This window comes from Rana temporaria, chromosome 1, assembly GCF_905171775.1.
Source record: "Rana temporaria chromosome 1, aRanTem1.1, whole genome shotgun sequence".
Classification (NCBI taxonomy): Eukaryota; Metazoa; Chordata; class Amphibia; order Anura; family Ranidae; genus Rana; species Rana temporaria.
The window spans coordinates 521,031,691-521,175,869 of NC_053489.1; the positions used below are offsets into that span (position 1 = coordinate 521,031,691).

The window sequence follows — 144,179 nt, forward strand, 5'->3', positions numbered from 1 at the left end:
CAATCAGGATAGAGTGTCCTCGCTGGGCATGCTGGGAGAGGGTACTTATGGGACAGACGCCATTGAGTCTGGGTCTTCTTCGAGTGTGGCACCCACCTTTAGGGTGACCACATTACGGCGCCCCAGCGTTATGGCCTACCTGGCCAGGGTGCACGTGCCACGCTGTGTTCCTGGTTTCCGGGACCATGTTGGTCCGGAACGTTCGAGCAACGGCGGGGACCCAGTGATCAACTGGGTTTTCACTTTTGAAGATCCCAAGCGGTATAGCTGTTTGGTGGGGAGTCCGTCTGAGACGCGCCAATGAGAGACAAACCACCAGGGATCAAGGTAGCCGGACACTGAAGGATTGATCACCTGGGCGACGTTAAGAAGGAGATCCAGGTGTAATTCTTCCAAGGAGGATTGCCTCCGCATTTACAATCAGAGAGGGCCTGTGGCAGAGGTGTCTCCCTAAAGTTCATTCCAAGGAGGGTCTGTGGCAGAGACTTTTCCTCAAAAGGTTCGAGTGATACTCCGGCTGCCAGGTCAGTGAGAGAGGCCTGTCCGGGTACGCTAAGCCCACTTAGTCAGGAGTGGTACGGAAAGTGTTACAAATGGAAGCAGGACTGTTCCAAATACTACACCTGAATCTGCTGTTCTCCTTCTTCTTCCAAACTCTATCCTTTCATCACTGGTTCATTGTTTTTACCCGGCTGGTTAATAAAGAGCACAGAAAAGACCAGGGCTGGTGCAAGGAGTTTTGACACCCTAGGCGAAACCTAATTTTGCGCCCCCCCCCCCCCCCAAGCACGCACGCTCTGCCCCTCACTAAAAATGTTGCGGCACCCATTTCTTCAGCCGTGGTCCACAGGCTTGCACATGTGCCTCTGGACCTGGCACGAAGACAAATAGTGGATGGCACTAGCTCAGTTCCTCACGCCAGTCGTGGTCCACAGTCCACTGTGTAACTGCCTGTCTGTACAAGCAGACAGATACGCTGACAATGCTTTACAGGTTCTTACTAGAAACAATAATAAATGCACATTTTTGTATCTTCAAAAAGATCTGGATTTATTTTATTTTTTTTACAAAGGTGGACTTGAACCGTTAGGGCCCTTTCACACTGGTGCGTTTTTGCGGTAAAAACACCCCTTTTAAACGCTCATAAAACGCTCCCCATGCCCCATCCATTGAAATGAATTAAAAACCGCTGTAAAAACAGAGCATAAAATTGCGGTAAAACACCGCGATTTTACAGCGTTTTTACCGCATTTTTAATTCATTTCAATGGCGAGGGGCATGGGGAGCGTTTTAATAGCGCTATTTTTACCGCGAAAACGCACCAGTGTGAATGGGCCCTAACACCTCAAATGGCCCCAATTCCTGTATTTTCAGGTCTGATCATCACCCCCTCTGTACCCCCCTGCACACACACATATCGGTTCCTTCTCTGTACCCCCCTGTACATCTGTCCCCCACACACATCTGCTACCCCTCTGTACCCCCTGCACATCTGCCCCACACACATCTGTTTCCCCTCTGTACCCCCCTGCACACCTGCCCTCCCCCCATACACATATCTGTCCATCTGTCCCCCACCCCACACATATCAGTACCCCCCCTGCACGTCCCCCCCCCCACACACACACACACAAATAAGTACCCCCCTGCTCGTCTCCCCCACCCCCACACACACATCAGTACCCCCCTGCACGTCTTTTCCCCACACACATATCAGTACCCCCCCTACACATCTTCCCCCCCCCCACACACACACACATATATCAGTACCCCCCTGCACGTCTTTCCCCCACCCCACACATATCAGTACCCCCCTGCATGCCCCCCCCCCCCCACACACAAATAAGTACCCCCTGCACGTCTCCCCCACACACATATCAGTACCCCCCTGCGCGTCTTCCCCCCCCACACACATACCATTACCCCCTGCACGTCTGTCTGTCCCCCCACACACATCATTACCCCCCTGCACGTCTCCCCCCCCCCACACACACATCAGTACCCCCTGCAAGTCTGCCCCCCCCCCACACACATCAGTACCCCCATGAACGTCTGCCCCCCCCCACACACATATCTGTCCCCCCCTGCACATATCAGTACCCCCTTGCATGTCTGTGTTCCCCCCACACACATATCAGTACCCCCTCTGTACACAGTGCAATGTGCTATTAACTTAAAAGCAGTCAATATTTTTTTTTTTTGTGACTGAGTGTTGCCTGTAATGTTGCCACTATACCTGAGCCAGAGGTGGGGGACTACTTTACTCCGGTCTCCAGGAGAGTTGCGCTGCACCTGTCTGTCCTTGCACACTAGATCCCGGGTGCCCAGGAGAAGGGGGGGAGCGGATATCGCGGCAAGCCCTCTGTAGTTGCATGCAGGGCTTCCATCTCATCCTCCTCCACCGATCATGTGGCACTTCCGGCCGACACTCTCCCCACATCTCCTCACTGTCGCCGCTACTAGGGCGGCACTGCAGGCTGGGAATAGAGCGGTCCGTCCGGGATGTCACAGGCGCAACTGCCCCCTAGCCTGGCGGCTGGCGCCAATGCGCCATAAGGCATGCATTTCAAAAAAATGCCCATCCTTGAGGTATTTAAATAATCTGAATCCCCAGCAAGTGGCTGGGGATCCGGATTTTGCCGCTCCCACTACCCTGGTGCTTTAGGCAGCCGCCTGACCCGCCTATTGGTAGCGCCGGCCCTGGAAAAGACACCTGTTGCGGACATTCCTTTACTACTGCTATATGCACCATTCACCCCTAGGAATTCGGAAGAGCCACGAGGTAAATGTGCCACCCAAAACAAACCAGCAGCTCCTCCGGGGGTAGTGCTACGAACAGAACTTACAAATTTTCTTTACACGGTATTAGGCCAACTTTTAAGATGGGGATTGGGGAGCTACAGGCCTTGCCCTGTAGCCCCCAAAAAACACTGCTCCTAAAGCACCCCTGCCCACTGAAATCAATGGGCAGCGCCTCCGAAATGCCTGCACAGCACCTCGGCAGCGGCACTTTGAAACCCTCACAAAGTGCAGTTAAATCAAAGTGAGCAATCTCTTTACCAGAGAGGTTCCTGTACAACTTTGGAAGACTTATGCCGCATACACACGATCGGGCTTTTGCTCGGGCAAATCACATCGGAATTCCGACAGAATTCCTTTGGAAAAAAATAGAACATGTTCTATATCTAAACTCCGATGGAATTCATCGGAAGTTCCGATGAAAAAACTCAGATGGGGCTACACACGTTCGGAAAGTCAGATGGAAAAAGTCCATTTGATTTTTTCCATCGGAAATTCCGATCGTGTGTACGGGGCATAAAGGTAAGACTAATATTCAGCCTCATAAAGGTGTGTCAAATGAAAAATCCTATAAGATCAAAGGTATCATAATAATTAAGGTAAACGTATTTCTTTCCATATTGATATTGTGCTGAAATGTTAAATAGCAGAGAAGTTCTTTAACTATAGCAGCTACAGAGCAGATACATTGGGAAAACAGCTGCAGCAAAGCAGAGCTTGTTTAAAGGTGTTTTGGGTTTAAGTAGTCATTTTTGCTGAGCTTTTGGCACTGGAGATGGGATTTATGTAGCCAAGGGTTTGTTCGGGCTCCAGAGCAAGGCTGAAGCTGGAGCTCAACTACTGGAGCAGATGTAGAAAACAATCAAACTGGTCTCATCTCTAATCTGTTTCTGGATGCTGTAGAGAATTATTAAACATGGCAGCTCCCACAGTGAATTTCTTACACTGATTCCACAAAAATAACTCACAATTGATGATGTTGTATTCTTGCTTAAATGAACAGATATTTAAATAGGGTAAATCATTTGGTTAGAATTATAACAATTTTTGTGTTCCATTGTCACTCTGCCATGCACTAAACACAGGGGGTCATTGGCACAGGAAGTGAAGGGAATTTTTTTTTATCTGTTTAGATTTAAAAAACTATAATTTTGCCCACTGGGAGCATAAGAAGCCAGAACATGGGGCCAAATCCTCAAAATTCCTGCCTAACTTAACTTTTCCCATTTAAGTTACACTGACTTAAAATTTCTACCTAAGTGCCCGATCCACAAAGCACTTACCTAGAAATTTCAGGCTGTGTAACTTAAATGTCTCCGGCTCAAGGCGGTCCTCTTCTGCAGGGGGCGATGACAATTTAAATGAGGCACGCTCCCGCGCCGGCCGTACTGCGCATGCTCGTGACGTCATTTTCCCGACTGGCAGCGCGCAAAATTACGTTATGTCAGGCTTTGTGGATTGCGACGGGACAATAAAGTTGCGTCGGGTAAAAAAAAAGTTACGCGCCGGGAAAAAAAATTCAAAATTTTAAAAAAAATGCGGCGATCGAAAAAAAGATCTGTTTTTACAAGGTGTTACTAGTTTACACTTTGTAAAAGCAGAACTAATTTTACGTATGCAAACGTAAACTTACGCAGAAACACAAAGCTGAAAAGCTTTGTGGATCTCCGTAAGTCCTCATTTGCATACGCAAAGCGGCATTTCGACTCGAAATGCCCCCAGCGGCGGATGCGGTACTGCATCCTAAGATCCGACAGTGTAAGTCTCTTACAGATGTCGGATCTTCTGCCTATCTTTGGAAAACTGCTTCTGAGGATCAGTTCCAAAGATAGGCACAGGGATACGCAGGCTGAACAGCAGTTCCGCCTGCGTATCCCTTTTGAGGATTTGGCCCATGGAGCCTACATGGGTCTGATGACTCTCTCTCTCCACTCCTCATGTGAGTGGTGAATTGTCAAACATCATTGCTGCCACATGTATGGGGGAGTGAATCACATGCTCCCCTATACCCAAAAGTAGCATTTTTAATAATTCTTGGTGGCTGAACAGAGTGGCAGGGGATTAAGGGAAAGGTGAGTATGTGCTTCTGGTTGACCAAAAATTTGAAAAAGTGAACTTATTGTTAAAGTGAACTTATTGCTTTGCATGTACAGTATATATACAGTATGTGCTGTACAGTATATAGTAGTGTAGTTTGAAATGTATGGCTCTATGATATTATTATTTCGTATCTGTTTTGTAAACCAGAGGTTCTGAATGAATGCCTAACAGCAAAAAGGAATAGTTTATCCCATCGTTCTAAATTTTTTTTTACGAAAATGTTGTTTTTCCGTATCTAGCAGCCATTGGGAAAAAAGTCGCTGAAATAGGGATCTTATTTAATGCCTTATCTGCAATTGGCATTAATACATTAGGTGAAGTTGTGAAAGAGGAATTTCATTAGATGTCAGAAGCATTCCTGTAGTACTGCATATGCTATTTTTTCATACCAAGTCTTGTGAAAACATTCCCTTTAACAATATCAATAGTGTCTATTAGTTGAAAGAATTGAAACATAGGAGAAGATCGAAGAGATAGAAATAGGGAGGGGTAAATTGGTAAAGGAGAGAATGCTGTCAAGGAAGGGGCCCTTCGAGGCTCTAGGCATGTATTGGAGATCCAGGATTAAGCGTGAGAGATGTGTAGGTCCCACAGTTTCCAGATTTTGGTGTGTTTGTCCAGATTGTTGTGTATCTTGACTGTCAGTGTTTCCATTCGTTTTATTTCTCTAATTCATTTATAAAGCTCTGATTTGGATGGTGGTGTGGTTTGTTTCCATTTTAGTATTATTAGACAATATGCAGCTGTCAATAAAGTGAAACATTTTTTTTATTAGTTGAGAGATTCATTCTATTGGTAATTCTTAAACAGGCTCAGGAGGATCTAAGGGGAAAAAAACGTTGTTATGTCAGTTCCAGTATTATATCATTAACACCTTCCCACCCAGCCGTCATTGTACTATAGGCCATCATATGACGTCATCCGAGAACACGCCTTTTGTAGGATGATTTGTCACCGTCGCCAATGACTGATCACTGCCAGTATCATGTGACCAATCACAGCAGATCACATGACAATTGTAAACAATAGATGGCTTCCTTTCATGCCATCCATTGTATACAATTGTGTTACTAGCTGTGATTGTTCAAGGTGATCACATGGTACAGACACAGCCCATCTGTACCATGTGATTAGTTTTGACCAATCACAGCTAATCACAACAAAAGACTCAAAATGAATCAGTTTCATTCAGTAAAAATGGTTGCTTGTACCATATAAATTCATTAGTATAAGCAATCATAATGTGTAAAATATATACTTACTATGGTAACACTGTATTACTCTGGTTAGTGTGTTTAAAAAAAAAGAGGAAAAATTTAGTAAATATAAAAAATGTAAATGTTATTATTATTATTTTTTACATTTTTTGTACATACTGCCACCCCTCTGTGTCCCTGATCACTGCCACACCAGTTTTATAATAACTCTGTACTGCACTGGTAACAGTATGTAAAAAAAAAAATCCAATTTTTTTTCTTTTTACATTTCATTATTTTTCAAATAATTGTGACAAATAATTAAAACTTCAAAAAATTCATCATACCTTTTACTAAATACCTTGGACTGTCTACTTTAAAAGAATGGGTCATGGGGTACTGTTCTCTGTTCTGGTGTTTTCAGGCCTCAAGAAATGACATAGGGTGTCAGTACATCGATTGATTGATTTTCAGATATATACCATAGTTTGTAGACTTTATGACTTTCCTACAGACTAAATAATATACACTGATTTGGGTTATTTTCACCAAAGAAATGTAGCAAAATACATTTTGACCTAAATTTATGAAGAAAGATTATTTATTTACAAAATTTCATAACAGAAACAAAGAAAACATTTGTTTTCCACCTTTTTTCCCTTATTTAGCAAAAAACAATAAACCCAGTGGTGATGGAATACGACCTAAAGGAAGCTTTATTTGTGTGAACAAACTGATAAAAGTTTCGTTTGGGTACAGTGTTGCATGATTGTACAATTGTGATTCAAAGTGTGATAGCGATGAAAAATGAAAATTGGCCCGGGCAGGAAGAGGGTAAAAATGGTATTGAAGTGCTTAACCACTTCACTCAAATCGCCATATCTATACGTCAGTACTTTGACGCTAACAGCTAGCTGCTGCCATAACCCCGGGAACGGCGTGCGTTTCTCTTTAAGACAAAAGTGGTCTCCACGGCGGATTCACAGCGAGATCACTTTTATCAGTGGCGGTGTCTACCTCCTTCCCGCCACTCTGCGGTTGTCTCCACCGCTTACCGGACCTGCCGGGGGATAGCTTGGCTGGCTGCTGAATGAGAGGAAGATGGCACCAGCTCGGCTCCATAGCATAGCATTTTAGTGTAAATATGAGATCTGAGATCTTTTTGAGGTACTGTCATGCTTTTTTTCTATTAAAAAAATAAAAAATGTAAATTAAAATAAATAAGATTTTTTTTTTTTAAAGTGCCCCGTCCTGACGAGCTCATGCGCAGATGCGAACGCATATGTGAGTAGAGCCCTCATATGAAAACAGTGTTCAAACCACACATGTGAGGTATTGCCGTGATCATTAGAGCAAGAGCAATAATTCTAGCACTAAACATCCTCTGTAACTCAAATCTGGTAACCTGCAGACATTTTTAAATATTGCCTATGGAGATTTTTAAGTGTAAAAGTTTGTCACCATTCCACAAGAAAGGTGCAAATTTGAAGCGTGATATGTTGGGTATCTGTTTACTTGGCGTAACATTATTTTTCACAATATATAAAAAATTGGGCTAACTTATTTAATTTTTTTAATTAAAAAAAAGTTTATTTTTTCCCCAAAAAATTGCGTTTGTAAGACCGCTGCACACATACAGTGTGACAGAAAGTATTTCAACTACCGCTATCTTATTCTCTAGGGTGTAAGAAAAAGATATATATAATGCTTGGGGGTTCTAAGTGATTTTCTAGCAAAAATATATATATATTTTATCTTTTAAAGTGTCAAAAAGAGGCTCGGGCTGAAGTGGTTAAAGTCTATCCAAAGCCTAAACCTATTTTTTCATTATTTTTTAATTAAGTAGTGATTCATTGTCACCAGAACAAGCCATTGGAAGTTTTTCCCTTACCTCCTGTTCTGGTGACAGTTTTGGATTTCCTGTCACTTTCTGCCCCAGTGACAATGGTGTCAAATACTTAGTTACATCGTTTTATCAATTACATAGTTAGTCTGGCTTAAAAAAGATAGACACCCATCTAGTTCAACCAATAAAAGAGACAGATAAAGAGTTTAAATCTCCCCAGCAAGGACACAGGCACCAATATTGAACAGAAATTCTAACCTATCCCTACATTATTCAATACTATAAGCAACGTTTTGGTTTTAGATGTACTTTTAGCTAATAGGAGGATACAGCTAATACAGCTAATAGGAGAAGACAGTGCTGACATGTGATTTGCATCCCAAAAGAGTACAACATTTCATGTAATTTCAGAAGAATTATCTATACATGTTCCTTGGTAGTTCTCATCCTAATGTGTCCCCCTTTTTTTCCATACAAAGTAATTTATTAAATTGAAGCTCTAGCAGGAAGATTAACATCTAAGTGAAATTAGGTTCTTTTGGGGAGGTTTGTCTTTAGAAGCAATTTAAAAGTGGCTAAATTCACTAAATCTAATATACTCTGTGAACGTATTGGTATAGTAACATATGCAAAGATTTCCTGTATGTAAGAAAATTTGATTAATTTCCTTAAAATATGATGGCCTACTTAACCAAATTTGGTTAAATAGTGCCCCATCAGTGGTGTCTGTGGGCAGAATAGTGCCCCATTGATAGTGTCTGTGAAAGGAATAGTGCCCCAAGTATGGGTCATTGGGAGGAATAGTGCCCCATCAATGGAAGGAAAAGTGTCATGATTAGATGCGGGACCTGGTGTTTTTTGGATGGTTCCCTACTGCCTGAGCCACGGGAGAACTTTCATCTGGGTAGAGCCCTTGTTATGTCCTGCTCCTTGATCATGGACCCTGACTCCACCCAGTGACCAGCTGTAGGCAGTCACCTGATTTAGTGACCTATAAATCATCACTTCCTCTTCTATAGGTCCTGTTTTCTGCTGTTGGTGTTTAACATAATGTATTCTTGGTTTCCGACTTCTGCTCGTCTCTGACTTTTCATTTCGCTGATCATGGTTCATGGCCCCATTTATGGGTCATTGGGAGGAATAGTGCCCTATTGATGGTGTCAGTGGCAGATACAGTACCCAATTGGTGGTGTCAGTGGAAGGAATAGTGCCCCATCGATGGTGTCAGTGGGAGAAATAGTTGGAGCACAGGTGTGTGAGGAGGAAGATGCCTCTGCTGCCTGTGATCCGTGTGAGAGGGGAGTCATGTGGAAATCTCTCCCAGCTCTCCTGGCCCCTTTCTGGGGAAGCCATGGAGGGCAGCGTGGCCTCTCCTGCTGGAAGCTCTCAGCCATCTCCCGGGCCATCTGGTGACATGCCTTCCCCTCTACAAGCCTCAGCTGGTGATCTCTCTGCCCCTGGTGAGGATGAAGGCTCGGAAGCCATTCGGGAGCGAATGGTGGTGGTGGCCGGGATAAAGGTCCTAAACAGGGAGAGGGATAAGCTGTACAAGCTACGTGCGTAGCTGAAGCGGCTGTGAAGACAACGTGAGGACTTGCATAGTCTGAAACGTGGATCCATGGATCCAGAGATCCAACTGGCCAAGGTCCATGTGGACTATCAGGAGATCATCGTGGCCATGCTGGAAGGAAGGGATGGTCCTTTCAAGGAAAAGTTCTGCAACTAAAGGAGATTTGCAAAGGTGACAAAGATGGAGGTGGAGGAGGAGGAGACCCCCAGTTCTGACCCCCTGCCCCTCAGGGAGAGGTAAACAGCCCAATGCCTTCCCAGGACTCAGGAGGCATGCTGAGGGCCATCCAGGTAATGGAGTCTCCTGTGCGGGGGATCAGATAGTATTTAATGAGGAGGACATAACAGATAATGTACCTGATAGGGTAAAGCCTGCTAAACCCCATGTTGTGGACAAAACTGTGTTTGTACCATCTAGCACCATGCCTGATAATGTGCCTAATAATCAGGCTGTATGCAGCAATGTTGTGCCTGCTGAGGCTGCAATGCAGCAAGAGATACGTTTAGAAAATGACATTTCTGTGAAGGAACTGTCCCAGCAAAACGCATTAACCCTCCTGTTGCTAAGACCAAAGCTGATTGCCCCACTGCTGCTCAGGACTCCACAGCGCAGCATCAGGAGACAGCTGGTACTGCAGCAGCAACAGTCACTGTTCCTGATGGGAATGTGTGTGTGGCTGATAAAAATCATCCCAGTTCAGGTGTGATGGACAATAGTTCCAGTTCAGGTGTGATGGACAATGGTCCCAGTTCAGATATGATGGACAATGGTCCCAGTTCAGATGGGATGGACAATAATTCTAACTCTGTTCATGCAGATAATGTACAGCATAATGTGACTTCAGTGTGGGGCCTTGGCCCAGATAAACCTACTTTCACTCAAGTGGTGCGCTCTGCTGCTGGTAGCTCTGCCCCCAAGCAGGGTTTTCCTCTACGAGCTACCACCTTGAGCACCCCGGGATCTGGTCTTGGGTCTCTGGCTTCTGCTGGGGGTCCCAGACGTAACGTAGTCATCCTCAAATGGGAAGGAGGTGCAATCCCCCCTGCAAGGCGTGCAGTGGTGGATTTGATCCTGGAAATGGGTTTTGGGGTAAATGATTTATATGCCTTTATACATGTGGCTGGGACGCGGGATTATACTGTCGGTTTCACCAAGCCAGAGGGTCTTAACCTGTTCTGGGAGAGGTATGAAGCTTGGTGCAGGTCAAGACCTGAATGGGAGAGTCTGGCCCCAATTGCGGTTTCGCAGAGATCAACAGTAAAAAAGATCACAATTATCCTCACTAATCAGAGTGTCCCTGCCAGGGATCTGGAGGTTTGGTTTAGTAACTTTGGGGAGATTTTGACCAAACCCAATAAAATACTTGATGAGCGTAACATCTGGACTGGGGGATGGTCGGTAACAGTCAGGTTGGCCAGGGATGGGAATGTTGTCCGTCACCTGCCCTCCTGAGCTTTCATAGGGAGGGATAGGATGACCGTTTTCTACCCTGGTCAGCCGAAGCTGTGCCACCGCTGTGGAGAGAAGGGGCACTTGAGCTTCTCCTGTTCAGCCTTGATTTGTTCAGTGTGTCGGGGTCAGGGTCATATGGCCAAGGACTGCACCCAGAAGATCAGGTGCAACCTGTGCCTGCGACTTGGCCACCCTTACAGCAGATGTCCTGAAGCCTGGCACAATATGGAGAAGGAGGTAGTGGATAGAGTTGAGCGAACCCGAACTGTAAAGTTCGGGTTCAATATGGACTTTGGGTTTTTCCCAAACCCAGATGCGAACCCGAATAATGGGCTGTCCCCAGGGGCGTTGTTAGGTGCCAAAAAGACCAGGGGCTTCAGCCCGAAGCCAAGCCGGTACCAGGGGGGGGGGGTGCGGGCAGGCGCGGGCGGTGGAGTGGCGCAGGGTGACCTACCTGTTACACGTACAGTACCCTGACCTTCGTGAGTGTGTGTGTTAGTACACACACACACACTGACATAACCTGCATACACTAACACAACCTGATTACCCTGACCTGACCTGTCCTGCATACACTGAACTGACCACACTGACCTGACCTGACCACACTGACATGACCTGCATACACTGACATGACCTGCATACACTGACATGACTACACTGACCTGACTACACTGACCTGACTACACTGACCTTACCTGACTACACTGACCCGACTACACTAACCTGACCTGACTACACTGACCTGACTACACTGACCTGACTACACTGACCTTACCTGACTACACTGACCTGACCTGACTACACTGACCTGACCTGACTACACTGACCTGACTACACTGACCTTACCTGACTACACTGACCTTACCTGACTACACTGACCCGACTACACTAACCTGACCTGACTACACTGACCTGACTACACTGACCTGACTACTGTCAGGTCACCTGTGGCCAGGTGACAAGTGCACCCCGTAGGGGTCAGGGATGCACCACAGGGTGGTGAATCCTATGGCCGACTACTGCTAGCAGAGACGAAGCGTGAACCTAAGATCACCCAGGGCGCGGAGTCTAAGACCCAGTATTGTATTCACCAGAGCCTTTGATGGTAAGGATGGTCTTGGCCGCTACTGGGTCCAGGTCGCATCCCCGAGATTCCTCAAGTCACACTCCGCAGGGAGAAGGGGGAGGCAGCCAGCAGGACAAACAGTGGTGATGGACAGGCCGAGGTCAGGGCAACAGGCAGACAAGGATAACCATGGAACATGCAAATAGTCAGGGGCACAGGCAGACAGGGAAGTCGGGGACAAGCCAAAACGGTACACGGAAGATGATCGTAGCACTCTGCAACCAGGAACTAGCAATACACTGCAGACAGGAAGTAAGCATAGGAACACTGTTGAACAGCACTGCAGACCTGTAGAGCAACGGTTAATATAGGCTTCCTGGGATGGACTAGGGTGGAGCCATACAGGAAGAGGAAGTGATAAAAAGGGGAACCAGAGCAGGATCTGCCTCTAATGAACACATGGAGATCAGGTAGGCAGACAGGCTTGATGCATATTCATGACAGTACCCTCCCTCTTAAGGCCCCTCCCCCTCCCCAGCCTGGAGCCAGGGCTAAAGGGGAATCCCAGAAGAAACCTCTTCGACAAATGGGGCGCAAAGATCTCAGATGCAGAAATCCAAGACGCTTCCTCAGGACCAAATCCTCTCCAAAGCACAAGGTACTGAAGAACGCCTCTGCGGAGACGAGAATCCAGAACTTGAGTATCCTCATTGACCAGAACCGAAGTAGGGACAGGAGGAGAGGATTTATTGAGGACCAAAGGCCTTTTAGGAATAAGTAAGGGCATGAGAGGGTCAACAGGAATCCGAGGAGGATCAAGCAGACCCTTAAAGATGAACTGGGGATTAAGCACAGGACCATCAGACTGGGCAGAGGTCAGAGGAACCCTGAAGTCAGGTTGGTTAGAAGGTGACAGGGCACAGGAGTCAAGCTGGATAGCAGGGAAACCAGCAGAATGCAGAGAGCCCTGAAAACAAGGTAGAAAACCCCATTTGGCAGACGATGGCAATCTATCCAAAGGATGGATTGAGCCCCTTAGACAGGTTGCAGGAGGGCCTGAACAAGAAAAGGTAGGAGGCTCACTGGGCATGGGCTGACCTGGCATAGCTGATGCAGAGGCCGATTGAATAGCATATTCAGGTGTAGCGATTACCCGAATCGCATCACAAGGCGTAGTGACTGCAGAACTCGCAGACAAGTTAGCCTGGCTGTGCGTTTTAGGGACAGTCAACGGTAAACTGGAGTGAATGATCGGCTCAGGTTCACAGACGGGCTCCTCATCCAGAGTGCTACATTGGCTAGAAAGTGCATCAGCCTGACTATTGCAGGACACATTCCGGACATCACGACATGTGGTGGGACGAGCAAAAGATTCTGGAATGGTGGCAACAGGAAGTTTCTCTTTTGGGGCAACCTTGGGTAGGCAAGACGTGGAACAGGAGGGACCCCAAGCCAGGATCTGTCCGGCAGTCCAGTCAATGTGAGGAGAATGGAGTCTTAACCAAGGAAGACCCAAAATGATAGGAGCTGAGGTCTTAGGTAGAACAAGGAAGGATATCCACTCATGGTGAAGTGTGCCTACTGACATCTTAACAGGGACTGTCTGGAAGCGAATAGGACCCCCCGGGAGAACAGTGCCATCAATCGCCGAGACCACCAATGGTGTGGTGAGGGGCAAAAGGGTAAGTCTCATGGACGATGCGATTTCCCAGTCTATGAAATTGCCAGCGGCTCCGGAATCCAGATATGCCGAGACCGAATGAGAAGAAGCACCAAAATGAAGGGACACAGGAAGAAAGAGACGAGAAGGTGAAGGAGATATTTCTGGATCCAATACTCCACCTTCCAGATGTATTGAACCCGAGCGTTTCTCGGGGCGAAGAGGGCAAGTGTCACGAAAATGACTTTTGCCCCCACAGTATAGACACAGGCCTAGAGTTCTGCGCCTGGTACGTTCCTCAGGGGATAGCCTGGTCCGACCCAGCTGCATGGGTTCCTCAGTTGGCAAGGGATGCTCCACGGGTCGAAGAGAGGGGAGCTCAGGCTGACTAAGGGCCAAGGAATGTTGGCGTCGCTTTTCTAGGGTCCTTTCCTGAAAGCGAATATCGATCTGATTACACAAGGAGATCACTCCGTCCAGATCAGTGGGGATGGTTCTTCCTGCTAGTTCATCCTTCACTCTATCAGATAGGCCATGCAAAAAGGTTGCGACTAAGGCCTCATTGTTCCAGCTCAGTTCAGCTGAGTGGATACGGAACTGCAGAGAATATTGTCCCACTGAACGGGATTCTTGGCGGAGACGTAAAAGGGCGCTGGCTGCTGAAGAGACACGAGCCGGTTCTTCAAAGATATTCCGAAAAAGTTTAAAGAAAACAGGCAGGCTAGAAACCACTGGATCATTCAATTCCCACAGAGGGGCAGCCCAGGCTAAGGCCTCCCCGGAGAGGAGAGAAATGATATAGGCTATCTTGGCCCGATCAGACAAGAAGTACTGGGGCAGGAGCTCAAAATGAATAGTGCATTGGCTAAGGAATCCCCTGCAGGCTTTGGAGTCTCCAGAAAAACGGATTGGAGGTGATAACTTCAGTGAATGCGACTCTGCGACTGGTGCAACAGGTGCAGCTGCTGATTGTACTTGGGGTTGCGGATTCGGGGTTCCCAGCGAGGTCTGAAGCTGATCAAAGCGGGAAGCCAGATCCTGAAGGAAACGCATCACCTGATCCTGATTAGCTTCATGCGTCTCGAGTCTGCGAACAATGCCCTGTAATGGATCATCTGCGGGGAGCGGCATGTCGGCCGGATTCATGGCTGTTCAAACTGTCAGGTCACCTGTGGCCAGGTGACAAGTGCACCCCGTAGGGGTCAGGGATGCACCACAGGGTGGTGAATCCTATGGCCGACTACTGCTAGCAGAGACGAAGCGTGAACCTAAGATCACCCAGGGCGCGGAGTCTAAGACCCAGTATTGTATTCACCAGAGCCTTTGATGGTAAGGATGGTCTTGGCCGCTACTGGGTCCAGGTCGCATCCCCGAGATTCCTCAAGTCACACTCCGCAGGGAGAAGGGGGAGGCAGCCAGCAGGACAAACAGTGGTGATGGACAGGCCGAGGTCAGGGCAACAGGCAGACAAGGATAACCATGGAACATGCAAATAGTCAGGGGCACAGGCAGACAGGGAAGTCGGGGACAAGCCAAAACGGTACACGGAAGATGATCGTAGCACTCTGCAACCAGGAACTAGCAATACACTGCAGACAGGAAGTAAGCATAGGAACACTGTTGAACAGCACTGCAGACCTGTAGAGCAACGGTTAATATAGGCTTCCTGGGATGGACTAGGGTGGAGCCATACAGGAAGAGGAAGTGATAAAAAGGGGAACCAGAGCAGGATCTGCCTCTAATGAACACATGGAGATCAGGTAGGCAGACAGGCTTGATGCATATTCATGACAACTACACTGACCTTACCTGACCTGACTACACTGACCTGACCTGACTACACTGACCTGACCTGACTACACTGACCTGACCTGCATACACTGACCTGACCACACTGACCTGCATACACTACACTGACCTGACTACACACTGACCTATATACACACTGGTTGATTAAAATAGATTCCGCTCTACGGCTGCTGCCCCCCTGATAGTCCTCCCGAAGGAGTAAAAACGTGGATTATGTGGATGAAGGATAAATTATTTGGATAAAAAATGTGACAATATGTATAAGTGAGATCTTTGACTAAATAGGTTGTAGGTTCCTAATTATCCAGTGATTGGCAATACCTGTGCCAGCCCGTGATTAAGATATCTAGCAGTGAAAATGATATAAGTGCAATAAAATTCTTCAATAAGACCAGAGTAAATGTATAATAGCTATAAACTGGCCGTTAGTGCAGTAGGTGGGTTGCTGATACAAATCAAATGATGGCAGTCCACTGTGCCTCCAAAGACACTATCTATACAAAGCAAACATATACAAATGAAATTGATACAGTCCCACACCAATGTTGCTGTATTATAAATGGCTGTGCTTCAACTTAGTTTCTTATAGGTGACTTGTGATGCAGTGATAATGATGGCTCTGCGGCTTGTTGTCATCCGTGCTCCCCTCTATGAGGTCCCCACTCACCAGATAGTTGTCCCCCTGAGGGGGTGTTGAGCTTGGGATTTTTGGGGATGTCAGCAGTGTACCTCAGTTTCTGCTTGATGCTGCCACCGATCTGCTTCCTCCAGGGGATAGTACTCCAAACCAGGACTTGGAGACACGTGTGATGGTTAAAAAATATAAAGGGAGATCCGCATAGTGTGGTAAAAAATGATAGGCCGTTTTATAAAAAAATACGATAAAACAAATAAAAGTTGCCAATGGCAAAAAGAAGCAATGCCAGTGAGAAAAAAAATAATAATAATATATATATAGCACCTGCAGGTGCTCTCCGTGTGGTGCGCTGTTTATACACACTGACCTACCTCAGCGGTGTCACAGCAGGCACGAGGACTGGAGCCTGGAGGGTAAGGGGTAGGAGAGCCAGTGGCATCACTAGGGTTGGTGTCACCTGGTGCGGTAATACTTGGTGAAACCCCCACCCCCTGGCACTAAGCAGGCTACTGCGTCGGCGCGGCTCTTCCCCTTAACCTACCACAATGGATGGAGCTGGGATGGAATTGGGTGGATGGATGGAGCCGGGATTGGAGGATAGAGCTGGAATGGGATCAGGGGAATGGATGGAGTAGGGATGGGATCGGGGGGTGGATGGAGGGGGGATAGGATCAGGGGGGGATGGATGGCGCAGGTATAGGATCAAGGAGGAGGGATGGAGCGGGTATGGGATCGGGGGGGATGAATGGAGCCAGGATGGGATTGGGGGATGGATGGTGCCGGGATGGGATTAGAGGGATAGCTGGAGTGGGTATGGGATCGGGGGGGATGAATGGAGCCAGGATGGGATTGGGGGATGGATGGTGCCGGGATGGGATTAGAGGGATAGCTGGAGTGGGTATGGGATCAGGGGGGAAGAATGGAGCCAGGATGGGATTGGGGGATGGATGGTGCCGGGATGGGATTAGAGGGATAGCTGGAGTGGGTATGGGATCGGGGGGGATGAATGGAGCCAGGATGGGATTGGGGGATGGATGGTGACGGGATGGGATTAGAGGGATAGCTGGAGTGGGTATGGGATCGGGGGGGATGAATGGAGCCAGGATGGGATTGGGGGATGGATGGTGACGGGATGGGATTAGAGGGATAGCTGGAGTGGGTATGGGATCGGGGGCTGGGTGGAGCTGGGAAGGGATCGGGGGGAATGGATTGAGGCGGGATGGGATCGGGGGAATGGATAGAGGCGGGATGGATAGAGGCGGGATGGAATCAGGGGGTTGTATGGAGCGAGGATAGGATCAGGGTGGATAGATGGAGTGGGGATGGGATCAGGGGGATGGATGGAGCCGGAATGGGATCGGAGGATGGATGAGCGGGATATAGGATCGGGGGTGGATGGAGCTGGATGGGATTGGGGGAATGGGATTAGAGGGATAGCTGGAGTGGGTATGGGATCAGGGGGGAAGAATGGAGCCAGGATGGGATTGGGGGATGGATGGTGCCGGGATGGTCCCGGGATGGGATAGCTGGAGTGGGTATGGGATCGGGGGCTGGGTGGAGCTGGGAAGGGATCGGGGGGGAATGGATTGGGATCGGGGGATGGATGAGTGGGATATAGGATCGGGGGTGGATGGAGCTGGATGGGATTGGGGGGTGGATGGAGCCGAGATGGGACCTTTGATTTGGGGGGGGTTAAAGGATATGTGCTAGAGGGGTGCTTTGGGAGGGGAGAGGAATTGCGCTGGGGGAGGGGTCAAACTTCATATCTGCCCCTCCTACTTCTAGTACAAGTCCGACACCTCTCTAACCCAAAACAAAGAGCACCCTCTAGCACCTATTCTCTAACCCCCCTAAAATAACTCATGGCAGCATAATTGTTACCTGCAAATGCCCCCCCCCCCAACCACTATGGGCCCCCTCCTCTGCAATACAGTACTTCTGTAGGCTAGCATACCTCAGAGAAGGTGCTGTCCACTGTAGTGTGGATGGTGTCCCATGGTGCCTGTGTACACTTCCGAGCTGAGGAGAAAGCAGCAGTGGGTTCTAATTGTGGCCGCGCTGTGTGGAGGTGTGTGTGGGGACGGTCGGATCCCGGGCACCCAGTCTGTCTCTGTCTCTGCCTCACTCCCCCCTCCCCATTCTCCCCGCACATCGCATGGAGATATCGGAAGGGAAGGAGGGACCAGCGGCGCCAGTCTGAGCCGGGTGTCACCCGGTTACGGGACACACCCCCATAGCAACGCCACTGAGGATAGCCGAGGAGCCTGAGAGGAGAGCCGCCCGCCCGAGCGATGTGTGAATTTGTAATTCCCGCCGTCTGGAGCCTGCGGAACCTATGATGGACGTCACACGTCCTGCGGCGCGGTATTGGAGCAGTGGGACGTCCATCACAGGCTCCAGAAGGTGGGACCGGCTGCTATGGCACTCGGTTCGGCGGCGCTCGGGAACAAATCGTTCCCGGCGGTCGCCGCTCGGCTCGGGGCTCACAATAGTGAACCTGCATGCTGAGACTCGGGGCTTTCCGGGGACCCATTCGGGGCTCCAGCCACCCAAGCCCGGGCCTCCCGACGCCCCTGGCTGTCCCAGTGACGTAGCAGAGTGTGCATCAGAGGGGGACGGGGTCACGTGATGCGTGGCCGCCTCCCCTATAAAAGAAACGTCAAAGCATCGGTGCGTCATTCGCTGAGCTGTGCTCTGAATGGATGGATGTTCTCATCGCTGGACCAATCGCTGGACACCCGTCACTGGAGAGATCACCCGTCGCTGGATAGAGACAACGATGGAGCAGCGAGCAGCACCGATCGTCTATTTTCACCGCTGGATTTTTATTTGGTTTAATTAATAAAGTAATTTGTTCTACGGTGTGTGTGTGTGTTTTTTTTCTGAAAACTACTATTTACACTTCCTTCGTGAAATGGTAGGGGTACAGTGTACCCCATTACCATTTCACACAGGGGGGTCAGGATCTGGGGGTCCCCTTTGTTAAAGGGGTCTTCCAGATTATGATAAGCCCCCTGCCCGCATACCCCCACAACCACCGGGCAAGGGTTGTGGGGATGAGACCCTCATCCCCATCAACATGGGAACCCCAAAGCACCCTCCCAATGTTGAGGGCATGTGGCCGGGTGCGGTTCAGGAGAGGGGGGGCCGCACTCTGTCCCCCCCTCAATCTGCGTCCGGCCAGGTCAACGTGCTTGGATAAGGGGTCTGGTGTGGATTTTAGGGGGAACTCCACGCCATTTTTTTTTAGATTTGGGGTGGAGTTCCCCTTAAAATCCACACCAGACCTGAAGGGTCTGGTTATGGATATTTAGGGGGAACCCCACGTCATTTTTTTTTAAATTGACGGCGGGGTTCCCCTTAATATCCATACCAGACCTAAAGGGTCTGGTTATTGAATTTGCGGGCACCTCCGCGCATTCTTTATTTTTTTTTACTAAAAGTCCGTGTCCCATTGACTTCAATGGGGTTCAGAGTTCGGGTTCAGGTTCGGGTTCCCGAACCGAACTTTTTTTTTAAAGTTCGGGTTCGGGTCCGAACCCGAAAATCCAAGTGTCCGCCTAACTCTAGTAGTGGATGAAATGTCAAGGCTGGACAGGATGGAGGGTGAGGCCCCTGGTGTACCATCCTCCTCTGCGGTGACCGACCCCCTGGTCCTGCTCAGGATCCCTCCCCAGTTCCCTCTCCAGTTCCTGTGGCCACCCCTCCTGTGTCTGTAAGTACTCCTTCTGTATCTGTCTCTGTGTCCCCCCAGCCTACTGTACCCGCTCCTCTTGTGTCAGAACCTTCTAAGTCTGTGCCCCCTGAGTCAGTTACCCCCCAGGAGTCTACCCCTCCTAAGTCTGATATAAAGGGGTCACCCCCCCCCCACCAGGAGTGGTAGCGGGTACTAAAAAGGTTGCTTCTTCCGTAATGAAGTCTTGCGGAAAGACTTCAAAGAAAAAAACAAGAGATGAGGGCATCTCTGAGGCTGACCTACGGTACCTGGAGGAGAGAAGGAAGGTTGGGAGGCGGAAGAAGCAGGCGGTGAGGACGGAAAGGGGACGGGAAGCTCCGGTGCCTGTCTCCAACCGTCGTAGGTCCTCTAGGTGGTATATTTCATCATCTGGAGCTTCGTCAGAGCTAAGCTCTGATTCAGAAATGGAGTTTGAGGCGGCCTCAAGAAAGAGAGAGGATTCTGGTGATGAGCAGCAGAGGGGAGCTAAGAAGCAATCCACCAAATAACCCAAAAAGCGGTTCCCCATCCGTTAAAAGTGGTGACAATAAATGTTGCCAGCATTAAGTCAGTGAGAGCTCGTTCTATGGCCTTCTTTTTGTTCAGCCAATTAGATGCTGAAATGTTATTTTTGCAAGAGACTAGGCTCACCTCCTTGGCAGATATTCATATGATCAAGAGTGAGTGGAGGTACGGTCCATCTTACTGGTCTCTTGCGGCCGAGCCTTGCGGCGGTGTGGCGGTGTTGTTTAAAACCGGCATTGTAACTGTCCGGCGGGTTATTGAGGTGGAGATTGGGAGATGTATGGTCTTAGACGTCCTTGTGGGAGGGCAGGACCTGCGCCTAATTAATATTTATGGGCCGCACACAAAGTGGGACAGGAAATGCCTTTTTACAAGGATCAAGCCATTTCTTTTTACATCCCGGCAAGTGGTCTTTGGAGGTGACTTTAATACGGTAACTAGGCCCAAGGACAGGAAGGACTTCAAGGACAGGCTGTGATATGATAGCGTTTTTTTAAATAGTATGGTTAGGGATGCTGGTCTTGTGGATGTGCACATTAAGCACCTCCCGGATGACACCGGGTTCACCTTTCATCGTGGTAATACTCAGAGTAGGATAGACAGTTTTTTTTTGAAGGAGGCCTCTGCTTTCTCACCCCCAGTGGTGCAGGCAGTAGAGTTCTCTGATCACTGTATGCTGATGCTTCAGATGCCCCTCAGAGGGGAAAGGGCATCTGGAGATTGAATTCGACTCTACTCAAGGAAGAACATGTTAGACAATCCTTTGAGGAATTCTTTCAGGCACAGGTGACCATCCTGGACTTTTGTAGCAGCAAGGCTGAGTGGTGGGAGCTGACCAAAAAGAGGATCGCTGGATTCTTCAGGGGCCTAGCCAATCGAAAACAGTTTAATAAATACATGACCTACCAACGCTTGCGGAGGAAGCTGAATATTCTTGTCTCGAGAGGAGGAGATCCTGGGGCAATCTCTGAAGTGAAACTCCTTCTTAGGAAGTGTCAATATGACCGGCATGCCTCTTTGGTTCTGGAGAGGGACTATGGGAAGTACCACTCGCCTGACCCTTACCAGAACTGCAAACAAGGTGTAGCTGTTAAAGCGGTCGTTGGCCTTAAGGACAGTACAGGTTCCGTGACAAAGTCCAGGTCAGGGATTCTGGAGGTCGTGAGGTCCTTTTATGCCGACCTTCTTTGGAGGAAAGAGCTTGACCGTGACAAGATGGAAAGCTTTTTGGACTCTACTCCAGGTCTAAATGGTGGAGATGTTCCTTTGATGAATTTGACAGAGGAGATCACAGTTGAAGAGGTGATGAGGGCAATTGAATAGCTTGCCATTAAAAAGTCACCTGGACTGGATGGCTTGATGGCTGAGTTTTACAAAGCCTTTAAGTCTTTTCTGGCCCCACATTTGGTAGAGGTTTTTAACAGTTGCCTTGCTGAGGGGGTGCTTTCCTCTTCCATGAGACACTCGGCTGTGATTCTTCTTTCAAAGGGTAAAGATCCTTCGATGATTGAGAATTGGAGCCCCATCAGCCTTCTTAATGTCGATAGAAAGATACTGGCAAAGATATTTTTCTGGCGCCTGTCGTCAGTAGCAGAGTCTTTGCTTTCTCGCCATCAGCACTGTTCGGTCCAGGTTAGGAGCACCTTCACAGCGGTGTTAGCTGTCCGGGAGGCCTTGGAGCAGTGCAGGACTGCAGGCTGGGGAAAGTATTTGCTGACATTGGATCAGGCAAAGGCCTTTGATCGTGTTAACCATGAGTACCGTGGTTGCTCCTTAGTAAGTACGGTCAGCCGGGTGGTTTTGTTGATTGGCTGAAAGTCTTGTATAAGGGGGCAGAAAACTTCCCTCTTGTTAATGGTTGGGTTTGGGCAGTCCTTTGAGGTTGGCTCCGGGGTGCGCCAGGGTTGTCCCCCGAGTCCCCTGCTCTATGTGTTTGCAATCGACCCTTTCATCAGGAGAATAGAGAGTGGCATGTTGTGTGGGGTACCAGTGGGGCTCCCGGGTGAGCCGCCATTGAGGGTTGTTGCTTATGCGGATGATGTATCGGTGATTGTCACTGGGACGGATGAAGCGGAGGAGGTTGTCTCTCTGGCATCATGGTATTCTGAAGCATCAGGCTCCAAGATCTATCAGGAAAAGAGTGAAGTTTTCTGGATGGGAAAGGAAGGTGAGGGGTTTGATCTCCCGGACACCTTTCCAGTGCCCTGGGAAAGAATTAAGATACTAGGCATTGAATTTGGACCCGGCGATTATGGCCTCAAAAACTGGGAAGGCAAACTGTAAATTGCCGATGCTAAGGTGGTCAACTGGAAGAGATGGAAGTTATTTATGGGGGAAAGGGTTGATCTGATTAAGACCTACCTGATTGCGATCTTCTTGTATGTCAGCTTTGTCTGCATCTTGCCAGTGTCTCTCTATGCTAGGGTCAGTAGTGTGTTCTTCCAGATGCTGTGGGGGAACAGACTGAACCCCATCAAGAGGAATGTCACCTACCTATCCAGGAGGGAGGGTGGCTTGGTATGGTCAACCCAGTTCTTTTCTTTTCGCTGCTATTTCTTAAGTTTAACATTGGTAGTATGCTTGCAGTGGAACCTCCTGGATGGGCAGGCATATTTAGATCTTGGTTTAGGCCTTTTCTACGACTTTGGGAAGAAGGTGGCCAAGTGAAGAATCGCAGGGGTCATGGTGGTCAGCTACCAGCCTATGTCGCTCCGTGCCTGAAGTTACTGCGACAGTGGCGATTGTCGGCTGAATATCTCAGATCGGTTTCGAGGAAAGTCCTTATGAGTCGAGTCTTGAGCGAAGTCTTTCATGACCCACTGGCCTTAAGGGATTGCCCAAGCCCAGTTTTGAGGGCGGGGTTGAGACTGATTAATTTGGATAGAATGCCCCCTAAATTTAGGGATCTGGCCTGGTTGTGCTTCCATGGGAGGCTCTATGTTGGGGCCAATTAGAAATTCCGCAGTGGGATGGATCGTAGCTGTCCTCGGGAGGAGTGTGCAGATGAGGAGGAGACAATGGACCATTTTCTGCTTCGTTACCCTTTTAACATAGAAGTGTACAAACAGGTGGGGCGGGCCCTCAGTGTTCCTTTCCTCTCCAGGCTGGGTTATGCTGAGTGGGTGTACGGTGCATTCAGTACCGGTGGAGTTTTTTGTTTGGATACACTTTTTTTAGTTAGCCTAGTGGTCCGTTATTTCACCTGGAACGCACGGTGTCAGGTCAGCATTCGGCAAAAAATCCTTCCTGTTGAGGTGGTGGTGTATGACATTCTGCACGAGGTGGGGAAGATTCGGGAGCTTGAGAGAGACAAGCGAGGTCAGGGGCTTGGCTGAAGGCGTGGAGGGGTTTCAGGCCTCCCTAACTGCCAGGAGTCTCTTTCTCGGGTGTGGCTGTCTGTCTCTTATCACCCTAGATTATTATTTTTTGAGTAATTTTTGATAAATAGCTGCGTACATAGGTGACGGGTTGTGCCTCTTAGGCCCTCTCTGCTGCTTTATGTAAATAGTTTTCTAAAAATGTTTTGGTCGTGGACTATGTATATATTGTATATATTCTGAACCTGGATGTGTATTCCTTTGTTTTCTGTTTGAAGTTTTGTACTGTGGTTTTGTTTTTTACTTTTGTATAAAATTGGTTGCTTGATTCTTTTCAATAAAAGATCAATAGTGACCCATTTATGGGTCATTGGGAGGAATAGTGTCACAATATGATCCATGGACCTGGTGTTCTTTGGCCGGTTCACTGATTCGATCCATGGACCTGGTGTTCTTTGGCCGGTTCCCTACTGCCTGAGCCACTGGGGAACTTCCATCTGGGTAGAGCTCTTGTTATGCCTGTTCCCAACATGATAGAGCCTGACTCTGTCTGTTCCTAACGCTGCCTCCTGGTATACCCCCCCATGGACTGCTGCCTTGGTTTGGATAGCTGTTCCTTCTGCCTGGCTCCTGACTGCACCACTACTTAGCGTGAGGTGCTTGTTCCTTGATATAGCCTGTTTGCACGTTCTACTGTGGTCCCATATTTCCGGCTGCAGGATTTCTACCGCCCCTCCACCTGATACTGGGATAAGAAGACTACTGGTCAGGAAACCAGAGGGATGGTTAGAGTCAGTGACCCATTTATGGTGTCAGGGAGAGAAATAGTGCCCCATAGATGGTGTCAGTGGGCGAATTAGTATCTCATGGATGGTATCAGTGCCCCATCAGTGGTGTCAGTTCCCCATCAATGGTGTCAGTGCCCCATCAATGGTGTAAGTGGGAGGCATAGTACCCCATTGATGGTGTCAGTGGGAGGAATAGTGCCCCATCACTGGTGTCAGTGCCCCATCAATGGTGTCAGTGGGAGGAATAGTGCCCCACCGATGGTGTCAGTGGGAGGAATAGTACCCCATCGATGGTGTCAATGGAAGGAATAGTGCCCCATCTATGATGTCAGTGGGAGAAATAGTACCTAATCAATGGTGTCAGTGTAAGGAATAGTGCCCCATTGATGGTGTCTGTGGGAGGAATAGTGATCCATTTATGGGTCATTGGGAGGAATAGTACCCCATCGATGGTGTCAGTGGGAGGAATAGTGCCCCATTGATGGTATCTGTGGAATGAATAGTAACAAAACCAGTGCCCCATCAATGGTGTCAGTGCCCCATTGATGGTGTTAGTGGGAGGCATAGTACCCCATTGATGGTGACAGTGGGAGGAATAGTAACCCATCAATGGTGTCAATGGGAGGAACAGTGCCCCATCTATGATGTCAGTGGGAGCAATAGTACCCAATCAATGGTGTCAGTGGAAGGAATAGTGCACCATTGATGGATCATTGGGAGGAAGAGTGTCTCAACAATGGTGTCAGTGACCCATTTATGGGCTATTGGGAGGAATAGTGCCACATCGATGGTGTCAGTGGGAGGAATAGTAGCGAAACCTGGGAGGATGTGCTGGCATATACAGTGGCCCCAATAAAATGAATCTACCCATATTGGGGACAAGCGTAACATTAGACTATTAATTTGGTAGCTATTAGCAATCGATTTGGGGCTCTGAGGCTGAGGCTGTGGCGCTAATACCGACCCATCCTTTCCAGCCATATACAATGCTCTATCCTCTGCACAATAGTACATGCCTACACCCAACCTTGATTGTTTGAGGTGAATATTGTTGAATATAAGTATCTCCTTCCTAATACAAACCCCTGAGGAAGGGTCAGGGACCTGAAACATGTTGGATGGAATGGAGACAGCAAACCTTAAACGTTTGTCAACTAACATTGAGATGTCTGTATTAGAGCGCATTCACACTGCCAGCGTCAGGCTGTCGGCAGTAAAGCGCCACTTAGCGTCGTTTTTGAAGCGCTTTTCAGGTGCTAGCGGGGAATTTTAACCCCCGCTGGTGGCCCAATAAAGGGTTAAAAGCGCCCGCAAAGCACCGCTGCTGAGACGCTTTGCAGGTGCTTTAGCGGAGCTGCCCATTGATTACACCGCTCCTAAAGCACCTCAAAGAAGCTGCTTTCTTTTTTTGAAGTCCTGCCAGTGCAACCCTTTAGTGTCAAAGCACTCGGGCTTTCACACTGGGATTGCAGATGAAGCTTTTTTCAGGTGCTTTACGAGTGCTTTCACACTGAAAAACGCATCCAGTGTGAAAAGGGTCTAATAAGCCCTTTTTTTTTTATATACCCCAAACATCTCCTTTAAATGCTCATAATAGTCCAAAACTAAAGAAAAAACGACTTTAATGTATAACTGAAGGCAAATTTTGTATTTATTTTTTGTTTTGGATAGAGTGGAGATGGATTAGAACACCTTCCAGATTTTATTGCTGTCTGTGCCCCCCCCCCCCCCCCCCCCCCCGTCCCTCGTCCCCCATTTAAGAAATCCATCCCCTCTATCTGTTCTGTTTACCATTATCATTTAAAGTGAACGTAAAAGAAAATCACACATTTTGGGTTGACCCCAGAAAAGTAACAGAGGGGAAATCTTCCAATGAGGTCACTAGTTCTGGTGACCTGGGAGTCTCCAAGGAATTCCTTTAATTTGCAAAGATTTCCTCGTACTTCCTGTTTGGCTATGGGACAGGAAGTGAAGAGAAATCTCAATGGGGCACAAATAGCAAAAAAAAAAAAAAAATCAGGGGTTATAACCTTCCCTTGTTCTATCCAAAACGTAAAAAAAAATTCTTGCCTATAGTTCTATCTTAAAGCGGAGTTCCGCTGAATTTATTTATTTTTTTAAATATGGACACTTACCTCTCCAGGGCACCCGCAATGTTGGCACCCAAAGCCGATCTGTCCCTCAGGCTCTCGAGTGGAGGCGCCTCCATCTTCGGTAAGGGAATCAGGAAGTGAACAGCCTGGTTCCCTAATGCGCATGTGCGACTCGCGCTGCGCAATCCCACTGGTACCTGCTGTCTTCTGGGACCTGTGTGTAACAGCAGGGGGCGCCGGACGGGTGGCTCGGCTATCTATGCCCCGAAGTGGGAGAAAGTGGGGAAAAAATACCTGTATTAGACAGAGGATTCCGAAAAGCGTAAGTTCCATTTTTGGGTGGAACTCCGCTTTAACTTCACAGTGTGACCTTATATTTAACTCTAAGCTACAGTGCATAGAAACACAGATGGAATTGGAGCTGCAGCTCACCTGCATTTAAAGCATTTGGTACCCCAACATTTCATATTCCTGATATGTGCCTGCTGTACCATGTACTTGTATGAGAAAGTATCCTGTTCTTTGTATTGCTTCCTGTATGTGAAATCCCTGGTGTTTCTGCCAATCCCCTTGCTTTCCTATGAAAGACTGACCACACTAAGCAGGAGAGCCAACTATTGTCAGTTCTCTAGATGTGCTGGGAACTTTGTGTACTCTCCTCCAATGATCAGACTTGTCCTGACACGCCCCCTGCTGCACAGCCATTCACCAAGAAGTTCAGTGTGCTGTTGCTTCTCCTCCCCCAGCTCTTATGCAGCTGAGAACAAAGGGAATGTGATAGGATATTTATAATGTTTTTTCTATCTATACAAAATTGTGCATTTAATTTCTATTTTAAACTGAATGGGTTGTTTTACAAGGTGATTGTTTACAATCACTTTAATGCCCCTGTACACACGATCGGAATTTCCGATAGGGTAAAAACCAATTACATTTTCCATTCAAGCTGTCTTGCATACACACTGTCAGACCAAATTCCGACCGTCCAAAACGTGGTGACGTAAAACACTATGACGAGCCGAGAAATATTAAAGGGTCACTAAAGGAATTTTTCTTTTTAGCTAAATAGCTTCCTTTACCTTACTGCAGTCCTGGTTTCATGTCCTCATTGTTCGTTTTTGCTTTGATGTTTCTGTAATTCCTCTCTGTTCTGGACACTTCCTGGTTGTCTGTTTCCTGACCACCACAGTACTGGGAGATTTCTCACGGTGGTGACTAATCAAGGAGGTGTGATTACTATGTCTAAAACGAAACTGGATTGGTGCTGAGGAGTTTTAGACAAAGTATCACTGCTCTCTATTAGCTCACTGGCTCTCTGTACATCAGAGAACCAGGAAACAACAGCAAAAACTAAACTAAACTGCAGGTACATTATATGATTGTTTTTTTATCTATTTTTAATCATTTTTAAAAGGAATCAGTTAACTATTATGTCTCTATACCCTGTAAACAGTCATTTCAGCAAAAAAAAAAATTCCTTTAGTGACCCTTTAAGTTTAATGCTTCCGAGCATGCGTCAACTTCATTTCGAGCATGCATGTTTTTTTTTCTCTGTCGGAGTTCCACATAGACGTTCGGAATTTCCGATAGGATTTTTTTCCATCGGATAAAAGTCCAATGGGGCCCACACACGGTTGGAATATCCGATGAAAAAATTCCATCTGACTTTTTTCATTGGAAATTCCGATCGTGTGAACAAGGCATATATAAAACGGTTGGCTGACATTGCAGAAAAACAATCCACACAAAGGTGAATGAGCCCTAAAAGACCAAAGACGAGCAAATAAAAGCAATGTATTGTTCTAGTTTGCCTACGCACAGCTGCAGAGAGGAAATGGTTAAAAAGCAGAGTCTTTCCTAAGCCCCCAAGGCAGAGTCTTTTTGATGTATGTGTTTGAGGTTGGCAGAGGATCAGCGTGCTCTGGCTTTTATTTCTCTGTGTCCTGCCTCTTTTGTCTTGAGCAGGAGGTGGAGATTATCCATCCCACCCAGCCAGGGTCTATGACAGGATAGCTCAGAGGAGGCTCTGATCCCACACTCAGTTCAGCGGCTGCAGGAGGTACAGAGGAGAAGTTTGGCTGCAGCAAGTAGTCAGACTCCCTGATGCTCAGCCATCGCAGCTGTCGCAGGAATCATCTCCCATCCACTCTACCTGGTAATACGTCTTTTATAACCGCTGCTGCTGCTAGCTGAACGTTGGTTGTGGTGCCAGCTACACGCCATACACATTACAATCTGACTGTACAATCTCCTTTAGATCTACCAACAACTATGTATGCCTGATGGGATTAATGTTTTATTGGATAGTTTGGACACCCATATTTTGGTGAGTCCTAAATGGATTGTACAGAAATTGTTACATGTATGGGGAGATTTATCCATTTTACTGCTTATTTTCAATGTTGTAAACATCTTTCGAAGCGGTGGAAGTTATTATTTATTCCCAGATGAGCTTTCTTGAATTAATGTTTGGCAATAAAGTTGTGGGTTTATATTCTGCATGCAAAGATGATGTGTGGGTGAGGATAGAATAAAGGAATTCAGTGTGATTGTCTGACAAGTATGTAGTTGAAGGACGATGTTATCGTCCAGATCGGAGTTATTGTGGTGACCGTGTACAGAACAATTTTATATACAATGCTATTATGCTATTATTGATAAATGTATTGTCTAGTTAGAAATGGCCCGTACACCTAATGATCATATTATATATTTTTCATATGATCAGATTTTTTTTGTTCAGTCTGATCTGAATAATTTTCGATAAAATCAATCAGTTTTGCTTGAAACCAATCGATGACATAATATGAAGTTGATTTACTAAAACTGGAGAGTGCAAAATGTGGTTCAGCTATACATGGTAGCCAATCAGCTTCTAACTTTAGCTTGTTCAGTTAAGCTTTGGCAATAAAACCTGGAAGCTGATTGGTTTCTATGCAGAGCTGCATCAGACTTTGCACTCTCCAGTTTTAGTAAATCAAACCCTATGTGTCTGTTTGATAATTCAAATCTAATTCTGTGAAGAATCGTTCAGGCAGATCGTTACATGTATGACCAGGCAGATAGTTACATGTATGACCAGGCAGATAGTTACATGTATGACCAGGCAGATCATTACAAGTATGACCAGGCAGATCGTTACATGTATGACCAGGCAGATCATTACACGTATGACCAGGCAGATCATTACACGTATGACCAGGCAGAACGTTACATGTATGACCAGGCAGATCATTACAAGTATGACCAGGCAGATCATTACACGTATGACCAGGCAGATCGTTACACGTATGACCAGGCAGAACATTACATGTATGCCCAGGCAGAACGTTACATGTATGACCAGACAGATCGTTACATGTATGACCAGGCAGATCGTTACATGTATGACCAGGCAGATCGTTACATGTATGACCAGGCAGAACGTTACATGTATGACCAGGCAGATCGTTACATGTATGACCAGGCAGAACGTTACATGTATGACCGGGCAGATCATTACAAGGATGACCAGGCAGATCGTTACATGTATGACCAGGCAGATCGTTACATGTATGACCGGGCAGATCATTACAAGGATGACCAGGCAGATCGTTACATGTATGACCAGGCAGAACGTTACATGTATGACCGGGCAGATCATTACAAGGATGACCAGGCAGATCGTTACATGTATGACCAGGCAGATCATTACAAGTATGACCAGGCAGATCATTACACGTATGACCAGGCAGATCGTTACATGTATGACCAGGCAGAACATTACATGTATGCCCAGGCAGAACGTTACATGTATGACCAGACAGATCGTTACATGTATGACCAGGCAGATCGTTACATGTATGACCAGGCAGATCGTTACACGTATGACCAGACAGATCGTTACATGTATGACCAGGCAGATCGTTACATGTATGACCAGACAGATCGTTACATGTATGACCAGGCAGATTGTTACATGTATGACCAGACAGATCGTTACACGTATGACCAGGCAGATCGTTACATGTATGACTAGGCAGATAGTTACATGTATGACCAAGCAGATCATTACATGTATGACTAGGCAGATCGTTACATGTATGACCAAGCAGATCGTTACATGTATGACCAAGCAGATCGTTACATGTATGACCAGGCAGATCGTTACATGTATGACTAGGCAGATCGTTACATGTATAACCAAGCAGATCATTACAAGTATGACCAGGCAGATCGTTACATGTATTACCAGGCAGATCGTTACGTGTATGACCAGGCAGATCGTTACATGTATGACCAGGCAGATTGTTACATGTATGACCAGGCAGATCGTTACATGTATGACCAGGCAGAACGTTACATGTATGCCCAGGCAGAACGTTACATGTATGACCAGGCAGATCGTTACATGTATGACCAGGCAGATCTTTACACGTATGACCAGGCAGAACGTTACATGTATGCCCAGGCAGAACGTTACATGTATGACCAGGCAGATCGTTACATGTATGACCAGGCAGAACGTTACATGTATGACCAGGCAGATCGTTACACGTATGACCAGGCAGAACGTTACAAGTATGACCAGGCAGAACGTTACATGTATGCCCAGGCAGAACGTTACATGTATGACCAGGCAGATCGTAACACGTATGACCAGGCAGATCGTTACACGTATGACCAGGCAGAACGTTACATGTATGCCCAGGCAGAACGTTACATGTATGACCAGGCAGATCGTTACATGTATGACCAGGCAGATCGTTACATGTATGACCAGGCAGATCGTTACATGTATGACCAGGCAGATCGTTACATGTATGACCAGGCAGATCGTTACATGTATGACCACCGGCATCATAGCATGAAAGTGAATAACACTCCAGGGCTGATACATGGGAAAAGCTTCCTCTTTGCCTTGTGTGATCTGTTTGTAGAACGTTTTGCTTTATAAATTGTTTATGTATAACGATATGAATTATTATTATTTCTGTACTATAGTGTTAGCTAGTCGTCTCTCTTTATGTTGTATTCCGAGACAATAAACAATGAGATTGTGCCACACATATGGACAGGCGAACGCATTCCAGTTGATTGGATGTTTGTCATTTTCTTAACGTTTATTCAGGGAATTTTATCATTGGGGAAAATGTCAGCATTTGTCGTCTGATTTACTTCCTAAATCTGTTTGGGAAGCTACGATGGATGGTGTGTGAATTGTCATTATCCATAATAACCAATCGGATGTTATCCTCCATCAGTTAAATGGTGGCCATACATGCTCTGATAAATAATCGTTTTTATTCAATTTCGCATGATAGGAATAATCGATTTATAGTCGCCAACTAATCCAATCAATATGACGCACATTGGATTTCGATTAATAGTTGGAAGATAGGATAGTGCGTTATTGATCACATCTCTGTTTTCACCATGCAATCTCATAATTCAATCGATCTAAATACAATACATGATCTCATTGCTTCCGAACCGTGCGACGCAATTGAACATTTTCTGCCCCGGCCGATCCACTTAATTTGATAAATCCAAGTCCAATTGAAATCAATTGGAAGAGAAGTCATGCCTATTTGATTGTTTACAGATTCAATTGTCTTGATCAAATAACGCACTGATCGGATAATAAAAGCAAAGTGTGTATGGCCAACATATAAGCTTATTCACAGGGATGGATTTGCCAGTACAGTGTAAAAAGCGAGCGTATTTTAGCGCTTTTCATGCACAGGTTGTGTGTACAGCCCGCTGCCAGCAGCCTGTCAAAATCAATGACAGGCAGATATATGCTTTGGCTGTACGCACATCTGATTGTACAGAGCTGTATACATATAAGGAGTTATGCCCCGAATGCACAACAGTGTGTGTTTTACATCTAAAAGCACCAGACAAGTTTATAATTACAGATCATCTTATCCTAATTTAACCTTAAAGGGATTGTAAAGGTACAATTTTGTTTTTGTCCCTAAATAGCTTCCTTTACCTTAGTGCAGTCCTCTTTCACTTACCTCATTCTTCCATTTTGCTTTTAAATGTCCTTATTTCTTTTGAGAAACCCTCACTTCCTGTTCTTCTGTCTGTAACTCCACACAGTAATGCGAGGCTTTCTCCCTGGTGTGGAGTGGTGTGCTCGCCCCTTCCCTTGGACTACAGGAGAGTCAGGACGCTCTCTGACACACAGCTCCTTTCTCTATCTGCAACGTAGAGAGCATCCTGACGCTCCTGTAGTCCAGGGGAGGGGTCGAGCACGACACTCCACACCAGGGAGAAAGCCTCGCATTACTGTGTGGAGTTACAAACAGAAGAACAGGAAGTGAGGATTTATCAGAAGAAATAAGGACATTTAAAAGCAAAATGGAAGAATGAGGTAAGTGAAGGAGGACTGCACTAAGGTAAAGGAAGCGATTTAGGGAAAAAATTATTTCCTTTACAACCCCTTTAATATTTAAATTATGAAGACACATAGTGGACGAGTTTGAAAAAAAGACACAAGTCCAACCTATGTGTGTGATTATATGTCAGTATTATATATCCATGTATGTTGTGTTCAGGTGCTTATCTAATAATTTTTTAATTATCGATGCTCCCCGCTGAAACCACCGCCTGTGAAAAAGAATTCCACATCCTTGCCGCTCTTACAGTAAAGAACCCTCTACGCAGTTTAAGGTTAATTTTACTGAATGGCCACGTGTCTTATTAAATTCTCTTTATCGGAAAAGTTTTATCCCTTTGACACGATGATTACTGATAGACCGCATGAAAGTCGCAAAGCAAGTCACACTGGAAATCGCACAACAATGGGGGTCGCGGCAGTGTGAACCGAGGTTTAGGATCATTTTCTAAAGCGACCTAATATGTAACCAATATTATTCTAACTTTTACATCCAGTAAAAGTATATAGTGCGCTCTGTTCTTCATGCGTCGTTGTCGCGTGGAGTGATATGGGACACAGACAGCTGTAGACATAACATCAGCAGTATTGTTAGTAATAGGAAAGCAGTACAGCGCAGTACAAGGGAGAGAGAATACCTGACCTGTACCACATTCCATTAGTGTTCCAGACATCATTGCTCACTGTGTGCTCATCCCATGGGGATCTTGTTTCTCATACTCGTTGGCTCCGGAGTCCTGCATATAAATAGCCATGTGAATGGATTTTAGCCTGAAATGAACGTGCTTCCCAGAGTCACAATCCAAATATTTAGAGAGTGTTTTACTATGCAGTGTTCAGGAGAGGCCTTGGGAGGTAATAAAACAGACACTCGCTGCATTTTTTTACATTTATTTATTTATTATTATATATCGCTGGCAATTTATGCAGCACTTTATATATATATTATACATTCACATCAGTCCCTGTCCTCAAGAAGCTTACCGTCTAAGTTCCCTAACTCAATTTCATACATACACATACTAGGACCAACTTTAATCAGGAGCCAATTAACCTACCAGCTTGTTTTTGTAGTGTGGGAGGAAACCGGAGTACCTGGAGGAAACTCACACAGACACAGGTAGAATATGCAAAACTCCAGGTAGGTCATGCTGTGGTGGGGATTTGAACCCTCGTGCTGCTAGGCGGAAGTGCTAACCACTGTCCATTTACATATTTTCATTATAAAATGGTCCACCCATAATCATTTATCATAACATACTGTATGCATGCAGCTTATGTTAAAAAACGATTTAATGTGGGAGGCAGCATTCACAAATATATTAAAATTATTCTGCAACATAAACAGAAAATCAGTATGGTAAAGGAGATTGAAGAAATTGATTTTTCCTCTAAAGCCTCGTACATAAGAACAAAGGAGAACGTTGTTTTTCAGTTCAAGGACCTCGACTATGGAACGCTTTACCAACCAATATCCGAATGGAAATTGATCACCTGGCCTTCAGAAAAAAACTAAAGACCCATCTATTCTGAGGGTTAAACCGAAGGAAAATGGATGCCAAGCGCCTTGAGGCGATTTAGTTCGCATTTGTAGCGCTATATAAGTAATTCACTCACTGACTCACTCACTCACTCACACACGACCGATTGTCTCTGCAAAAACCAGCAAGAAAACTGCTTCTTGCAGAGATTCCCATTCGTGTGTACGAGGCATTCAGGTTTCTCGTCAGGAAATCTGGCCAGAATCTCAACAATAAAAAAAAAGAACCTGCTCTCTTTTTTTCTCATCGAGATTCTTGTCGGCCTGTTTCCCGACGAGAAACTGGAGAGTGTGTATACTTTCCTGTCGCCGTGGAAACCCACGCATGCTCGAAATGACTTTGACGCATGCACGGTAGCTTCCACGGCATAGGTAGGGTGAAGCAAGATGGCAGCGACGGCATCGAATGTGACGAGCGCATGCTCGTCGTACGCGATGACGTCACCGCGTTCTTTCCTTTCAAGAGAACCGTGGTTCTTTTGAAATGAGAGTCTATACACTCCGGTTGCAAGAGATTCTTGCCAAGAATCTCATCAGGGAAAACTACGTTTTTTTTCCTGACGAGATTCTTGCCCGTGTGTACAGGGCCTAAAACTCAGGCTGCCATTACCAAGAAATCAGTGTAGGAGCTCTTGGAGCTGTTCTGTTTATTGGAAGGATATTTAAAATTGTTACATCCATTGTAAATATACACATTAACAGACCAGCCGGGACGTAGCACTTGAATTAGAAAGCTGCTGTATGGAACATCGCTATCAGATTGCTGGTAGTTCTGTGATCAGGACTACTCAGAACATGGTAAGAGTTGACCCAATTGTTCAGTTAATAGTTTATAGTTCAGGGTAAGTTAGCATTGGGGTAATAAAGTTGGGTAATGCCGCGTACACACGATCGGCTTTTGCCCGGCCAAATCACATCGGAGTTCCGATGGATTTCCATCGGAGAAAAATAGAACATGTTCTATATCTAAACTCAGATGGAATTCATCGAAATTTACGATGAAAACACTCCGATGGGGCTACACATGATCAGAATATCAGATGGAAAAAGTCCGTCTGACTTTTTCCATCGGAAATTCCGATCGTGTGTACGCAGCATAAGGATTAGGTGTATCAGTGTAAGACAGGGTGGGAAAACTTTTGAGGTTTCTTTCTAGTTATTTTCAATAGAGCTGGCCCCAAAAAAATCCTGCTGGTCCACAGATTGGATAGACTCCTAAAGTCTCCTCCTAAACCCCATGTAAATTTGGTGTAAGAGATCACTGATACTTTGGGGGTGGGCATATGGGGTGTGCATAGTGACAGTCACATATGTTTTCAGCACTGCCCAAAGTGCTCACAAGTGTCAGTACCAAAAGCTAACACTAGGGGAGATTTACTAAAACGGGTGCACACAGAATCTGGTGCAGCTGTGCATAGTAAACAATCAGCTTCTAGGTTTTATTATCACAGCTTGAGGCCGGGTTCACACTTGTCCGACAAACGGTCCTACATTGGGAGCCTCATGTAGCATGACATGTGAAAATCAATGTTTCCCTATGAGAGCTGTCTTAACTGGTCCTACACAAGTCGGTCCGACTTTGAAAATGCTCCCTGTACTACTTTTGGTCCTACATTGATCCTACTTCAATCCATTGAATATCATTAAAGTCGGACCAAAGTAGTATCCTGTTCATGAAAGTAGGATGAATGTAGGACCAACGTAGGATAAATGTAGGACCAATGTAGCAGAGCAAAGTAGGATGAAAGTAGTGTAGTAGTGTGAACCCAGCCTCAGGCTGGGTTCACACTACTACACTACCATCATTCTCTTTAATGAGCAGGAAACACTACCATAGTGATTAATGGCTTCCCCAATAGAGTCCCAACAGAAGTTACTAAAGATCTTGTTTAGCCCAGCTACAGTATGTAAAAAACAATGAGATGCCGTAATCTATAACAGCCAGTCAGATTTCACCTGTCAGGCCTCGTACACACGGCCAGAGGAAACCGGTCGTGTGTACACTCTTTGACGAGGAAACCGACGAGGAACTCGTCGGGCCAAAAACAAAGCATGTCTTCTTTTTCCCTGACGGGAATGGGAAAATTTGGCTCACCGAGATCCTCGGCGGCTTCACAAGGAACTCGACGAGCAAAACGATGTGTTTTGCCCGTCGAGTTTCTCGGCCGTGTGTACGAGGCTTAAGAGTTTGGAGAAAGCTAAATGATGATTGGTGGGTATGGAATAGTGCATTTTGCACACTGATCTCAAGTCATCAGCTACAAATACTGTGGCTGCTGACTTTTAATAAAAGCACACTTACCTGTCCGGCACCTGCACCCAAAGCCGAACCCGTCCCTCGGCTCCAGGTGCAGGCGCCGGCATCTTTACTAAGGCAAACAAGAAGTGAAGCCTTGTGGCTTCACAGTCTGTTTCCTACTGCGCATGCACGAGTCAGGCTGCTCTTTCTGAATGGTCCCTGCTGTCTTCTGGGACCTGTGTGTCTTCCAGAAGGCAGAGGGGGCAGAAGGGCCGGACATTGCGTAGTGCGGTGTACAGATTGTGGCAATCTTTTCCCGGAAGTGGGAGCAGATACCTGGATTTGACAGGTATCTGTTCCCCCCTGAAAGGGGCCAAATGTGGTACCAGAGGGGTAGAGGAATCTTATTTTTTGGCAATAACATGGTGTGGGTGGGTGAATTTCTGCCAGTCACTGTGTCACGCCCCTCCTGCCTGTGCCTTAGAATAAGAGGAAGGGGAAACCTCCATCAATCTACATGTAATATCCCTCCCCCATTTTGTTTAGCTGGTGGGCATAAAGGAGGAGGAAGGGAGTGGACTGTCATTTACCATTGTGTATATGCCCACATGTGTGACTCTATAATCACATAGGCTGCTCAGATGTGATAGAGAGGAAATGCTCAAGATAGAAACTTACTGAAAAATGAGCACTGCTCTGCAAAATCCCTAGCTGAATTGGGGACAGAAGGGGGAGATAGAGAACAGCAGGATCAACCAGGTTTTTTTTAGAATACAGAAAACGAATTTCATAGTGACTGAGTGGGTATAAACAGCATGTAATATAGCATTTATTGTTTTTTTTTTATGTTGTGGGTTTAGTGACACTTTAACTTTGCCTAAACGATTAATTATAAGTAATTACAATTACTGCATCTACGGTGTTTCCCCGAAAGTAAGACATCCCCTGAAAATAAGACCTACTTACACTTTTGTCTCCCCCTGAAATATAAGGCATCCCCCAAAAATAAGACTTCCCCGATAATAGGGCCTCCCCCGAACATAAGGCATCCCGATAATAAAGCCCCCCGAAGCTAACGTAACTCTGTACCCTGGACCGTAGCGGTGGGCACCGCCGCGCAGCTCACTATTGGCCGCAGCGCAGACGGAGCAGACAGGAAGTGCGTGGTCTCTTTTCATCAGAGAGCCCGTGTCGCCGCCAGTACAAGCTGCCGCCTGCTGCTCGCTCTGCCCTGACGGAGTCTGGCCGACTCACAATTAGACAGTGAGTAGCGCGGAGCAGGAATCGGGCACATTGTGTGGACACACAGGGGTGACTGAGGTAGGGGGGAAATGTCTGATAAAGGGGTGGGGGGGATGTCTGGTGAAGGTGTCTACTGGCACAGGGGTGGGGGAGGGGATCACTTAAAATTACATTTGTTCAACAATAAACGTGTACCGTATTCTTCTTCATGGAAAAATAAGACATCCCCTGAAAATAAGACCTAGCGCATCTTTGGGAGAAAAAATGAATATAAGACACTGTCTTATTTTCGAGGGAACAGGGTAATATTATGTGATAAAAATCCCATCTTAAAGTATTTGCTTAACTGCTATACTGTAACTGTTCCATTTGTTGCAAATTGTCTTCATCTAAAAGCTGTACACTTTAAAACATCTTCTGTATGGTGCCCTTTTACATTGCCTCATCATAACCGCCTTCTATTTATCATTACTAATGTCAGGTCATTTCTTTCTATTTATACTACACTATATGCATTTATTGGAATTATTATACGTTTGGCAATCTTTGATAAAGAGCATTGACTTACTAAAATGTACTCATTTGACATTAGTGAGATAATATATCTTGAATTGAGTCATTATTTAATCTTTCTATGTGAGGTGCTGAGATTACATTGCAGTTATTTGTGGACACATAGTTATGACATGAAGCAGGGATAATGGAAGGGAAGGCTAAAGCTTTCCATACTACTGGGCAATAATCAATCTGTTTGACATTGCTCACCAAGCTGCCGATAAAAGCTTCTACAAAAAAACACTTTCTGGTGTCAGTTTAAGGCTGGATACCATCTCAGATATCTGTGAAAGGGTTTTTGTAGTACCTAATAATTCAGCAGAAAAATGCAGCTACCGCTAGGTTCAAACTCTGATGCTGTTTGATCTATTGATCTATTTTGCCACATTTTTTTATTTTTTTTTAAGTAAACTCCAGTCAGCAGCTAAATACATATTTTATACATATATGGAAATTGCTTTATCCGACAAAAGGATTGTTAACTGTGTTAAAGCAGTTACACAAAAAAACATTGTTAGGAATTAGTCTCTAATGTGGGCTTTTTTCAGGATCGTGGGGGAAACACAGTTCCGTCACCTCCAGCACTGAATGTATGTAATGGCAAGGGGTGCTGGAGGGGTCTAATGCTGCTGCTGGTAGATCTATTCTTCCTAAAGGGGGTCTTATTTTGCTTGGGGGGTCAGTTTTTGCTGGCAGGGATCTAGTGTTGAGGAAGGGGTCTATTACTGTTAGCTGCTGGGGGCTCTATTGATTCTGGCTGCTGGGAAATCTATTGTTGCTGGTGGGTGTCTATTGTTGCTGGAGTGGATCTATTCTTGCTAGTGTGGGTCTGTTGTTGCTGGGGTGGATCTATTGTTGCTGGGTGATCTATTGTTTCTGGGGGGGGGGGTCTAATGTTTCTGGCTACATTAGATCGTTTTAACTGCTTTTTTTGTTATCAATAACAAATTTACTTATTTTGCAACACACCATTTATTTGCACCACAAAAATTATACTTGGTTCTATTTTCTCTAAAAGGGTCAGTACTGGGAGGTGGGTAGATGATGAGATCAAGGGACAGTGCTTAGGCGTACATACGATCAGTCCATCAGATTCTTATCGGTTAACCGATGAAGCTGACTGATGGTCCGTCGTGCGTAAACACCTTCAGTTAAAAAAACGATAGTGTCAGAACGCGGTGACGTAAAACACAACGACGTGCTGAAAAAAACAAAGTTCAATGCTTCCAAGCATGCGTCGACTTGATTCTGAGCATGCGCAGGTTTTTGACCAATGTTTTTCCATACTAACGATCGGTTTTGACCATCGGTTAAATTTTAAAGCAAGTTCTAATTTTTTTGACCGAAGGTTTGGACTGATGAAAACGGTCCTTCAGACCGTTCTCCTCTGGCGATCCTATCGTGTGTACGCGGCCTTAGAGGTGGATAGGGGGCAGAGATGAGGAGTGACTACCTGCGCCTAGCCTCTAATCTTTTCTAATACTAGCCCTGGTCTCTAATCTTTTCTTCACTCTCCATGACAGGTAAACATCCCATAATGTGCTAGTATGCTATGCATGAGAGGCCACCTATCACAATGTAGACTTAAATTCACTTTAGAATAGTCTTGTGATGCAGGCACACCTGCACAATAAAATACAACCAGGTTAAAGGGGTTGTAAAGGTTCTATTTTCTAAATAGGTTCCTCTAAGCTAGTGCATTGTTGGTTCACTTACCTTTTCCTTCGATTTCCCTTCTAAATGTTTTTTTTTCTTTGTTTTCTTTATCTGAATTTCTCACTTCCTGTTCCTCCTCAGTAAGCTGTTCTGGCTGACTAACCCCCAGCCAGAACGGCTCGGATGATAGGCGCAAGCTTATTGAGGAGAAACAGGAAGTGAGAAATTCAGACAAAGAAAAAAACATTTTGAAGGGAAATCGAAGGAAAAGGTAAGTGAACCAACAATGCACTAGCTTAAAGGAACCTATTTAGAAAAAAAACGAACCTTTACAACCCCTTTAAAGTCTTACATTTTCACTAATGAAGGTAAGCAATACAGCTTGGTCAGTAACCTTCTCCAAGCTTCTGATTTAAAAAATAAGTATGGGAAAAGCTTTTTTTTTGGTCATACTTCTTTTGTGGGACACAAGAGTGCACTTACTTTTGTTCTCAGCTGTCAGCTGACGTCACAAAGCCACTTTGGTTTCCGCAAAGGATCTCATTTTAAAAACATTCATTCATTTTTTGAATTATTAGTAGGGAGAAATTGACATTCATTTTCGACCATAGTGACGAGGAGTTTGGAAGTAGCAGGATTTTTTCGAGCACACATATTTAAAGTAATATATATGGCTTTCATTTAGGAAATCACACTAAAGTGGAGGTTCACCCAGAAATGACAATTTTTAAGATTAGATTCATGCTCATTTTGTCAAGGGGAATCGGGTAGTTTTTTTTTTTAAATCGAAGCCGTACTTACCGTTTTAGAGATACATCTTCTCCGCCGCTTCCGGGTATGGGCTGCGGGACTGGGCGTTCCTATTTGATTGACAGTCTTCCGACAGGCTTCCGACGGTCGCATCTATCGCGTCACGATTTTCCGAAAGTAGCCGTCCGTCGGTGCGCAGGCGCCGTATAGAGCCGCACCGACGTTCTGCTTCTTTCGGCTACTTGTGACGCGATAGATGCGACCGTCGGAAGCCTGTCGGAAGACTGTCAATCAAGAAGGAACGCCCAGTCCCGAAGACCATACCCGGAAGCGGCGGAGAAGATCGCTCTCTAAAACGGTAAGTACAGCTTCGTTTTTAAAAAAAAATACCCGATTCCCCTTGACAAAATGAGCATGAATCTACTAATTGCCCATCTCCCACGTTGAGTGCTGCTGTGCAGGGGACTGAATAAATCTGATATCAAGACAGATTCAGGTACATTTTACTAGTTGCATGTAAAAAAAAAAAAAAGTACGGTATGTTTAGAGGTATCTGGCGTTCAGCTTTACAGCCATTATAGATTATTTTAGTAGCTTCTACTTTGTCAATTACAGGGAAATTGTCACCAGAATACGTAGGAAGGCAACCGTTTAGATGTTAGATAAATAAGTAGGTTTGCTTTGGTTACAGCCATGTTGAGTAATTATCGTCAGTATGTGAGTAGAAACTTCCCAAACGGCTTTCTGCTGGAGTGTCAAAAAAATGAAAAAGAAATTTTAAACCACTGATTTTGCAGTGCTGGGTTTCCTTTTTGCACAATATACTCTCCCTCTTCCCAGAAATCAGTAATCACTAATGCGTTAAGGAATTTCCCCATCATTTTGAAATCAGTTTTGGATAGGGCAAACGCTTTGACCATACTTGGACACTCTTATGATTTGCCAAGGGAGTCTCCTTATACTTTGTCAGAGACAAGTGCTTATTTTATGGGAAACTATAAAAATAGAAATTTAGAATACAGTAAAACCTTGGATTGCGAGCATAATTCGTTCCGGAAGCATGCTTGTAATTCAAAGCACTTGTAAATCAAAGCAAATTTTCCCATAAGAAATAATGGAAACTCAAATGATTCGTTCCACAACCATTTACTCATAAGTCCTTCAGTTTATAGTCCATATAAAAAGATTATAGCAATGTGATAGGTTGTGCAACCATAAAATAACTATCCACAAATGACAGCCTCCCAAGGGGATTAGAAGCAAAATCCAGCAGGAGCTACAGAGTATAAAAGAGAAGAGAGGCGCCTCTAAGGCCGCGCACACACAACCGGTCAAAACCGATGAGAATGGACCGAGGTTCAGTTTCATCGGTCCAAACCAACCGTGTGTACGGCCCATCGGTCTTTTGTCCTTCGGACCAGAATTTTAAAGCTTGCTTTAAAATCGAACCGATGGACCGCTGACCGATCGGGCCAAACCGATGGTTAGTACACAAAAGCATCGGTTCAAAACCCGCGCATGCTCAGAATCAAGTCGACGCATGCTTGGAAGCATTGAACTTCGTTTTTTTCAGCACGTCGTGTGTTTTACGTCACCGCGTTCTGACCCGATCGGTTTTTGAACTGATGGTGTGTACACACATCAGACCATCAGGCCACTTTAGCGGTGGACCGATGAAAACGGTCCTTCGGACCATTCTCATCGGAAAGAACCGGTTGTGTGTACAGGGCCTAAGTGTAGCAATATGGTTACATTTAATGAAGGTACAACATTTAGGGCTCTTTCACACGGAGCGGATCCGTATTGATCCGCTCCATTAGCCCATTTGGCTCAGCGGGGATTCCTCCTAGCAACTCACATGGTTGAGGCACATCTAAGTATGCAGGCATCCAGGGTAAAGCGATTCACATAGACCATCCTCCTCACCGCTGGCTCTCACCACTGTCAGTCTGCAATCATGACCGGGAAGACTACCCTGCAGTACAGCAATCTGAAAGCGAGGCTTGAACCGCTCGTGGAAGGGATGACATCAATGGTGGTGCGGAGGACGGTCTTTGTAGACAGCTTTACCCTGGATGCCTGCATACTTAGATGCGTCTGTTTTTAATCATCAACCATGTGAGTTTCTAAATGTTGTACCTTCATTAAATGTAACCAAATTGCTACACTTAGAGACACCTCTCTTGTATGTTATACTCACTGACATGACACTACTCTTATATCAAGACATCGCTTGTATATCAAGTCAAATATTTTTTTTAAATGCTGCTTGTCTTGCAAAACGCTCTCAAACCAAGTTACTCTCAAACCAAGGTTTTACTTGTTTATTTTCTGAGTAAGGAACAAGGAAATGTTGCCCTTCTCAACTGAAAAAATAATGATTTTTACACCAGATACACTGTATGAAAAAGTAATTGTCTCCTTATCTAACAGGTTGTACCATCTACAGATGCAATGACTGCAGCTAAAATCTTGCTATCATTTAGCCCAGGTTCACACTGGGCTGCGGGAGTGAAGCCGTGCGAGTTCAGCTGAATTTGCACGATTTCACTCCCGCTGGCAGTCCCGATTTCGGCCTGAGATTTCAGAGACATCTGTGCAGGTTTCTGCACAGATGTAAATGTAAATCGCGGCATGAAATCGCAAAAAGTAGTACAGGAACTACTTTTTGAAATCAGTGCAGATGCGGCGTCGCACCGATTAGGACGGTGCCATTGCCGGCAAATGCCGCCGATTTGAGATGCGATTTGACATCTCAAATCGCATCTCAAATCGTACCAGTGTGAACCAGGCCTAAATCTTGCTTTCTCTGTGGAGGAATTATATCCAACTTCTTCTTGCATAACTATAATTTTATAAACACTGGTAGGCTTTAAACATTACCAGCTCATTTCAAGTTGTGCCACAGCATCTCTATTGGGTTTAGCTTAGGATTTTGCGTAATCATTGTCTTGATGCATGACCCAACTGTGTTTAGTACCAGTTCAAGGGTAAATGATAAAACATCCTCCTTAAAAACTTTTTGATACAAAACTCATGTTTCCTTTTAATATTTGTACAGTAAGTAACCTTGATTCAGAGGCTAAAAGTAATCCCCATACAATTACACTACCACCACCAAGTTTGACCATTGGTGTGATGATTTACTGTGCAAGTTGGTGCTTGCATTATGCTAGATATACTAAATAGTTACACCTTTGTCTCACCTGCCTATAGACCATTTTCCCTAAAGCACTGGAAATCATTTAAGTGCATGCTGGTGAATTCTTCTTAGTTAGCAGTGGTTTCTACGTTATTCATTTCTGATAAAGTCTATTAGGGGTTAATTTACTGGAGAGTGCAAATTCTTGTGCAGATGTGCACGAGAGCCAATCAACTTTGGCTTTGGCATTATATCATTTTTGGATCCTTGTGTTGACAATTTTACATAATGAAATGATCAAATGTGTGGTTTCGGTTGAACAAGTCAAGTCTATCAAGCTTAACTTTGTTAAAGTATATCTACTGTATAGTCAGAATGTAAAATCATATATTCATTTCCACATTGCATTTCAATTATTGTTAGTCTCCTCATATCTAATCTGAATGATCATGAAGTTAGAAAACTTCCTTTGTGAAGATCCCCACACTTTCTTGAATGTGTGACATGTATTCACTATGCTCTATGAATATGCACTACAGTATTGTGTATAAATGTTGTAGAAGTGCTGTACTGTACTTTGTGGTGTCGTATTATTTGTATGTCTAGATCACTTATAGGCTGCTTTCTGTCATTCTAGGTCTCATAGTATACTATTGGGATATTAAAGCAATGAAAGCACCACAACAGTTTGAGTAATCCAGTAAACTTGTTATTGGAGTTCTGCAGAACTTCCGCCGGAAGTGGAAGCCAATACCTGTATTAGACAGGTATCTGCTCCCCCCTGAAAGCGGGCGACTGTTAGGACAGCAGCTCCAACTGGAGCTGTCAGTTGTTGTTTTTCCGTTCAACCCATTAGTGTGTCCCAGGCTTAAGGCCGGCCATACACTGAGCAAATTTCTTTCCTGTAACCAACCTGCAAAACTTGTTTAGGTATTTGAATTGTGTACTGTAAATATGAGCATAATAACACGGTTATTTTCAAACTAATTCCCATTAATAAAAATGTGTTTTCTGTTCCAGGTAAGCGGTGAGCAGCTATCGAAATTGTGAGGTCACTTCTGGTGGTCAATAAAAAATGGGCTTGATCATTCTGAGAGTCTCTGTGTTGCTGTTTGTGAGCGGACTTGCCTCCAGCAGAGATGCTGGGGATTCTTTACAAAATCGGACTGACTTTACTTCAAACTTCACAATGATCAAACCTCCAGGAAATGGGTCCAAAGCTATGGTCTGGTGCCCTGAAAGGACAAAAATCAACCATGTCTTCAAGTACATAAACACTGCAATATCCTGTGCTATTTTTGTCATTGGGATGGTCGGGAATGCAACCTTGCTCAGAATAATCTACCGGAACAAGTGCATGAGAAATGGCCCCAATGCACTGATAGCCAGCCTGGCGCTTGGTGACCTTATCTACATTGCCATTGACATTCCCATTATGGTCTTTAAGGTAAGAGACTACATCGGTCCTTGTTTCCCTTGCTAAGTGTCCTTTCTAGTAGAAGACGCTTTGTCTCATGATTCACAGTGCTATTCTCAGCAATATAAATAACATTATAAACAAGCTGACCCTGATGTGACACCATAATACCACTACCAAAATAGACACTATTTTGGTGTACCTATAACAAGTATATAAAACAACTATTAATTTAAAAGCTGCGTATGATGACGTCAAACCCAAATTATAGTGTAAAGTATATAGAATGGCAATTAATGGCATGTAAAATGCACATTTGTATCTGTCAACACCTTGTCCTTATCTAAACTGAAGACCAGTATTGAAGTAATGGTCTGACAGCGAGATATTTGTTGTTTGCAGCCAATGACTTGTTCCTTTTGTTGAATGCTGGGCAAATCCTCCCCTAGCCTTGTTGTAGAATAATTTGATTTGCATTACTGACTACTGCACAAAAATTAATTAATATATATATATATATATATATATATATATATATATATATATATATATATATATATATATATATATATATACACACACATACCTGCATATATAGCATGTTTATCTGTTTAGGCATTGACTATGAGAGAATAAAGTTCAACAATAAGTTCACTCTGAGCTCTGACAAGGTCAAAACGTAATGCAGATACAATCCGAACTGTTTGTTGAAAGGAAAACATATCTCAGAATCTTAAAACATCTATTTGTTTTGTCTCACTAAATGAAGAGATCATTGGCATACCCAGGAAGACACTTATTCACATATAATAGGCAAGTACAGACATAATCCAAAAAAAAAAAAAAAAATGTTGGTTTGAAATGTAAGCATGCATATTTTGCAGGATAAGCAGTAGAAAGGCAATCGTTTTGCCAACCCTGATCTAAAGATTATATACATAATATGCAGAGCTTTTTTTCTCAGAAAATAGGTGGAGGAACTCAACCACGACCCGTTCAGATTTCAAAAACAGTAGAAGGGGCATTAAATACCAGAATTGCATTACATACAGAGTGCAGAGTTCAGGAGGGTTGCACACAGAGTGCAGAGCTGTCACTTGTAAACACAGAAACCAGACTTCTGTGTTTACAAGTGATTGCGGTGAGCAGGCACCAAAGGGTCTGAGCCAAAGGTGGTGGAACTGAGTTCCCCCAAGTTCCCCCAGAAAAAAAGCCCTGATAATATGTATTATTATTATTATGTAGCATTCATGAAAAAGGTGTAATTACTGTTAATCGTGGGCAGAAGACATACAACATTTCTAACTATTAGAGAGACATTAAAACTTTGCGGTTTAATAAGTTACTCTGTGCCTTTGCAAACATGAAGATATGACCATTACTCTTAACAGCTACTCTTTTAATGATAGAAGCACTGAAACAGACAACAGATAAAAATATATCCAAAGCCAAATGTTTTATTATTTTTGTAACATTTTGTTAGAAATGGTGACAGGTTTTTAATGCTGTTTGTGTACCTGTTAGTGATATCTGCCCCCTCTATTGGCCCTAATGACCACTGTATTTAGGACCCATTGTCACCGAGACAATAACTAAGATGGATGAATGGGACATGGGACATGTGTTCTGGTGACAATCATCTAAGCTGGCACTTTCCTCTCACTTTTTGCTGTGTTTACAGGAAGATAAAGCTTCGGAAGTAAGGAAAAAGGGAAAACTTACCCAATAGGACACACTTGCAATGTTTTATTCTATGAAAAATAAAAAATAAAAGTCTTCGATTGGCTTTAATTGTTAGGTCCAGAACTCCATATCTGTTCAGTTAAACATTACTTTTTATTATTGCTCAGAAACTCTAACATCAAGATCTCTGTACTTGTATCCTAGGTACACCCAATTAAAACGGGGTTCTAGTTCTCTCTGTTGCACAATAGAGTCTTGAGAAGCGATGATATGTTTTACCCAAGTATATACCCAAAATATAATGAGTATTGTTGACTGACCAGTTAAAAGGGATCTGTAGTGGTTTTGTGTATATTTATGATGGTCAGTGGGTAAGTTACACACATCTGAATGATCAGAGGAGTGGCACATTTTTGGATGGCTCCCTACTATGTTGCATTTGGAGACAGAATGTCCAAAAATAAATGACTTTTGCAGAGCTCAGTTTAAAAAGATCCACAGTGCTCTGTAATACCAGTTACAAGGCTGTACTATACAGTATATATACTTTAATAATGTATAGACAGAGCGAGACTCTGTCGCTGTGAAAATGGAAGTAAAAGCAACACAAGATTTATGGAGTGTGGGGCTTCCCGAGTATCGATTATAAATGGATAAAGGTGTTTTTTCAACTTACTCAAGGTTTTGGTATTCCCAGATTTAATTCTGGAATTTGGAGAGATTTGGGAGGGAAGAAATCTCCAACCTAGTGTCCAGGTCTTGCAGAAGAACAGCAGGCTGTGTGTGCATGTTCAGAAGCCCTTATAATGAAGCACTTGGGTATAGTTCAGAGCTCCTGTAATGCCGCGTACACACGATCGGAAATTCCGAAAAGAAAACCGTGGATTTTTTCTGATGGAATGTTGGCTCAAACTTGTGTTGCATACACACGGTCACACAAATCTTGTCAGAAATTCCGACCATCAAGAACGCGTTGACGTACAAGACGTACATATTATAGGCTTGTTTTTTTTTAATTAACAAATATGTTATACTTATCTGCTTTGTGCAATGGTTTTGTGCAGAGCAGCCCAGATCCGCCTCTTCTTGGGTCCCCTGCTGGTGCTCCTTGCCCCTCACCCCTGCAAGTTGCTTGCTGTGGGGGCACCCAAGCTCCTGAGCCACTTCTCTGCATGTCCATTCACACTCAGGGCCGCAATTCAGCCCTGTCCCCTCTCTCTCCTCATTGGCTCACTGGCTTGAGTGACAGCAGCGGGAGCCAATTGCCTCAGCCAGTGAGTGTACCCAGAGAGCCGATGCACATGGTTGGATCGTGATGGGACTCAAGTAAGTACTGAGGGGGCTGAGGGGGCTGCTGCACAGAGAAGGTAAAAAAAAAACTTGATCCTTTAGAACCACTTTGAGTATGACATATTGACCATAAATTATAAAGGTGCAGTAGCATTTAGGACCGCCCTAAAGTGTTCTTAAAGCCCAATTTAACCATCCTAATTTATTAACGTATTGTAGTCAGGCTGTATATACAGTAATAAATATGCTTCTTTTCGACTTATTATCAGCTAAGTGTAGTAGCAAGGGTTTAAAAAAAGGGCACTGCCAGCAAACAGGAAAGTCAAACCATGGCTCTCACACACCCAGCCGTCCTGTGGTCTGACTCACCCCACTGAACACTGCTAGGTTTTTGAGCAGAGCTGTTGGATAGAGTAGTGTTCAGAGGTGCATGCTAGAGAACTGGGCCAACTAGCAGTCTGATTCCCCTTGTGTTCCTCCCCTGTGTGTTCTACGCTTACTGCAAAAATTAACACTTAAAAAGGTCAACAATATTTTATATATGAGGCCTGGTTGCATTACAGTAATAATTTTTCAGTTGGCGTTTAAAGCATGCTAAAATTGCCTCCCAAAAGTGTTAATTTTACCATTCCTTTAGGAGCTGTTTATTACTTCCTAAGTGATTTTGAAGCTGGATGAGACTCACTTGCTATAGAATGCCAAGAATATATATATATATATATATATATATATATATATATATATATATATATATATATATATATATACATATATATATATATATATATATATATATATATAAAGGACTGTGGCCCTTTAAAACATTATCTGACCTTTTTATTTATGTACTACTACTGTGATGTGCAATCTATATAGATACATATCCAAATATGTAGATGGAATGCTTAGTGTATTACCTGGATACCAAGTAAATGTTGTTAGCACGATTATACATATACTAAAGTCGGGCTGCATTCTTGGAAGGATCCATGTCAGTTGCTGTGTTAGTGTAATCAAAATGTTTATAGCTGTCATGGTTTTGGCCCTAACAGTATCGTTTCACATCTGACTCTATGACAAAGCATCATGTCAGGCAGAGAGGTCTCCAAGGTCACATCTGAAAGAGGTTAACATTCACCTAACATATGGAGATAATTTTTACTGGGCATCAGCTGAAATGTCAGACTGAGATTTATAGCAACCCCCTTATCTTGAGAAACATTCATCGTTTTTTTTCTGTTACGGGGTAGCACATATAGTAAAATATTTTACCCTTTCATAACCAGAGTTTTCTAGCCCAGGCTAAGTTTAGTAGCATCAGCATACAATAGTTATTATGACAGTAGCTCTAACTGAAATACAAATTCTTCAGTTTGACATCGAGCTTGAGAACGTGATGTGCACAGTTGTGGATTCCTAGTTCCCTGTTGCAAAGTTATTTAACGTTCTTTCAAATGGACTGAAAAAGGTGCATTGCAGTAATTAAGCAGTTAACATAAGTAATTTCCTATGATCTTCTAAAATGTTATATAGTGAGGCTGCTGTTATCTTTTTAGACTTTTATTTTTGATCTTTTTACTTTTAATAAATGCAGTCCTTTGTTTTCCTACTTTAAATTTGTGAATTCATCAAGGCTTTTATGTCATCCAGATGTGTGCTGTTATATTGTTTAACATATAGTGAGGTTTTCTCTCCGGTTTATAAAAAAAATGTATAAATAAACAGCAATTTATTTGCGTCATATAGAGTTCCTTCTGAAATAAAGACACGTTGGTGGGCTTTGGTTATTGAAGAGTAGAAGAAATTATTTATTTCCTTTGAGACCAGCCTTTGTTTTGAAAGCTGTTATAAGCATAGCTCACTTTCCTTTACTTTAGTCTTGATACACAAACTAGGGCAATACTAGACATAAACATGCTTATATTTACACAAGTTTAATACATATTCACCTATTTTTTTATTTGAGATCAGAGAGGGGGAATTTGAGGCTAGAATCTTATTTTAAGTGCATGAGTTATGTGGCAAACATACATTTAGACCGTTTTCAATCAAGGCACCCTCTAAAATTATGCATAATCTCAATACACCCCTTCTAAAATAGAAATAAATAAATAAACTAATAGTTTTATATAGCACAGCAGCATCCACACATGTGGGACCCCCAACATTAGAGGTGCTTTATTCTTACAAAGCAAATACACATTTGCACTCTGGTACTGACTAGTTTTCCAATGTTTGTATTCTCCCTTGCTCTGTTAACATGTCCCCAGTACACAGAGGGGAGGGGTAAACAAAGATGCAGTGCAGATGGCCAACACGCCTCTCATCAACTCTTCAATGGCGTCTTTGGTGGTTGGGATGCCAGCGGTTGACCCTTACTGTGCGCCAGGTTGTAATATTTCACAATATAAACCAGTGGCGTTGTGTAACAAAAAGGGCAAGCCTAATCCACCTGTCAGCTTGTTTGCAATTTTTTGGAAACTTGGGGCAATATTAAGGCATGGTACCCTGAGGAATCCAGGTAGCTCCCAGGTTGAAAGATTGCTTTAGACTATTAATCTGTGCCAGTCTCCATAGCGAAATTAAAAAAAATAGCACATACCGGTAATTGCTGATGGAAAACATTGGCTGCTTTATAAACACAGTGGGTTAATTTACTAAAGCTGGAGTGTACAAAATCTGGTGCAGCTGTACATGGTAGCCAATCAGCTTTTAACTTCAGCTTGTTCAATTAACCTTTGACAAAAAACTGGATGTTGATTGGTTTCTATGCAGAGCTGCACCAGATTTTGCGTTCTCTAGTTTTAGTAAATCAACCCCAGTGTACTGTATGTTTTGGAGAACTGGATTTCAAATTGGAGACAATGGAGAATGGAAAAATCAATATGCTGGCTACCATTGTAAAAATTTGATCAAATGGTCAGATTTGTTTTATAGATGTGGCATATAATACAACAGAAACTTAGTAGTGAACAAAAGGGGCTAAATGGCAAATCATTAATTCGCCATTTTTGATCTGCAATTTATTAACACGCAATATGTTATTTAGTACAAGACAAGCAGGCTCTTATACCTTATATTCCCAACAGTGAACCCTCTTTCTCTAGTTCTGCCAACCAGTGGTGATCATTATGAGGTGGTCTGATTCTTCCTACATCATTCCATTTGTTTTACATTACAGGGAATAAATTGCCGGAAAAAATCTTTTCAGTGAAAAATAGCAGAAACAAGTTGAGTGATTTAAAATATTATTTTAGGAAAGAGTGGCCCCTTAATAATCATGCACTTGACAATGATGGTGTTGCAACTTTTAGATCTAATGGTAACTTCAAATGGCTAAATTTGTAACTAGTTACATATACAAAAACAGCTCATCAAATGAACATGCAGTATTTATATATGCATCATACAACATTGATGTCATATATTCCTAAAAACAATTGGAACATGCATAATGCATTATTGCATAATAAATGAATATACACATTAAACAGCACATTAGTGTACAAACATAATATTGAGTTCAGTGCTTATCCATGATTGCAAATGCTAATTTAAATGACCATTTACGCTCTCTCTGCTGATCAGCAGAATCAACTAAAAGAGCTTGAGAGCTTCTTACAGGATTCAGATAAATAACTGTTTTCAGTTTACATGGCCTTTCAAAATGAGGAACACGTTATGCCCCAAGCATATTGGAATTGATTTTGTTTAAAGCAAAGTTTAACATTCAACTGAAAAACCTGGACGGATGGGGACAATTTGATTCATCATTGTATGCTAAAAGAAGATGTTTGTAGGAAACTTCTTGGTGCATTCATTTGTAAGAGAATAAACCCAACATCATGTACACAGTAACAATCTTTAAAAGACTGGGAAATGATGGGATTCTAGATGTAAGAGATGTGTAAAATAAAACTCACATACATTCTTATGGTAGCCCCAAGCATTGACTTCATCAGTGTCCAGTTACTGAAATCATTCACAGAGGCACAGCTTGATTGAGGAAGTGCTCTTGAACTTTCTTCAAGTGTTAGGTCACATATCTGTTAGTAACATGCTTAGAGATCGTATCCCATTAAAATATGCCATAAGAAAGGCCTGTTACTTTCTCAGCAAGTCAAATGACTAAGCACGGACTGCGAGACATGAGTTGAATGCGCATAACTAAAGGTCACATGACCCCTGGTGCAAAATTTTAACAGCCACTTAATCATATCTCACATAATAATTTTCAAATATTCTGTTCATCTGTTTAATAAATGGGATATAGATTGTTTAACTTCAGAATGCCTTCCACTGGCTCCAACAGCAGATAACAACACATAAAAAATAATGTTATCTTTTGTAAAGACACTAACGTAGGTTTAAAGCTGGTAAACAAGAGGAGTAGCAATCATATGGCATCCTGATCCTATGAGCCAAGGGGAAGTTGTATCCACTCTCCTTCTATTTATTCTATATTGTGGAAGCTTCATATGAGATGTTATAGCATGTACACACAAAAAATGGAGCATTTATGTTCATAAAATGGGACTTTTGCAGATAAAGTGTCATCCCACTAAATAGACAAACATCATGGACAAAATAAATATATACTTGCTGCCTAATACAAAAATAGCAAAATTGTCTTTATTAGATTAATCAAATCAAATTAACATGAGCCAGGGATAATGAAACATTTTTAAAGTTTTTTTTTTTATATAATTAATTTCCACTGGATATAATATAATATGATTTATAATATTGGGCACCCATTAAATACTGCCAGTCTTTTACATATTTACTGAAGTAATATCAAACACACTCAGCTATATATATATAATCCACTAATGTTGATCCATATGTGGACCATTACAATCCTATGTCATTTGCAAAATGGCAACCTATTGATTGGGTCTGGCTTAGGCACCAAAACAGTATTTATGCTGGCGACAGTGGCTTTGTCCCACAGTAAACACACTACCACTAAGGTCTAACTTCAACATGTTTTAGGCAGAGCATTGCAAAGCAGGCGATCCTCAGGGGAGTGCCTGAAGAGCCTCATCAAATTTGCAGGAAGTGAAATGCAAAGTTTATGGGTTGAGTTGCTCATTGCCTGGAGTATAACTAAAAGCAAAACTTTTTATTTAGTTTTGGGTTGATTGAAGAGGGATTAGAACACCTATTGAGCTTTTATTGCTGTCTGTGTCCACATTATGGAGATTCAACAGTTTTTCTTGTTTACTAATATCATCAAAGTTGCAAGTGAGTAAAGCCTCGTACACACGATCGGATATCTGATGGAATCTAATCCGATGGATTTTTTCATCGGATATCCGATGAAGCTGACTTTCATCAGTGTTGCCTACACACCATCGGTCAAAAATCCGACCATGTCCAAACGTGGTGACGTAAAACACTACGACGTGCTGAGAAAAATTAAGTTCAATGCTTCCGAGCATGCATCGACTTGATTCTGAGCATGCATGGATTTTTGACAGATGGACTTCCACACTTTTACAGGCTGTACCAACATCCAATATATTACTTAACCAAAGATAAAGATTAAAAAAGAACACAATCTGGTAGATCCTTTCGGCCAGGTTCATACCTATGCGAATTGAGTGCGGCTTAAACCGCATCAACATTTCTAAATACATTATTTTCGATGAGGCTGGTTCACATATGTGCGATGCATTCGCACTGCGCATTGCCGGTAAAACGCGTGCGTTTTTTAGGCATTGCGGTGCGGCTCAGGTGCGAATTCAGGCCCATTCTCTTGGCACGCATCTGATTCGCAGATGTGTTCATTTCTCTTCAGGATTTCTCTCATGCATCCTAATGCTTATTGAAGTTAGCTCTCAGTAGTACTCTGTTTACTGTGAGACAAACACACTGTTACCACCATAAAAAAAAAGTGTGCCTAACCAGGCCCAATACATACATTACCATTTTGCAAATGACCTAAGACGTTAATAGTTAACATATGGACTGACCTTAGTAGACTATTTATATATATATATATATATATATATATATATATATATATATATATATATATATATATATATATATATATATATATATATATATATATATGTGTGTGTGTGTTTGATATTGCTCCAGTAAATCTATACTATAAATATATAATATGTGAAAGTCAAATATATCTTAAGAAGTCTTATATTTATAAAATCTGATTTTAAATTTAAATTTAAATTCAGAATTCAGGATAAAATGGTAGGTTCTGTTGAAAGAACCACCTAGCTGCTGATATTTCCTAGCAATGCAGTCCACTGCCACTGTATTCAAAACCTTTGGAATAACCCACCAGAATACAGTGCTCAAGCCAGAGTCACTAATTCTAATTCTCAGGCCACATCATTGTCATATGAGAGAGGGAAGGAAGTCATCCTACCCCACACCATCTCGCACATAGCTCTCAGCTTTTGATAAGGAACAGAAAACACAAGGAAGGGGAGCATAAACGTGGGGATTGTCCTTTCAAGAGAACCTGTAATTTTTGCCTTAATGGGCAAAGTGAACGATTCTTATTAAAGGGGTTGTAAAGGTTTTTTTTTATTTTCTAAATAGGTTCCCTTAAGCTAGTGCATTGTTGGTTCACCTACCTTTTCCTTCGATTTCCCTTCAAAATGTTTTTTTCGTAGTCTGAATTTGTCACTTCCTGTAAGCTTGCTCCCATCACCCGAGCCGTTGTGGCTGGGGGTTAGTCAGCGTGCTCTCCCTCTTTCTATGGACTACATTCCTGCGGGGAGACGCTGTGTCTCCCCGCTGGGATGTAGTCCCAAGGGAGAGGGCGAGCACGCTGACTAACCCCCAGCCAGAATGGCTCGGATGATGGGGGCAAGCTTACTGAGGAGGAACAGGAAGTGAGAAATTCAGACAAAGAAAAAAAACATTTAGAAGGGAATTTGAAGAAAAACGTAAGTGAACCAACAATGCACTAGCGTAAAGGAACATATTTAGAAAACACAAAACAAACCTTTACAACCCCTTTAAGTTAGATCTCATAGAGCAGTTTTACTTTCCTTTCATTGCATTGATTGAGTAAGTTCAGTTCTGTGGTGTCCAATGCAAGTTTATTTTCTGTAAGCTAAATACAGGTTTACATTATCTTTCTTCTGGCAGAGTATATAGTGGGGTAGATTTACTAAAGACAAATAGACTGTGCACTTTGCAAGTGCAGTTGCACTAATTTTCCTTCGTAAAAATAAGGTTACCCAATAGGATGCAATGATTTTTTTTTTTTTTTAAAACAGCATTTTTGATTGCACATGATTAAATTGATGGCAATCAGCAGAGCTTTACCGCATTTACTAAGTGTAATGGGAGGGCCCGTGGAACCCAGAAGCTCTTAGAAAGTATGAGCCAGAAAATAATGGACATTCAGAATATATCTTGGGGGGGCGTGGCCGAGAGCGGCATGTGAGAGGAAGTGCTTCACGGAGCTCCCGCACTGATCCTCTATAGATCCTTCTTCCCAGCCGGTTACTGTGCCCGGAATCGGTAGTATCCTGCTCAGGCTCTCCCCTGGACACCTCCGGTGACTTCGGCGGCACTCTCGGCGGCTATGCTGACCCGCAAACAGACGGAGTCCGGGGCGCCGGAAATCCAACATGGCGCCGCGGCTCCTCTATCGCAGCGCGCACGTGGATGGGAAAAGGCGAGGGACGTGAGTAAACCTCCTAAGACCCCCAAGGCCACAATGAAAGAACCCCCCAGGGACATGATTTATTATGCACTGAAGATGGCAGGCACCGCAGCACCTGGGGGGGGGGAGGATTTGTCAGCAACCCCTGCGGCCTTCAGAACTCAGGCAGAGGAGGGGGGAGACATGCAGGGCCCTGCAGCGTCACCTAATCATAGCCTGCCTGATGGAGATGAGGGGGAAGAGAGTGGGGATGCGGATCAGCCTTCCCTGGCAGACATCCTGCGAGCAGTGCACAAATGCACAAATACCCTGCAGGACCAAATTGGAGGCTTGAAGGAGGAACTGGGGTTTATCAGGCATGATTTACAGAAGACCCGGGAGCGCACTACGGCGGCGGAAGGCCGCATTAGTGATTTGGAAGATAAACTGACACCATTGATGCGGGAGGCGCAAATAACTGCCAGGGTGGCTAGAGCAAACGAACTTAAGTCTGATGAAATCGAAAATCGCTTGAGACGCAATAATATCCGCATAGTGGGGCTCCCAGAGAAGACGGAGGGGAGGGACCCCACCGAATTTGTGGAACAATGGCTTCTGACTGTTTTCGGGAAGGAAGTGTTTACCCCGCTGTACTCAGTGGAGCGGGCGCACAGGGTGCCACCCAGGCCCCTGCCACCTGGGAGCCCACCGCGCACTATGATAGCCAGATTACTCAATTTTAAAGATAAGGAGATTGTGCTCCGGCAGGCGAGAGAGCGCCGTAACATCCAGTTTAATGGGGCCCGTATTTCTTTCTATCCTGACTACTCAGCAGAGGTTCAGAAATGCAGAGCCAGATTCATCGATGTCAAAAAGAGGCTGCAACGGCTCCGTGCAACGTACGCTATGCTTTTCCCGGCTAAGCTCCGGATTACAGCTGGAGGTCAGTCTCACTTTTTTGAGTCGGCGGCTGATGCGTCTTCGTGGATAGATGCAAACGAGCACGTCTTTCGACAAGCGGGTAGAGGAGCAGCGGAGGGGGATTGATCGGTGGTGCTTGAGATTCCGGATCACCGCAGGTCTGATTCACTCTATTTGGCTGGGAAGCCACAACCTACTCTTACTCTAACAGTGATGAGAGCAAGTGAGTTTATTTCTGAAAAAGCAGTTTAGAGCACCTTTTGTTGGTCGTGCTCTTTTGGATATTTTGCCCGACTGGGCTTTGAGGTTATGGGTCCTGTTCTAACCGACCCGAAGACCCTGTTTATTTTGTTTTTTTTTCTCTTTTTGTTCGCCCATGTGTATCCGCAACCCCCACCTGTTGCACTGCGGAGAGGAGGGCTCTCCCCCGCAGCTACTGGGGCTCTACTGCCCCTTCTAGGTGTCCAGGGGTGTGACTGTTACCTGTTTTATTTTTTTGTTTTTGTTCCCCCTTTTTCTTTTCTCCCGATTTATTTTCACAGTCATGTCAGCAATCAGAACCGGCAGACTCGCAGGACAGACTCTATCGCGAGAGGATCTCCACTACACTACATCAGGACTTGTGACACGTATCCCTCAGGTACTGTGTTTTTGTCTCACTTGGCGCACTGGCCTAACGCACACCCTAAGGCGCCTAGGGTACACACAATGCTTTCTACGATTGTAATTGCAAATCTTTGTAACTATGTCTACTGTCCCATTGCTTTCATGGAATGTTAGGGGTGTCCAGAACCCTTTAAAGCGCACTATGATCACTACTATATTGAAGAAGTATTCTCCTGCGGTCTACGTTCTGCAGGAGACTCACCTTGTGCCAGAAACGGTATCTTGCTTTGGCTTTTCCTGGGTGGGCTGGGCCTACCACTCCACCCATACCTCCTACTCCAGGGGGGTGAGTGTTTTGGTCCACTGTGCCCTAGATTTTCAGTTACTGGACAAACTGATAGACGATGAAGGGCGGTATGTGATTTTGGTATGTAAAATATATCACCTGAAATGTATACTGGCTGCTGTGTACGTGCCCCCACCCTTTAATGCAGAGGTGTTGCGCATATTGCTATCGTTTCAACTGTGCCATTCTGATGTTCCTTTTATTGTGGTGGGGGATTTTAATTGTTATATGGATCCGGTTCTAGACAAGCACCCGCCTCCGACGGGTATCCGCAGCGGAGCCCGAACGGCATTGCGGAAGTTCACGGAGGAGGTGGGTTGGTCTGACCCATGGCGTAGCCGCAACCCACTGCAAAAGTTGTTTTCATGTTTTTCTAAAACCCACCATTCTTTGTCCAGGATTGACCTCTGCTTGTGCACACCTCAAACGGCACAATTAGTGGAGGATATCAAATACTTGGTGAGGGGGGTGTCCGACCATTCCCCCCTTGTGGTCTCCCTAAATGCTAGACCTGTCACCGACCTGCCTAGGATGCCATGGAGGCTGAATGCCTTCTGGCTCAACCTATTCCCCTCCCATGAGCGGGTAGAAGAGGAGATAGCTGGGTTTTGGCGGAGCCATGAGGACCATCCTGACTTAGGGCTTACCTGGGAGACGTTCAAGGCGTTCCTCAGGGGTATCTTGATTACTGAAGTCACGGGAATTAAATCTAAAACAAATGCCATCAGGGAACAGACAGAACAGTTGGTGAGTAGGCTAGAGGCAGAGTTTATCGCAGATCCGTCTGATGATGCGAGGAAAGCGTGGATGGCAGCACAGGAAGCAGTTGATCGGGTTACAAGGGAGGCTGCGGATAGGAAGAGATTTTTTAATAGACAGGCCTTTTATGAGGAGGGCGAGCAGACAGGCCGGTTGTTGGCTAGGATAGCGAAGGCATCCCAAACCTCTCCGTCCATTGGCGCACTGCGTACTGTGGGTGGCAGGGTAGTAAACACTCCTAAGCTTATAATGCAGGAACTGGTCGGGTTCTATTCTGACTTATACAGGTCCCGGGTGGATTACTCGACGGATGACTTGCAGGAATATCTGCGGGGGGTGGAATTGCCTTGCTTGTCGGCCCCTCAGAGGGTTCTCTTGGACTCTCCTATAAAAATCGAGGAACTACAAGAGGCCCTTAGCCTTTTCCCGAACTCTAAAGCCCCCGGGGATGATGGTCTTCCCATGGAAATCTTTAAACAATACGGGGGGCTACTCCTTCCGCGCCTACTGAAGGTCCTTAACTATGCGAGGGAACACCTGTGCCTGCCCGACTCCATGACCAGAGCTAGTATTGTGCTCCTCTTAAAACCTGACAAGGATCCACTGGATCCCGGCTCCTATAGGCCGATTTCGCTCTTGCAGAGTGATATTAAAATTCTAGCAAAGGTCCTGGCTCTGCGACTCAACAAGGTAATTTCCTCTATTATTCACTCTGATCAGGCAGGCTTTATGCCCCAAAAGTCCACAGCCATAAACCTCCGGAGACTCTACTTAAATATTCAAACACAGTCGGACACCACAGATAGGGCCTTGCTGTCCTTAGACGCCCATAAAGCGTTTGACAGCATAGAGTGGGGGTACCTCTGGGCTGTCATGGGCAGATTTGGCTTTGGTGAAAAGTTCCTGTCATGGGTGCGGTTGTTATACTGTTCGCCTAAGGCGGTCATCAGAGAGGCGGGTCACATTTCTGAATCCTTTACCCTGCATAGGGGCACTCGACAAGGGTGTCCGTTGTCCCCGCTCCTTTTCGCCATCGCCATTGAACCCATGGCGGCCTTGATTAGAGCTAACCAACAGGTGAGGGGTTTCAACTATGGAGGGATTCAGGAGAAGCTTATGCTCTATGCGGATGACACTATGCTGCTTTTGGGAGACACGGAAGGCTCCCTGAAGGAGGCGATGGCGGTGGTTGGCAAGTTTGGGACTTACTCAGGTCTAGTCATTAACTGGACCAAGTCCTCACTCCTGTTGCTAGACGAGGCCCAGAGTGGAGGGGAACGGTCGATTCACGGGGTGCCAGTGTCTACACGTATCAAGTATCTGGGGGTCTGGATTACCCCGGATCCGCGAGATTTTCTGATACTCAATCTGAACCCGCTGTTAAATAGAATTAGAGATAGAGTCAAAGTATGGTCGCGCCTTAAGATGTCTCTGGTGGGCAGGATAAATCTCATAAAAATGATTTTTATGCCTCAGATCTTATACTTCCTTCACAACACTCCCATGGTTATCCCCCTAAAATTATTCAGGATTATCAACTCTCTTTTTAGGTCCTTTATTTGGTTGAATAAGCCCCCCAGGGTTAGACTGGAGCAGCTACAGAAGCCCAAGGCGGAGGGGGGCCTTGCCCTCCCTAACCCTTGGGTATACTATCTGGCAGCTCAGGCACAGCATATTGCCCGGGCGATGCCAGAGGGACTGGGAGCGGGGGAGGCTGGAGTGCAGTTTGACCCCATTAGGGCCCTAATGTGCCATGTCACCGGTCTGGATAGTGTGCCTACGGGTATGGAAGCTCTGGCGTATGCAAAGTCCAATAGACGATTCCCCACGTATGTTCTGATGCAAAAAATTTGGAATAAACTTAGACAATTACAGGGTGTGGAGGGATTCACAGAATACAGCCCGATCTGGGCCAATGGGTATTATGAGGAGTTACTCACGTTGGATTGTGGGGCGCGGTGGAGGAGGTGCGGCGTCACGCATTTGAGACACATATTTGCGGCGGGTAGCCTGATTCCCTTCACGGAGCTGAGGGAGCGTTTTCACCTCCCGCGGTCTATGCTCTTCCACTATATACAGTTGCAGCATGCCGTGAGGGCACAGTCGGGAGGGAACCCCTGGATTCTTTCGCATACGCACATATTTAAGTACATGGCAGGAGTTTCACAGTTCCGGGGTTTCATTTCTATGGCTTATTCCATGATTCTTTCCATATTCCTGGAGGGATTCCCGTTGGCGGCTTCAAGTAGGTGGGAGAGAGATGTAGGTGCGTTCGAGGATGAGCAGTGGGAGGAGGTGCTACAGGGGGTACAACTGTGTTCCTTAAATGTGGCCCAACGGCTCTCACAACTCTACATTATTCTTAGAGTACATTATACGCCCGCTAGGCTGTTCAAAATGGGGATGAGACCGGATTCTAATTGCCCCCGGTGTGAGAGAGACCACGGGGACCTAATTCACCTGTTATGGAGGTGCCCCAAGTTGCACCCATACTGGACAGGGGTTTTAGCTACAGTCAATAGAGTATTTCAGACCAACGTACCTACGGACCCGAAGCCATGTCTACTGGGTATTTTGGATGACATCCCCATGGACGATAATTCCAAACAGGCCATAACCAGAGCCCTGTTTCAGGCCCGCAAACTCATTCTGAGACATTGGAAGGCTACTGAGCCACCGACGATGAGGGAATGGATCGCCCAAATGGGAGACACCATTCGCTTGGAAAAATTTATATATCAGCATAGGGGTCGGCCGGGGAAGTTCGACAGACTGTGGGCACCTTGGTTGGATGCCCCCGGGCTGTCACCGGTCGATCTAGTGATGGACAGACTGCTGAGGTAAGGAGGTGACCCTCTTGTGGGGTAAGAGATATATATGATAGGGTGGGCTTATGCAATGAATATCCCCAGTGACAGTGAGACCGGTCTTTGTGTGTTTTAGGTGGTGGCGGGTGATAGCAATGCAGTTACCACATCCCTCTTGTACCGCTGATAGGGTTCTCTGCCGGAACGTCTGCCCTGTATATGAGCTGTGAAACTTCCCCCCCCCCCCTTCTTAATTTTTTTTTTTTTTTTTTTTTTTTCTCCCCCTTTTTTTTTCTTTTTCTTTTTCTCTCTTTTTTTTTTTTTTTTTTAGATACCTTGTTTCTTCTCAATAAGTTTCCCTGAGTTGAGGAAGGGAGGGAGAACAGAATTGGATGTGATATGTACAGCGCTAGGCATGACAATGTTAACAACTTAGTTTGGATACAGCATATATTGTTTAGTACCCTTGTGTACGAGTAGAAAGATATGTGTTAGGATGCAGCCTGTATCCAGTGTTTTTTATGCTGCACAATGTAACGGATGTGCTTGTGAAATTGTATGGTTCTTCTCTCTTAATAAAACCTTTTCTGATTTTAAAAAAAAATAATATATCTTGGATTGCTTTAACATGGGTCTGTAATTCACAATATATTCCAGGATACCTGTAAAGAACTATTACTGTTTGTTGATTCTGAACTCAACAGGTTAATTGAAAGATGTTAATTGAAAGATTGAAAGATGTCATCACCTCCAGCTACCTGGCTGCCTGTGTAATGTAAATTGAATCCAGACTAACTTCTAAGGATCTTTCATTGTGGCTTGTGTTAATTGACCATGTATTGTGTGAAGGTCTATTGATGATAATGTGTATTGTAAGGTAACAGACAGCCTAAAGGTCGGGTGTCTGAGTCATCAGCTGTAGTTAATTAGCTCATGTAAATTATGTCCCGGAGCCAGCGTGTCTGCTAAAGAGATGAATTAAGGGGGCTCATAAACATTGTGTGATGTTGTGGGTGGAGTTGGGCCATTGTTCATTTGGTTACTGCAGTATTCTAAATTGTATATAAGAGTCTGTATTTCTCAATAAAGGGTCAGACCTGCTGGAAACCCAACAACAAGAGCTGTGTCTCGTTATTAGGAAGAATTGTTACTTTGGGTCTTGTTCGCCTGACTGTGGAGTGTCGGTAGCTGCCTTGTGTTCGGGAATGGAATATCCTAAACGGCGTTAACCCCTGTCCCATTTGGGGTGCCGTTACACTAAGCGCTGGGGAAAATGAGTGCAATGAGTCTTAAGGCACTTCTGTCCAAAGCTGTTTATACTATGGTGACGCAAAACTTGGTGTTTTAGAGTTTATTTTCTAATTTATCCATGTATTTTGTACTGTTGCTGCTGCACAATCAAAGTATTTAACATTTTACATAAAAGATAACCATACTGAATAACCATATTGATAAATAGAAGACAACATAATATGATAAAAGAATAGGCCTCGTATTCTCATCACTAGGTTTCTCACTATTGAAAGCGGTTTATCTCAATAACCCAGGCTATCTTCTTAATCTGTGAAAGCTTGCATTGTATGAAGCAATGAATCAGAGAATAATAGTTCTGCTGTAGTAGAGCCTGTGAAAATGGCTACATCACTCATTGATCACAAATTTCACTTGCCTACAATCAACCACACTAGTACATTTTTCTTTCCTCTATACGTACCCCATATCTAGCTACATAAAACCAGTTGCATGCAAGTAATTTTAGTTTTAGACTTAAAGCTAGCCATAGATGGATCAAAATTTGTCTGGTTCAGCAGGGACCGCCTGAAATCTGTTCCACCTACAGCTCCTGTTTGAGAGTAGTCGATCTAATGATAAACTCCTCCTGAACTGTTGGCATATTTTCATTCGATCAGCGCTAGCAGCCAACCTGCTGTAGTGCTGATTAGTATATTCTGACAGTAGAAGAGTCCCACTGTCAGATACAATAACACAGCAGAGAGGATTCCCCCTTCCACACATTATTTTTTTTTTTTTGATAAGCTGATCATCTAGCTTTACCTGGCAATTTTGAAGTCATGTTTGTACCATTTGCCCCCTCATAAGATTATCTTTTTCATCATGCTGCCTGTATACTCTTCTCAGCTCCAAAAGATTTTTGTTTGGGTGCAACGTCGCACCACCTTGCAATTGTCAGTTAAAACAAACGCAGTGCCGAATCGCAAAAAGTGATCTGGTCAGGAAGGGGGTAAATTCTTCCGGGGCTGAAGTGGTTATTAAAAAGCCTCTTAGAAGATGAGAACATATCTTAGTGTGTGCAGCACTGTTTGGTCTTTGGTGCATTAAAATGCAAAGAAAATGCAAAAATAAATAAAACAGACAACCTGCAAGACAAAGGCATAATGAGCTACTATGCATAGCATAGTAGCTCATTATGAATTACTTACCTGAGATCAAAGCCCCCGCAGCGACCCTCGTTCACCTCCTCCGACGTCGCGCCTGCGCCCAATGTCTACGGTGCATCGGTGCCGCTATTTTTTGCAAATATCTCCTAAACCTTTTAGATTTGGGAGATATTTGTTGCACCTACAGATAAGCCTTAATCTAGGCTTACCTGTAGGTTAAAGTGGTTGTAAAGCGTTTACAACCACTTTAAAGGAAGAGAATAGGACATACACAGTATACAGGGATACCAGTTTCATCTTCCAAGTAAACTTTGGTTCTCTTTGCTGGAAAACAACATTCTCCCTCATATGAATAATCCCTAAGGCCGCGTACACACGGTCGTTCCAAACCAATGAGAATGGTCCGACGGGCCACCGCTGAAGTGGCCTGATGGTCTGATGTGCGTACACACCATCGTTCCAAAAACCGATCGGGTCAGAACGCGGTGACGTCAAGCACACGATGTGCTGAATAAAACAAAGTTCAATGCCTCCAAGCATGCGTCGACTTGATTCTGAGCATGCGCGGGTTTGGAACCGATGCTTTCTGTACTAACCATCGGTTTGGACCGATCGGGCAGCGGGCCATCGGTTCGATTTTAAAGCATGTTTTAAAATTTTGGACCGAAGGACAACAGACCGATGGGCTATACACACGGTCGGTTTGGACCGATGAAACTGAACCTTGGTCCATTCTCATCGGTTTTGTCCGACCGTGTGTACGCGGCCTAAGTGAACAGCGAATTTTTACAAATATGAATACAGCTGCAGTCAAATCCATGAAGTCAAAATGAATCCAAGCTAAAAGTTACAAACTTTGTTTGAAATCTTGTGCATTCTTCAAATATAATAGTCACACACATTTAATTTGCTTGAGTAAAAGGTTAACATTTCCTGTCAACAAAATCACTCACTCAATAAAAACAAAGCCTAAAATGGTGCATCTTTGTTGCACAAGCTGTGTGTTATGTTTCCACTTCAGTGTGTTGTAAATTGTTGGAAATGGAGAATTTTTTATAATGTGCCCATAGAGAAAAACACTGGGCATGCTAAGTTATGGCAGGTATAGGCTCACTGAGTTCATAAATGGATGGACAGATAACACATATTATCTTCATGGTTGGATGGATGAACGGCCTGCCAAGACAGAGATTCCCATGGTGAACTGCTGTGCAAAAAAACAAACATTATCATTGCGTGCTCAGCCAAGACAAGGTAGTGATCCATTGTAGGTTGTGCACGTCAGGATCATTTTGATTGGCAAAGCTGTCTACATAGTCTGCAAACATGTTCAGAATGTCACTTCAAAAATAACATTTATGATAAATAGCTGGCTAAATCAACAGACTTTTATCAAATTTGAGTATAGCATTGCTTTGTACGCAAATATTCATGCAGCTTTTGTAAGCCTCTAAGCGACTAGTGTTTTTTAGTATTTCCTAGTCTCTAGTGTGAGCTTTTAAAAGTATGCAAGACCAAGTTTATTAGGTTCGTTGGGATAAGGAGTATTTTGCGCAATGTCTTATAAGCTGATTCATAGATGTTTGGCTTCACTGGCAACATAGTCTGGTAACTGGGATAGCAAGGCACGGGCTGATTTATGAAACATGTACTGAGTTCAACACAGCTGCAAATTGCTTTTTGGCTTACCTCTACTATTCCCACATTTACTTGCTCTAATAGGTAAACACAATCCATGAACTGGGAATTGTCACTGCGTGAGAATATTTCTGTATATTATCATTAAAAAGCCATGCTGAGCTGATTCAACAACCTTTGGTCATAGTGATCTGTTTGCAGTGCCGATCCTGACCTCCCTGGGGCCCTAAGCAAAATGGCATGGCACATTAAAAATGAGAAGCGGGGGGCGCTGACGACAGTGACATGTCACATTAAAGAAAGTTGAGAAGCGGGGGGAGGGGGTTGTTGTGCTGTCAGAAATTACTCAGCCAGCGAGTTTAGAAGTGGGGTGAGGGGGCGAAAATGACTTCTCACCAAGCAGGGCCTCTAGTAATTTGGGGGGCCCTTCGCAGCTTTGCGGGGCCCTAAGCGGCTTGCATAGTGAGCCTATAGGGAGGATCGGCCCTGTCTGTTTGCACAAGATTTTGGCTGCTGTAAATGCTTCTATTCAGATTTTTTTCTTTTAGTTTTTGGGTAAAGGGTACTGAAAGCCTAACTTTGACCAATCCAGGCAAAGTGACAGCATCTGTGTAAAGACACCCCCTTGACCCATTAACACTCCAGTGCTACTTCATTACTCTTGTCTTTTATGACAGGGGCTTCTAAGTATGGTGGAGCATGACACCTCCTGCTATGATGCCGTGCCCTGACCTAGTGGGCAATGACATGATGTAAAGGTGACATCATCGCTCCCACTAGGGTCCAGCACCAACCAACACAGTGCTGTATGTGATGAAGGTAGGAAGGGTGAGTATAGGTGCCATGCTTTAATATGTGTTGACCATGAACATGCTGATTGGAAGAAAAAGTAAAAGGCTGAACTCATCAGTCAGTTGCTGCTCCATCCCTGCCCATTTATAGGCTGGGGGCAGGAACATGACCAAGCAGTATTTCTTAACTGCAGTAAAGAAAATTCAGGTCACCAACCTAGCTGAGCTGCCTAGCAGGGCTGTATAAATCTCAGGATTGGACAAGAATACATTTTAAATCCTTTTGCAGATAAAACATTTCACATATATGTATTACATATGTGTATTTAGCTAAATTGTTGTGCTAGTCGATGTGCCCTCCATAAAATTCCATGAACCATCTAAATATCCTCAGCCAAATTTACACAGAACAGAACTTAACATAGACCTAACACATAAAAAATTAGCTAACTTTCTATTTTTATAAAGTAACCTGGTCAAAAAAGTAATGGGAGAAGTATAGCTGTTTTCACTATACATTATACTTCAAGCGTTCATTTACTATTAAGCCTTAACATGTCAACTCTTCCCCAGTTTTCTTTTATTATCATGGTGACTCAGGATATTATGACTTCAGACTTCCTTGTGAAAGAAAATCACAGTGATGTGACCATGGCACGAACACTACAAGATTAGTTGTGCCATAGCTTGTTTATGTGGTTTTGCATGTGTATTTTAATAAGCCTTGAATGTCTGAATACATTATAAAGAAAGAATAACTGTTTCCATTTAGGTTTTCATTTAGCATGATTTGCTTCTTTTACTTGTAATGTATCTCATCCCAAAAACAAAAGTTTAGTAAATTGGAGCTTGCCCGTCCCTAAATGTGATGGCTGCATTGGCTTTCATTGTTGAGGTTAAGAACATGCTAGGGACGCAGTACCCTTGTAACCTCCTGTGTGTAGAAAAGAAAGCACAATGTTCCCTCTCTTTTGTAGACTACTAATGCCACAAATCCACCATGCAAAAAATGTAGACAGGCATGTTTGAAGTTCAACCTGGGTGACAACCAGGTCTACCTTTAGTGGAGTAAGTAAGTCAAGTCGCCCTAGAACAGGGAGCATGTTATTTGTAGCTTTCTAAGTTTAGTTATCCTTTATGCACTTGACAACTGCCTGCCCGTACTGCAGGCGAGCAGCCGCTGTAGGCAAAGCAACATACCCCTACGTCACAGCCTACTTGCAGATTTAGAGATCCCCCCCCCCCCCCCCAGAAACAAAAAAGAATGGTGGCACATCCGGAAGTAAAATCAAAAGAATTTATTAAAAGTCCATAAAATCAAGCGAACATGACAAGCATCAATCCAAAAAAGATGCTCAGTGGACATGTGTCATGGCCGGGACCTGCTGATCAGATGTGTGCAATCAGAGCACAGAGCTCTGTGTTGTTAAACAACACAGAGCCCTGTACAGAGGGAGCGATCTAACAGCATCTTACTGCATCCCTGAGAAGCTGAGAAATCTAGTAGTAAAAGCAGCACACTTCACACACATTACACATAGTTAGGCACACAGTTAGTCCTTTGATCGCCCCCTAGATGTCAACCCCTTCCCAGCCAGTGTCATTAGCAGTGGTGGCTGGTGATCGGCTCCTGATTCACTTGCACTAGTGACAAACCAACCCCCCCGCGCACACGCAATTGATGGCCAGGAGGAGCCTGCTGCTGCCAGGGCATTGCTTCTTCTCTCGGCTGAACAGGGGGCGGGTCCTGAGGCCCGCCCTAAGACTCCCGGCCAATTGGGTCTCAGGAGTCGCTTCCTGATTTGGCGAGAGGAGAAGCAGGAAGACATTAGCGAATATTAATTTGCTAGTGTCACACAAGTTTTAATTTTGTTTGGGTACAAAATTGCATAACCGCGCTATTGCCAGCTAAAGTAGCACAATGCCCAATAGCAAAAATTGGCCTGGTCATGACAGGGGTAAAATCTTCCAGAGCTCAAGTGATTAATAGCCTTAATGGTTGCAACTAACAAAGATTGGCGCAGGAATAAAGTCAAAACCAAAAGGTTTAAAAAAAATAAAGTATGTTGAAATGTTTTGAATTTTTTTTATATACAGTATGCTATGTAAATGGATGCACATAACAAACATATAGTGGGTATTTTTCCAAATTTTAATGCAAAAGTGGAAATACTTTAAGTCCCTTTCTACAAACATGCATTCATGTTACCTGTAGTTAGTAAAAAAGATTATTGTATTAAGCCCTGTACACATGGCCAGGATTCTCGTCAGATTCCTGGCAAGATTTTCTTGCCGACCGAGTGTACACACGTACGATTCAAAAGAACCGCTGTTCTTTTGAATGGCACGAAAGAACATGCGTTCGTCACATCCGATACCGTCGCCGCCTCTTGCTTCACCCTACCCATGCCTTGGAAGCTACCGCGCATGCGTCAAAGTCATTTCGAGCATGTGCGGGTTTCCATGGAGCAGGTAAGTATACACGCTCGGGTTTCTCAGCAGGAAAACACTGCCGAGAATTCTGATGAGAAAATAGAGAGCAGGTTCTCTATTTTTCTCGTCTAGGCAAGATGGCGGCGAGAAATCTCGACGAGAAACCTCAAAGCCTCGTACACACGCACGGTTTACTCGGCAAAAAAGCTCTGCCAGCAGTTTTCTTGCTGTTTCTGGCCAAGAAAAACATGCGTGTGTATGAGGCTTTACACCTTAAGTAGGTACCTTTTGGGCTGCAGATTTGTAAAGTAATTCTGATCACCTCATGTCTGTGGCTCAGAAGCAGTTAAAAATAGTTGTAATACCCAGTCCCAGACAAGTGTTGTTTTCATAAATTCCTAACGGGTTTATTTGTGAGAATTGATGAATCCCAGGCACTGTTTTGCAATGGTTTCTTGTAATCTTGCAAATCACCTTACCATCAGTCCATATATATTTTTTTTTATGTAATACCTACACGTGAATGTTATATAGTGCTTCCTACTCCTTGTGTAATACATTTCTGTCTGATCTCATGGATTAATTACATTTCTGTCTGATCTCATGGATAAAATACATTTCTGGCTGATCTCAAGGATGAAATACTTTTACCACTAATCTGGCCATTCAGAGTCATTCAGAGAATCGGGAGCCTAAAATGTATGCTGTAAAATACATTTTTATTACCTTGAGAAAAAAAAATTAAATGTCAGCAGCTACAAATACTGTAGCTGCTGACTTTTAATTAAAGGACACTTACCTGTCCAAGGGTGCAGCACCATCCTCATCTGAGCTGTTTATTCTCCGGTCTTCAGCCAGCCAGCTTCCCATTGCACATGTGTGAGCTGCTGTGCGCTTTGTGAATGGTCCTGCAGCCTTCTGGGACTTGTCACATGTCCCAGAAGGCTATGGGCAAAGGGATGGAGGCCAAACTTCTGGTAGGATCGCCTAGGCGGAATAATCACTCCCAAAAATTGTTTTTCCCAAATGTGATAGAGGAGGTGGGGGAGGAAGCAGAAAAGCGTAATATTCCCTTTTGGGGGAAGTTTCGGATTAAGATTCTCATACGGATAGTTAGTACTTTCCCCAATAAGCTTGCACAAACCTTCTAAAATGTAACCTTCTGTTCAATAACTTGATTGCATGTCAGTGAAATCAGGAGCATATCCTTATCTGATAATGGTCCAATTTTCTATCACTGGTTGGAGATTTTCAGAATGATAAAAAAAAAAATAATCTGTCCCTGCCCCAGTTTACAAGCATTTAAATTGCTTAGATTTTGGGTCCTACATCATTCAGCATGTGATTTTGTTTATGCTTTCAGGTCACCTAACAAGAATTGATAAGAATTTCTGGCAAGATTAACAGCTATTTTCTGTACTTGCTGAAAATGCTCTTAGCCTGAAAAAAAAAAAGAAAAAGTCTGCATAAAAATGCTGGTAATATATTAAATGTGTGTTGTTAGATTTAGGTTTTGCTCAATTTTTTTTACAATTATATAGCTGTTAACACAAAACGTCACATTCCTGATATGTGTCTGCTGTACTATGTACTTGTAATGTGTGCTGATCGCGCCCCGTGCCGGCCGGTAATTGAGGCTGCGGCTTTGCGGCATTCTGCAGCCCTAAGCTTCCCCAGGCGCCAGGTCACAATTTCTTGTCGCAATTGCGACCTGGCGCCCGGATTTTGTCGTGGCCTGATCTATGGTCACACTTAGACAGGATATGTTGTAGGACTGTAGACCATGTCCCCCTCTCCTCATTTCCATAACATAGGGTGGGCGGTATTCTATCGTTTACAGAGAGAATTGGGAATAAAGCTAACTGATAAGAGTATGGCAGAAGCAGAGAAACGAGAAAATTAATATTAACAGTGGTATATTTAACACACCAAAGGGTAAAAATAAGAAAAGTTCCTTGTACGGTACGGATTGAGTGACATGTTAAGGGGTTATAGGGTTGGAATAAGTGTTAAACAACTTTGCCGTTTGAGATTTTAGTATGTTAGGGTAAGGATAACCATTACTCATAGGCTAGAACCTAGAGGTCAAAAATGTAGTTTTATCTTGTGTCTGGCACTAAACGCTCTATGCAAGAACTACTCTGCCAAGTTCCTGGCTTCCGGGACATGCTTCAAATTGTAGCATCACAAACCCACATATCTGTATGATCATTTTTGAGCTAAAAAAATGTAGACTCAAGTGACGTAGTTTGCATTTTAATACATGAAATCAAACTCTTTGTAGTCCCATACTTAAATGAGTCATGGAGCTGTAGTGTGTGAGTAATGTTGAATCCTGTAAAATACTTTCTATGTGAACTCAGTGTTCTGCTTAATGCTACATGTCCAAAAACTGCAAGACTCCTGACTCTATCTGTAAATCACCCACTAAGGATTTGTGTACTTTTGGCAAACCCAGGAAAAATTTGTATTTTCAAGATTCTATTTACTTAAAGGATAAGTTCACTTAAAAAAAAAAAAAAATAGGCACATTTTTTTGCAGGTAAAAGAATGTACATTTAATTGTTTTTGTAGTAGGAACCAGTAAAGCATTGTACCAGCAATCAGCAGATTGCTGAGGCCATGCAGGTCTCCTGCACACTGTCCGTTTGTATCTGCTCATCCATACATCCCGTACGGGTAAGCAGATACTCCCTGACAGGAAGACTCAATGAACTACCACAGCGCTCCACAGGGTAGTGGTAGTTCATTGAGAACTACAACCCGACAGCCGCTAAGGTTGTAGGTCATTAAGACACACAGAGCTGTGTGTCTGAATGACATGGCCATGTGGGCAGAGACCTGCATAGTCGCACTGTTTTCAAACAGTGACAGCTAGTACAGGGAACCTCTCCCCGTACTGCAGCACTGGGAACATGTTACATTTTCCACCTTAAAATTGGGTGTAACATGTAGCATGTTCTCAAAAGTGAACTTATCCTTTAAACAACATTAAAGGCTAAGTTCACCTTTGGAACATGTAACATGTTCCACCCATTTTTAGGGTGGAACCTGAAGCATGTTCCAGCATCTCCCCACACCCACTGTCACTATTTCAAAACAGCGCAGCTATGTGGGTGGAACCAGACAGTTTCCTTTGAATAGACTACAAGTACTATAAGTACTGTCAGCCATTGCATCTGGCGGTTTGTAGATCTCAGTGTACTGCAAGGGCACTGGTGAGCGCTCTGATAGTTCATTGATCTTCTTGCTCTCAAGTAACTGCCTGCCCATATGGGGGGTATGGGCAGACAGCTATCCTGAGAGCCTGCAGGATCCTAGCATTGATTAGAAGACTGGAAGGCTACTGAATTACTGCTCAGAGAGGGAACAGGATGAACTGAGTTGCTGAGAAAGGGACTTTGATGTAGTAAATACGGGAATGTCAATAGCTGGCCATGGGTTGACTTAAAATTTGCACCATTGTTAGTGTTGTGTACTACGTTCTATATTTTGGTTTCATGTAAATACCTTAATTGCTGTGTCTTAAATCACCCTAAATTTAAAAATGGGTAGTAAATTGTGGCCACATTTACACATTAAAGATACAGGCTCTGCTTCCTGGTTGCTGACCCTATTATCTAACTGGAAGTCTACAAAACAAGCAGTCTGTTTTTTTCATTGGCTTAAAACATCCACACGTCTGTTATTAGCTAGATACCATGTGATCTTTGCCATTGGTTTAGGTCATTGGTGGCATTGGTAAGTATTTTGTCCTCATAATTGTGATGAAGATTTAATACATTTGTGTAACATATATTTGTTTAAAGTGTAAACAAGCTGTCTAATTATTTTATGAACAGTCTGTCAGCATCATAAAATAGAACTTATCGCAAAACTTTTTTTTTTTTTTCAATTTGAATAGAGTAATAGGGGGTTATAACCACTGTCAGTTTGTTTTGCCTTGTGGGTCCCATTGCATAGATTTCCCTCTACTCCCTGTCCCATATACAAAACAGGAAATGAGAGGAAATCTCTCCCTAGTGAGGGAATCCCTGGTTGTCGCTAAGGTCAACAGAACTAGTGTCCTCATGAAGATTTTTCCTCTATTCCTCTTCTGGGTGACAATAGAAAATATGGGATCGTCTTTCTATTTGACTCTCTGCAATAATGGTAAACATGTAAAAAGTGAATAATACTGCGCTAACCCAATGGTGAATCGTGGAAAGCTGCTACGTACAAATGTGTCAAAGATTGGTGGTAAAGGTAAATGGAAAATGTAGCGTTCAAAAGTTGAGTAAGCAATATTCAAATAATCAAATGTTGCTATACACATGAAGGTAAGTCACAAAGCGTGAAAACATAGCATGTAAATATAACTCATATATGGAAGATTATGGGACCAATCAATGTAGTGAACACATAAAGTCCAGTATAAAATAGTTGTTGCTCAGAAGTGAAGCACAGTGATATAGTGAACATGTGGAAACATCGAGGTGTTGTATCTTCAATCAAATTAATGGGGTATGTACTCTTACCAGAGATGGTGGACTCGCATGTCGATGATAACGAGTCAATCGACCAGAGAGAGCCAAGATGGGCAGTCTTCCACAACAATCATGGGAACCCAAACGTTTCCAGGAGTAGCTTCCAGGGGTCTCGTAGGTGAGTGTAAGGTTGAGAAATCAAGTTGAAACAGCCGGATGGAAGGGCCAAAAAAACTCTCATCGCGGAAGATGTAAAGAGAAAAAAGAAGGGCTCCGCCCGGGTTTCTCGGCAGAATTCAGCTCCGATCGAGTTTCTGGCTGAATTCTGCCGGTCATGTGTACGGGGTCTCACTGTGCTTCACTTCTGAGCAACAACTATTTTATACTGAACTTTATGTGTTCACTACATGGGTTGGTTCATTCATTTGGACATTTCTCATAATCTTCCATATTATATATGTTATGTTTTCACACTTTGTGACCTAACTTCATGTGTATAGTAACATTTGATTATTTGAATATCGCTTAATCAACTTTTTAGTGCTACATTTTCCATTTACCATAATGGTAAACATGAATAGAGAGAGTGAATTCCTGTAATAGGGGCACAGACAGCAATAAAAACTCACAGGTGTGCGAATTCCCTTTCCACTCTATCCAAAACTAAAGAAACGTTTTGCCTTTAGTTATACTTTAAGCTTGTGGTTTAAATGAACGTTGATGGTGTTGTCAAAATGATATTGGCAATGGCAATAAATAAATGGGTTTGTGCATGGACTAAATCCCTATTGTTCCACTACAAATGGGGCACATGCATCCATTAGTGACAGTGGAATTTACAAAGCAGTATTTGTGTAATTTACTAGAGAGCAGGATTTGTTGATGAAGTGAAGGTTTCTGGGCATAGGTGAAGACCTTGAGTTAAGAAGGTTAAAAGGTTGATGGGAGAGAGCTCCTTGTATATCCTGGCCTTGCTGAGAATCCTCCAAGCATCTGAAAACACATGAATAAAGAGCAGCCGGCAAATCATCTCTGACTAGCTAAAATCCATAAAAGAGAAACAAGGTTATGAAGCCGTGAAAGATAGAAAGCTCTGTCATTTTCACAAGAATAAATATTAATATTGTATGTTTTACGTATTTTCAAAGTTGTTTCCCAAGAATCCCCATTTATAGACTTGTAAACGTCCTTGGAGATGTTTACCAAAGAAGAATCTTGTGTATGTGTCTCTGATCATGTTTTCAAATGCCATGCGGTTGACATAGCTGCTTCTCTTTAAAAAAAAAACGGTTTCCGCTTTTGTTGATTTCGAGAAACAAGTTGTATTTACACTTGAGGACAAATCCAGAGGATACATGTCTCCCCTGCTCTGTGACTGCTCTATGGAAAAGATGTGTATACCTCGATGCATTCCAAGGGGACCGAGTTGTCCCGCAGATGTCTGCACACAGCCAACAAACTTTCCTTATCTGTAAGGGAAATAATGAGAAGTTTGATAGAAAAGTATACAGTTTCAATATCACGTTGTTATGCATTCAAGTTACATTATTATTTTGTGTTCATTTCAAAATACCCAGAAAAAAAAATATGTAGAAAAAAACAATAGAATAAATGTTGAAGAGAAGCATGCAGTTTCAATATCATGTTAGGCATTCAAGTTACATTATTATTTTGTGTTTACCCCAAAATACCCATATTAATAATAAAAAATATATATATATATATATATATATATATATATATATATATATATATATATATATATATATATATAGATAGATATATCTATAGATATAGAAAAAACAATAGTTGAAATGTTGAAGAGATTAAAGCTTTATTTCCTAGAACCCTACTCCAAAAATAAATAATTCCTTCCCCCTCCTAATAAAAAGGATAATTAAATGCTAAAAAAAACTAAAACATTAGATGGTTACCTTATCTTGGCCAATGAGCAAGCTACAAGTTTAGCAGAGAGAAATTTACCAATATTGTTCATATATGATCAAGCACAAGTCACACTGGAAGCTGGGGGAATTCCTCCCGCAGAGCTATTGTGTTCTCCCGACATGGGGCGGGGTGGGGGAAGCTGTCCCCACCGGGAGAACACAGTGATTATTGCTAGTGGCTATAACAGCCGTTGGCAATAATTGCATGTAAAATCCTGCAGGCTGGTTATACCCAAGATTATTGATCGATTAATTTGGGTACATTCAGCCTGCCCATACATGGTTTGGAGACTCAGCCAGTTCCTGTTGAACCAGCCAAGATTTTAACCATCTATAGCCGGCTTAAAGCAAAATTTCACTGCATTTATGCATCACAAACCAAAAACGCTTTTTAATTATGATCTAATATTTAAAGCAAACTCCCCTATGCATCCATGTCTCCATGCTTTATTTTGCTGAGAAATCATGTTGAAAAACACCCCCTTGCATTTCTGACAGTGGCCATCTTGAGTAAGGGTAGATGATTCATGTATCATTTACTTCTTGGAATCCATCTCCCATTAGCTCATGCATGCAAGCAGGGTTGTACTTAGCTGAGAAAACCCCTCCTCCCCTTCTCGAGACCCCTGGGATATATGACATAATTTTCCTAGGCATAGACACAGGAAGTAACTGAAGAAATGTAAAAAAAAAGTTTAAAACTGAGGCCCCGTACACACGGCCGAGAAACTCGACGAGCAAAACACATCGTTTTGCTCGTCGAGTTCCTTGTGAAGCCGCCGAGCATCTCGGCGAGCCAAGTTTCCCCGTTGACTAACGAGGAAATAGTGAACATGTTCTCTATTTGGCCCGACGAGATCCTCATCGGTTTCCTCGGCCGAAAGTGTATACACGGCCGGGTTTCTCGGCAGAATACAGCTCCGATCGAGTTTCTGGCTGAATTCTGCCGAGAAACTCGGTCGTGTGTACGGGGCCTGAGAGTTTCCACTTTAAGTCTTTTGTTATAGGCCTAAAAGAGAAGTATGTTTATGTTTTGGGATATTCATACTTACCTAGGTTGATGCAGCATCAGGCTGGTGCATCTGTCCCCCGCTGCCTCTGCACTGAGAACCGAGCCACCGAACATCGCTGATGGCTCGGTTCTCTCACCTCCCCGAGCGGAGAGCTGCTCACTGTCAGTCAGCATCTCTCCTGCTCTGTTATTCCATGCTCATTGGAGCGCTGAGCTATGGAGGGGCGGAGAACGGCCGTCTCAGCTTCTCACCAAGATGCTGAGACTGCCATCAGTCAAGGCAGCTGGCGGATCCAGACTTCCTAAGTCAGGATGACCCGATGCCTCGACTGATTGCAGTGATATCAGCGGAGAGCGGACTTCAAACGGGTCATAGGAGTACAAAACAAACTGCACTTCTGTGACCCTTAGGAGAAGCCCAGCCTAAAAAGCTCAGGCTGGACTTCTCCTTTAAAGAAGAATAAATGGGTAGTGGGAGGTGTGCTAATTATACTTAATTGGCTGAAGATGTTTTTGGCTTGAAATATCCTTACTTTAGCTAGTTTTGCAGGAAGATTATTTTTAAAAATTCCCTTTTAGGTTGATGGTGAACCTTTCCTAACAATTCTCTCCCATTGACATGTGGGGTTGATTTACTAAAGTCAAAAAGACTGTGCACTTTGCAAAGTGCAGTTGCACCCTACAAGTGCAGTTTCTTCAGAGATTAGTAAATGAGGTAAACCCTCACTTTGCAAAGAATACCCAACCACGTGCAAGGAGAATTTTTGCTTGCCCATGATTGGATGATGTAAGTCAGCAGAGCTTCTGCGCATTTACTAAGCTCTGGAGTAAACTGTTCTTATAGAGTGCAACTGCAAAGTGCACATTCTATTTGACTTTAGTAAATGCTTTAGTAAATGTAAAGCTTACATAGGGCTTGCCTTTTCTGGGAGTTGAACAGAGTGGCAGGGAAGTAAAATAAAGTTAAGCATATACTGCCGTAAAGGTCTAAATTATTTTAAACCCATTGCTTTACCTTAGGCAGAAACACAGATTCACTTTTAGCAACTTAAAGTGTAACTAAAGGCAAATGTTTTTTTTTGGGGGGGGGGGGGGGGTAGAGTAAAATATCCCCTGTCATAGTTTTTTGCCATTTGGGTCCCATAGGGGAGACTTCCCTCCACTTCCTGTTCCATAGTCAACACTGGAGGAAATCTCTCCAAAGTGAAGGAATCCCTGGTGGTCACCAGAATCAGCAGAACTAGCGTCCCCATTTGAAGATTTCTGATGTCGGCCCAAAATTTGGGATTTTCTTTTACTTTCACTTTCAATGATAATAGTAAACGGGACAAATAGAGAGTCTCCTTAATTGGGGCACAGGCAGCAATAAAAACTGACAGGTATTCTAATCCCTCTCCACTCTGTCCAAGGCTAAAAAAAAAAGTTTTGCCTTTAGTTATACTTTAAACAAGAATTTTAGATATGATTAGAACCAGATGGACTGATGACTGGTTACATTTTTAGGGAACTACACTGGCAGGATCTATTCACTGAAGTTTTTGACCCTTCCTGATGTATTTATTTTGCTTTAGCAGGAATGGTCTCAATGGAGGGTTAGGCCTCGTACACATGACCGTTTTTCTCGTCAAAAACCAGCAAGAAAACTGCTGGCAGAGCTTTCTTGCCGAGAAAACTATTCGTGTGTACGAGGCTTTCAGGTTTCTCATTGGGAAATCTGGGCAGAATCTCAAAGAGAGAAATAGAGATCTATTTTCTCCTCGAGATTCTTGTCGGCCTGTTTCCCGACGAGAAACACAAGAGTGTGTATACTTACCTGTCGCCGTGGAAACCTGCGCATGCTCGAAATGACTTTGACGCATGCGCGGTAGCTTCCAAGGCATAGGTAGGGTGAAGCAAGATGGCGGCGACGGAAATGTAATTAATCCATGAGATCAGACAGAAATGTATTACACAAGGAGTGGGAAGCACTATATAACATTCACGTGTAGGTATTACATAAAAAATATATATATAGACTGATGGTAAGGTGATTTGCAAGATTACAAGAAACCATTGCAAAACAGTGCCTGGGATTCATCAATTCTCACAAATAAACCCGTTAGGAATTTATGAAAACAACACTTGTCTGGGACTGGGTATTACAACTATTTTTAACTGCTTCTGAGCCACAGACATGAGGTGATCAGAATTACTTTACAAATCTGAAGCCCAAAAGGTACCTACTTAAGGTGTAAAGCCTCATACACACGCATGTTTTTCTTGGCCAGAAACAGCAAGAAAACTGCTGGCAGAGCTTTTTTGCCGAGTAAACCGTGCGTGTGTACGAGGCTTTGAGGTTTCTCGTCGAGATTTCTCGCCGCCATCTTGCCTAGACGAGAAAAATTGAGAACCTGCTCTCTATTTTCTCGTCGGAATTCTCGGCAGTGTTTTCCTGATGAGAAACCCGAGCGTGTATACTTACCTGCTCCATGGAAACCCGCACATGCTCGAAATGACTTTGACGCATGCGCGGTAGCTTCCAAGGCATAGGTAGGGTGAAGCAAGATGGCGGCGACGGCATCGAATGTGACGAGCGCATGCTCGTCATACGCGATGACGTCACCACGTTCTTGCCTTTCAAGAGAACCGCGGATTCTTTTGAAAGGTCAGTGTGTACACTCGGGTGGCAAGAGATTCTTGCCAAGAATCTCGTTGGGAAAAACAATGTTTTTTTCCTGACGAGATTCTTGCCCGTGTGTACGAGGCCTCAGACTCCTAATGACTACAGAAGATGGATGACAGGCTATAGCTTGTGCTTTGTTTGGAATTTTACATTTAGCCAACATCCATGGGATTGGTATATTGGTGTTGTCTAAGTATTTATTGTATCGATAGTAGTAAACACAAAAAGTAAAAAAAAATGGGTAATATGTCCTGTGTCATAAGTTGGACAGGAGGACCTCGCTGTGGTTTTGCATAGCATAAATGCACAGATTTAAATGCCCGGTAATGGTACAAAGAGGCCAGCCGCAAAAATGTTTTCATTAAGTGTTTACCTACTTAGACACTGATTTGTCATGTCTACTGCTTTGTATGAGCGTAGATTTAAAATGAGTAGTATCATTGTATGAACATCATCTCCTGACCACAGATGAGTTTAATGTAGAGGAACTGTAAAGCCTGGAGTGGTTACAGTCAAGCATGTTTAATCTCTGCTTTGCTATTTTAGTTAATTTCTGTTTCATAGTAGGTCTGATCATGGGAAACATAAATAGGAACAAAAAACAGACTAAAGTAATTTGGAAAGAAAATTAAAGAAAACACAACGAACCATGGTCAAGTTTTCTGTTGTTCTTCTGTGCTCCTGTTACATCATCAGTCACAGTTTAAATCTAACATTATTTTCACTACACCCCAAAAGAAAACAGGGGAAAGATGGCAAAGCCAATTTTTTTTTAAATTTGCTACTACTAATACGTCCAAAGATGCGCTTTTTATGCCCGATGCATGCTTGTGTAAGGTATGGCAAAGACAGAGAATTGTAATGGGCCAAACTTTTCTGCAGAGTTGTGGTGTAGTGTTTGCACCAATACCATTTGTTACGAAGTTATCATACCAAGGTAATAGACTCCCCAGTTTGGATAATAATCTTCAAAGGGTTTATTTACCAAACATCTGATTTATAAAGGGGTCCATCAATTTTTCCTTTTTACAGATACATAGGGCCACATTCACAAAAAATTGCGGCCGTGTAACGTAACCCGCTTACGACGGCCATACTTTAACATGGCTTGACTAAAGTTAAGCCATGTTAAAGCAGGTGTAAATTTGCAATGGGAAAAAATTACTAGCAACGACGTAACGACGGGAAAAAACTTAGTGGATCGCCGTAAATCCTCATTTGCATACCCGACGCTGGAATACGACGCAAACTCCCCCCAGTGGCGGCCGAAGTATTGCATCCTAAGATCTGACGGTGTAAGTCAATTACACCTGTCGGATCTTAGGGCTATCTATGCGGAACTGATTCTATGGATCAGCCGCATAGATACGACAGGAGATACGACGGTGTATCAGGAGATACGCCGTCGTATCTCCTCTATGAATCTGGCCCAAGGTTTCTCTTGACAGCTGTTTGTATGGTCATATGGTTAATGGTGCTTTTTTACTTTCTGGAAGTGGCTTACTCAGTGAGACGGGTTACATTGTATACATGCAACGAAGAAACATAACTCCCCTTCTTATCAACAGCACATACTTTCCTGTCACTGTTTAGTGGTTGACGACTTTCTCCCTACTCCCATTTGTAGGTACTGAGCCAATTACCAAGGCATTGGACAGAGTACAGATTCAGCTTAATGAATGGTTATAGGTTGTGTTAGGAGCGAGATTACAATCAAGGCTAATTTCGGACAGACCTTAGAATAAATAGGTACTTTTTTGCAGGACTATCTACAGTACCTGGGTGTGATTCAGTTGTATAACAATTTTATGTTTACCCCCACTCTCTTCGTATCGTCATTACAAGTAAACATGGTGCTGCTTTAACTTAAGCAGACCTATGAGGAAGAAAGTGCTCAAGGGTCTGTCTGGTCTTTTAAGATGCTGAATTGGCTCTTAGGAGAAACATGTGCATAATAAATGACAGGAGTGCCTTGAGGAAGCATTAGATACACTTTGTACCATTTTCCTTTCCTTCATAAAAAGTCTTAACTTCCTGATGACATGAGCTGAAATAACTACCTGCTTTAACCCTTTTGCTGCCACCATAAATATTACGGTGTGGCAGTGTTGGTATGTAAACACATATGTCCTTTATTTTTTTTCAGAGCAGGCTTTGAGCCTTTATATATATATATCTATATCTATATCTATATATATATATATATATATATATATATATATATATATATATATATATATATATATATATATATATATATATATATATATATATATATTATACACATAGTAAATATCTATATGATTTGGGTGTAAACCTGTCCAATTACTTCTATAGTCCAGGAACTGTGCAAATCCCCCACTTTGGGTGAATTATTAAAACTGGAGCACTCTGAATCTGGTGCAGCTGTGCAGTTGCTCCAGAGCTTAGTAAATAAGCAGAAGCTCTGCTGACTTCCGTCATCCTATCATGTGCAAGCAAAAATGCATTTTTTTTCCTTGCATGTGATTGGGTACTCTGAAAAGTGAAACCTGACCTCATTTACTAAGCTCTTGAGCAACTTCACTTGCAGAGAGCAAAGTGCAGTCTATTTCCCTTTAGTAAATCAACTCCTATGAGAATATTGGACGAACAATCATTTTTTTTTTTTTTTGTTGCATGCTCGTCTCATATCGAAAATGAAGAGGTTACTCAACTTACAAAAATTCTCGTACGACAAAATACAATTTCGAAAGCGATGTAATGTATTTTATTGTATGTTTATTGTATTTTGGATGAAAATCTGGTATCATTCCAGTAAATTTTTCGTGTTTGTCCCTTCGGATAATTTCAGATGAACTGTCGTGATTGGCTGTCAGAAGCTGCGTACTAACGATCAGGTTATTGCACTATCGCTTCGAAAACAGCATTTATCATACAATTTTCTGATCGTGTGTACTAGGCTTTAGGTTCTTTGTTATTGTTAATCGTGTGATACATAGCATAGCATGCGTGCATTAACTGCCTGTCTGCAGTATATGATCACACAATGCATATATTTTGTTAAGATTGGAAGGAAATGCAACTTCTCACAAATAGGAATGGCCTTAATTTGATCAAAACGTGTCTGAACCAGACAAAATTTGATCCATCTATGGCTAGCTTTAATAATCGTATACTTACATTTTCAAAGGAACTCTGTCATGTAAAAATCAAGAAGACTGTTATTGCAGAACTCTCCTTTTGAGAATTCTAGTTCGCTGGCTGTCCTGCTGAAGCTTTGGCTTCAATGCCTTCTAAGTCACTGACCAGAAACGGGTATAGAGATTAAAAATTCAGACACACCTCTGACATACATTGATTTACAGCATTTACAGCATGCTTGTGCTGAGTCTATAGCCTCGTACACACGGCCGAGGAACTCGACGTGCCAAACACATCGAGTTCCTCGGCCAGTTCAGCACTGAAGCCGCCGAGGAGCTCGGCGGGACGAGAGCTCCCATAGAACAACGAGGAAATAGAGAACATGTTCTCTATTTCCTCGTCGAGCTCCTCGTCGGCTTCCTCGGCTGAAAGTGTACACACGACCAGTTTCCTCGGCAGAATTCAGCCAGAAACTCGGTCGGAAGCTGAATTCTGCCGAGGAAACTGGTCGTGTGTACGGGGCCTCTGACTCAAATGTACTTGGGCACAGCTTGACAACTAGAATTTTCTTCAGGAAGCCAGCAATGGCAACCCCCATTCTTACCTTGTGACAGTGTTACTTTAATTTAGGTTAAAGGTAAATATAGCCAAAAGGATATGATTCAGTGCGTACATTGCCTGTTTTTTGGGATGCTCTTAAACAGATTTATTGGTGCACACAATTTTCTCAGGATGTTGTACGATTTTTTTCCTGTTATTTATGGACCATGGAATATTTGTAATCCAATTACTGTACAATTTATGTATACAACAATAAACATGTCTACATGAAATAAAACCATCTAATTCTGTGCTCCTCTCCAGCTTCTTGCACAGCGGTGGCCATTTGATCAGTCTTCAGTTGGAGCAGGTCTTTGCAAGATCTTTCCGTTCGTTCAGAAGGCTTCAGTTGGAATCACAGTGCTCAACCTGTGTGCTCTGAGTGTGGACAGGTACGATTATATTACTACTTTTCATCTTGACCCTAACTGACCTTTTTCCCCTTTCAGGGAGTTATTGACCTCTGTCCTACAGAAAACCTTGGTAGACTGTGCCTATCACCTGGTCATGTAATCTCTCAAAGCCCAATTCCATGTCAGTGTTTTATTGTCCCCCTGGAAGGCTTAAAAAAAAGCAGCTCAGACGGCAATACTCACTTTCAGTCCAAAACGGGTCCCGGTGCCTCTTTTTCATCAGAAGTATGCCTCCAGTCCTTTAGCATCATTCAAACCGAAAGACTGGGGAAAGTCTTCATGGACCCCCACCTTGCAAAGGGAACCCTGCACTTATAGGGTATTGATGCAGAGAGCGACACTAATTTCATAACATCAATGCCACTTTCTGAATCATCCAAGACCGCCCACCACAGGGAGAAAGCTGGTACTGCTCATAAATTAATACTGGATGTGACATGCCTTATTAGGTCCCTAATTAGTCATCTACTTTTATTGTCACTGTATGTCTTTACTTGGTTTCTAGATTCTAAACTAAACCTGTCAAGAAAAATATGGGAGCTACTCTTCTGTCCTCTATCTGAAAATACTTGTTGCCCAGCATTGTCTGGTCCTATTGCTTCTCAATCAGTGACCTGGAACATAGAAGAAACCCAACCTCACCTGCAACAAATGTGAAGCAAAAGAAATCCATAAATGAGCCTGTGTTCTTTGTTTCTATACTTCTTCAGGGTTGATGACTCCACAAATATTTGAGCCAAAGCATCAACACGGCAGTTAGGCAATCTGTGCAGCACTAATTATGCAAAAACACAACCACATATAAACCAAATAATAAGATATGAAGTAAGTCTTTTATATGAATCCAGCACTCTTGCCTTCTTTGCACACTCATACATAGGGGGTCTTTCCGATTATTGCAGACACCTTTTTTTCTTTCAGATGACCTCTCCAGCTCTTTCTCTCTCCTCTCCTCCTTCACTCAGCTATATATAAAGAAAACAAACTAAATAGTGCCTTATCCTTATGTTTTGCTTTATTTAAACACTCCCACATACAAACAGCACTTACATTGTTTAGGTGGTCACAAACACCAAGATGCAATCACCTGTATGATTTAGGTCTGGTTCACACCTATGCCCAGAGGCGATTAAATTCGCATGTGCTGCGCTATATAAGTTTTCATTCATTCATTCATTCATTCATTCATATGCATTTTCTTAGTCCGTTTTCAGTTTTGCAGAAACATTTAACTTGGTTTCCTATGGGTCACTTTCGCATATGTGCATATTATGGAAAGGGCCAGGGACTTTTTTCTGGTTTTTGGTTCCATAGACTTTAACCTCCTTAGTACCGCACGCCGTCAAATGACGGTGGGCGGTATCCCCTGTTGTTCTGACAGGACGTCATATGACGTCCTGTCATTAGAAGCTGCTAGGGGGCGCGCGCGCGCGCCGCACCCGTCGCGTTACTGGGAACACTGTGTGCGCGCCCCGGCGGCCGCGATGGCCGCCGGGCACCCGCGATTGCCCAGTAACTGAGCGGGGACGTGGAGCTCTGTGTGTAAACACAGAGCTCCACGTCCTGTCAGGGAGGGAGGAGACCGATCTGTGTCTCTTGTACATAGGGACACAGATCGGTCACCTCCCCCAGTCACCCCCCTTCCCCCACAGTTAGAACACTGATCAGGCTACACATTTAACCCCTTCCCCGCCCCCTAGTGGTTAACCCCTTCCCTGCCAGTCACATTTATACAGTAATCAATGCATATTTATAGCACTGTTCACTGTATAAATGTGAATGGTCCCAAAAATGTATCAAAAAATGTCCGATGTGTCCGCTATAATGTCGCAGTCCCGAAAAAAAAACGCAGATCGTCGCCATTCCTAGTACAAAATAAATTTTAAAAAAATCATAAATATGTCCCCCTATTTTGTAGGCAATATAACAAACCAGTCACTATACGGTTAATGCAATTTTTTTTTTTTTTAACAAAAATATGTAGAAGAATACGTATCGGCCTAAACGGAGATAAAAAAAAAAAAAAAAATGGGATATTTATTATAGCAAAAAGTAAAAACTATTGTGTTTTTTTTTAAAATTGTCGCTCTTTTTTTGTTTATAGCCCAAAAACTAAAAACCGCACAGGCGATCAAATACCACCAAAAGAAAGCTCTATTTGTGGGAACAAAAAGGACGTCAATTTTGTTTGGGAGCCATGTCGCACGACCGCGCAATTGTCAGTTAAATTGACGCAGTGCCGGAAGCTAAAATTTAGTCTGGGCAGGAAGGGGGTGTATGTGCACAGTAGGCAAGTGGTTAATTGATCAAAAACTTGTATTGAAAAATGCAAAATGCACCTGGAATATGCAATCTGCAACCTACATAGGTGTGAACCAGGCCTAAAAGAACTCTAATGTGCATGTAACAGCAGTCACAAAGCTCTGAAACCAGTATTTCATGATTACCTGAACGTGATGGCGTCACCCAGTAAGCCCCACTCCTACATGTTTCGTCACTGGGTCACATGACTTCCCTCTGATTAACACATTTATATAAGAGTGTGGTTGGTGCTAGCATCTTAACATTACAGATTGTGGAATTTGATCATAGCAGCTCACAAGGGACACTATATTAGTCAATCAATCTGTATTTTCAGAAGAAGGGGCCAGCAAAAGGGTTGTACAAGGAAACAAAAAATCTTTTGTTTTGTTTGTTCACAGCGATTTTGTAAACACGAACTTAGCAAGTCACAAAGATATTTTCTTTTACAGTTTAAATAATTTTTGTTGGACTACAATGCTCTGCATTGGCAGGCCATAAGTTTAGCAAAAGTTTGTAGATCAGCAAGGAATTTTTCCAGAGAGTTGCAATATTCAGTTTGGCCCATCACTGGCCTATCGGCTCTATAAACACTGACTACGTTTCCTCCTGTAGTTAGTTATATGTGACATCCTTTGTTGGCTGATGACTTCAAAGCAGAGCTCTCCCCACCTTGCACGGAATTGGCAGAATATTAGCAAGGATCTCTTACCGTTTATTGGCATGCACAGCACACTGGGTGATTTCCCCCACAAATTCATGTCAGATGTCTATTTATTCCAGATGCATCAAGATAACAACATGATGCTTTACTTAACCATCATGTGTCTCTATTTCTTCTTTGAGAGAGGATTCATGTTGAATTTTTACAGGGGTTCAGAAGAACAAGTTTTAACCAGAACATTTCCGACCATCTGTTAACACTCACACGACAACTTCCAACATGACTGTCGAGAGCGAATAAACTTGAGTACAGGGAGTACAGGGATTTGGCAGGGAGAAGTGCATAATGGCACAGAGCTGAATAAATTGGTGCCAATCTATTCCAGCATTATTTAAATTGTAATTACCGTAGATTACATTTATGATGATCAGTCTTCAAATATAATATATCCATAGCTAAAAGAAAAACTATGGACATATTTTATTCAAGTGAAAATAATATATCAGTATTTTTAAACTGAAGTGAAAATACTATGCATATTTTTCTTTCTCTGGGAACAAGACTAAAATCTTGGAGCAGTTCCATGTGAAAAAGAGGTATTTCAGCATTGTCAATGCTTTCATTGTAAGAAGTTAGAAAGCTGTCGTTTTTACCCTGGGGAAACTCTCTTCAGCATTTCAGTCCTTCAGGTATATTATGGTCAATAAGAGACCAGCAGTTAAATAGGATTATGGGCATCTTAAGGTGCAGGTCGGGGATGTATTTAGATCTCAAACTGCCCCAGGCACAGTAAATTAAAGCTAGAACGTGCGACTGAAAGCAGTCTGCTTTATACGCAGAGCTACTTTCCAACTGTACAGACCACCAGCAAGAGGAAGGAGAGAAGGTTTCATGGTTCCTAACCTATAAAGAACCTTCTGACTCTTCCCAACAACCCCTGCACCCACTTCCTCCCACAGTTCTCTTGCTGAATTTAGACTCCGATTCCCAGACAGTAGAGAGTCTTTGCTCCAACTTTGAAAAAGAAAATATTTATGTAGGCAGTTATTATCATAAATTATTTCAGTATAAGCAGTAGTATACTGTATATGCAATATATTCATAATACACATATATTGATCCCTATTGAGCACTTTTAAAACCATTTGAATTGCAAGAGGATATAGCATGTCATTGTGACACTGATTTTCCTCCTGAAATCGACTATTAAATGGAGTCAGACGTTTAAGGTTCCAAGTCACAACATTAATATTGTTCAGATCAATATTTATATATAATATAAATATATAATATATACGCAGCGGGTAAAATAAGTATTGAACACATCACCATTTTTCTAGGTAAATATTGTTCTAAAGGAGCTATTGACATGAAATGTTCACCGCATGTTAGTAAGAGCCGGTTCACACTGGGGCGACCTGGTATCTGACTTCAACTCGCCCCAAGTTGCCCCAAGTCGCGTGGTAGAGAAAATGAATGAAAGTGAACGGGAGCCGTCTTAATGTACACTACTGAAGTCGCTCCGACTTCAGAAAAGGTTCCTGTACTACTTCAATCCGACTTGTAGGTGACTTGTAGGCATCTTGTACCCATTGATTTCAATGGAAGTCGCCTCAGAAGTCGGATCACTGTCTTAACTGAAGCAACAATACAGGAAGATAACATACATTTCTCAGGCAAACCCCTCCCTCCCCCTCCCTCCCACAGAGCTGATTGTTGTTTGATTGGCCACTGGAAAGCTTCCTGTCCTGGAGGCGACTTGAAGTTGCCTTGTACTGTCCTGGAGGCAACTTGAAGTTGCCTTATGATTCATACTCAAGTCATGTCCAAGTTGCCTCCCAAAGTTGTGCTAGAAGTTGTGTTGCCGCTGTGTGAATGGGCTCTTACAACCCATGCAACCCAAACATACAAAGAAACCAAAACAAATAAGTCCAGAAATTCAAGCGGTGTCCCACATTGTAGCTGATGACTTTTAATAAGGACACTTACCTGTCCAGGGAGCCCGCGATGACGGCCCCCCTAGGCCTATCCGTCCATCGGATCAGGTGCAGGCGCCGCCATTCTGATTAAGGGAAACCGACAGTGGAGCCTTGCTGCTTCACTGCTCGTTTCCTATTGCGCAATGCGTGAGTCGCGCAGTGCTATGTGAATTGCCAGATGTCTTCTGGGACACACACCGGTCCCAGAAGACAGCGGGAGGGTCGCCGAAGAAGAGGATATGACGTCCTGCACTTCGTACAAAATCCTTTGTTGGTAATGACAGCTTCAAGATGCCTCCTGTATGGAGAAACTTGTCGCATTCATTGCTCAGGAGTGATTTTGGTCCATTTTTCCACACAAACAGTCTTCAAATCTTGAAGGTTCAGCGGGCTTCTTCTATGAACTCTGATCTTTAGTTCTTTCCATAGATTTCATCTTCATCATCCTGGTAGATAACAGCAGATTCTTATCAAGAATGTCATGGTACATTTTTCAATTCATCCTTCCTTCCTTCAACAATATGAAGTTTGCCAGTATCGTATGCTGAAAAACAGCCCAACACCATGATGTTCCCACCTCCAAACTTCACTGTTGGTATGGTGTTTTGGAGTGAGCTGCAGTGCCATTTGTCCTCTAAACATGGTGTATATTATGGCATCCAAAGAGTTACATTTTGGTCTCATCTGAATAGACTATATTCTCCTCATAATTCACAGGCTTGTCTAAATGTTGTGCAAACTTTAAACAAGCTTAAACATGCTTTTTCTTCAGCAACAGAGTCTTGCATGGGGAGCGTGCATACAGGCCATGGCGATTGAGTGCATTACTTATTGTTTTCTTTAAAATAATTGTACCTGCTTATTCCAGGTCTTTCTGAAGCACTCTACAAGTGATCCTTGGCTATTGGACAACTCTTCTGATAATTCTTTTCACTCCTCTGTCAGAAATCTTGCAAGGAGCACATGGTCATGGCCTATTTATGGTGAAATGATCGTTCCACTTCCGGATTATGGCCATAACAGTGCTCACTGGAAGATTCATAAGTTTAGAAATCCTTCTGTAACCAATGTCATCAGTATGTTGTGCAACAATAAGATTGCAAAGGTCTTGAGATAGCTTTTTGCTTTTATCCATCATGGGATGTTTCTTGTGTGACACCTTGGTAATGAGACACCTTTTTATAGACCATGAGTTGAGACTTAACCGGATGATAATAATTTGCACTGACAAGGGGCAGGATTGCTTTGTAATTAATGATATATATCAGCTGGTGTCTTGGCTTTCCATGCCTTTTTGCACCTCCCTTTCTTTATGTGTTCAATACTTTTTCTCTGTGTCATTACATTTTATTACACATAACTTTATTGCGGATTGGTTTCTTTGTATGCATGGATTGCATGGGTTGTTACTGACATGTGGTGAAAATTAATGCCAATAGCACCTTTAGAAATACATAAGCATATATGGATGGATAATGACATTCCACAAATACATGCTCGTGTAAATAGAAAAACAATTGAATTAGGTAAAAACACAAATAACAGTCTGTCAACACATTTTTATATAACTCAAGATTAACAAGTGTTGTTGTTTTTTTTTTTTAAGCATTTAGGGATAGGTTAGGGTTGTTGGGTTTACAGTTACATAAGCTAAGTTAGCATTTTTTTAATAGGAAATGAACCAATGAATAAACTAAGGATCCTTTTTTGTGTTCTCATTTTGTAAAATATTATTATCATACATTACTCCCCACCATTAGATCCCCATCCTTGCTGAAGGGGAGGACCAGAGTTTAGACTGGGTGATCCACCCCCTGAGCTAAAGCCACTTTATTAAATGCCTAGGCAACAGCAGTATCACAAACCACCAGTCTCTGAAATTAGGGTTTATTCACACCACAATGTACAATATAACATGCATCATACCAGCTGATATAACCCACTATGATTGTGTTGCATTGTCATGTATTGTTAATTGCACCCAAACACTATATGCAGTTTTCCATGGTATAGCTAGCTTTAGTTAGTTACATTCTATTGGACTTATTGAAGATGTTTCACCAGTTATCCAATTGGGAACTGTATTGTAAATTGCACCCAAACACTATATGCAGTTTTCTATGTTATAGCTAGCATTAGTTAGTTACATTCTATTGGATTTAATGAAGATGCTTCACCAGTTATCCAATTGGCAACTGATGACGCCAGTAACAGGCGTTATGGCGCACTATATATGTGTTACGTTACCATTTGTTTGGTAATTGCACCCCAATGTCATATGCAGTAGCATTAGTTGGTTGCATGCTATTGGATTTATTGAAGACATTTCACGAGTGAAGCCTCGTACACACGTCCAAGGAACTCGACGGGCGAAACACATCGTTTTGCTCGTCGAGTTCCTTGTGAAGCCCCAGAGGATCTCGGCGAGCCAAATTTTCCCATTGCCGTCGAGGAAAAAGAAGACATGCTTTCTTTTTGGCCCAACGAGATCCTTGGCAGTTTCCTCATTAAAAAGTGTACACATGACCGGTTTCCTCGGCAAAAAAAAACCCAGCAAGCTTCTTGCTGGTTTTTGCCGAGAAACTCGGCCGTGTGTACGAGGCCTGAAGCCTCGTACACACGTCCGAGGAACTCGACGGGCGAAACACATCGTTTTGCTCGTAGAGTTCCTTGTGAAGCCCTAGAGGATCTTGGCGAGCCAAATTTTCCCATTGCCGTCGAGGAAAAAGAAGACATGCTTTCTTTTTGGCCCAACGAGATCCTCGGCGGTTTCCTCGTTGAAAAGTGTACACACGACCGGTTTCCTCTGCAAAAAAAAAAAACAGCAAGCTTCTTGCTGGCTTTTGCCGAGAAACTCGGCCGTGTGTATGAGGCCTTAGAGAAGTGCAAACTTAGGAAACCAACTGCAAGTGTAGAAAAGTGTGTTCCTGTTATGTAGGGAGCTCATTTTCAAAAGCTTTTATTTTTTAATTTTTGCTACTTTTCTTCTAAATATTCATATGAAAACATATGAAAATGAATATTTATATCATTTTTACTACTGAAAAGAAATACCTATTTCTTATTTAAAGTTATTACAATCACATGGATATTTAAATAAAAAAAGGGTGAAAGGCTCCAGCACCTAAATGATCAAAATCATAGTACATGAATATATTTTAAAACCGATCCTTTGGTACCTGCAGCCTTTAAAATTGTTTAGTTAAAAACAGGAAGCCTAACATGCACGTAAGCTTATACAACACGAGTATTGCTATACAAAATGATACAGCCTCAAATGTTTGCTTACATAGACTGTAGTAAACATTCATACTGAAAAGACATAGCACACTCTAAAGGCATTGGCGGTAACTTTCCTGCCCCGTGATGTCCTTGCCCTACTTTTCCTTGTCTTTTATGCAAGTACAGTACCTTTTATCAACTGACGCATTTGTTAAAAATTTCTGTAGTGAGGATTATTACTGAATCCGGTAACCACAGTTTTTCAGTAATTAAACCCAGGCAGCGGGAGACATGAATCAAACAACACTTCTGTGATCTTTCGCTGCTTACATTGCAACACAGACAACATCTGCTCAGAGAATGTGTATTATTGCTCGTATTATCCATCCAGGCAGATGTGGACCAGCACCAGACAGAACATCCTACACAACTACCAATGACCTCACTTCTCAGAACAACCAGAGAAGTAAATTACCATCAAAGCCATTGGTAGAAAGTTCAGTAATTCGAAGCAGCAGGTACACAACTAAAATCTCTGACTCCCAAAGGAAATTAAAAGTAAATACACCATTCTACTATATGATCTCTCAAATATGATAATGTTCTTCTTCTATACAGACAAAAATAAAAAATGTTGTGGTCCTCATGAGCAATAGCCACGAATTTCCTATTTAGCTTTGCTGTATTACATGAGTCTGCAGGTTTGAAGTAAAAACAGATATATAGAAAGCATACATAAGTGTTGGGTTTCAACTTTGAATCAGGTTGGATTTACATAAAAGTAGAATGTAGGCATACAACGGTTAGTTCTCTAAGCTTGGACCTATCCATTGTCAGATCTTCCACATACAATATATTTTATGTACATCAATCATTTTACTGTACATAGTGAAACACTTAAAGGTTTTGTAAACCCTAACAATGAACTTCTGTTATTTACAGCCTTATGGCGTTTTTCGGTGCCATTGATTTTGAATAGTGCCCCAATGCGCACCTCCACAATTCACTGTAGTTACGCAATGCGCTGCCCCAACTCCACACAGCATACCAGACTTTAATGCACCTGTGTTAACACAATGTATCAGGTCATAAAGGTTTTAATGGATTTTTTTTATCATAATCAAGCTTTTCTATGCCACCTTCATATAGTCTAGGTTCTCATTTGTGCGATGCGCGCACACTTTGTGGGTGCAGCAGCCCATTCATTTGAATGGGCTGCGGTACCCATGAGAAACGCGATGAAGAAAGTCCCTGCCTCTCTTTTTAAAATCACGCCACACCGAGTTGCACAGTTCTGCATTTTCCAATGCATATGGGTGCCATTAAGAATTGATGGCAACCCCATTGATGGCAAACCCATTAAGAAATGATGGCAACCCCAATAATGGCAAACTCATTAAGAATTGATGAAAACCCCAATAATGGCAAACTCTTTAAAAATTGATGGCAACCCTGTGCATCTGCTAAAGAGCAGTGAGTGTGTTTTGCCTGCAGGTCAGGAATTGTGCAGTTTTGCAATAGTCCCCGATCCACACAGGTGTGAACCTTTGCTTCAGTGCACCATTTTTTGGCTACATTTTTACATGTAAATTCATGGTAACTACAGATATAGAAGGAAATTTGCACATTTGTCATATTTTTTTAGCCCACACCTATTCGATTTTTCTGAAGTTACGAAAATGAGTGCCCATTTATTTTTAATTTTTTTAGAGGAAAACACAATAATAATGTAGTTTGATAACGTGAGTTACCAATAATAACAGCAACAGGTTTTCACAATACAGGTGTTCTCATCACGTTTTGTTTAAAATCACCTACGCAGATCACATCCTGAACATCAGAAACAAGATTGTCTGAGTGATGTGATGATGTTGTCAGACATGTGTATTCATAAAAATATTGGCCCAGATTCAAGAAGCACTTGCGCCCGCGCAACCATAGGTTGCGCGGCGCAAGGGCTTACTTGCTCCGGTGTAACGAGTGCTCCTGATTCAGGAACCTCGTTACACCGACTGCAGCCTAGGATGTGACAGACATAAGCCTCCTTATGCCTTCACATCCCAGGCTGCATTCTTGCGTTGGCCGCTAGGGGGCGCGGCCTTTGTGATCGGCATATAGTATGCAAATTGCATACTACCACCGATTCACAAAAGTTGCGCGGGCCCTGCGCACGCAAGGTACGGAGTTTCCGTACGGCCACTTTAGCATAAGGCTGCTCCTGCTAATAGCAGGCGCAACCAATGCTAAAGTATAGCTGCGCTTCCCGCTCGCGACGTTCAAATTTTACGCCGTTTACGTAAGTGAACCGTGAATGGCGCTGGACGCCATTCACGTTCACTTAGAAGCAAATGACGTCTTGCGACGTCATTTGCCGCAATGCACGTCGGGAAAGTTTCCCGACGGAGCATGCGCTCTTCGCTCGGCGCGGGAGCGCGCCTAATTTAAATGATTCCCGCCCCCGGCGGGATCATTTACATTGGGCAGCCTTACGCACGGCTGATTAACATATCGCCCGCGCAATTTACGGAGCAATTGCTCCGTGAATCGCGGGCAAAGCGCAATATTTGCGTGGGCGCAGAGAAAAATTTTTGCTCTTTGCCCACGCAAATATTGCGCGATTCTACCTGAATCTGGGCCATTGTCTTTCAGTTACCATAAAGTTTAACACATAGGTGTTACTTCAACTGTGACAGCCCTATTGCTTATCGTTTGCGCTGTTCTTCCATTACTATACATATTTACACTGTACTGTACATATATAGAATATAGTAAGTGGAGCTCGGCCAGCAGTACGTTCATTTCAGCTCAGACTTTTGGGAGCAACATAGCAACTAATTAGCTGTACACAACAACGCCATTGTGATTTCCAATGGCATCGCTTCTTTATGACCTGTATTTGGTTCTGTCTATTTTGCTGTAAATTAGGACAAGCTTTGGTAAATCACTTTGTAGCATAGATGTGAATTGTTCTTCAGATGCTGTCTGCATGCGCAGCTCAGTTTACAGTCCAGGGATCACTGTGAGCAGGCAGGTAGGTGTCATTTATTTTAGAAGAGACATTGCATGTGTCTTCTGCAATAAAAAGTTTGCTTGCTCACAGTATGTAACAGCGGAACTTTAGTTCCCCTTTAATTAGGGACAGGGAATTCATTTTAAAATGGGCGTGTTTTTACAAGAGGCATACAATTAACTTTTTTACAATTTAGTTTAAAAATACTGTATACACCAGAAGATTTATCATAATAAGGACCGAAACACAGCCAAAAAGATATTGCTCATTTTTAAAGTTAATTATGTGTTTGTTTAGTAAGCCCCTACATTTAGTCTGTACAGTTTATTATAAATGCAGCAACCCAGCAGCTTTTGCAGACAAAACACTGAGAAACAAATCACACTGCAAACACATTTGGCATTAAATATTTAAAAAACATAATTTGATCCTAACCTTTCTACTGAGCACTGTGACACTTTTTGTGACTGCTAATGCATTGAAGGTTTTTGTAAGATGCAAAAATCCTGTGTAATAAAACTAGTTAGCACTCTGTCAGCCTGCTTAACATGTACAGCATAGTGTATATAGTGCAGGAGTCAGGAGTATAGTGTATAGCATAGCATATAGGGCTATAGGTAATTCCCTGGAAGGAATTCTGTGGTCTCAATATATCAAATTTAGAAGCACCCAAGGCATCCAGAGGAGCAAAAAGAGGTGGTACTATGTTCCGATGAAGCAGGGCCCCATATCCCAGTACTACTTCTATGCGTGCAACTGTAAGAGCATGGGTGGTGGCTGGTAAAGCATAAACCTATTATTAAGCTATGAAGGGTGGAGCGAAATGCATTGGGGGCATGGCCTGGCAGGAGCCCAGGCTGAGGTTGTCATTTCACTACCGAACACCTGCGTGGGTGATCGGCACCAGGGTTTTCCTCCTCTCTCTCTCTCTCTCTCTCTCTCTCTATCTCTCCAAAGTAGAATCCAGAGATTGTCAGGTAATTTCTCCCCACACACCATTGTGGAAAAATCGTGTCACACTTCTATACGTACCCTGTCCCTATTATATGGACCAAATTTGATATTAAAAGGTGGGGGATATTGTAAGGAATGGCACACTCCTGCAATTTGATGCTCTGAAATCTAAATTTAAGCTACATATTTTTTGGGACTGTGTAGAAAATCTGATAGGAAGTTACTGAATGTATAGAGGAAGTTACTACACTCTGTGTTTGGCCAACCACTGAAGTGTGTCTCTTGCGACTAGTTGATTCCCTGAAAGTAGCACGTACCCTTTTGACATTACTATTTTATTATGCTAGATAGTTCGCTCTTGAAAAAAGTCTACACCTCCTGCTGCTCCATCCTCGAAGGCACTTAATAATAAAGCCCTTCCTTTGTATAAAGCCATTTATACTAGTGGGGGCATACCCAATAAATTTAACAATGTGTGGGATGGGTGAACGAACAGTGCATCTACAGTGCCTGAAATCAACATGGAATTAGGCTCCTGGTAGTTGCAATATTTTATATATACTACAGAGCTTCCATTGATGCAGCTTGGGTATTTGTGTACTGTATCAAGGGTCTATTACTTATTTTTTATAGACTCATACAATGTTATTAGTAATTGGAGCCAGTGGAAGTCACATTTTAAGAATTTATTTCTGAGTTAAATGTGCAGTGGAATATTTTCTATCATAGCTGTGTATTCGCTTTGGAGCTATACTGTTGGCCTAGTGCTGTGGTCTTGTTTGTTAAAGTGTGTAATGTGTCGCCTGATTGTCGGGCTCTCCTTCAATGTTTTATGTGTTTTCTTTTTGTCTTGCTATGAAAACTCAAATAAAAATCATTTCCTAAAAACAAAAAACAAAAGGTGGTACATGCACTGCGCCATTGTGGTTGTGCTTAAAATAATTTAAAACCAGAGCAGGATTCAGCTTCTTCCTCTGAGGAGGGGCTGCACACAAACACACCATCCCCACCCTCCCCACTGCATGCAAGCACAGAATTAGGTATGCTGAGTTGTCTTGCAGTTGGGGATTGATTTTATAATTAACGAATGAGCTGCTGGGGAATTTGCATATGAATGAGCCAATAGAGGATTTTGAATTGAATGATCTGAACCTGGATTTGCATATGAATGAGCTGTTGGCCCAACATAACAGGCAGAGATGGTGTGGTAAATTGATTCAGCAAGCCCCCACACAGTGATCCTTGGACACAGCTGTAATTGCACAACTGGATAAAAAGCAGGACTGTACCAGACGGTAAGTATGCATAATATAATGGACAGCCTCACTAACCAACATAGTGAATTTTGTGGTGAAAGGAACAAACAATTATCTTTTAAAATAATTACCATTAGTGTTTTCACTAATGTGCAAAGGTTTAATACAATGGTTAGATTCTATTGAGCTTTGGTTGATGAAACACAATCACATAAAATCTTCTCTGTATTCCAGGTACAGAGCAGTCGCATCCTGGAACCGAGTTCAAGGCAATGGAATCCCACTTATCACCGCAGTTGAAATAATGTCCATCTGGGGTCTTTCGTTTGTGCTGGCAATACCTGAGGCAATTGGATTTGTCATGGTGTCCTTTGACTATCGGGGTGAAACATTACGAACTTGCATGTTTGATGCTAGATCTCCTTTTATGGAGGTATGTATATGTTCTTGTTTTATGTGCAATCCTCTACACATGCAATATTATGCCTGTGACACATGGCCATACTCAAGGAGTACTTCATTCTCAAATGGAGATGCATTAAGAACTAATTTTGCTGAAGTAAGAAACATAAGAATTAGCACTCAAGTACTAAGAAATCTTACCGAATAAGACAATATTAAATTTGTATGACATCACATTATTATATCGTTTTCCCCTTCTGTCTATTTTTCTTCCTTGCCCTTTCCTGCTCTTGTGGTATATTAGCCTGAATGTAAACTGGTCATATCCTATCCTAAACATCTACAATAACAATAAGTCCCATAAAATATGAATTTAAAATACATAAATCAGTTTTTATTTTCCTGTGGATTTTTTGGCAATTAACCCCACCCCTCTGCCACCCACATCCTTTAATAGTTTAATACAAGCTCCTCTACTGGCTACTGAAGCATTGCATGGTTGATTGCACAGTCTATCAATTGCATTCTGTACAACCACCTTGACAAAATTTCCCCGCTCTATCAGTGATGCAGGCTATAGCCTGCAAGATGATCAATGTAGTCTTGCGTCTGGCAGAATACAATAGGTCAGTGGGGAGGATTCCCCCATCCACATAGAGTGTGTGGATGGGGCAATTGAGTCAGTTGTTTTCATCTATTAGCGGCCTTAGTGTGTTTTGGCCCACTTTTATACATTTTGGGCCTTGGGTTTGCCATGCAGCTCCCATGGAATAGAAGATTTCACAGGTCACTGAGACTGTCAGACTCAAAGTTTTGACAGTATGGTATTTGGGATTCCAGATTGCTAACCAATCATCTCTTGTTATAATAAACAGCATTTATTTATTCAAAAAGTACAACCAAAATAGCTTATCTTCAGCTTAAACCAACAAAATAGTCCATAACTTTGGTACAAATTGAAGCATACACTTGTCCCGTGACAGGGTTTAAAGTTCCTGCCTGATCCAGGTGTCCAGAAAAGGTCACAGAAGTCCAGCAGCACCTCAAGCTGCCCATAGATAGATCGAAATTTGGATGGCTCAACAGGGGCCGGCCATATTTTAATCCAAGTATGGGCACTGTGTTTGAACCACCCTAATGGAAAATTCCCCCTCAATCCGTGTATTTTGACAGCAAGAAAGTCTCCTCGCTGTCAGAATGTAATGACAACTCGAATGTGTGGATAGGGGAATCAAGTATTTTTTCATTCCACTGGTTGAATGAAAAACGGACCCATCTATGCCCAGCTTAAGTGAGACAAACAACCCACAGCCCTCTTACATTGTGTCCTGCTCTACACAACACCTAATTGACTTGCTGGCTACTTCTAGTCCTTTTTAGAGCTCTCCCACCTATCCTGAACAATCAAAGCTGCTTCTCCTGTGGCCTCCCAACTTAAAAGGACCACAACTCTAACAGCAGTGCCAATCAGGACCCATCCCTGGCATCCTGTACTCGCTATTTAACAGTGGATCAGCATAAAATTGGCAATTACATAGATGGAGTATTGATTGGCATTGATTTTGGATGTCAGGGACATTTGATGTCTATTCTCTTTGTGATGACTACTAACTTTTATGTATAAAGGACCATATTATTTCACAGTATATTGAGCCAAAATTTAAATCTGTTGCGCCGTAAGGGAGCTGAGTACAGGTTTTCAAATAAGAATGGTATAACTCCAAATTGTTTTTTCATTTTTCATTTTTTGCCACTGCATGACAATTTTTATCTTTCACCCTCATGCATTATAGATGTCTAGTACATATGCCATTTTACTGATCAATGTGCAGTTTTTAGAACATTGACAATGACTGTACTGTGTCTAGCTAACAGGCATTCATGAAAAAATGTATTTTGTATTTAGTGACAGAAGAAGTTGACATGGGAACTTAACAAAAGAAATATTCCCAGAGGGAAAACCTTGGCTAGCCTTTTGATAATGCTGACATGCATATTATAAGTAGAAATAAAAATGACACATCAGTACAGTGCAGATGTATGCACTGTATATTGTCAGAGTGAGACAGTTCTCTGAAAATATTTAGTGATGTTCGAATACCACGCCTTCATCTAAAAACATACCCCTAGAACAATGCGCTTTCATCTTCAGAGCAGCACTCAACAGGGTTGGGACTTAACAAGCTAAACTAACAAAGTACACGTCACACGTGCTTGATTTCAGAAGTGCTAATTTGTAGTGCTTTATTGGAAGCATGAAAGGTTAAATGCTCTTTCTTTGTTAAGTTAATGAATATGAAAGAGCAGACATAAAAACAATGTTGTCAGCTTTCACAAGTGTGCTTTGAAATATTACTACACTGTAACACCTATAATTAAACTGATATATTATGTTAGATCATTAGATCATGTGGTACACATAATTATGAAGTTTGTTTATTTACATTGACAGAATGAGACGGAAAATTGATCCCCCCCAGATTTCCTTTTCTGTGTCATCTGTGTCATCTTTACTCTGGATATCTTCCAGAATCAGAAACAGCGATGGCAGTGTGTTAAATGGGTGTGCTTACACATCCTTGAGCAGGAATAAACACTTTGGGGTTGATTTACTAAAACCGGAGAATGCAAAATATGGTGCTGCTCTGCATAGAAACCAATCAGCTTCCATGTTTTTGTCAAAGCTTAAAGAATATGTAAACCCAACACTTTATATTCCTTATATGTGTCTGCTGTACCATGTACTTATAAGAAAAAGTATCCTGTTCCCTTTGTATTGCTTATGTGAAGCACCTGGTGTTCCTCTACTTTTCTAATAAAAATCTGACCACACTAGGCCTGATAGCTATGCTGAGAACTCAGCTTGTTTGCCTCCAATGATCAGATGTGTTCTGACCCCCCCCCCCCCTCAATCCTGCACAGTGGGAAGACCAGTGTGATGCTGTTTCACCTCCACCAGCTCTCTGAGATCCTTGTGCCGCTGAGAACAGAGGGTATGTCACCCCTTTTAATGTATTTATAATGTATATATATATATGTACACACACTCAGAGATGCTGTGCCTTTCATTTTAAACCGAATGGGTTGTTTTACAAGGCAAGGTTTTACATATACATTAATTGAAGTTAGAAGCAAAGCTGACCGGCAACTATGCACAGCTTCACCAGAGTTTGCACTCTCCAATTTTACAAAAAGGACAATTCAGGCGCTATGCAATGATACTCAGTTCATAAAATGGTGGAACATAACTGAAATCTCTTGCAGTTGGGCGGTAAGCTGTAAGCACCAATTATAATGACCAAGCATAACAATATAACCAACAAAGCCTTTCCCGACAGCCTTCCTTCAATTGTTCAATGGAACGTTGTTGCTATCCCCTGGTGTCTCAACACACACAGCATCCAGTGACCACCTCCGGCATGCTGTCTTGAAGCTTCTGGCTTCTGCTATCCATCTTCTGCTTGAGTCTCCCAGGATTGTCCTGGTATTGATCCGCTAACCCACGGCCTGTATCCACACTCACCCTCATGTCATATTAGAACACGGCGGCTGTGTTTGTGCAGCCACATGTCCAAATAGACAACAATGGGACACTGGCACCAAGATGTACACAACACTTGTGCATCCCCATGCCAGTAAAAGACGATCCTGCATGGGGCACAAATCGAATCACCCTGTGTGAACAGGGCCTTATTCTGTAAGGAGCCATTCCTTGTGCTTCAGAGATGAGGTTGTTTGGAGGTTGTTTGAAAAATCTATATATTGGGGGTTATTTATGAAAGGCAAATCCACTTTGCACTACATGTGCAAAGTGCACTTGAAATTGCACTGAAAGTGCACTTGGAAGTGCAGTCGCTGTAAATCTGAGGGGAAAATCTGAAATGAGGGGAAGCTCTGCTGATTTTATTATCCAATCATGTGCAAGCTAAAATGCTGTTTTTTATTTTCCTTGCATGTCCCCCTCGGATCTACAGCGACTGCACATCCAAGTGCACTTTCAGTGCAATTTCAAGTGAACTTTGCACTTGTAGTTTGCACTTGTAGTTCAAAGTGGACTTGCCTTTCGCAAATAACCCCCATTGTGTTTCCTTCTTTTTTCCAAACTCTTATCCTAGGGAGATTTCTCTCCACTGTTTGGATGCAGTTAGTACTGCGCAAGTCTATCCCAAAGCCATTCATTAGTCTTTTCCAGTCTGATTCTATGTTTGTGTCTATGTTTGATGGCTCCAAAAAGGGACAGACCAAAATTGCTAGGTGGATTCGACAACTCATTACTCAGCTGTACAACCTGTGAGGGAAGGTTCCCCTATCTCTTGTGAAAGCTCACTCCATTAGAAATATTGGTGCTTCATGGACTTTTCAGCATCAGGCCTCGGTCACCCAGGTCTGTAGGGCTGCAACCTGGTCTTCTACACCACGTTTACCATGTTTTACCAGGTGGATGTTTAGGTCACGACCAGGGGCAGACTGACAACTCATAGGGCCCCTGGGCAATAGAAGATTATGGGGCCCCCGGGCTTACAGATGGCCACCAAGCCAGGAAGCAGTACAGAGGTGGGGCAGCTAAAATCTCGGGATTTTCACATCAAAAGCATGTCCGTTTTGGACATATCAGGGACAGATGTAAAAAAAAACACAGATTTTTACATACTGTCCCTGGTTTTACTGAGCCTGGCAACCCTGATGGGGCCCCCTAGTGGTATGGGGCCCTCAGGCAGTGCCCGAGAGCCTCAATGGTCAATCCGCCCCTGGTCAGGACAGATGGCAGCCTTGGACGGAAATCCTTCTAGACAATAAACGGTTGTTTGCCCTCTTTCTCAACTTTTTAAGAAGTTCTTTTTGGTTGGCCTGTTAGCCATTGTTTGCTGTTTCCCACCCCTCCTGGGATTGCTTTTGGATGTCTTGATGTTCTAAGAAGTAACCATTCCTGTGGGATTTGATGTATGATTCAGAAAATACAATTTCTAACTTAGCTTTAAAATCATTTTCTTGGAGCTCTTCACGGGACACAAGTTCTTCCCTTCTTTTTCACTCCAATATTGTTTGCTGACAAAACTGAGGTATTCCTTGAGACTCGTACACACGACTGAGGAACTCGACGGGCGAAACCCATCGTTTTCCTCGTTGAGTTCCTTGTTAGGCTGTCTTGTGATATACTCCAAGAAAAATATTTTGAAGTAGCTGTTACACTTTTCTTTACTCTGTTTATATGTGTTTATATCATTGAAGCGATTTATAAATGTATATACATTGACCTATGTACTATTTTAACCAAAGCATATTCAATCATGATGTCCTAGCTGATTGTAAGTTTTATTGTTATGTAGTTCCATTACTGAAACACAGCTGTAAAGTTAATTTCTTGTAAATCGGCACTATCTCTGTTTGAAATCTGCATCCTAGGCTTCTAGGACTATCGCTCCACACAAGGAAGCTTGCTTTAAATGCACACTTCCTTTTGAAAATTGTTAACATCTGGACCTGAAGGAAAAACAAAAGCACTTTTATTCTTTTCAATCAAGCCCTGATGTAAGATGAGAGGGCTGCCCTTCTCAGTACCCATATTTAATCAGTCACAGGCTCTCCACATAAACTTCATTCTTTCATTTATAGGGGCTGTATAAGCAAGAACATTAGTCTGTCTTTCCATTTATATTTTTCTTACCGTCTGTATATATCAATAAATATGGGTTTGAGAACAGCTAAACAGCATATATGAAATAACAGTATCAGTTACTTGCCATCTACACATGTCCTAAGTGAGCAGTGATAGGAAAGTTGAGGGTAAACAGAACAATAGAACTTTTGTAGCCTCCCACAGACATTATCTCAAAGTCAATCAATGCCCTGAAATCAGTAACACTACATATACTGAATAGGCTAACAAGATAAGCCTCTCTGACTTAATTAACCACAAAGTGATCTTTGACCTCCATCAATCGAAGTGGCAATTGAAGGAACTGTTAAACACAGGGCTACAGTACAACCCTAAACGTTTGTCCCCAGTATTATCAACTTCAACTTTTAACTGAAACTCATTAAAATAGTTATTGCAAGTGTAGTCCGTGAATGTATTCAGTCAACATAAAGCAAAAATACTTGTCAATAAAATTAAATCTAGGCCATAAATACATTTAAAAACTCTTTTCAGCCTGAAAATGTTAAAAGACAGTTATCAGCACCAATTTAATGCATGGAGTATCCCAAAATAATCACTCTTAATGGCTTTTGTCTGCAAATGTATACAACTAAAACCTGAAATGTATATTGCTTTCTATTTACATTTTTAAATGAAAAAATGTATTTATTTTTATTAGACATGTGCACTGCCGAAAAATGTGTTCATTTTCATTTTTCGGGGTAATTCATTATTATCGCAAAAAATCTGAAAATAAGAAAGAAAATCCAAACATTCAAAAGAATAACTAACTAACTCACTAATAATAACCAACTATTAAATTACAGGTATTGGAATTTCCTTTCAAATTTGACTGTTAGTGAACATAATGAATACGAATGTATCCAAAGTTACGAATTATCCAAAATAAAGAATTCTTCATCTAAACAAATGAAACGGAACAAATTAATAATAAATAATAATAATAATAACAAAAAGTTTTTATTATTATTATTATTGTTATTTATTATTATTAATTCATTAAGTTCCATTCATTTAGATATGGCATCTGTTATTTCGGATAATTCGTAACTTCAGATAGATTCATAGGGCTAGATTCCGTAAGAATCGCCTATCTTTAGGCTGGCGTATCGTATCTCATATACGCTACGCCGCCGTAACTTTGAGAGGCGAGTCCCGTATTCTGAAAGAATTTGCGCCCGAAGTTACGGCGGCGTAGCGTATATGGGCCGGCGTAAGCCCGCCTAATTCAAAATAGGCTGGTAGGGGGCGTGTTGTATGCTAATTAATCGTGACCCCACGTAATTGACGCTTTTAACGAACGACGCATGCGCCGTCCGTGAAAGTATCCCAGTGCACATGCTCGAAATCACGCCGCAAATAGTCAATGCTTTCGGCGTGAACGTAACTTACGCACAGCCCTATTCGCATAAGACTTACGCAAATGACGTAAACGACGCAAAATTCAACGCTGTCCCGACGTCCATACTTAACATTGGCTACGCCTCATATAGCAGGGGTAACTTTACACCGGAAAAAGCCTTACGTAAACGACGTAAAACAATGCACCGGGCGCACGTACGTTTCTGAATCGGCGTATCTAGCTCATTTGCATATTCTACGCGGAAATCAATGGAAGCGCCACCTAGTGGCCAGCATAAATATGCACCCTAAGATACGACGGCGTAGGAGACTTACGCCGCTCGTATCTAGGCAACATTGAGGCATATCTGATTCTATGAACCAGGCGCCGAGATGCGACGGCCCGCATTCGGAGTTACGACGGTGTATCTGGAAATACGCCGACGTAACTCCTATATGAATCTAGCCCATATTCGTTATGTTCTCTAACAGACAAATTTGAAAGGAAACTCCAATACTTATAATTTAATAGTTAGGAAAAATTTAAGTTATTATTAGTTAGTTAATATTTCCGATTTTCGAATTTTCGGGCTTTCAGACTTTCAAATTTCGAATTTATGAATTTATGTGTTAGAATAATCAAATTTCCGAATGTTTAGAAAAATTATTTAAATGGGTTTTCATTCGTTCAGATATTTCCAAATTAACGAATTTGTCTAAATTAATTAAAAAACTAATTTGAAAGAGCAAAACAAATCGAATTGCACATATTCACATATATTTGAAATATTGTGTCATTATTACCATTTTTGGCTACCACTTTGGGCATGCTTGAAAAACTGGACTGTTGGGAATCATAGCTCAACAGTAGGAAAGGTCAAATTAGACAGATTAGAGGCTCAGAGGAGAGAAACACCCCGCTCAATCAAAGTTAAAGCAGGCTGTGAATAAGTATGTAAGCAATGCTTTTTTTTTGCTTTTTTGGAAAGTCCAGCATCATCTGCAAACTGGATGCAAAACCTCATTAATGCGCCCTGTATTTCATTTTTTTTTTTTTTTAATAAAAACATTATGCATATAAATAAAAGGTGATAGACTATTTTTTTTTATAAACTTTAAAATTGAGCCCAATCGTTTTTTGGTCAATGTAATTTTTAAAGTACCGTACATGTAATTCTAGAAATAACCCCACATTTATCACTGATATTTCCCTAATTGAAGATCTGGGAGGGGCCAGGAGCAGAGAAAAGGGACCCGAGAAGAGGAGGATGGGGGCTGCTTTGTGCCAAACCACTGCACGGAGCAGGTAAGTATAACATGTTTGTTATTTTATTTTTATTTATTTTTAAACTACACTTTACAATCTCTTTAAGGCCCCTTTCACACTGGGACGGGAGGCGCGGTGGCGGTATACCGCCGCTAAAAATAGCGGCGCTATAATGTCGGAATTGCCACGGGATTCGGCTGCTAGCGGTGCAGTATTAACCCCCGCTAGCAGCCGATAAAGGGTTAATACCGCCCGCAATGCACCTCGGCAGAGGCACATTGCGGGCGGTATTACCGCAGTTTCCCATTGTTTTAAATGGGAAGGATTGGTGAAGGTGCGGTGAAGGAGCAGTATACATACCGCTCCTCTCACCGCTTCAAAGATGCTTCTAGCAGGAGATTTTTTTCTCTCCTGCCAGCGCATCGCCTCAGTGTGAAAGCCCTGGGCTTTCACATTGAGAAGGCTGGGCAGGAGTTTTTCAGGCGGTATTTAAGCGCTATTTTTAGCGCTGTACCGCCTGAAAAACTCCTCAGTGTGAAAGGGGTCTAAGGCTTTGGTTGAACATTTGCCAGTTTCTTACAAAATTAATACACAACTGGGTGGAGTGTAGCCGCCAAGATTTTAACACATACAGTTTAACTGTAACTGAATATGGAAAACATAGAATGCAAATAACATAGTTATGGGGCAAAAGGCAACATAAGTCTCTGAAGTATATTTGTTTTTCTTGTCAGACAATCAAATCATCTCCATCTAAATGCAACCAAATCAAGTATCATCCCAAATGTTTTGTGGTCAGACAGAAATCCAGACCTCCCAGTGTCAAAACATTGCATTATCTTTTGAATTTCATAGCTCAATTCGAGTTTTGATGTAAATGTAATAAAATTGCTTATCTGAGAACAAACTGACATTTGAGGATTTATTTATGTATTTCAGTTTTACAAGAACGCAAAAGATTGGTGGCTGTTTGGCTTCTATTTCTGTGTACCCCTGGCATGCACTGGAATTTTCTATACTCTAATGACATGTGAGATGCTACACCAAAGGAAGGGAAGTCTCCGCATAGCATTGAGTGAACACCTAAAACAGGTATGTAAAAACTAGACTAGAGCTATGTCAGTTTATATTACGATTAGACTAATTATTATTTTGTATTTTATCTCATTCTCCATATTCTATATTTTAGACCTCTTCTGACATAAAACTATCAAAATGGGTAGCCTATATTTTTCCTGTTGGTAGGGTGGCTATGCTCATTCACTCCAGTGTATCTATTAAAGAAGCCATGGTTTTTCCAATGTCTTCCTATTTTCATCCGTATTACATGGGGGCTGGGGAGATTAACAGCCATCAAAAGAAAGATAAGATTGTGCTTTCACTTCAGCTCTCCCGAAGTGACAGGGACACAGCATTTCTGGCAAGGTCAACAAGTATTTTCTGTACTTGCCCAAAAAACAGATTGCAGCCACTACATCTTAGGCCCCGTACACACGACCGAGTTTCTCGGCAGAATTCAGCCAGAAACTCGATCGGAGCTGAATTCTGCCGAGAAACCCGGCCGTGTGTACACTTTCGGCCGAGGAAGCCGACGAGTTCCTCGTCGAGCCAAATAGAGAACATGTTCTCTATTTCCTCGTTGTTCAATGAGGAAAGTTGGCTCGCCAAGATCCTCGGCGGCTTCACACAGAACTCGACGAGCAAAACGATGAGTTTTGCCCGTCGAGTTCCTCGGACGTGTGTACGGGGCCTAAGAAGTGGTGAGCTGAAATATACAGCATTTTTGTTCTTAAATTTAGATAACCTTTAGGTGATTTTACAATGCATTGCATTCCATTTTCTACACTTTTCTATGGATTTTAACACCTTTCCAGCCTATAGCAGATTGACGACCAGGTGGGACATTTGTCCCTCTGAGTGGATGTCATTATGATGTCCTCTCAGAAGGCGCTGCTCGCGCTGGCTGTGGACACAGCTGATGACTGATCAGTGTACCGGCTCACTGGCAGTACCACATGACCGTTGTGACCAATCACAGCAGGTCACATGACAGTTGTAAATAATGGATAGCTTCCTTGTATGCCATCCATTGTGTACAATTGTGTTGCTAGCTGTGATTGGTCAATGTGATCACATGGCACAGACAAGGCCAACCACAGTCTATCTGTACCATATGATTAGCTTTGGCCAATCACAGCTAATCACAACAAAACAAACTGAATTCATTTGTTTCATTCAGGAAAATGCTTGCTTATAGCAATCGATTGACTGCTATAAGCAATCATAGTAAAAAAATAAAAACAATCCTGATCACTTCCCCAGAGTAGTACAGTGTTACTATGGTAACTTTATTGCTATGGTCACAGTGTGTGAATTTTTTTTATAAACAATAAGAACCAGTCAGTGTCCCTGGTCACCTCCACACCAGTTATATGATCACACTGTACTAGACTGGTGACAGTATGTAAAAAAAAAAATTAGGACTTTTTTTTTTAATTTCTTAATTTTCCAACAAATGATCACAAAAAACTTACAATGCCTCTTACTAAATACCTTGAAATGTCTACTTTCCAAAAAGCGGTAATTTGAGGGATATTTGTACTGTGTCCTGACATTTTTGGGCCTCAAGAAAGGAGATAGATTGTCAGTACATCAGTCAGTACATCAGGATTGAACAATTTATATATATATATATATATATATATACAGGGCTCAAAATTTGCACTCGCCTACTCGCATTTGGCGAGTAAACAAATGAGGAGGGCGAGTAATGACAGGGCTGTGCTATTACAGGAATGTATACCATGTGTCTCTCCGCCGCGCACAGGCTCGCAGCGAGGATATTGCAATTCATACAGTCAGCCACCTAGGTCCGCCCCTCTCACCCTCCTGCCACACATCCCCGCCCAGGGTGGGTGGGGATTGGGCGGTGGTGTCATGCTGGCCGTTCCAGCCTCTCCTAGCCCTGGGACAGCCCGCTGGCATACTATAAAGACTAACAAATCACTGTCCGCACTAGCCCGCACATACCTTATTATCACTGGCCACTCTCCTCTTCCAGCTCCTCCTCCTCCTCCGAGTGTAGTCTAAGATTGGAGGAGAGCTGTCACATGAAACAGAGGAGAGCAATCATGTGACCAGCCGAGAAGTACACAGAATGACACAGTATGTACGAGTGATTGTTTTAAAACTTTACAGTACGCTGGAAGTGCTGACCCAGGAGACTGGGGGGGTCTCCTGGGAGTGCAAGGGGGCTGTAAAATGTAAAGGAGCTGTGTAATGTGCAGGGGGAAAATGCTGTGTGATGTAAAGAGGAGCTACATAATGTGCGGGGATCTGTGCAATGTGCGGGGGGGGGGGGGGGGAGGCTTTGGTCTGTGTAATGTGCAGGGGATGCTTTGGTCTGTGTAATGTGCAGGGGATGCTTTGGTCTGTGTAATGTGCAGGGGGGGGCTTTGGTCTGTGTAATGTGCAGGGGATGCTTTGGTCTGTGTAATGTGCAGGGGATGCTTTGGTCTGTGTAATGTGCAGGGGGGGGGCTTTGGTCTGTGTAATGTGCAGGGGATGCTTTGGTCTGCATAATGTGCAGGGGATGCTTTGGTCTGTGTAATGTGCAGGGGATGCTTTGGAATGTAAAAGAGGCTGTGGAAAGTTTTTTTCCTTAAACTTCCCTCTTAAAATTAGGGTGCGTGTTATACGCCGATAAATACGGTAATTTCTGGCTTTTAAAAAATAGAGCTTTCTAAACTTCACCCCGTCCCCCACTACTACTTGCTTAAGAAAAGGGGGTGTAGTTACAAGGAGGTGAGCGCAGTGGTCGGACTATTTTTTGTTTTTCGGGCGGATGTACATAAGACCGTACCGCACATTGCTCTGCTTTTTAATTAGTCCTAGCTGCCGCTACTCACTGCCTTCCCTGGCGGAGTAATACTTCAATGCCTCCGCTCCACCTCCCATCCTCATGTGCCGACTGCCGAGACTGATGTGAGGCACAGGCGGCTCTGTGGCTGGCAAGGAAGCAAGAACCTGGACACCGTGGCTGCAGTACACACATTGAGTGGAGCCCAGAGGATAGACTCCTCACTGTATATCGCTTACACACAGCATGGCATGTTATGATCATCAGCATTATGATACTCATGCAGGCAGCAAAGTCAGCATGTGCTCTGTAATGGATCTGTCACAGTGTGTCATATTGCTGTTGGGTGCTTACTTTGTTATGGCTGTACTGGGTTATAGTTTGTAACGCACAGTACAGCCAAAGTCAGAACCCAAAAGCCATTTGACACGGACAGATCCATGACAGAACACATGCTGACTGTGCTGCCTGTTCATAATGCTGGTGAAGACGAAGTGAGATGCTGCTTTACACTTGTATTTGGGGGACAGTAAACATGTGCCCCCAACCACTTCCCTTTAACCATGTGCTGGATGGGGGGTGGAATTGGAGGCATAGATTAATGGATGGGGTAGGGGTGTGTGATTTGGAGGTCTGAATCATATCTATGCCTTCAATTACACCCATTCCCCCTCTCAATCCTGTACATCTATGCTTTCAAAATTCTTCCCAATCCATGATATCTATGCCTCCAATTCCACCTTCACTCCCCTAATCTATCATACGGTATGATAGAATGGGGGGGGGGGGGAGAATGGTGGTGGAATTGGAGGCATAGATATCATGGATTGGGAAGAATATTGAAAGCATAGATGTACAGGATTGGGGGAAGATTGGAGGCATAGGTGTTCTGGAGAGGGGAGGTCAGAAGATGAGGTGTGTTGGTGGGTTGTTGGGAGGGGGGTGGGGAATTGTAGGGAGAGATATGCTGGGAAGGGGAATTGGAGGTAGGCATGTACTGGGGGAGGCGTTGGAGGTAGGGATGTACTGGGGGAGGCGTCGGAGGTAGGGATGTACTGGGGGAAGTGTTGGAGGTAGGGATGTACTGGGGGAAGTGTTGGAGGTAGGGATGTACTGGGGGAAGTGTTGGAGGTAGGGATGTACTGGGGGAGGCGTTGGAGGTAGGCATGTACTGGGGGGGGGGGGGCGTTGGAGGTAGGGATGTACTGGGGAAAGTGTTGGAGGTAGGGATGTACTGGGGAGGCATTGGTGGTAGGCATGTACTGGAGTAGGCGTGGGCATGTTTAGGGGAGGGGCGGGGGAACTGGTGGCGAGTAACTCTTAAGGTCTGGCTAGTAGTTCAGGACTTGAAATTTTGAGCCCTGTGTATATCTATCTATATATATATATATATATATATATATATATATATATATATATATATACCATAGTTTGTGGACTCTATAACTTTCCTACAGACTAAATAATATACACCAATTTGGGTTATTTTCACCAAAGAAATGCAGCAGAATATATTTTGGCCTACACTTATGAAGAACAATTATTTATATGCAAAATGTCATAACAGAAACAAAGAACATGTCTGTTTATTTAGCAAAAAAATAAATAAAAACCCAGTTCTATATACCACCAAAAGAAAACTCTATTTGTGTGAACAAAATGATAGAAATTTAGTTTGGGTACAGTGTTGCATGACGGTGCAATTGTCATTGTCAAGTGCGACAACGCTGAATGCTGAAAATTGGCCTGGGCAGGAAGGGGGTAAAAGTGTCCGGTATTGAAGTTTAATATGCAATTTCTATGTGTGTTCTCTGTAAACTGCAGCAAGCTGAGTTTTATTTTTTTTTAAATGGAGCATACAAAAAAAGTGTGGATCCAAATTGGTCATAATTAGCTTTATTGCAGAGAAAGGCATTCATGTACAATATGAGCAGTCTGTTTCATTAAAACAAAAAAAAAAGAAATTTGTGAATATGTAGATTGTCTGTGTAATTGATTTAACTGTGAGACTGAATAGCATCAAACAATATAAAAGACTATGGATGCAAGGAAGTAATATAATATGTTCAATGTCTTCACAGCGACGTGAGGTTGCAAAGACTGTGTTTTGCCTAGTCGTGATATTTGCCCTGTGTTGGTTTCCTCTGCATCTGAGCAGAATCATCAAGAAGACCGTGTACAATGAGCAGGATTCAGGACGCTGTGAGCTTCTCAGGTAATCTGCAATTTGTAAAATACTAAGGGCCAAATCCTCAGCCAGGCGGCGTAACTTAACTTTCAGCAGTTAAGTTACACTGACTTAAAGTTTTTACCTAAGTGCCTGATCCTCAAAGCACTTACGTAAAAATTTCAAGCAGTGTAAGTTAAGTGCCGCCGTCGTAAGGCGTTCCTCCTCTCCGGGGGGCGTTTACAATTTAAATGAGGCGCGCTCCCGCGCCGGCCGTACTGCGCATGCGCGTGACGTCATTTTCCCGACGTGCATCGCGCGAACGTAATTGACGCCGGGCGGCTTTGTGGATTGCGACGGGACACTAAAGTTACGACGGGTGAAAAAAAGACGCGCCGGGAAAACAAATAATTTTAAAAAAAAATGACAGCGTCGCTCGGCATGCATTCCTGAGGGAGAACTCCATGCCAATTTTCAATGAAAAAAACGGCATGGGTTCCCCCTCAGGAGCATACCAGGCCCTTAGGTCTGGTATGGGTTGTAAGGAGACCCCCCTCCGCCGCAAAATTGACGTAGGGGGTCCCCCTACAATCCATACCAGACCCGTATCCAAAGCACGCTACCCGGCCAGCCAGGAAGGGAGTGGGGACGAGCGAGCGCCCCTCCTGAGCCGTGCCAGGCCGCATGCCCTCAACATGGGGGGGTTGGGTGCTCTGGGGCAGGGGGGCGCACTGCGGGCCCCCCCACCCCAGAGCACCCTGTCCCCATGTTGATGAGGACAGGACCTCTTCCCGACAACCCTTGCCATTGGTTGTCGGGGTCTGCGGGCGGAGGCTTATCGGAATCTGGGAGTCCCCTTTAATAAGGGGGCCCCCAGATACCGGCCCCCCCACCCTAAGTGAATGGATATGGGGTACATCGTACCCCTATCCATTCACCTGGAGGCAAAAAGTAAAATGTAGTAAACACACAACACAAGGCTTTTTAAAATATTTTATTATTCTGCTCCGGACGCCCCCCCTGTCTTCGTTATTAGCTCAATTACCAGGGGGGGCTTCTTCTTCCGCTCTCCGGGGGTCTTCTCCGCTCTCCGGGGGTGTTCCGCTCTCCGGGGGGGGCTTCTCCGGACTCCGGGGGGGCTTCTTCCATCTTCTCCCCTCTTCCGCTCTTGACTCGGCGAACCCCGGTTCTTCTGCAGATGTCCGGTGCCTTCTTCTTCAGCGCTGGCTGCCTGCTATGTTTGTGTGTTAGCTCGATTTCAAACAGGCAGCCGGCGCGGTCTTCTGTGATGTCAGGGTCTTCTGGTCTTCTGTTCTTCCGATGTTGCCTCGTCGCCTGTTGTCGCTGTAATGATGGAAGCGCGCCTTGCATCACATTTATATAGGCATCGCCGTCCCATCATGCTCCGGCAGGTACCCACGTGGTGGGTGCCTACCCACGTGCACCCACCACGTGGGTACCTACCGGAGCATGATGGGACGGTGATGCCTATATAAATGTGATGCAAGGCGCGCTTCCATCATTACAGCGACAACAGGCGACGAGGCAACATCGGAAGAACAGAAGACCAGAAGACCCTGACATCACAGAAGACCGCGCCGGCTGCCTGTTTGAAATCGAGCTAACACACAAACATAGCAGGCAGCCAGCGCTGAAGAAGAAGGCACCGGACATCTGCAGAAGAACCGGGGTTCGCCGAGTCAAGAGCGGAAGAGGGGAGAAGATGGAAGAAGCCCCCCGGAGTCCGGAGAAGCCCCCCCCGGAGAGCGGAACACCCCCGGAGAGCGGAGAAGACCCCCGGAGAGCGGAAGAAGAAGCCCCCCCTGGTAATTGAGCTAATAACGAAGACAGGGGGGGCGTCCGGAGCAGAATAATAAAATATTTTAAAAAGCCTTGTGTTGTGTGTTTACTACATTTTACTTTTTGCCTCCAGGTGAATGGATAGGGGTACGATGTACCCCATATCCATTCACTTAGGGTGGGGGGCCGGTATCTGGGGGCCCCCTTATTAAAGGGGACTCCCAGATTCCGATAAGCCTCCGCCCGCAGACCCCGACAACCAATGGCAAGGGTTGTCGGGAAGAGGTCCTGTCCTCATCAACATGGGGACAGGGTGCTCTGGGGTGGGGGGGCCCGCAGTGCGCCCCCCTGCCCCAGAGCACCCAACCCCCCCATGTTGAGGGCATGCGGCCTGGCACGGCTCAGGGGGGGGGGGGGGCGCTCGCTCGTCCCCACTCCCTTCCTGGCTGGCCGGGTAGCGTGCTTTGGATACGGGTCTGGTATGGATTGTAGGGGGACCCCCTACGTCAATTTTGCGGCGGAGGGGGGTCTCCTTACAACCCATAACAGACCTAAGGGCCTGGTATGCTCCTGAGGGGGAACCCATGCCGTTTTTTTCATTGAAAATTGGCATGGAGTTCTCCCTCGGGAATGCATACCAAATGCCGTCGCTTGAATGGGCCTTTACAAGGTGTGACTAACTTTACACCTTGTAAAAGCAGCCCTAGTTTTACACCAGGCAAACTAACACTTACGGCGTAAAAACTAGGTACAAAAGCTTTGAGGATCGCCCTAAGTGCTAATTTGCATACTAACAGAGGCATTTCGACTCGAAATGCCCCCAGTGGCGGATGCGGTACTGCATCCTAAGATCCGGCAGTGTAAGTCCCTTACAGATGTCGGATCTTCTGCCTAACTTAGGAAAACTGCTTCTGAGGATCAGTTCCAAAGTTAGAACCAGAGATACGACGGCTTACGCCGGAGTATCTCTTTTGTGGATATGGCCCTAAGTCTACATTAGTCTAATTTGCATAGCCTTAGGGCTCTTTCACACATGCGGACCGTATCTCCGCTTTTTCATCTATCAGTGTACGGATGAAAAAGGGACATATATTGATCCCTATGAGATTGCGGTTGTCAGAGGATGAACATCCGCTGACACCCGATCTCATCTGGGTCCGCAATCCTCCGATTCTGCAGACGGAGGAAAATCCTATTTTTCCATCTGTCTGCGGATCGGATCGCCCCCCATAGGGGAGAGCGGAGATCTGACAGGGCGGTCCCTGCACAGTGTGCGGGTACCGCCCTGTCATCCGAAAGCTCAGCGGGGATCAGTGGAGCGATCCCTGTTGAGCAAGTGGAGGTTCACAGGGCGGATCATCACGAATCCCTCCCGTGTGAAAGAGCCCTTTGTCTAAAATTAATATATTTTTTGGACAACATGGCAACACATAGCTATAAAATTGGAACATCAAGGAATTTATTTACTAAAGGCAAATAGGCTGTTAATTTTGCAAGGGAATTTTCCCTTAGCTTAGTGAAAGTGATGAAATTGAACATTGCAAAGAATACCCAATCACATGCAGGGAAAATTTAAAAAAATAGTATTTTTGCTTGCACATGATTAGATGATGGAAGTCAGCAGAGCTTCACTTCATTCGCTTGCAAAATGCAAAACTCCCTTGCAAAATGCAACTTCCCTTGCACAGTGTACAGTCTATTTTCTTTTAAGCTCCATTCACATATATGTGAATTGGTTGCGTTTTGAACCGTATCCAATTTGCATGACATGTGAACCAAACCGGCTTTCTATGGAGCCAGTTCACATATATGCGGTGCAGCGGCAGTGCAAATTCACTGAAAATGTAAAAAGAGACCTGTGCATCTTCTGAGCATTGCAGTGTAGTTCAGATGCGCATTCCAGGCTCATTGCCTTCTATGGGAATGCATCTAAATCACACATGTCATCGGTTTTGAACATGAATGGAGTAAGAAAATTGCGTGCCCCCCCCCCCCCAATCCATACCAGGACCTTCGTGCCTGATATAGATATTAGGGGGAACCCCACACAGAAATTAAAAGAAAACAGTGCGGGGTCCCCCTTCCGAATCCATACCAGACTCAGATCCAAGCATGTAGCCTGGCAGGCCAGGAAAGGGGAGGGGACTAACAAAGTGCCCCCTCTCCTGAACCATACCAGGCCACATTCCCTCAACATGGTTGGATGCTTTTGGGCAGGGGGGCTCTACCCCCTCCCAAAGCACCTTGATTTTGACAGGTACTCTCTACCACTTCTGCTCAGATCGCCTAGGAGTTTGATCCCTCCCCTTACCCCCTACCCTCTTTGCCTTATGGTATATGTCACAAGTCCGTCAAGGCTGCAGGAGCCTTTTACAAAGAGCAGCTTGCGCATGTGCAGTAGGAAGCCGGCTGTGAAGCTGCAAGGAGTCATAGCCGGCTTCCCTTAGTAAACATGCCGGCTCCAGAGACCCAAAGACCAGTGAAGAACTGGCCCGGGTGAAGACAGCACTGGATCCCTGGACAAGTGAGCGTTTTTTTTTTTAAAGTCAGCAGATACAGTATTTGTATCTGCTGACTTTGATTTTTCTTGGGGGGGGGGGGGGGGCTGAACATTCTTTTTAAAAATGCAGCAAGCTTAAGTTGTTTTTAAAACAGTTGTCAAGGTTGGTAAGGTCTAAGCAGGGTACCTAGGCACCAAAATATATTTTTTAAGGTGACATTGCTCTGCTGATGCTTGGAACATTCAAGCAGTGGGTAAACCAGAAGTAAATGCCTCCATTCACCCCTGAGTGCTGACACAGTAGCTACTGCATGCAAGAGCTTTTTGCTATTTGTCTTCAAATAAACCCAAATGCTTATCTTGGTTTTCACAAATGACCTACAGAGCTGTTTATGCCCAAAGAGGTATCACTGCTCTAAAAAAAAGTTACATGTGAATATATACTCAGACATCACGGGAGTGTATATGCATAAATCATAGAGTTACAGCTTTATGGTGGAGTCCCATTAGATGGCTTCCTTTTAAAATGTTTAAAAGTATTATTCACATGCAGCTACTGAAGTCAAACAGATGGGATGTGTTACAGGATAATACTGTCAGTTTCATTCCCAGCAAGATATGATTCGCACTGGTGTGTTTTGGTTTAAATCAATGTCTGTCTCCAAATGTTCTGTACTGAGACTCAGATAATTATATTAAGATGCAATACTGAAAATTGGGACGGACAGCAGTTTAATTGTTTTTTTTTTTCTTTTGATATTTAGCTTTCTGCTGGTTATGGATTTCATCAGCATTAACTTGGCAGCATTAAACTCTTGTATTAATCCAATTGCGCTCTACTTTGTAAGCAAGAAGTTTAAAAACTGTTTCCAGGTAAGAAACTGTTCAGTGTCTGTGAAACTGGTAATTTTTCCGACAAGGTGAATGGAGTTCATGTGTTTGTTCTCAGAAAACTGTGAATATCAAGAACCACGTGACCTTCTCCTTTATACTGATTTACAAAATTGTTGCAAATGATGAAATCGCACATATTAAAACACCAATTAATACAGCTATTTATACATAAGAAGAGTTTGGATGAGTAGCTGAATTTGCCTCCATACCAGCACTCACTAAACCCCTTTAAAAGTTGATCCGTCATACTCGCCTGCAGTGCACATTATTGTCACTGTAAGGCCTCGAACACACGACCGTTTTCCTCGACAGAATCCATCAAGAAACTTAGTGGCAGAGCTTTTTTGCCAAGGAAAACGGTTGTGTGTATGCTTTTCATCGAAAAAACGTTTTCCTCGACGGGAGTCTCAATTTCCTCGTCGTGTTCCTCGTCGGGCTGGTTTTCAACGAGAAACACGATTGTGTGTATGCTTAGAAACCCGCGCATGCTCAGAATAAAGTATGAGACGGGAGCGCACCTTCGGTAAAAGTAGCGTTTGTAATGGAGATAGCACATTTGTCACGCTGTAACAGACTGAAAAGTGCAAATCATCTCCTACCAAACTTTTACTTAACACGCAGTAACATGAGATTAGCAAAAGCAGCCCCAAGGGTTGTGCCAGTAAAATCGAACTTCCCCTGCTGTCGTACGTGTTGAACGTCACCATGTTTGAGAACGACGAGATTTGGTCTTGACAGTGTGTATGCAAAGAAAGCTTGTCAAGTTTCTCGACAAGCCTTACAAGGAACTCGTCGAGGAAAACGATGTTTCAATTACGACGAGTTCCTCGGTCGTGTGTACGAGGCCTCACACTAATGGATTGCTAACAAGAACTGAGAGATGAGGAAAAGGAGTTAAGGCATAAACTGGTCATACAGAGTAGAATTTTGTACAAAATGTTGTATTGTAACAACATTTGATCAATTTCTAATAATTTCGGAGGTGAAACCGACGTTCATTTTCTAATACAGTGACTAGAAAAATTCATAGACGCTATATGTAATTTTTTTCTTGAACAAATAAACTTTTGACAATGTATGGAGTTTTTCATTTGTGAAAGTCCATTAATTCAGAAAAATTTATGTTAAAAAAAAAAAAAAATTCAAGCACATTTGAATGACATTTGCCATGTACTGAGAATTGTTGTATGGATGTTTTTACAAATTTAGTGTTTGTTCACAAATCTACCAGTATATGGCCAGCTTTACTGTCCAATCAACAAGCTAGAGGAGAATGCTGGACCATGGTGGGCTACCTATTAGAATAAAGCAAATTACTTGTTTGATTAGAAATTTAAACTTTAAACTCTTTAGTTTTAATTTATTTAACACATTTTCAGCAACAATAAAAATGTTGCATTGAGTGCAATAGTAAATGGCGCATTTACTGTATTTATTGGTAATATGGAATGTTTTCTTAGATGATCTGTAAATGGCTCAGCAACAAAAAAAATAGGGTAACTGAAGTGTATTTTTTTAAAATAAAATTCAGAGAGACTGTTCATCTTATTTTTTTACTTTACCTTTGTCAAGTAAAATAAGTGTCACCATTTCAAATTCCAGATCATTGAGTTTAAACAGTGCAAGTGATGCATAAATGCAAAATGTAAAGTCTGTCTCTGGCCATTAGCTCCAGAACAGTTTAATCATAGATACTTTAAACACCCTTTATAGAGCCCAGATAATGGTATGCCAAAACCCCTTTTATCTTACTCCATCTCAAGTTTTCAGTATATACTGTATATTTAACAAAAAACATATAAAGCAGAGAATGGACCAACATTCAAACACAGATTATTATTTTTTATTGGAAATGTGCTATAAACCTTTGGCTGCTCACAGGTTTCCCGCCAACCACAATTTCTGTCAGATGATTAAAAATGTGAATGTTGTCTAGTATAATTTATAAATATCTATGCATTATATAATTATGTAGACATACACAGACAATGGTAACTTTTTTTATTCTTTTCTTTTTTTGTTATTTCAGTCATGTCTGTGCTGCTGTTGTCAATCAAAGACCCTGACAAGCACATCCCCCATGATTGTAACGAGTATGCAGTGGAAAAATCATGACCAAAACTACTACATTGCAGACAGGAGTATTCACAAGGACAGCCTCAATTAGCCACAATCGTCTGCACAACAAGACTTTGAACCACACCAAAAAAGTGGTTACTTTCTACAAAGGAATAAACTTCTTATGTAGTTGAAGAAAAGTAAATATCCAGGCAATGCTGGAGCCATTGTTCCATTTTAGAGATTTACTGGACCACAGTCAAATCTAAGCTGCAAGCATATGCTCACCGTTGGCTGTAATACAGTCTTTTATGTCTAATGCTCGGCAGTGTGAGCCATTGGACAAATGTTGTTCTATGGACTTCTAGGTGGTGATGGAATGTGCAAAGTTATACTGACACACAGCCACTTGTTTTGTCAGTGTCGAAGATACCAAAGAATCTAGAACCAGGCTTTGTTGAATTGAGTGCTGGCAGCTTCTACATATCATGTTCCCGAATTATATTGAATGTACTGCTCACCCTACTGTCTGCAGGAGGGTGAAAAAAAAAAAACAGTATTTCTATGGAGTTATTATATAAAACTATAATTACTTTGTATATAACAATTTTTATTTAACATATATAAATATGTATATTTTTAATTGGAATACATAGAGGATTGTGAGATATTGTATAATAGCATGTGTTGTACTGGCATTTTTCTGGCACACTAAAATTGTAGACATAAGATATGCATTTTATGGCACTTCAGTATTCAGAGACCCACCATCTATGTGCAAAAAGGTGGTATTTTTTTTTTTTTTTTTAAGCATGGCAAAGGGCACATTAAAGTGTGTTTTAAGGACAACAGTGATTTTATTTAGAGGGGTGTTATGCATAACTGATCATTGTTACTGGTCAAATGGCATATATTTGTCATAAAAAAAGGGGATTTAAAATCTCACTATAAAAATGATTACAAATTCTCCCTGAATATTTTTCATTTCTAAATCCTTTGACAACAGTACATAAAAGAAGTCAGTAAAATATTTATTTTCCAATGTAATGAGTAAGGAGCAGCATTAGTCTTGTGTAAAAAAAGAAAAAAAAAAGGGGAAGAAAAGAATATAGAGATGTTGTCTATAATAACCAACTGTCTAATATATTTCTAGTGAAAGTGAAAGGAAAGCATGCATCCTAATTGTTGATCCAGGCAATATTTATATAACAAAAAATATATAATGATATTGAAACCTGTAAAGATGATTTAAAGTACAAGTTACCATACCTTAAAGAATCATAATTCATATTTATCATCAACGTCTCTACAAAATAACTTTTAAGCAGCTTTTGAATACAGTTTGAGATTCAATGGATTTGGAATGATAGTTAAGTGATTATACAAATCCACTCTAAATATTCAGCATTCCTAGAGTATATCTGTTAAATCCTACAATTTGTTAATTTGGGGGGGGGGGGGGTCCTTTTCAAACGAATAAAGTTGTTTAAATCAAGATTAAAAAATACCCTCACCCACCTAAATGTCAATGTATTATAAAATAGTTTTTAACAAAGTGTTAAGTCCAAAAATGACTGGTCCCACTCCTTGAGGTAACCTTATCTAGGAGACTACAGAATAAGGAGTCTCTCAGAGATTCATAATGGTACTGGAGAGTCATATCCTCAAACTCAATGTTGCTCCATTTTCTAATTGATCAGAAAGAACATCATTGGCTAGGGTATCAATTTATGTACCCCAAACAAGAGAACTCTCTGGTGCCGCCTTACAGCAGATAAGGTTTGCAAAGATGCACTTTAAGTGTTCACGGAAATGATAAAATATGACATTTGTTCATCACATTAACACATGATGTAAATGTACTGCATTGCCGACAAGTTGTGCCTAGCACTAATACAAGTACTATGTTTTAAAGTGATTGTAAAGTCTCTTTTTTGTTTCAATAAAAATAACAAACGTCAGCTTACCTGCCCTATGCAGTGGATTTTCACAAAGCAGACTGGATCCTCCTCTTTTCAGGTCCCTCTTCTGTGCTCCTAGCCCCTCCTGTTGAGTGCCCCCACAGAAATCAGCTTGCTATGGGGGCACCCAAGCCGAGTCACAGCTCTATGTGTCCATTCAGACACAGAGCTGTGGCCCGGCCCTGTCATTTCTCTCTCCTGATTGGCTGATTGACTTTGATTGACAGCAAAGGGGAGCCAATGACATCATTGCTGTGACTCAGCTAATTAGAAGGGAGATTCTCGGGTGGCTCAGACACTCGTGGACATTACTGGACAGAGATGGACCCCAGGTAAGTATTAGGGGGGCTGAGGGGGACTGCTGCACACAGAAGGCTTTTAATCCTAATGCATAGAATGCATTAAAGTGGAGGTCCGCCTAAAAAAAATATATTAAAAGCCAGCAGCTCTAAATACTGCAGCTGCTGAATTTTAATGAATGGACACTTACCTGTCCAGGGTGCCCACGGTGTCGGCTGCCCCGCCTCCATCCTCAGTGAGGGAATCAGGAAGTAAAGTGTTGCGGCTTCACTTCCCGGTTCCCTACTGCGCATTCGTGAGTCACACGGCGCGTCCTCACTGGTCCCCGCTGTCTCCTGGGACCAGTGTGTTTTCCAGAAGACAGCAGGGGGACAGGAAGGGGCGTGACTCCCACGGGAGTCTATGCCCGGAAGTGGGTGCAAATACCTGTATTATACAGGTATCTGCACCCCCTCACCCCTGAAAGGTGCCAGATGTGACACCAGAGGGTGGGAGGGTTCAGAAAAGTGGAGGTTCACTTTTTGTGTGGACCTCCACTTTAAGATAAAAAAAACCTTCTGACTTTACAACTCCTTTAAGCATCATTATGTACATATGTTGCCATCTAGTTTTAGATTATGTTTGGTTAATGCATCATGCCGCCTACTCTAATTAGGAACAGACTTGTGTCCCGTTGGAGAGGCAATACTGTTTTTGCAGTTGGTAAAGGATATCCCACATGTTTTCTATTAAATTCAGTATGTATTTACAGCTATATGCACACATTAACCTATGCTCTGGGGATACATTTTTGCAGTTGCCTAATCAAGGAGGAAGGTTTTTCAACAGACCTCCACAAATGCTACTTCAAAGTGAAAAACAGCACACAAGTTCCATCCTATAGGTTATTTGTGAGCAGACCTACAGTGTTTATAACATTTATGTAAACATACTTTCCTCACTGATTTATAGATGTTTACTAATTTTGGTACATTATGCATCACATATACTTGATTTAATTAGCTAGACTGGTTCCATATTTTATAACACTAGAACAGACACTAATGCCGCGTACACACGATCGGAAATTCCGTCAAGAAAACCGTGTATTTTTTTCCGACGGATTGTTGGCTCAAACTTGTGTTGCATACACACGGTCACACAAATGTTGTCGGAAATTCCGATCGCCAAGAACGTGGTCACATACAACACGTACGACGGCACTAGAAAAGTTCAGTACCAGTTGTGTTAGTTAGTTTGGTGAGAGATGATTCGCGCTTTTCAACCTCGTGCTTTTCAGTCTGTTACAGCGTGACGAATGTGCTATCTCCATTACGAACGCTAGTTTTACCAGAACGAGCAATTCCGTCTCGTACTTGATTCAGAGCATGCATGTTTGTTCTTGTCAGAAAAATTGAGAACCAGCTCTCAAATTTTTGTTGTCGGAAATTCCGACAGAAAATGTCCGATGGAGACTACACATGGTCGGAATTCCCAACCAAAAGCTACGTCGAACATTTCTTGTCGGAATTTCCGATCGTGTGTGTGCATTAGGCCCCATACACACTATTAGATTTTCTGCAGATTTTAGTCTTCAGATTTACCAAAACCATGTAGTGCAAGGGCCTACCTGATTGCATATAAATTGAAGCTCTTAGGCCGCGTACACACGACCGGTTAAACCGATGAGAACGGTCTGATGGACCGTTTTCATCGGTCCAAACCGATCGTGTGTGGGCCCCATCGGTTATTTATCCATAGGTTAAAAAAAAGCAATCTTGTTTTAAATTTAACTGCATTCTCAGAATCAAGTCGACGCATGCTTGGAAGCATTGAACTTCGTTTTTTTCAGCACGTCGTTGTGTTTTATGTCACCGCGTTCTGACACGATCGTTTTTTTAACCGATGGTGTGTAGGCACGACTGACCATCAGTCAGCTTCATCGGTTAGCCGATGAAAACGGTCCATCAGACCGTTTTCATCGGATGGACCGATCGTGTGTACAGGGCTTTAAGGTTTGACCTCATATTATATGGTTTTGGTAAATCTGAAGACAAAAAAATGCAGAAAATCTAATAGTGTGTATGGTTCCTAGATTAATTAATATGTTGCCTTTTTCGTGATGGTTTAGATAGATATTGACAGGGTCACAATGTTGATCTAGCTTGTACAAATACGGACAGTCTTGCATATACACCAATAAATGTACAGTATACTATACATGTGCCTGGGGTTGAAAACCCCATTTGTAACTGGGCAACTTCCCTTTTATTTTACTAAAATTATATATAGTTCTGTAAAATACATTTCTCTTAAAAATGAAAGATACATGTTAAAGTAGAACTCCTGGCTCACTGTTAGCTATGAGAGTTCCCAATATATATGGAATGGATAGTATTAAAATACATGGTACATTTTCTATGAAGCAATTGACAACATTGTTTTCTAACATATTAATTATATTGACATCCCTAGTGTCTAAAATAAGGTATATTTTATGGCATGTTTGACTTCAGTACCAAGAGCTGGTAATGTTTAGCATTTATCTCCTGTGCTGGAAAAGGGTGAAAATAATTCTTCTCATCACACTCTTGAGCCCTAATCTTAACCTAACTCTTGGGCCTGCTGCTTAGGTGTTATTATGTACATTAATGTTAAAATAATGTGCATTGGGTTAAAGTGTATGTAAACGAAATTTCTATTTGCTCCCCTTTGGTCCATTAAATCTGGTCTGTTAAATATATAAATAAAAGCATTTTTTATAGCTGTTAATCCTGTGAGCTGAAAAACCCTGTACTATCTGCCTCTGTATTGTTATATGTTATCATTGTTCCCTCTTATCTCTGCAGACTACAAAAAAGGCCTGGTAATGCTGGGTACACACTATAAGTTATTTTTCATTCAACCCAGCGGGCTGAACAAAAAAATAAACAGAGAGATCGCCATACTAACACAAGCGATGTCCCCCGTTGTGCTATTGTGTTCTGACAGGATGAATGCCCTCTAAACTCTTTTTACCTACCCTTACCTCAATTCTAAAAAATAACTAGTTAAAGTTAAATGTTATGTGTTTTAGATCATGTTTTATGGTTCTCCCATACACCATCCCCCTAAAGCAAATACCCCCCTCCCATTGTTATTCTTTATATTCAGCCTGGCTGTGCATGTCTTTGCCTGTCACACATTGACTGGTATCACACAATGAAAATATCGTATATACTCGAGTATAAGCCGACCCGAATATAAGTCGAGACACCTAATTTTACCAAAAAAAAATAGGAAAACTTATTGACTCGAGTATAAGTCTATGGTGTCCATCTGCATGCCTCACTGTGCCTCACTTTGCCTCACTGTGTCCATGTGCATGCCTCAGTGTGTCCATGTCTCACTGTGTCCATGCCTCACTGTGCCCATGCCTCACTGTGTCCATGACTAGACTGACATTTAACATGGGAGTCTATCGAAGGGGGTGACCGGCTTTGAAAAATCGGCGCTCCCTAGCCATAGTTCCCCCAGACAACAAACTTTGCACACTTGTAGAGGAGAAATGGGGCTACATGTGTGCTAAGTACCAGGTCCCCAAAATCTGGGAGATCAGGCACAAAAAGGTGACTCGAGTATAAGCCGAGGGGGGGGATTTTCAGCACAGAAAAATGTGCTGAAAAACTCGGCTTATACTCGAGTATATACGGTACTACTAAACCCTGGGTTGTAAGTCGGAACAGGTACATTTTTAAGTGTAGCTACAGCCCAAAAAAACGATTTTTAAGCTTTTTGGATAGCATTGGGAAGGATTAACTCCCCTGTAACATTTTTGTTTTGCTGTCTGTGCCCCTTTTCAGAAGATTTCACCTCACTTTCTGTCCCAATGACAATTGGATTTTGAAAATTTTGAGTTGCTGTGGAAGCAAGCCTTGGTGATAACGCATCAGTAGAGACACCTTTTTCCCATGCCACCCTTGCCTCTCCTGTAGCCTGTAAGGGCACATTGAAAGGAGAAGCAGCAGATTGGTGAGGTCACCTCTCTGTTACGCTGCTCTCTCCTCCTATCAGTAAGTCATTTATTATCACATGAGCACTGCAGCACAGCTGATTGGTTCTTTGCACTGACTCTCCCTCCCCTAGTCTGAGCTTTGCTGTGCAGGGACTGCAAGAGGTCAATAATTTGGGTTCAGTTTTAACCCTAAATGTAATCAAAATAATCTATATCCTGGATGTGTTTTATCAGCACCACCAAAAGTGTTAGGCCTCGTACACACGACCGAGTTTCTCGGCAAAAACCAGCAAGAAACTTGCTGTTTTTTTTTTTTTTTTGCCGAGGAAACCGGTCGTGTGTAAATTTTTCGACGAGGAAACTGTCGAGGAACTAGACGAGCCAAAAAGAGAGCATGTTTTCTTTTTCCTCGACGGGAATGGAGAAAATTGGCTTGTCGAGTTCCTCGACAGCCTAACAAGGAACTCGACGAGCAAACCGATGTGTTTCGCCCGTCGAGTTCCTCGGTCGTGTGTACGAGGCTTTAGTGTTGAATACTACCAGTTTTGTACTGAACAAAATAGTACCAAACCTCCCTTGCCAAATACAACTGCCTGTATATTTTTACAGCTGTGAAACATTACTTTCTAACATTTCGATTCATCATGCAGTTATACAATGCAATTCTTTACATATTTTACTATAATCATACCATGGATATAACAAAGTGAAAGCACACTATAAACATGACACAAAAATACCCTATCAATTTAGGGGGCCACTGATGGCTCAACTCAGCAAGCAATGCTTTTGTTGTAAACATTTGGGCCATTTATGACCTTCCTGTTATGTACTGTACCTGTGGTCATAGGAGATCCCTTTTGCACAGTTTGTTGAAAATTTTTAAATGAGTAGTCATCAATCTTCTCTTTTCAGCAGTAGAGGTGAGGTACTACTTTGTGCTGCGGTCACATGTTGGCAGATCATCGTAGTGTTGTACGTCACCGCGTTCTTGCGGTGTGACCGTGTGTATGCAACACAAGTTTGAGCGAACATTCCGTTGTAAAAGAATCCATGGTTTTGATTTCGGAATTTTCAATCGTGTGTACGTGGCATTAGACACCTTGGTGGGCGCACACATGGAGTTGTCAGCAGAAACCAGTTATCTTTCACCATTCTAATATATTTACAATGGGCAACAATGTTTGTTGTAATTTTTCTTTCTCCAGTTTAGTGAACAAGGTAGATTTTATAACTGTTTTTCTCATGCTCTCCAAATGCATTTTAACTTTTTATAATCAAGGCAATGTCTAACGCATGCATGTCAAGGTTATTGCAGTTAATCTTGTTGTATCTTCCATTTCTTAATCTAAAAATGTTGTTTTCATTCAGTTACATTTATATGCACTTATTTTGGAACTCTGAATATTTTACATATTAAGAGGCATAAACTCTCTGAATATTTTCTTAAATTCTGAAATGAATTTTAGTGACATCCACCTTTTGCTAAGCTATGCTCTTTAAAGTTTTTTTGTTCCCCCAAAAATGATTTATGTACAAATGTTGTTAATGTCATCTTGTGGTAGCTCATGTTCATGTTAGTAATGTACATACCTGTTTCTTTAGTGTTTAATATAAATATAACATTTGGACAATGCTGTGTACTTATACTCAGGTGCTGTTAAGTGTAGGAAGACAATCTATTTATTAGTAATTTTCTACCATGTATATATATGTATCAAACTATAAGCTTCTAACCCTGCATGTTGGGATTTATTTAATAAAAAAAAGCAAAGACTGAACAGTATTGATGTCCTTAATACTGAACTCTGGGTACCGAACTTTGACTAACTTTAGAATGGTTCACAGCAGGTTACCTCTTCTGTGTCACAATTCAGTGTTTATTTTCTTCATACTGCCTAAGAGCTAGGCTTTTCGTTCTTCTGTATTTCTATCTCCAACACCCAGTGTTTTGGGTATTATAGATACCAATGCTGGTGTCATGTCTCTGCCCTGTTTGCAAAGTGCATGGCCACGGTGTCATCATAGGGTGTGTTTTGTGAATAGTAGAGAATACATGACATCAACACTGGAGTCTATCATACCAGCAGTGCTGATTTGAGGGGGGCAGATGTACAGTTGGAGCTGTACTATTGAGTGCATCTAAAAGCTCAGTATTTAAGATGTTTGCCAAAAAATGCTACATGGATACATAGCAGAGGTAACCAGCTAACCCCTCAAAAGTTATTCAAATGGGGGGCGCCCAGACTTTAGCTTCAAACCTAATAGCAGATACTTGGCTATATACTTAGATTTTTGGGGTCTGAATGACTGTAGTGTTTTTTTTTTTTTGTATACAGAGGCTTCTGACCACCAAAGTGGTTACTACGATACATTTTATTATATAATGTAACAAATCGTATACGTGTATAGCTCATCAAACCATGGGCAGGCTTACCTAGGTATCTGTTTTTTTGGTATTTGAGATACATGTGATTTTAACTTTTTTTAATATTCTAAAACCACAAATAATTTTAATTATTATAATTCTTCTGAATTATATTCTTCTCTTTTCAAGGGAATTAGTTAAAAATATAAGAGATTTGGGCTAAAGTAAACAGTACACATTTTTTAACATGTCCAGTTTGATAAATGACTGTGTATGTTTCCATGAACCTGTGGTCTTTCAGAGAGTATTTTACTCAAATAAAATATTAGAATATAGCTTGTGGCATGTTATTTTTAATTTGTTTGTTTTTTTGTTTGTTTTTTGTTTTTTACTAATGTGGTTTTTAAAACCAAATTCCAAGGTCTGTTTTTAATTAAAATGTTTGGCCTGCTAAGCAACGCAGTTACTGCATTTCATTTTAGGCCTTTAAAGTTAACATTTAGGCTGGGTTTACACTATTGCGAATTGGATAAAAATTTGCAGGAGATTTTGTCCGGCTCTCTATGGAGTCTGTTCACATATCTCCGCTGCGGCTCCGGGGCAAATTTGCACAGGAGCCCTGTGCGTCTTTTGGTCCGTTTCAGGTCCAAATTCAGCCAAAAATTTGGGCTGAAATCTGACCTGTAATGGTGAACGGGAACACAACATAGTGCTACGCAATCTTCCATAGGTGCATGCCGTCCCCCTCAAAACTTACAGGGCCCATGGGTCTACTAAGACCCCTCAGTCCCCACAGTGCCTGCCAACCTCCAACAGTACCAGCCAGTACCCAGCAGTATCCCCTAGTTAGTTCCAGAGCCTCAGCACCACATAATGCCATTTTCAGCCTGACTAACTATGTAATGCCCCCAGCAGTGTTCCATTGTGCCCCCACAGCGCCCTCCAGTTTCCCAGATTGACCCTGAAAAATCCCCAACCTCCTTAAGGGACCCCCAAACCCCTACAGTTACCCCACAGATGCACCCAGCTCCCTCCATTAACCTCATTCCTTACAGAGCCATCAAGTCTTCTGCAGAGTCTCCCAAGCTACTCCAGAACCGTCATCTCCCCACAGTGACACCCAGCCCCATCTAGAGTCTTCCAGAATTTCAATGCATATTTTGTATTCCCATAAGTTCATTGTAAGTGAAGCAAAAATACTTACTTTGCGAATAGGTATTGAGAAGAATTGTTTTTTCTGTGTATTCACCTTCACATTTTTAAACAGCTGACAGGGTCTTTTTAGAACCTGGAGGAAGTTTCTAAGGGGCATGCTTGTTCCAGGTTAACAGTTTAGATGCTAATGCCAGAAAAGGACAGAGAACTAGTATTCTTAAAAGAAGATCAGCAAAGACAGGCTACATATTTCTTTCACTACAAGTTTCCTTTAAGATATTCTAAAATCTTGCTACTTCCCTTCCTGTAATTTGCCAACTAATGTAAATGTCCCTCTAAGTTTTGCATTGAGGCAAATCTGGATTTGTGCCAAAACATTCATTCAGACACCAGGAAGAGAAACACACCCTTCAATTAGGCTAAAATTCTTTGGAATAAAAATAAACACAAAATATATACTAAAGTGTACGATTTCCTCCTTAAAACCAACTGTATGGCCCTTACATGGTAAGATTTTACTTAAAGGGTAACTCCACTTTCATGGGGAGAATAAATACCAAATAAAAATAAATAAAAAATAACATAGCATATACAAATGCGACTAAAGTCATATTGTGATTAAATGTTATTAAAATGACTTTAACTTTTTAATCTGCAGTTCTGTAATTTTCTGTAAAATTAAATATGGCTAACTGGAGATGTTCTGTAAACAGAATGTGTGCAGAAAGCCTCCCAGAAACATATTTTCCTGCTTGTGTAATTGGCTCACTGATTTTCTCATAAGTCTGCACTAAAATTCAAGTCAGATTTCAGGCATCCCCTGCAACAAAAATTTTTGGTGACATACTCTTACTAAGAAATCACATTTAAAGGGATGCTGACCCTGCAATTTTCCTCATTAGAGCCCTGAAAGTGCAGCAGCTGATTAATTATGAAACCACCCCCATTAGATTTACTTTCCACATGGACACAAACACACAGGGATTTCTTGAGAATAACAAAAGGTAGGAATCTGCGACAAAGTTTGTTAAAATTCTTGTAATGTACATAGATTAGAGGGGAATGTTTTTTTCTCAGCAAAAGTGGAGTTATTCTTTAATGACTGCAAACTCGCTAATTGATCACCAAAAATGTTATAATATCATTTCACTTTTGTCGTATCCTAATTCAAAGTTCAGAACAATGCTTGTGTTTATACTTGTTTTATATACTGTAGATACTATAATTTTTCGTCAAAGGACATGTTTCACATTTGCTTTTGGTTTCTGCTAATATTATTAACCACTGCAATATCCCTTCATTTTTGGGTCAACTGTCACTTTCCAATGCTGTGAAATGTTGACTCGGTCATGCCACACTGCACCCAAATTAATTTTGTATTATTTTTTAAGACAGAAAAAGCTTTCTTTTAGTGGGATTTATTATCTTTTAGATACTATTTATTATATAAAGGAAAAAGAAGACTTTAAAAGAGTCCACCTTTCTGTGAAAATAATAATGCATGGACAGTACCAACAAAATGAAAAAACATGCTGGTATTGAGCTGGTTAAAAATGGAGCTAGAGAATGATGTACTAGATAGATCGCATTCAGGCGATACATAGAGGGAGGCTGTCATGAAGGGGTTAAAGTACAGGTCACATGCAGTGGGAAGAGAGAGTTGGGTTCATCTTGCAGATAGAGGTGAATGGGTTAAATTTAAAGATCACATAGAGACGTTTGGAGATCAGTAGTGTGGGAGAGGAGAGGGTATGAAAGGGTTATCTTTTTATTTTTTGCAGCTGCTGCCATGATGTGTACACTGCTCTGGAACTAATGAAGAACTCATTCATTCTTTAGTTCCTGTTTCCTCCCCTTCCTCCATTGTAAGATGAAGGCAGGTTCACAGATGTTACCACTACATTGTTTACATCTGTGATTGTCTCCTTATGACCAATCACAGCTCTGTTTCACTCCATACACAGGCATTGCCTGAAGAACGGCCACCCAAGGGTGCTTTATACAGTGTTGTTTCTGAATAGCGTTGAATAAATACCCATCCAAGGTAATCCCACTTACTCTGGATCCACCTCTTCTCTCTGGGTCTGGAGTCCTCAGTAAAATTCAATAATTTCACCCACAATGCTTACTGTAATCTGACTGTTATGCAATCCCCTCTAACTGTATCCAATATTGGAAACATTTTAGAATTCATCATTATTTGTTCTCTAATATTGGAAATAGTTAGAGTGGTTTTGCAGTAGTGCACATTACAGGGAGTATTGCATGTGGAATAAATAAATATTCACCGTTTCACTGTTTTTAGTAAGGATGAGCTCCGGTGTGTTTGTACAGTCCACGTGCAGAGCCCGCCAGGAGGTCTGCACTGTGCTGCGCTAATCACAGGCAGGGAGACATTGTCCCGATGCTCGGCTGCAGAGATCGGGAAATGTCTCCTTGCCTGTGATTAGCGCAGCGCCGTGCAGACTTCCTGGCAGGCTCTGCACGTGGACTGCACGAACACATCAGAGCTCATCCCTAGTTTTTAGATTTATAATGGTAGCAAAGTGATTAAAGTCAATTTAAAAATACTCAAATGGAAAAATCATCAGTAAAAATAATGGCATCCTACTGAGGTTGATAATGTATAATGCTAATTTTGAGGAAGGCTCCTCCTTTCTCATTACTATTGCGACCTTTTACACACTGTTTTATTTTACTTTTATATTTTTGTACTGTTTCTTAGTCGAGACAACCAATAAAAATGTTAGTTAGGAAAAAAATAATGGCATCCCCTGTATCTGCTTCCCAATATGTTTGAAACTCAGGAATTTTTCTTGAGTTTGCTGGCTATTTTTAAAGGCGAAGTACAGTTTTTATAATTCAATTTAAATATACCCCCCTCCCCCCAGCCTTCCCCAATAGGGACATTTATTTCTAAGCAATAAACATCAACCTCTTAGATACAATTACTAGTTTACAGCCTAACCAAGGAAGTGAAACACATCTGTGTCTGAGATTTTTTTTTATTTTTTTTGATAAACTTTTGTTTTGAGTCCAGTGAGTGTACTTCATTTCTGTTAACTAAACTGCATTTATCCATTCATGTATTTATAGGCAGTTTAACTCTCGGGCGGGTATTGAAAAAGTCCTCCACCTCACAATACATAAGACCCCGACACCGGATAGAAATAAGCACCTTGAGGCGATTTTTTTTTGCATTTGTAGCGCTATACAAGTTACTCACTCACTCGTAGTAATAATGAATGAAAATCCAGGTATCTGTTAAAAAAAACACAGGCTTGGTGGAGTATGAACACAATGAATGCTAAGGTTGTAGAAAAATAGAAAACGTTTTATTTGACTACCATGGGCAGTACTTATCTAAAAATACAAGACAATTTAAAACAATTTAAGACAGAGCACAGTCTCTTTTTTTAAATTTGGGGTGTGCAGGTCCCGGAGATATCAAGAGATGTGGCCTACGCGTTTTGCGGACAGTTCTGCTTCGTCAGTGTAAACAGTGAAACAGTGTAAACAGAGGTGAGATATTTAAATATCTCACCTCTTTTTACACTGTTTCACATTCACAGTACGATTATCCACATTTAGGGGCCTGTCCTACTGCCTCCGGTGGGATTGGGTGAAGCATCCCCACGGGCTCCCCAGGAGCAACGTGTCCCCCACTTTGAGCCATTGCTCCATAGGTACAGTCTCTAGTTGAGTAAACCAAATAAATCTTACGTACTTATGAAAAATTGGACTCTAATATTTAGATATCCAGTTATATTTGACTGTTAATTATCATTCTCTCTGCCCCTCCACCCCATTTACACGTGTGTGAGACCCCGCTGCACATACAATAACATAACATGTAACTAAATTCATATGCTAAATGTCTAATAACATTGCATTTTGAGTTTTAAAATGATATGATACTGACGTGAATCTATGCAAACCAATTCATTGAAATACTTATATATATTTTCATTACTTCAGTTTATGGATTTATATAATTTATGTTTAATGTATGTATGTTTCATTATTGATATAATGTTATATGATGTATTTTTGTGCTATTCTTAAGGCCTTGACGAAGCGGAACTGTCCGTGAAACGCGCAGGCCACATCTCTCGATATCTCCGGGACCTGCACACCCTGAATTTAAAATACGTTTTAGGCGATCCCTGAAAGCTCATCCCTTCAATGAGGCCTATACTGCCTTCAGCTAACAACCAAATCTTTTACTTCCCTCATTGGTTCATCCTTCACAGTTACTACCATTTGTTACACAAGCTTTTGTTACATTGTAAGCTTGCAGGAGCAGGACCCTCCTAACTCTCTTGTATTAAATTGTATTGTTGCAGTATTGTCTCTCTTTATATTATAAAGTGCTGCGTAAACTGTTTGCGCTATATAAATCCTGTATAATAATAAAAATATTCTCTGAAAATTTATAAATAAATATTATCCCCAAAAAAATCACTTAATTAGTAATATTGAAGTTGGAGACCCTGATGCCCAAATCAGAGTATGGAGAAAAGCAATAGCTACATTAGGGGTGCCCAACCTTTTGAAGAGTGAGGACCACCTAAGCGACTTGGTAAACGGTCGCGAGCCACAATGAGTGGAGCGGGTGCATGGCAGCCCACTCTACTCTATAGAGCCCACTCTACTTTTTTTTTTGCAGATCGGATTGGAGGTAGACGTTTGTAAATGGACACAAGAGGTTAATGGAGGGTCCAATTGGGTCGGACTGACCGTGTGAAAGGGGCCTATGGCTCAGTGCAGGTAACCCTCAGGTGCACTGCTCTGCACCTGTGGATCAGTTTGAAAGCAGCCCAGTAACCACTGCAGAACAGATATGCCCATGTATACACTGTGATTTAAGTAATAAACTTAAACAGTATTCTATTCCATCCCAGAGCAGGAGGTTGCGGGCCATGTCAGACGGCTCCGCGGGCCACATTGGGCTCCCGGGCCACTGGTTGGGCACCCCTGAGCTACATGCTTTTACCAGTCTCTATTGTATTCAGTCTCCATCCTTGTACATATGCCAAAATATTGCCAAATGTATTGAAGTTACAGTAGCATGAAATGGACACATTCAAAATGACTTGTGTAACTAATAGGCCTATTATTGTTAGATTTTTTTAGTTCCTAACATTAGCAAATCAGAGCATCGGCACCCTTAGTGTTGCTGCCACTTGGTGCAGTAGTCAGTACTCTCCAGATAAAAATATAACAGGGACATTTTCATATATCTTGTGCCGAACAGTTTGATTTTGATCATCTTGTTTTTTTGATAATAAAGAATTCTCATAATTGGAGGATGCTGGTTCCCAAAATGTAAAAAAAGGTTTGAGATTTATAGACACAGAAACACATTTAAAGGCTGATTGTGGGCCTTACCCTCTGACAAACACCTCCACCAGCAGACCTTATTTTCTGGACGTGAGTTTTGTGTCAGCAATATGTTTGGGGCAGTGCTGGGACAAGGCCATTTGGTGCCCAGGGCGAAGATGGCAAACTGCGCCCCCCCCCCCCCCCCGTTTTTAAGAAAGAATCAATGATGGCTCAAAATAACACAAACACAGTCTGTAACCATCAATTGTTGCCAGTTAGCCCCATCAATTGCCGCCACTGTGCCCATCACACGCAGCCACTGTGCTATCAAACGCAGCCACTGTGCCATCAAACACAGCCACTCAGTGGCTGTGTTTGATGGCACAGTGGCTGCATTTGATGGGCACAGTGGCTGCGTGTGATGGGCACAGTGGCTGCGTGTGATGGGCACAGTGGCTGTGTTGATTGCAATTGATGGGCACACTGGCGGCAATTGATGGGCACACTGGCGGCAATTGATGGGCACACTGGCGGCAATTGATGGTGTATTGGCACAGTGGCTGCGTGTGTTAGCACAGTGGCTGCATGTGATGGGCACAGTGGCTGCGTGTGATGGGCAGAGTGGCTGCGTGTGATGGGCACAGTGGCTGCATGTGATGGGCACAGTGGCGACAATTGATGGCACAGTGGCTGAGTGTATTGGCACAGTGGCTGCGTGTGTTGGAACAGTGGCTGTGTGTGATGGGCACAGTGGCTGCGTGTGATTGGCACAGTGGCTGCGTGTGATGGTACAGTGGCTGTGTGTGATGGGCACAGTGGCTGCGTGTGATGGGCACAGTGGCTGAGTGTATTGGCACAGTGGCTGCGTGTGTTGGAACAGTGGCTGTGTGTGATGGGCACAGTGGCTGCATGTGATGGGCACAGTGGCTGAGTGTATTGGCACAGTGGCTGCGTGTGTTGGAACAGTGGCTGTGTGTGATGGGCACAGTGGCTGTGTGTGATTGGCACAGTGGCAACAATTGATGGCACAGTGGCTGCGTGTGATGGGCACAGTGGCTGCGTGTGATTGGCACAGTGGCTGCGTGTGATGGGCACAGTGGCTGCGTGTGATGGGCACAGTGGCGACAATTGATGGCACAGTGGCTGCGTGTGTTGGTACAGTGGCTGCGTGTGTTGGTTCAGTGGCTGTGTGTGTTGGTTCAGTGGCTGCGTGTGTTGGTACAGTGGCTGCGTGTGTTGGTTCGGTGGCTGCGTGTGTTGGTACAGTGGCTGCGTGTGTTGGTTCAGTGGCTGCGTGTGTTGGTACAGTGGCTGCGTTTGGTGGCATAGTGAGGCTGCAATTGATTTATTTTTTTTTGCTAGTCAGAGAATCAGAGAAGGCATGGCTCAAAATAACACAAAGTGCTGATCACCTCAGTCAGCTTACCGCCCCCCCCCCCCCCCCCCCCCCCAATACAGCCATTTAATTACTTGCTTTAACAGGTTCTGTTCTGCTTACTTTTTTGTAGTCAGTAGTCTTCTTTGCAGTACTGACTGTAGCGAAGCACACTGCTTCTAGGTTCCTAGGCACGCTCGGGCTCCTCGTGACTAGTCCTTGCCAGCCAGCTCAGCAGACACAGCTCCCTGCGCAGTGCTGCTCCGAGTCCTCCCTCTCTCAGCCCGCCTCCGGCCGTGACGTCACGCGGCTCTCGGCGCTGGAATGGACCAACTGACTCCATAGGGGGAGTTAGTAAACAAAGAGGAAAGGGAGCCAGGAGGTGAGGAGCGCACTCGGCAGCCGCTGCCCGCGCTTAATACTAGTACTAGACAGTGACACACAAGTGTACTGGTCTGGCGGGCGGCGGTCGTGGCTGCCTGTTTTTCAGAACTGCGCCCCCCTCCTATATGGAATGGTAGCGCCCAGGGCACTCGCCCCGCCCGCCCCTGCCTTGTACCGGCCCTGGTTTGGGGTATGTACACTTCCATGCAATAGCTGTTCAAAAATAGCTTAATTATTGTATGCTGATAGCCCACTCTAGTTCTGTAACTATAAATGTCCCTCTCCCTTTCAGATTGCTTGTTTGCTCTGAGAGACGCACACTCCATTATACTCAGGACATCTGTGGAAATTTAACTATGCATTGGCCAGTGCTGCCTATCAATATTACAATAGCCCGTTTGAGCTTTAGTTTTATTTTTTTCTATACAATGATTACATGGCATGTACTCACTATGTCTGTTTGAGGTTAGTATATCATACTTTATCTTGTGTGTTGTCGGTCCAAATGTATGTTTTTTGGCCTGAGCTAAACCTACATATACTATTTATATACCTTGTATATCCTTAGATGACACTCTAATTCTGTGAGCTGGCCATAAGCCCTCTCTTTAGTGCTGTCTCCCCCTTGTGCTGTATTGCCTACATAGAGGAACCAAACCTCATGGCTGTTATGTATACATATACTTCGTTTCTGGTAAGTTTGAAAGTCCTATATATAGGATATACTCCAGATTTTGGATGTGGTGTTGGTGTCTGTCTTCTATTGTTTCTATATATGCACTACCTGAACGACCACAGCATACAGGGATATACAATGTAATACTGACATATAATCATACACATAGGTTGGACTTGATGGACTTGTGTCTTTTTTCAACCTCACCTACTGTACTATGTAACTATGCAACTACCTCTGAGGTACTAGAGTACTTGTTTACTCTTGAATACCTGGTGTATCCCCACATCTTACCATGCCCACTTTTGCGTGCCTGCTCCTAGCTATATGATATATATTTGATGATTTATTTTGGTTTTATGTATATTTACTGATGTTTTCTCCATTTATTTAGAGAAAAATATTGATAAGCTCCTTAAAAAGCATCATATCGCAAAACATGTCGAGCTTGTACCCTCAAAAATTTTATTTTGTCCCCACTCTGTTAAATGAACCCCCCCATGGTCATTACACCTATTGACCCGGGCCCAGCAGCCAGAGTTGGATGTGCTGATTACCGCCTATATAAGTCTGTATTTTATATGTTTTTAAAATATTTTTGTACATCTGTTATTAATAAAAATTACTAATTTTTATTACATTGGTGCCTGTAAAGTCCAGGATTCCTCTTTAATACAATGTATAGACACAGACCTGCTTCTGGAAGTTGTATTTTCTTGCGTGACAGAGATACAAGGATTTATGATAATAGTCAGAATTCTTACCTTTCTGTACCACTAGCTACCAAAAATATTATTCCTGAAGATAGTTATCATCGTTCTCAATTTGTAACTTTTTGCTTTGACAGTTCATAATTACATATGGAGCAGTGAAAATATGGCATAATATGATTAACCACTTGTCGTCCGCGCTATAGCCGAATGACGGCTACATCGCGGACATGAATTTCCGGGAGGCTGTCAATAGACATCCTCCCCTTTTTTCGCTCCCCGCGAGCCCCCTGCAGAGCGCGTGTGGCGCGCTGTGATCACCGAATCACTGAGACTCGGGTGATCACATTTCCGAGTAAGGGGCCAATCCCGGCCCTTTACCACATGATCAGCTGTCAGTCAATGACAGCTGATCACGTGATGTAAACAAAAGCTGAGTAATCATGTTTTTTTTCCCCTCACGCTGACAGGGCAAGGAGAAAAAAAAGCCACTCACCGGCTTATGTGCAAGGGACATTGGTCCCGAAGAGGAAGGAGACACATCTACCTCATCTGTGCTCACAAATACCGCCTGCCAGTGCCACCTACCAGTGCCCACAGTGCCCACCAGTGCCACCTATCAATGCCCACAAGTGCCACCTATCAATGCCCACCAGTGGTGCCAATCAGTGACTCATCAGTGCCACCTAGCAGTGCTGCCTATTAGTGTAACCTACCAGTGCTGATCAGTGCCCATCATTGCCACCCATCAGTGCCCATCACTACCACCCATCAGTGCCCTTCACTGCCACCTATCAGTGCCCATCACTGCCAGCTATCAGTGCCACCTATTAGTGCCACTTCTCAGTGCCTACCATTGCCACCTATCAATGCCCTTCAGTGCCACCCATCAGTTCCACCTCTGTGTCATCTCTCAGTGCCACCTCTCAGTGTCACCTCTCAGTGCCACCTATCAGTGCCCACCAGTGCCACCTATCAGTGCCCACTCTTGACACCTTGTCGGCGTACATCAATGAAGGAGAGAAAATACCTGTTTGCAAAATTTTATAACAAAATATAAAAAAATATATATATTAAATTGGTCTTTTTTAATTTTTTTAACAAAAAATAAAAACCACAGAGGTGATCAAATACCACCAAAATAATGCTCTATTTGTGGGAAAAAAATTATAAAAATGTAATTTGGATACAGTGTTGTATGACCGTGCAGTTGAAAGAACAGCACCATACTTTTCTTGGTACCTAGACTGCACTCAGTAATAGCATGCTGAGACCACAGAATTCAGATGTCTTACAAAACTTCTCAGTCCCTGCATGTGTGTCTTCATGATGTAGCAAAGAAGGAATTACCTATTCCTCAGCAACATGCAAGTCTTAAAATCACCACTACTCTTTCAACATTAAAATATGCATTCATGTGTATAATATATTCATTCAATAAGTAGAGCAGCAAAACAATGAACACTTGTTCCATCATGTAAATCAAAGCATATTTAAAAAAACACACCACTTTAATCAGAGCACAATTTACATACTGAGCAAGCATGAGAAAATCAATATTGTAGATGGAATACAACAACCACCCTACAGCTATTTTCCTGTGGTAAAAACTTGCTTACCACAAAAGACATCTACACTGTCTAACACATTGTGTTAAAAACAGAGATTTTGGTTGCACATTTGCAAATATATGTGGAATTCAAGCTGCCTCATCAAGACCCTACTGTTTTATTTCCTGCAGCATGGAGGGTCTCATTAGAACTAGAACGATACTGAGGAGACTTGACGGGGTACTGCTGCTTCCACATAAATGTTGCTAAACTAAACTACCCACAAAAACTGCGCGCTAATCGTGAGATTGACGCTGGGGAAGAGAGGAACAACTTTTACCTTCCATCTTGGCTTGGCTTTGCATACATGGTTGGAGAAGCTTGGTGCCGGCATACGGGCACATTTAAATGTGAAATTCCAGGGAAAGGGGGATGGGACATGAGGCGCAAGTTTAGTCCAATAAATGATTTGTATGTGTAGGATCCTTCATCAATGATGGAAGTGTGGCCGTAACCTTAAGCATATATCAAAGAATTGGCAAGTAGGAAAGATCAGTAGTTAAGATTGAGTGGAAAATAACCTCAGATGAGGTCATGAAAAATTAGATTTTAAGTAGCCAATACATTTTTTATGTATTACACCATGAGGGGCACTCCTCTTTTTTATGAGCTATTGTAGGAGAGATAGAGTCCCCTATTGGCACATTCAAGGCATCTGGAGATTGGTGAACAGATGTGTAAAAGGAGTGGTTATCCTGGGAATGAACCAAAGGCATTTTGATTGATTGAGATCTGGTGAGTGGCCATTTCTAGCGGTGGCGGGAATATCACAGAAATTGGTGTCATTATCGTTGTATTATAAATCCACGGGAGAAGCACTTAACCTCCCTGGCGGTATGATTCTGTCTGGAATTACGTACCAAAAGCGGTGCAATTATTTTGCAAGGAAAATTGGCGTTTTATACTGTAGGCCTGCAATTCTTAGGAATAACTCATTTAAATCTGACCAAACAAGAGTGTAGTAGGCATCCCGGGTATGATTTAAAAAAAATTTTTTTTTATAAATTATAATATAATAAATAATTATAAATAATTATAACAAATAATAATATAATTATAATAAAAATTATTCAATAATGTAATCAACTCAAAATCACTGAATTTTCTCAGTTGCAGAATTGTCGCTGTCATTACTTTTTTTTTTATGACGAATTTCCCCACAAATCGCTATCGCTCAATTCTGCAAGTGATCATAACTTATTATCGCTGTTTTCTAGCTGCTCTAAAACCATTTTTGACATAAAGGGACACTTTTGGACAATCTACAGTTTTCAGGCAGAAAGAACAGTTTTTATTATATAAAAAGTACATGTAGGACACTGGGCAGACCACTAGGGACAAGGGGGGGGGTGTATTTTTTACATACAGTACTGTAATCTATAAGATTACAGTATACTGTATGTAATGTGTTTGTTTACTTTTTGGAATTTGGCGCCGTTTTCCGTCCCCGTGCATCGGAACATCGCAGGGAACGGAGATCGGCCGCACACAGGGACACTGTGAATCGAGCGAGGACCCGCTCGCTCACACAGCGGGGAAGCATCGCTGGATCCAGGGACAAGGTGAGTAACTTGTCTGTGGATGCTGCGAGAAGGTAAGCCGCGCCGCTGCACGCTCTGCACATATACCCCGAGCGTGACTCAGGGATACCGATCCTAGCATCGAAAATCCACCCCGAGTCGTGCTCGGGGATACCGCCAGGGAGGTTAAATTAATATTTAATCAGCACATTGGGACTTTAATGAATAGAGGATCTATTTTGAAATCCTCCATCGAATTGTCATCTACATGTGTTGTTTCACATTATAATAATTGTTTTATATATATATTTTTTTTTTTTGTTTTTTGTATAACACTTGTTTGCCTTCGGATGGGCAGTCACTTTTCTTATATTGGATAAGGGGATTATAGCACCATATGAGTACTATGTTAATCGCATAGATTCACGCAAGTTGCATATAGGTTCACGCCCTTACTGGGCGCACTTGTATTCCCAATTAGAAGAATATTAGCACATTTGTTGATTTAAATAGAGGTGTTGTGTATTAGTGATTATTAACCTAATCAGTACCTAGAAATAGGTGATGATAGATAAGAAAAAAAGGGGGGGCGCAATTCACTTACCACACATAAACTAAACTAAAAGCCTAAAAAAACAAAACTTAAACTAAAGCCTATGTTTTATCTCAATTTTTTACATAGTGTAATTTTCTTTCCTAGCTAGCTGACAAGTGTGCTGGGAAATATATTTAGTTATAAATTGAGGTACTGGCCATTTTTGTTTAGTTTACTGTTACTGGTACTGGAACACACTAGACTTCACTGCTGTTGTCCTCTTGCTGGGCTTCTGATGCATCCTTATGCCTTTAAGAAGAATTGAGCTGCCTTCAGGCAGTTAAGAGAAAGTTCATTTTGCAAAGTAAACATGCTCAATCCCTTTAGTAAATCTGGGTCAATATCCCAGACCACATAACATTAATAGTATATTGCATTATTGTGTTGCTTGATTGTACAGTTACGAGTCAACGGCATGAAAATATGTTGGCATATATTGATTTCCTGACATGCCTATTGAAAGTAAGCATTGGTATATGTGTGAAGTTGCACATTTCCTTCCTCATCAAATAATTAATATATTCTACTAATCAGTGTAATTTGAGAAAATGGTTTGGCAGGGATATGAAGAATGTTGGCAAATGCTTCCTGTGCTAGAGGCATATCTGTCACAAGTTCAAAACAACGTTAAAAATCAATTTTAGGCATGTGGGGTAGGTGTGTCCCTCTAAGCAAAGAACAAGTATTTCATTCATCCTCAGATTTTTGGGTTTGACACAGTCATGGTTCCAGCCACGTTTACCATAGCCTTTAACTTTGGGTGCCAAATATTTACTGGCAAAATCAAATATGCTCATTCACCGTTTCATTTAAACATTTTAAGGCTAGGTAAGTCCATGAGATGAATTGTTTCCTGATTAGTATAGGTGTGAACAATTTATAGTAGCTGCCAATTCCCAAGGCTACTTTACAGATGATAATTACATTTCTATCATTAGGAAATTACTTCTTCCATTAGAAGTAAAGTATAATAAAAGGAAAGTTGTACTGAGAGAACAAAAGACTGTCAGGCCCCGTACACACGACCGAGTTTCTCGGCAGAATTCAGCCAGAAACTCGATCGGAGCTGTATTCTGCCGAGAAACCCGGCCGTGTATACACTTTCGGCCGAGGAAACCGACGAGGATCTCGTCGGGCCAAATAGAGAACATGTTCTCTATTTCCTCGTTAGTCAACGGGGAAACTTGGCTCGCCGAGATCCTCGGCGGCTTCACAAGGAACTCGACATGCAAAATGATGTGTTTTGCTCGTCGATTTTCTCGGCCGTGTGTACGGGGCCTCACTGATGATTTTCCATGTGTATGCTCACTCTAAAGTTTACTAAATAAGGTAAAGCTGATTTCACTTTGAATACCCAATCATGTCCAAGGTAAACTTAAAGCAGAGTTCCAACAACATGTTTTTTTTTTATTTTTTTAACATTTCTTAAAGGGGTTGTAAAGGTTTGTTTTTTTATTTTCTAAATAGGTTACTTTAAGCTAGTGCATTGTTGGTTCACTTACCTTTTCCTTCAATTTCCCTTCTAAAAATGTTTTTCTTTGTTTTCTTTGTCTGAATTTCTCACTTCCTGTTCCTCCTCAGTAAGGTGTTCAGTAAGCTGTTCTAAATGACTTTCCACCGCTCGGATGATGGTGGAAAGCTTACTGAGGAGAAACAGGAAGTGAGAAATTCAAACAAAGAAAAAAAACATTTAGAAGGGAAATCGAAGGAAAAGGTAAGTGAACCAACAATGCACTAGCTTAAAGGAACCTATTTAGAAAATAAAAGACAAACCTTTACAACTACTTTAAGGTCAGAACATTGACATATAACACTCACGTCTTTTGAAAATGTTGTCCCCCGATGTCTGATTTAATATAAAAACATTACTTATATAATTGCTTCCTGGTCATTCCAATATTGCTTGTGGGCATGTGAAACCCACAAGCATAATGTCCAGGGATACTGTGCAGCTGAGTGACCAACATGCACCGCCCATTCTAGCGCACGCGCAGTATGACAGTATCGCAGCTCTGTGAAATTCTCAAGTTGCCATCACAACGGGCGGCATCGTCAGAAGTGCCTGCCCCGTTGTGATGGCAATGAAGATTTTTCTTGTGCTACTTCCGTTTTTTAAGTAATGCGATTCTAGCCCTCGGAAGGGAAGTGACATCAGGAGCCGTGGTGAGGAAGGGGAAGATTTTAAGGAACCACGTAGCAACAGGGATTAAAAGGCAAGTTAAAAAAAAAATCTCCAAATATCATTTATTATATTATTTGCTGCACAGTAAAGCCCTGTACACACGATCGGAATTTCCGATGGAAAAAGTCAGACAGACTTTTTCCATCGGAAATTCCGACCGTGTGTATGCCCCATCAGACTTTTTTCCAAGGAATTCCATCAGCGTTTAGATAGAGAACATGTTCTCTTTTACTCCGATGGAATTCCGTCGGAATTCAGATGTGAGTTTGGCTGGGCAAAAGCCCGATTGTGTGTTTACGGGGAATAACAAAAAATTATTTTTATGGGTGGAACTCCGCTTTAAGGATTTATGCCTACACATAAATGGATGATTAGAATTGACACACCTTCTAAGTGCACAGGTATTCTGGATATTGTTCTCAGCATCTCTTCTTATTATATGTATATGGAAGATGCACAATACTACTACCATGTGTAATTATCTGTTCTTATTCTATGTATATATAGACACTGCACAGTATTACTTCTCTTGTTCTATATGATTGATGTCATTTTTTTTATCTGTTCTAATTCTATGTAGATGGGCCCTACATAGTACCACTTTTTTGTTCAGTATACTGTGTGATGTTCTCAGTATCTATTTTTGTTCTGAATGTATGGGCACTGCGCAGTAGCACTCCTCTTGTCCAGAATTGTAATTCCCAGTATTTGCTGCTATTCTGTATGTATGTAAACTGCATGGCACACTTTTTCTTGTTCTGTATGCTGAGGGCAACTCTCGGTATTTGTTCATACTAATGTATGGACGCTGCACTAGTGTTGCTCACGAATATTCGTATTGCGAATATTCGGCTCGAATATGGCATATTCGAGTATTCGCGAATATCTCGAATTTCGCGGCCAATATTCGCTATTCCGAATATTCGTGATATTTTCTAAAAACAAAAAAAATTGCGAAATTTCGCTAATGCGATTTTGCGATTTTTTTTTTTTGCGTTTTTTTTTTTTTTTTTTTTTTGGTGATTGGCTCTGATGCAAAAGAAGGGCAGAGAAAGTATTCTCGAATATTCGGAAATAGAATATTCGGAATATTTTATCTAAAAAAAAATGTTGTGAAATATTTTGACAACTGTGGTAGGAGAACTCTGATTGGCTCTGATGCAAAAGAAGGGTGGAGAAAGTATTCGCGAATATTCGGAAATAGAATATTCGCGAATACTTTCAACCCTTTTTTTGCATCAGAGCCAATCAGAGTTGTCAAAATCTCGCAATCAATTTCGCATTCGCATTTGCGAAATTTCGATAAAATATCATGAATATTCTGAGCCAATCAGAGGGCTCCTACCGCAGTTGTCGAAATTCCGCAATAAATATCGCATTCGCATTTTGCGAAATTTCGATAAAATATCACGAATATTCTGAGCCAATCAGAGTGCTCCTACCGCAGTTGTCGAAATTCCGCAATAAATATCGCATTCGCATTTTGCGAAATTTCGATAAAATATCACGAATATTCGGAGCCAATCAGAGGGCTCCTACCGCAGTTGTCGAAATTCCGCAATAGATATCGCATTCGCATTTTGCGAAATTTCGATAAAATATCACAAATATTCTGAGCCAATCAGAGTGCTCCTACCGCAGTTGTCGAAATTTTGCGATTATTTTCGCATTCGCAATAGCGA

At 42.6% G+C, this 144,179-nt stretch overlaps 1 protein-coding gene across 2 annotated transcripts; it reads left to right on the forward strand.

Annotated features, from left to right (window-relative positions):
* The first annotated feature begins 28,570 nt into the window (after positions 1-28,570).
* On the forward strand, positions 28,571-120,324 carry EDNRA (endothelin receptor type A). 2 transcript variants are annotated; one of them, XM_040331787.1, is made up of 8 exons: positions 28,571-28,731; positions 45,106-45,532; positions 82,882-83,009; positions 96,651-96,849; positions 106,025-106,177; positions 111,026-111,159; positions 116,176-116,284; positions 118,335-120,324. In XM_040331787.1, the coding sequence occupies exons 2-8, from the start codon at positions 45,161-45,163 to the stop codon at positions 118,470-118,472; spliced, it is 1,233 nt and encodes a 410-aa protein (XP_040187721.1). In that variant the 5' UTR covers positions 28,571-28,731; positions 45,106-45,160; the 3' UTR covers positions 118,473-120,324. The 2 variants fall into 2 exon arrangements, with proteins under 2 accessions (XP_040187721.1, XP_040187729.1); XM_040331795.1 differs by lacking the exon at positions 28,571-28,731 and adding an exon at positions 28,738-28,902.
* The last annotated feature ends 23,855 nt before the right edge of the window (positions 120,325-144,179 follow it).

Bases quoted from the DNA above. Each gene is read 5' to 3' on its own strand.
- EDNRA (XM_040331787.1), top strand. From the start codon at position 45,161: ATGGGCTTGATCATTCTGAGAGTCTCTGTGTTGCTGTTTGTGAGCGGA. The intron at 106,178-111,025 runs GTATGTAAAAAC...ATGTCTTCACAG, and splicing joins TGAGTGAACACCTAAAACAG to CGACGTGAGGTTGCAAAGAC. The intron at 116,285-118,334 runs GTAAGAAACTGT...TTGTTATTTCAG, and splicing joins AGTTTAAAAACTGTTTCCAG to TCATGTCTGTGCTGCTGTTG.